Source organism: Oncorhynchus nerka, linkage group LG28 (assembly GCF_034236695.1).
Source record: "Oncorhynchus nerka isolate Pitt River linkage group LG28, Oner_Uvic_2.0, whole genome shotgun sequence".
NCBI classification, from domain to species: Eukaryota; Metazoa; Chordata; class Actinopteri; order Salmoniformes; family Salmonidae; genus Oncorhynchus; species Oncorhynchus nerka.
In genome coordinates, this window is record NC_088423.1 from 73,801,646 (window position 1) to 73,926,021 (window position 124,376).

The following is a 124,376-nucleotide window of genomic DNA, read 5'->3' on the forward strand; positions in this document are numbered from 1 at the left end:
GATTAGCTTTAACGTCGGTAGCCTTGCCCCCTGGTAAACAGTGTATGATCGCTGGATGATTCGTTTTAAGTCTAATACTGCGGGTAATGGAGTCGCCAATGACTGGGGTTTTCAATTTGTCAGTGCTAATGGTGGGAGGCTTCGGCGTCTCAGACCCCGTAACGGGAGGAGTAGAGACCAAAGAAGGCTCGACCTCTGACTCGCTGTTTAATGGGGAGAACCGGTTGAAAGTTTGTGGGCTGAATGAGCAACACCGGTTGAGCATTCCTACAGCATTTCCATCCAGAAGCCATGAGAAAGTTGTCTGGCTGCGGTGACCATGCGAGGGGATTTATACTACCATCTGTACAGACGCGGTTTCATCCTTTCCTACACTGAAATGACCTTTGCCTAACAGATCGCGTCGGAAGCTGGGCTTGCAGCACAGCTATCCTCGCAGTAAGGCGATCGTTCTCCTGTATATTATGAGTACAGTGACTGCAATTAGAAGGCATCATGTTAATGTTACTATTTAGTTTCGGCTGTTGGAGGGCCTAACGAACCATGTCCAGATAAAGCGTCCGGAGTGAAAAAGTTGAATGAAAAAAAGTTGAGTGGGGGAAGAACTAAAAATATAAAACTGTAATTAAAAAGTAAAAACCGTAAAGTTAATAAGGTAAGCAACAAAACGCACAGCAGCACGTAAACAAGTCTGCAAGTTGTGACCGGAAATGAGACGTTCAAGTTGGTTTGATAGGTTTAACACTAAAATGGGATATTTCATTTAACATTCTAGAACACAACTGATCAGGGGCCGCGCTGAACGTAATCACTGCCAGTAGTCCAACCAGCCGCAAGATGGAGGTATTATTCCTAAAGGTTTTAGCTAAACTTTTATTTGAGTCGACCACTGACCAATGTTCTGACCAACATTTTTCAAAATTCATTTTCAATCTATTTTACTAACAGGGTTGCAATTTTATTTATCCTTGGATCAGACAAGCCAATGAAAGTGACCAGATTGAAAAGAATAATAATGTCGTTGATTGGCTGAGTAGGCTGGCGTAATTAAGCTACAGTTTGCACCAATGGTGCGATCTGCATGTCACGCGGTAGGCTATTCAACAGCGTGTGCATGATTACACGCTCCATCCTTTTGCAGCCATTAAATGGCAGTGAGCAGCTGTATACTTCAACAGAGCCAGGTGGGTTTTTGTCTGGGCAAAGGCAATTTAAAAGACTGGGGTGGAAGGGTTTGCTTCGTTTGAGTTATTCTTGAAAGGCTCTTCAGCTCGTTTTGAAAACGGAATTTGTAGTAGTTGTTTTAGGGTTGTGTGTGAGGGCCCTATTATTTAAATTCTAAACCATAATGTTATGCATATAGGCTATATTATAATGCATATATGATGCTCATCAAAATGAAAACATCTGGTCTTTGCACTAACCCCCCCCCCCTAAAAAACAATTATTAACACAGTGCAGACAATATTTGTTATAGATTATTCCAGCAGATGGCGCTATACTACTGTGTATATTACTCTTGAGCAGTAGGTGTGTCCAAATCCTGTGCATTTTCTCCTTGCCCTCGTTCGCCATGACGTATTTCCTGAGGGGCTATGTGATGTGGACCCCTCAGCTGTTTTGAGAGGGTTCATATAATCATGTTTATTTTATTTTGTAACCATTAACAATGTAGTATGATAGTTGTAAGACTATATTCGATTAATTAGTATATCGAAGAAGACAGGGGGTCATGCGTAATGTAAACGGGAATTGGTAAGCCTACAGAATAAACCCTCCTAAGGCATTGGAAAGTTTCCTGATAATTGAGGCGCTCATGGGGTGTTTTGTACTGGTGTACCTTCGTTCCTGGAAGAGGCCAGACTAGTTGCTTTAGTGCGAGGAGTGTGCTTTGCCTGTCATCGGCATTGCCTTGTCCCTATCAACGGAGACACTCGGGCTGTAACTGTCTGTGTCCGCCAAAAGGGCATTACGAGCCTGGCTGTAACGATAGCTGAAACATGACGCCGTCGACGTTGATCCCGGTTGTTGTTGTTCTGTGAGAGTGGGTTTGTGTGAAATTATATTCCGATCACCGTCCAAATCGGAAAGATCAGAGAAACAGAAGGCTGGGATTAAACAAGGGAAAAATTGTGTGAAAGAGCGCGTGCTCTGAGCGCCGCAGAATCGCAGTAGGCTACATTGTATCATGTAGTTGTAGCTGATAACGCGATACAGTGTTGCTTTACTGAAATACCAGCGGGAGACGATTCAGGAACGTCTTGTATTCGAAGTTTATCGCCCAGCTGTATGCAGTTGTCAAGGACATTTGTGGTAAGTTGTCTTTTTTTTATAGCAATAATAAGCCATTTCTGCTATGAACCACAATTGTTGTCATAAAATATAATGAAATTTGAATGGTTTAATGACACGTGGGATAACTTTTTGAGACACGAGCAGAAGTTTTATTTTATAGCCTAACTGGGCATGTTGACTCACTGGTATAACTGCCAAAAGAGGAGATATTCACTGTTTTGCGACCAACATTAAGAAAGACGTCTTGAAATACTTTTTGATTTGAATTGTAGCTTGGCTCCTTATGATTTGAAGAAGGATCTATTCGGCGGAGTAAACGCTATTACTGTAGCTTTGCTACTGTATATGATGAATCTTTTTTCATGGTAATTTAATACTTGTGGCAGGGAATATTCATTATCTGCAAGCAACATACAATGGAGTGTTAGAGGAGCTCAAGACAAGAAGACCGTATATTGTAGTATGCTGTAAATGTTAAAACCTTTAGGACCTGGATATTTTTTTGTGGATTGTGATACAAATGTATTGTATTCATCACGTATTCAAGTGATTATCACCTTTTAAGTGCCCCTGGCATGTCTCCGTGTTAGTGTGTCAAAGCACAGCAGTTCTCTCCCGGGGTTCCAATTAGCCTATGGGGGAAATGCAAATTCTGCAAATAACCACTGGGCTCTGTGAAAGTTTGTTCCTGTTTGAGATTTCTTGACTTTCTAGCCATTCTTCAACTCCTGAGCCAGTGGCCATGTTTTGATTGCTAGTAGGGAGACCTGACACCTCTGGCAGGGGAAAATGCTGAAGTATTCTAACCTTGTGCACTGCTCTGTGGTTTGCCAATGTTATCTCCTGTCAAGGGCAATAGCAGCATCACCACCCCCATCTGCAGTTTGACTTACACTTTGTAGAATGTAATGTGTTTTCCATTTGGCCTTTGGTGACCCTTTTTAGATAATTTCAAGCAGTTATGAAATGTATGACTACTTGCTGATTTTGATTCACATTTATCTGTTAACACTTGTGCAGCTTTATAATATTTGCTGCCAAACCTTGACGTATGGTATCATTTACTCTGCTAACACTTATGAGCACTGGCAGCAAAATGGCTGGTTTCCCACTTTCTCCTGCGAGCAGTAAAGTAGTTGAGCTTTTGTTATTCCACGGTGTATAGTTTTTATACTGACGTTAAACTCCGGCTGAACGGTTGAGTGCCCAGATGAGGTCACTAGGGGCGGGTGTACTTTGAGCCATGCATGTCTGTGAACGTTAAAGGGAGGCTTGGGGAAGGTGCACACCTCTGTCTGTGTGTGCTGCCACCGCATCAGATCGGACTGCATCAGAATCACAACAACAGTCTGAAGCTCAAAGGTGAGCTGCATATTTTACAGCTTTTTCCCCCTTGAAAGTGTTAGTAATGTCATTTTGGAATGTCAGGTTCTTGTTTCTTGAGCTGTCAATCAGTGCATATTCCTGCTATTGTAACAGTGCGGTTCTTTCTGCCATTTATAGTTAAAGTTAAAATTGCCTTGTATTTGGTGGTTTTGGCCAAGTGTTCTGTCAGAATAATGCATCCGTTCTGAAAGCTGAAGTTGTTCCACCAGAGTTTTCATACGGGTACTATTTCATCAACCCCTCTAAAATATAATGATGTTGCCGGCCAGTACGACAGCAAAACAAGGCATTGCATAAAGTGGAAATGTTGCTGCTTGTTAGGTGGGTATGTTTTGTGGGGTCTATTGTAACAGCTGTAACAGAACACACTGCCTGGAGCACTGGACAGGGATTTGACAGCCACTCTGCCAATGGATTTCACACACCCTAGTATTTCAACTAGGTCTTTGAAAAGTTCTCATTGAATGAAAACATTTGATGCATTCCAGGTTAATTCAGATAATTATTTTGTCTTGTTTGTAGCCTCTTTAAACTGTAATGTTTTGGTTGCTTTTGAGCTCAATTAACAAGTTGTTTTGCCAGAAACTAATCACTCTGACCATGTGGTTGAGCAGGTTTTAAGACAATGCTTAATCTGGACCTCTGCATTAGAGGTCGACCGATTTATGATTTTTTCTACGCTGATACCAATTATTGGAGGACCAAAGAAAAGCCAATACCGATTAATCGGCTGATTTTAACAATTAAAAAACGTGGTTTTTAAAATGTATATATTTTATATGTATTTGTAATAATGACAATTACAACAATACTGAATGAACACTTGTTTTAACTTAATATAATACATAAATAAAATCAATTTAGTCTCAAATAAATAATGAAACATGTTCAATTTGGTTTAAATAATGCAAAAATAAAGTGTTGGAGAAGAAAGTAAAAGTGCAATATGTGCCATGTAAGAAAGCTAACATTTAAGTGCCTTGCTCAGAACATGAGAATATATGAAAGCTGGTGGTTCCTTTTAACATGAGTCTTCAATATTCACAGGTAAGAAGTTTTAGGTTGTAGTTATTAGAGCAATTATAGGACTATTTCTCTCTCTATCGTTTGTATTTCATATACATTTGACTGTTAGATATTCTTATAGGCACTATAGTATTGCCAGCCCAATCTCGGGAGTTGATAGGCTTGAAGTCATAAACAGTGCTGTGCTTCATGCATCGGGAAGAGCTGCTGGCAAATGCAGGAAAGTGCTGTTTGAATGAATGCTTACGAGCCTGCTGCTGTCTACCACCGCTCAGTCAGAATGCTCTATCAAATATCAGATCATAGACTTAATTATAATATAATAAACACACAGAAATACAAGCCTTGGTTTCCGGATTTGACCATATTAATGACTTATCATTTCGAAAACAAAACATTTATTCTTTCAGTGAAATACATAACCGTTCCGTATTTTGTCGAATGGGTGGCAACCCTAAGTCTAAATATTCCTGTTACATTGCACAACCTTCAATGTTATGTCACAATTATGTATAATTCTGGAAAATGAATTACGGTCTTTGTTAGGAAGAAATGGTCTTCACACAGTTCGCAACGAGCCAAGGGTCCCAAACTACTGCATACACCCTTGATTATATGCAACACAGGACAACCATGTGTAGTTAACTAGTGATTATGTTAATATTGATTGTTTTTTATAAGATAAGTTTAATGCTAGCTAGCAACTTACTTTGGCTCCTTGCTGCACTCGCGTAACAGGTGGTCAGCCTGCCACGCAGTCTCCTCGTGGATTGCAATGTAATCGGCGTAATACCGATTTGTTATGAACTTGAAATCGGCCCTAATTAATCGTCCATGCCAATTTAATCGTTCGACCTCTCCTCTGCATTGTGTCTTTAGCATTGCATATAATTCTGTAAGTGGATCATAAATCTTTGGGCACAAAGAAGTTTTGGTGTGCCCGAATAAATGTTTATTTTATGTAATGTTATTTGTGATGGAATTAGGATACTATAGTACAAATTTAAACATTTAGTTATGAGTCAGGAGGGATTTTTTGTCATCCCTATACATTTTCTGAAAGGCGCAGTCAGAAGTAGTTTTATAGCTAGATCATTATTGAAGCGATTTTTAACTGTGCCATGCTACTTTGTACCTCTGCCTGCTATTTTTATCTTTAATGGGTTGAATACTCCAGGATTTTTCACCCAGCTTCTCATTTAGCATATTCATGCCATGCAACACTATCTCTCTGCTTTGTTTCTGCATTTCAAGACAGTCATTTTCCCAGCCGATCTGTAATTTGCATTTATTGGGTTTCAAGTGCCAAAAGTGCTTCAAAGGGGAGCCGAGCCTTGCATGTTTTTTCATATTTTCTTCTTTCAAATTTCCTGTGTGGAACCTGAGCCTCCAATGTTCCTCAGCCAGAGTCCTGTCCCAGCTGAGGTCTCATAACTGACTGACTGCCAATGGCTAACACTCATCCTCATAGGGGAGATTTCAGCTGGTCGTCCCATCACTCTCTCTCTTGGACTCGCTCTGTGACTCATCATCATCCAATTTCCTTTTGAAAGATCGAGCTGGAAATGAAATGTTATGTTCGATGAAAAGTCTTCTTGGAAGGTTGAGGAACAGGTAGGGCCAGTGTTCTTTGTAGCTTTTTGGGGAGGTAATGGAAGGACGGACCACATTCTCTGAAGTCAGCAGGCTACATTTCTTAATTGGTTTCACTCTGAACTCCTCTCATACTAGTGGTTAGGGATCTCTATGGGGTTGGACAGTTGTTTTTTTTCTTCCCATGATTCCTGTTCAGTGTTCTTTACTTGGAAAAGTTTGTCTGACATCTCATTAGTGAAAACCTAGACTAGTCTAACCTAGACTAGTCATTGCTGGGCGAAAGTCTCTATCTTGGCTTACAGAAAAGAGGGGAAGTAGAGTTGTACATGTGTGATCATAAGCTTTGCATTATACATGGTAAGAGACATCCACTTCTCCACCACCTCCAGTGCTGAGAAAAGCCAAGAAGCAAAGTTAGGAGAGAAATCATTCTGGATTTGTTACTAGTTTGTCAGGTGAACAGGCTGAAAAGTCTGCCACACACAAACCGTCTGCATTTGCAATCAACATTTTCATGCTATAGAAATTGGTATGGACTCTGTTTCCTTCAACTAATGATTCTTGTTTTCTTTCAAAGTGCCTTTTGTAATTCCAAATACAATACGTATTTAATTGTCATAGCTTCACTGAAAGGGAGAAGTAAGGACCTTGGACTCCTTTACCTCAAAAGTAATTAGTCTGTTGTTAATCTGGTATTGTTCCCCTGTAAATGTTGATATCTTCACATCACTCCGCTCTCCTTTTGTAATGCTGTTGCAATGTAACAAGTGAGCAAACCTTGGCAGGATTGACGTCTCTCTGACAATACATACTGCTTCAGCTCACTATTACAGCACTCTGAATAGGAGTTGTTGTTCTCATTGTGCTGAGCTCTGCTGCATGTTTCTAACCCTCTCTCTCTCTCTTCTTCTTCGGTGATCCCGGTGCAGTGACTGTCCTGTGCGGTCTCTCTCCACCCCTGTTTGTCCCCCCGGCCTATCATAAAGACGCTGAGCTCAGGGACTGCGCTGCTGTTGGACCCCATGGCTCTGGGCCTTCCATCCTCCTCCATGGGCCCCTGGTCCCGGCTTGCTGAGCGGCTGCTGTTGGGGCTCCTGCTGGTGTCTGGGCTGGGCATGGCCCTTGGTCAGAGGGTTTACACCAACACATGGGCCGTCCACATCGCTGGAGGACCACACGAGGCTGACCTCATTGCCAGTAAACACGGCTTCGTCAACCATGGCAATGTGAGTTGTTGGGGATTCTTCACCCTCTTTTGTTTGTCTCTGTGTGTTTTGTCTAAGTGAATAATTAGGGAACATCTACTGCAGAAAGTGCTGCTCTAGACTGCTTTTCCCACATTGCATTTTAGTGCCAAAATACCTGACCTTAAATTGGCTTAAATATTTATTAGACTTGGAAGATGCCAGCCTCAGACACTTGGAACCAATTTAATTACATCACTTTGCTATAGCAGAAAAAATACTTATCTTTAAAAAAAATATTATATATCGGAGTAATATTGATGGTGTTTGATATTTATTTCCCATATAACTTGTAAATAGCAGTGCTTCTTCTGGAGATTTAGGATAAATATTAGTTTACCATAGGCAGTGGTCCTTATAGAAACCCCTTGATGACTGTTGAGTTTCAGTTCATCCATTCCAGAGAAATGACTCACCCAAACAGACTAAACACAGTTACCTGAACGACTGCAGCATTGCCTTTCTGGGTAAGATGCCTCTTCTGTTACTCTCTTACTGAGAGTGGCTGACCACAACCTCCATATGAATCAAATCACATTCTATTGTTCACATACACGTGTTTAGCAGATGTTATTGTGGGTGTAGTGAAATGCTTGAATGATACACCTGTGTGTGTCTGTGGAAATTTCTGCATTGTCCTGAAAGCATCACTCTGCTTTTCACACAGCTTTGATCTCATTGCTTAAGGGGAGGAGGCCTTCAAAGCCCCCCCCCCCCCATATGCTCAGCCTGCTGTTTTGTTTGTGGTAAATGAGTTTATCAGAAAAATGCCCCCCCCCATCTCTCTGACATGTTAGCATCCTCAACACTAACAGTCTTTCATGCTTTTCAGTTTCTGTTCAATTAAACATCCCACAAACTTTTTTCTGTGGTGGTCTTCCTTTGTTGCAGATGAGGCAAGTCATGGTACATTTCATGTGGCATTAACAGAACTTACTCCCTGTCTTCTCCTCAATGCGTTGTGTTGTGGCATTGTTTGCATAGTTGAGCTGTGTGTTTGACAGGAACAGATTATCCAATAGGAGCTTCCTGACTGGAACGCCCAATCAGAGCGTGGGTGAGATGGGACTTTGAACTATGAATTGCACAGTGCGGCTGAGGGAAGACTAACAGGCAGTGACAGGAATGGGACTCCGATCCAATGAGCAACACCACCAGGGTTTAGGTTTTCACTTTTCCTCTCCCTCCTTCCGTTTTGAGGACAATCTATGAATAATTAAGCTCTCCTTGGGATAGCCTTGGGATAGTTTGTTGTTGGTGCCCCAGTGGGGGGGGTGCAAGAAATGAAACATTTCCTGTTTGTAAGTGGGCCATTATATTCTCTGGTTGTAAGTGGGGCCATTATATTCTCTGGTTGTAAGTGGGGCCAATTATATTCTCTGGTTGTAAGTGGGGCCAATTATATTCTCTGGTTGTAAGTGGGGCCAATTATATTCTCTGGTTGTAAGTGGGGCCAATTATATTCTCTGGTTGTAATTATATTCTCTGTGGGGGCCAATTATATTCTCTGGTTGTAAGTGGGGCCAATTATATTCTCTGGTTGTAAGTGGGGCCAATTATATTCTCTGGTTGTAAGTGGGGCCAATTATATTCTCTGGTTGTAAGTGGGGCCAATTATATTCTCTGGTTGTAAGTGGGGCCAATTATATTCTCTGGTTGTAAGTGGGGCCAATTATATTCTCTGGTTGTAAAGTGGGGCCAATTATATTCTCTGGTTGTAAGTGGGGCCAATTATATTCTCTGGTTGTAAGTGGGGCCAATTATATTCTCTGGTTGTAAGTGGGGCCAATTATATTCTCTGGTTGTCTGGGGCCAATTATATTCTCTGTTGTAAGTGGGGCCAATTATATTCTCTGGTTGTAAGTGGGGCCAATTATATTCTCTGGTTGTAAGTGGGGCCAATTATATTCTCTGGTTGTAAGTGGGGCCAATTATATTCTCTGGTTGCTCCATCAGAAGACTTCAATGTGGGCATGATGAATATAATTACTTTGTTTTTTTGCCTCTGTCTTTCTGCATCCATTTCACATGTAACTTTTCTAGCTTCCTTCCTGGTTAGCCTGTATCCTGCTAGGCAACTAAATCTCACGTCATCCAGTTAGAGATCATTCGATGATTCATCTGGTCATGGAAAATATCAGAGCGTAAGATAATAATTATTCTGGTGACATAAGGTGATACCGTTAGGTTTTTTATCATTCTGACATGTCTATGTAATAGTTTCCATACAGATTTTTTGTATGCTGCCTACTTTGGAAATGTAGTGGCTGTCAGTCAATTTCCTTTAAAATGCCCTTTTGCCTAAAGGTCTGTTTCATACTAATGCCATGGGCAATAATGTTGATTTATCAAATAAGGATCTGAACCACATAGTAAACATCAGCTTAGCCCTTTTTAGAGCTCAGACCAACTGAATAAAGGTTTCAAATGGGGGAGGACATCTATCAATGGTTTCTGAAAACTCACCAGAGAGAGATGAAATAAGATTGCTTAATATGTTGGGAAAATAACTGGGGAGGGTTGTGAAATCACTAGCTAGTGAGCAAACACAAAATGGTTGCAAGAAAATATTATATATTTTTAGTGTTCTTTATAATATGTTTACATTGCATCCATGAACAGATTATATTTTGGGCTATGGGAAGGTCAGACGATAAACCTTCCCTCACACTGACTCCTAGTTTGTATTTAGTGGGTGTATAATGTCAGTAATTGGTAGTGGTGTGGGCTTGTTGGCTGACGTGTGGGTTACTGATTGGTTCTAATGGAAAGGGGGACCCAGTAATTCTTCCTTCTGAGGGAATTGAAGGAGAGTTTAATTAGCCTGCCCTGCCAGTGTGACTGGTGACCGGACCTAACGTGGTAGTTTGAGTTTATTTTATTTTTACAGGGACAGTGCACATTAATCTACGTTTCAGTAAAAGTGCCAGTTTTAGCCAGCCGGCTAATTTTCAACCGCAGTCCCTGAGCTTAGCTTAGTTTACCTCTGTAGCAGTCGGTCAACCAGGGACAGTAGTGGATATTTGGGGGGCGAGGTAAGGGATTGTTACTCCTTCTTCCACATCAGCTGACCCCTCTTTCCCTTGTGTGATATGACAGTAATTGAAGAGCTTGGTCGTTTACGAAGCCAGGCTTCCTGCCCTGGGGCAGGCTTGGACTGTGGGTCTCTCTGTTGACAGATGTTAGGCTTCTATACCCCACCACTCTTCACAGGGCATCCATTTTTGATTAGGGCACCCAGATCAGCCACCTCACTGTATTCCGACAGCATTTCTTACCGATCAACAGGAATGTTGCAAACTAATCAGTAATCTCACTGTGAAATGTCCAATGGCCTTGTTTTTACTGTGATTACTGGGAAGCCATTAACTATGTGTTGGCCATAAGGGAGTAAGGAATCCAGACATGACCATTAGAGACACTTACTCAGACTGTGTCCAGGAAACTGCGAGCTGTGTGTGGGCGTCTCTGTCTGTATGACTGCTGAGTAGATTTGTCCCATCACCATAAAGGGATCTGAACATGTTGGAGACTTAAAAAGCTGTTTTGAGCCAAAATGGTGAAAAGTTTTGGGCCTCCGTTCGGCTGACCAAAGCCAAGTTTAGCCAAGCCTCATTGGTCAGATCAGTAACTCTACTCAGCTAATGTGCTTTACTCTGACCTTTTGCTCTACAAAACAACACTATTTTCTCTACATGGTTATACCTGGCCCAGCCCCAGACCTACAGCGGGGAGGGACATGCTGTAATCGCAACACTTCATCTTTTATAAGCTCTTGTCCTCCACTTTAGAGTTGTCTGGAAATGGAGTCTGAAATGTAGTTACATTTTTCTCTCCGCACCAGTGTGGTATTGGAGTCTTCTCAGACTCCAATACCACACAGATTGCTCTTCCATTGCCCTCGGGACTCTTCTTGAGTAATAAGGCAGCCAACTTCCTCAATACAAGCGTGGTACTTCTGTGGTGTTTGCACCCCGTCTAATGGTATATATTTGGCCTTCATGTTTACTCAATTGCAGTGGGCTCCAGTTAGAGGACAAAGTTGACCCTGTCATGCTGTTAGCTTTCACACTGCTAGTGAGTACTCAGTCACTGTGTGTGTGATATTATAACGCTACCACCTCCAACGTGGCTACAGGAAAACCACAGTGTTTTGACATCTGCATAGGCTGTTGTAAACACATTATCTTGACACCCAGATCAGCCACCTCACTAGTAGTTTCTACATGCCTCATCCTCTGTCTCTTATCAGCTTGGTGACGCACTGCGTGACCTTAACTCCCTCAGACCCAAATCATATACCTGCCGGGAGGAAAAGGCCTTTCACAGGGTGACGTGGCATGAAACCTGCAAACGTAGAAATTTCCAGCCAATGTGTCCCTGGAAGATTGAACATCGCACCTAGAGCAGCACTGACTACAGCGGTGTTTGTTTTGTGGACAAGGCCACAAACGGCATCAGGCGAGGTTGATCACTTGATGGGCTGTTGATGCAATGTGTGCAGCCCCCCCCCCGCTCATTAAAATAGACCATTAGGCAAAGGAGAGGGGGCCAACTGGGCACTAAGAGTGAGAGGGAGCGAGGAGCTCTGTACAGCCTGCTTGGCTGAATGAAGTGTGAGATGATTGGAGTATGGTAATGAAGGGAGCAGCGTTTTACATTTACGAGGGGGTGCTGGGGTGTAGAGCAGCGAGTCGGACGGCGGGTTCTGAACTCGCCATAGGTGGTGTGTGTGTGTGTGTGTGTGTGTGGGGGGTAAGGTCATGCTGGGGGTGTTCCGTCCGTCTGTATTTTGAAGGCCTTCCGGACTCTTCTCATTACCATGTGGATCAGTGTGAGTATGTGTTCATCTGCTTTATCTAGCTGTATAGAAGGCCATGGCAGAAATGCAATAATACCATCATGCAGAGATTATCTTTTGAAATTGTTGTACTTAATGATCTTCCTGATGCAGTGAGGCATCCGTCGCCAGTCATTGTGCAAAAGCAATTGTAGTAGATCTCTAATCAAAGCAGTGATTCTGCCTTCCCTGGACTGATGGTGAAGGAAAAGAGGGTTGCGTGAGCAGGACCTGGTGAGGAATGGCATGCCCCAGCTGTGGTGTGGGGCTGGTGTGTGCAGGTGTTGTATTGAAGTGGGAGGAGGGCAGGGGGATCACAGGCTGCAGCTGAGGGGGTTTTATGACCCCCTCTGATTGTCCCTGTAGAGTTCCCCTCCACCTCTGGGACTCAGCAGCTCTGGCCCCTGGCTGTTTTTTTTTACAGCAATGAGCCACTGATGTCTCTGTTAAAAACGCAAGCACCTTTTTCTAATTTCACTGTTAAAAGTGGATTTGATAGGTGGCCAAATGGCCCAAGAATATATAATTTTTCTCGTTGCGTGCTAGAGCTCTCTGACAATGCAGGTGTACTGCGGTAGTTGGCGTTTCTCAATTTTGGGTGTTGTGCCTAAGCTCTGTGTCTGGCCTGCCTGAGACGTCTCTACTCCATCATGCCTGAGACGTCTCTACTCCATCATGCCTGAGACGTCTCTACTCCATCATGCCTGAGACGTCTCTACTCCATCATGCCTGAGACGTCTCTACTCCATCATGCCTGAGACGTCTCTACTCCATCATGCCTGTGATGTTGTTGATGAGGCTTGAGTCCTGGTGTTAAACCTGTCCCTCTGCTGGAATAGTCTGCTATTTCTGGGGCTCACCTCGTCTCGTGTGGTTTACTGCCCCTGCCTGGCTTAATGGTCTCATCTCTCTGGTCCTCTTTCTACCTAATCCTGATTAAACACATCTATCCACAGTCAATTACTGTCATTATAGAGTGATTTCACCCTGGCTTTTATAACATGGGTGACCTTCTGGCACTGTCATTGGGTTGGGGTAAGTCGACTAGCAGAAGTTACACACACTTGTATATGAAGTTGAGAGGTGTTTGAAAAGCAGTGTTTGCATGATGGATGTCTTTCTTTTCTCCACCTACTTTCATAGTTCCCAGGAATTTAGAACAGGTTTGTGCTGTTTCCCTTTTCGAGAAGAGATGCAAATGCCTTGCTACTGGTGTACAGATCTTTAACAAAATCTGCATTTTCTATCCTATTTTCTTTAATAACAACTTCTTTTGATTATTTATAGACAGATGTGGGAAGGAAGCTGATTAATAAATAAATGCCTCATTGCTTCCTGCACACGCACATCAAAGTAGAATCCAGCGTTTCTCAGAACCCTGCCGTTTCCTTTTTTCTCAAAGAGCGCTGTGGTTTCTGTCACTAATGGCTGTTGTGAACGCTTCCTGTGTTCAGGGTGTAAGCTAGGATGAGGAAGTGCAAGGTGGGGTACTCTTATTAGAGAAGGTCAAATCTATTCATCTTTATGATAATAAGAACAGGAGCCTCCAGTTCATTTCACTGGTTGAACCTCCAACTCTGTGCCTGTGTTGTGTTAAGAGTACTCTATCCCTTCTGTACTACGTGGAACCACAACGCACAAGGCCTAGCATTAAACCCATACATGATCTAATGGGGAAGTCCATCTCTGCCATCGTGAGATGGGCTGATTCTAATCAGTGCTGGTACCGACCAGCACCATGACTGGGCGTGATTACTGTTAAAGGGGGCAATTCCATCTAAAATGCCCCATGAGCATCAACATGTGAAGTTCATAGGCTCATGTCAAATGAAGGTGAAGAGTTTTTGAGAAATTAAAGCATATACATTTTTCAACCATTTTCCATCCTACAAATTAGGAATAAGCAAAAGCTTATCAGTAACGCAATTACTGCAATAACGGAATTACTGCAATTGAATTGGCTACAATGGGAGATGATGGTAGTCACAAACCACAGTTGGGTCACCTGCTTACTGTCCTTCCTTCCACTGGCATGCTGTTATGTTCAGCTCATAACTTTGATATTTTCTATATTTTTTCCCTTTTGTCTGGTGGTCAAAGCAAGACTGTGAGAATCTGGACAATCCCTCCCTCCCTCTCACTCTTACTCTCTTTCTCTCTGCTGCTCTCCCTCTTCTCTCTCCAGTTAATGGGCACGTTCCTCTGCCTCCACATTGCTGATGCCTGCCAGATCTTACAACGCCTAGATGGGTATTTTATCAGCTAGCCACATATGTTACAACAATCTGTCAGTTGGTGACAGTAAATGACGTGCCATGCAATCGGCGTCTGAGCTGCATGCACCTACTTACCTACCCTCTTTATTTGCTGTGACAAGCATCTTCACCGACAGACACTGGATGTCCATGGATGTTGAAAAGTAGTTCATTGAAATTTGGTCAATCCACCCTGGCCGGACAAAATCTGAACCAATCATAGACGTCTGTTTCACAAGTTTGCACGGCACAGCAGTGCACACCGGAGTGGAGTACAGTATAATGTACTATACTGAACATATCTACTGTACTCTACTCTGTGATGTTCAAGCTTGTGAAAAACAGATGTATATGATTGGTTCAGATTTGGTCTGGTCCGGGCCAACCAAATGTGGTCTTGTTTGGGGACTGAGCTCATTATAACAATAGCCAGTGTGTAGATTAATACCCAAATTGAAATATTTCTACCTTTGTGTACCAATTCAGGCTACATCACCATGAAGATAATGATATCCATAATTATGAATATCTATATAGTATAGCTCAGGGACCAATGTTATAATTCTGTTACCAGATGTAAATACACTTCGACTATAGTTCAGTAACCAAAATACATTTTGGTTACAAGGTGTCATGTCATAGCTGACAACCCATTCTTTCTGCAGACTTAATATTAATTCGTAGCAGATATATTTTACTTTTTGGAGAGGGAAAAAAAATCTGTAATCCTGTTACCAAACTTTGCATCTGCACAGTTCTTCCAGTAATTGTGTTTTTGTGAAATTTTCTGTGTAAATTGTTCGGTGGTCCTTGTGTTTTAGAGTTATGGTTTGTTAAACATTGAAATTTGTTTTTTCTTTGGATTACATTTTAAAGTGAAAAATGGGATTCAAAGTGTAATTATGTTATTGTTTAATTGCCCTGGGAAAGATTGATGTCGATATCCTAAAGGCATGGCAAGCTAAGGCCTATACACTACATGTAGCAAGACTGGAGGCCTATCTGTGCACCACAGGCATCCGGAGTGTTTATCTGTTAGATTCCCCATCTGTATAGTTCTTGTTTTCGCTCTAGACTTCTCTGTTCTGTTGTCAGAAGTGTCTCTGCTCTGTCTCCTTCCCAGTGCATTTACATTTGTTTTGATCTTGTGATTGTGCGAAACGACAAGATCATTTTCATGCAAGGTAATGCACAACACATCCGCATGCTCATCTCTTTAGCAGATGATCTCTGGCATAGAGCTGGACAATGAGGACTAGACGATTGTAAGTGCGCATTGCAGCGGTGCCAAATTACTTTTGGTTCCAAATGTCCATGGGCATATTGTAGTGCAGTACCAGAACTCCCTGCACCTACTGTAAATCACCAGGCCTGGTGCCACTGAGGACAGATGAAAGCTTGCCGCTGCAGAAAAACACTATGTAGCAGATACACACACACACACACACTTTGCTATTTTGAACGAAGTTGGCTTTGATAAATAGCTTTACCATGTCTCAAATCGGACAGAGGGCAATCTGGAACGATATAAATATAATCCAGTGTTCATGGGAACTGTGTGTGTTTCCAACTCTCCAAGTCTCTCTACTAGCTGCTGGACCTGAGCCACTCCACCAGCCATAAATCATCTGTGACCCTTTTTGTTTTACTATTGATGCTTTCTCTAGCCCTCTAAAATGTAGCTATGGCTAATGTGGAACAGAACCTCAGGCTCAAATACAAGAGGCTGGACTCACACAGCCCATAATTGGTCCCTGGGGAGTCCAGGCTATTGACTGGGAGGCAAAAGGGGTTTGAAGTGATTGGCTGGAGAGCAAGGAATGAGGAGGTTATTGGGAGAGGGCGACACAGAGAAAATGGCGCGCTGATGGGCTTTGAGGCCCCACTAGGCAGAATTCAGCTCGACTCCACAAAGGTGCTTTCTCCTGTGCACAGCACCAGTTCAGGTCCTAAACATAACTGAACTCACCCATATCATGCTCCCTCACCCCTCTTCATACAACCTCTCTCAAACACAAACTCCTCTTCAACCCCTACTCCCCCTTTCCTCTCACAGCCTGAACACAAGGACTCTCTCATGATATGGTCTTTTAGGAGAAACTGTTAGCGCCCATTGTGGTGTGGTAAGGTGACTTTGTTGGCTTACGAGTTACCACTCCCTTGGTTGGAGAGACTGTATTGGAAACACTTTGGCTATAGATCTGCTGTGGTAAGTATTGCATTATGGCTTTGCAGTGTTTTGTGACATGGCACACTTGTGCAATCGCTGTGTCAATCTTTAACAGGCCTGTGACTGTGCTGTGAACTCTGCTGTGGCCTACTTTAGCCAATGAGAGCTGACGGGTCTAAGGGAGCGTGCAGCTTCTATACAGTCAGAGCAGGATGCCTCTTAGACTGCAGATTTGAATTGCCGTAATATCACAGCGACTGTGGCCCTTAGACCTAACCATGGGAGTTGGCCCTTAGACCTAACCATGGGAGTTGGCCCTTAGACCTAACCATGGGAGTTGGCCCTTAGACCTAACCATGGGAGTTGGCCCTTAGACCTAACCATGGGAGTTGGCCCTTAGACCTAACCATGGGAGTTGGCCCTTAGACCTAACCATGGGAGTTGGCCCTTAGACCTAACCATGGGAGTTGGCCCTTAGACCTAACCATGGGAGTTGGCCCTTAGACCTAACCATGGGAGTTGGCCCTTAGACCTAACCATGGGAGTTGGCCCTTAGACCTAACCATGGGAGTTGGCCCTTAGACCTAACCATGGGAGTTGGCCCTTAGACCTAACCATGGGAGTTGGCCCTTAGACCTAACCATGGGAGTTGGCCCTTAGACCTAACCATGGGAGTTGGCCCTTAGACCTAACCATGGGAGTTGGCCGGTCTCGTAGTGCAGAGAAACTTTCTCCTCCCACCTGTTTTGGTGGTTAACAGTTTACCTCTGCATTGTCTTTGGCCTTTGTTGCTCCCTATAGACGTGTGCCCATCCCCCTCTCTGCTGCACCCCCTGACATTCATTACGCTGTAAAGATATTCTTCAAAGTGTCTCTGGCATCTTGCGAATGGTGGAATCAACTTTGTTTTGCTCCAGAGTTGGAGTTGAGGCATGGGACATTTTGATGTTTTTGTAACACGTGTAACTTTTTGTAACCTTTTTGGTGATGAGCCTGAAGGCAGAGCATTATTTAAAAGGTAAATGACCTTTCAACATCTGCGAAACCATCCTCAACTTGGCCCGTGAGAACAGTCAGTAGTTGAGGGAAATGCATTGCATTGCAAAAGCTGCTCTTGTTTGGTGCTGCGCAGTTAAGAGACATGACCTGAGTATGACGTAAACCTCTGGACAGAGCTGGGCTGGGATGGCCGCACCCCGACTCCCAAACAAGAAAAGCCAGCTGGTCAGCAGGCGGCCATCTGGAGCCGACATCAGAGGAGTGGACACCCAGATCGCCAGGGACCAGAGGGGCCAGGGACCAGAGACGAGCCAGGGGAACTTCAGTGTCTGTTATTCCCCTGTTCCCTCTCAGGACAGGGATGGGTCAGGGCTGAAGGACTGAGGTGAACCACTCACAGGTCACAAGTGCTATAACTAGAGCCAGATGTGCTGAGGGGACACAAATGACCGCACACACTCAAACACACGAAACACGCTGGGTCACCTCTCCTCACATCTGACAGGGATGTGTGTAGAAGGCTGTGACAGTAATTGAATAACCGTGTAACTAAAGGTTATGGATAAAGACCTTGATGACCATAAAATAACCCTCAAAATGGTTTAAATAGACTTACATCCATTTTAGGATTTATTTTTATTAACTTTATTTTCATGTAGATAAAGTTGTCCTAATAGCAGGAGTGTGCTAATGATTTAAGCAATTGTTTTGCTAACTCAGTCTGTCTATTCAACTTTCTACATCTCCTCTCCTATGGCACTTGAGTAAAAATATTTGATGTGGACATTCTTTTATACTTTGTTATTATTCAACAGCAGTCGACAAGGTTGTTCTGGCTCTGAGGCCTATAATGAACTAATGTGTCGTGGACAATGTGCCAATTCTCTCCAACCTGGCATGGTATAATTTGATACTGAATAGTTTCTTAATTTGTATACTAATCCATGCTGGCCAGGCCCAGCTCTGGCTGATATGCCGCCCTAGGCGAGAAAGAAAAATTGCCGCCCTCCTATCCCTGCCAAGTAGAATAGTAGCCTAGGCTATACAGTGTCTGCCTGCAATGCATTTTTACCAATGCCCATGTGGTAGCCTCGCGTTTGAAAAACAGGCAATTTAATGTTAATCCCTGTCATTTGGTTATATTCATTTCTGTGAATGCATGTATTATTTACCGTTCTCACGCCTGCTACGTGCAAAATGTAGGAAAGTGCCCACTTGGCAATGTCTGATTTCTTTCATGACTCACCACCTCCACCACTAATAAGCTGAGCTTCCCAGTCATTTTTTCTTCACCTCACACAATGTTAACGAAGTCTGTTTTTCTCACATCTATTGCAAAAGATAGTTCCTTTAGTATATGAAAAATCTTTCCAACACTCCCGGGCTTCTAATCACCAAGCCTCAGTGTGAAAGAGCAAAATATCATGAATTTTTCTTCATTTTATGATTAACCTATCTAGGACTGGGGTTCCGCAACAGCCAGTGAAAGTGCAGGGCGCCAAATTCAAATTCCTCAAGCATACAAGTATTTTACACCATTTTAATGATAAAATTCTCGTTAATCCAGCCACAGTGTCTGATTTGAAAAAGGATTTACAGCGAAAGCACCACAAACGATTATGTTAGGTCACCACCAAGCCACAGAAAAACACAGCCATTTTGTCTAGCCAAAGAGAGGAGTCACAAAAAGCAGAAATAGAGAGAAAATGAATCACTAACCTTTGATGATCGTCATCAGATGACACTCATAGGACTCCATCTTACACAATACATGTATGTTTTGTTTGATAAAATTCATATTTATATACAAAAATCAGAGTTTATATTGGCGCGTTACGTTCAGTAGTTCTAAAACATGCAGTGATATTGCAGAGAGCCACATCAATTTACAGAAATACTCATAATAAACATTGATAAAGATTTGACTATTATACATGGAACTTTAGATAAACTTCTCCTTAATGAAACCGCTGTGTCAGATTTAAAAAAAACTTTACGGAGAAAGCAAACCATGCAATAATCAGAGTACAGCCTTTAGACAACAAAGCAGCCAAAAAGATACCTGCCATATTGGGTAGTCAACATTACTCAGAAATAGCATTTTAAATATTCCCTTACCTTTGATCTTCATCAGAATGCACTCCCAGGAATCCCAGTTCCACCATAAATGTTTTGATTTGTTCGATAATGTCCATCAGTTATGTCCAAATATCTTCTTTTGTTAGGGCATTTGGTAAACAAATCCAAAAGCGCGTTCAGGTCACGCTGAACATCGGACAAAAAGTTCAAAAAGTTCCGTTACAGCCGGTAGAAACATGCCAACTTAAAACGTATGAAAAAACTTACCTACCTTAGGGTTTCCGGATAGGCTACAAGATAATGAATTGACAAGGAAAGTATGAAGGCGACAACTATGCTGTAGTATGACGTTGGCGACAATTAAAATAGAAACAAATACACGCAACATGTCCATAGTCTATATATCAGTGATGCTGATTATTGAGGTGGAGTGTTGGAAATATTTGTTAAATACGGTAAGGAAATATAATAATCTGGATGTGGACTTACTGTGTGAGGTGAAGACTAAATGACTGAGAAGGCCAGCTTATTAGTGGTGGCCAGTTTAGACAATCAGACATCCCCCAAATGGGCACTTTCCTACATTTGCCATTTGCGAGAAGCAGGCCAGGTTCTTCTATGAATGCTCAGGCGCGTACGCATTGCCGACATTAACGAGACGGAGAAACCAGACACATGCTCATTGCTCACATAGAGTGTGTAAATAATGGTTTGAAATAAACCAAAACGTGTTTCTCACAATTGTAGCAAACAACGTCTCCTCTACGAGAATGATAATGGTAAATGACTAATTCATGCATTAACAGTAATTAATGTAACCAAATGAAGAGGGTTTAAAGGTACATTTACTAGGCCTACGGTGTCATATGTAATGCGGAATTGATTAAAAAACAAAACCATCAAAGGGCAAACAATTCACACAATGAATAACGCAAGAATTGTCGGGAGACAGCTGAGCGCATGCATTCTGGAGAGGGACGCAATTCTTTGCCACCCCCCCCATTCTTCATGTTGCAACAGCTTAAATTATACTGAAGACACTTATCTTCACATTTTAGATGCTTTTTACTGACAGCCGCAACTCAATTAGCTAGACATATTGCAACACGCGCTGTGCAAATTGCAGGCTTCCGAAGTGGGTATAGACCTTACCCACCTGTGACTTCAAACAATCCACAGCTGTTTTAAAAAAATAAGCCAATGATGCTCTGTGGCTAAGTTATGCTCTCTGGTGACGTTTTTATTTTGACTGGAGTAATTATATAATTTGGGCAAAACATCAATTTCCTTTTAGGGGAAGCCAGCACCCTAACAATGCGCTGTGCACCCTCTAACTTTCATTTCCATATTCGCAAGAGGCTGAAACCAGAGATCTATATATAATAATGAGATGCTCATTTCTCCGCTCTAACAATGGGAGTCGTTGTCCCAAAGGCGGGAAGGCACCTATGATCCCTTATTAATGTCATTTGTGTTCAAAGAGTGAATGGGCAAGATTTGAATGGGTGTCCGAAAGATGGCACCATACAAAGGGCAATATTTCCATTCACTGCCCTGGGGCATTGGGAATTTTTTTTTTTTTTAGGCCAGAGGAAAGACTGCCCCCTTACTGGCCCTCCAACACCACTTTCAGCAGCATCTGCTCTTTCGACCAGGACCCACCCTGCTTAGCTTCACCCTGCTTATGCTGCTGAATAGTTTCCTGTGTGTATCAAGATGGTCCACCACCCAAGGACATCCAACCAACTTTACATAACTGTGGGAAGCATTGGAGTCAACATGGGCCAGCATCCCTGTGGAATGCTTTTGACACCTTGAGTCCATGCCCCAATGAATTGAGGCTGTTACGAGGGTGGGGTTGGGGTGCAACTCAATATTAGGAAGGTGTTCCTAATGTTTGGTATACTCTATGCCCATTCAGAAAGTTTCCTGAAATAGCCTGTTTGGACTCTTCTTTAATAAGAATGCCCCTGTCATGATTTCATCTTGTAAAAAGCTTATTTTCAGTAGTTTAGGCTACATTATTTCTGTCATTTCGGCGTCCTCTCTTTGAAGAACATATGCCACTGTAATCAAATGACCGCAGCAGCAGGGTTTGTGATGCAAATATTTTGGGAAAAGAGGAAGAAAACCCATCGGACCTCAGCCCTATGAGTGTGTACTACACACACCGGTCTACTACTACCTTCTAAAGATATTAGATGGAGTCAAGGTTACAAAGAGGCTGAGATGAATCACCCAAACCTCTTAGTAGATACTTGTGTATGTGGACACCTGCTCGTCTAACATCTCATAAAAGGCATTAATATGGAGTTGGTCCCCCCTTTGCTGCTATAACAGCTTCTGCTCTTCTGGGAAGGCTTTCCACTAGATGTTGGAACATTGTTGCGGGTCTTGCTTCCATTCAGCCACAAGACCATTAGTGAGGTCGGCACTGATGTTGGGCGTTTAGGCCAAAAGTTCTGCGATCTCAACAAATAATTTCTGTATGGACCTCACTTTGCGCACGGGGACATTGTCATGCGGAAACAGGAAGGGGCTTCCCCAATCTGTAGCCACAAAGTTGGAAGCACATAATTGTCTAGAATGTATGATGTAGCGTTAAGATCTCCCTTCACTGGAACGAGGGGGCCTAGCCTGAACCAAGAGAAACAGCCCCAGACCATTATTCCTCCCCCACCAAACTTTAAGGTTGGCACTGCATTCGGTTAGGTAGAGTTCTCCTGGCATTCACCAAATCCAGATTTGTCCATTGGACTGTCAGAGAAGGTGTTTACACTACTCTAGGGTCCAATGGCGGCTAGCTTTACTCTACTCCAGCCGAAGTTTGGCATTGCGCATGGCAATCTAATGCTTGTGTGCGGCTGCACGGCCATGGAAACTAATTTCATGACGCTCCCGACGAACAGTTATCGTGCGGACGTTGTTTTAGAGGCAGTTTGGAACTCTGTAGTCAGTGTTGCAACCAAGGACAAATGATTTTTACGCGCTGTGCACTTCAGCATTCGGCGGTCCCCTTCTGTGAGCTTGTGTGGCCTACCACTTCACGGCTGAGACATCATTGCTCCTAAACATTTCCCCTTCACAATAACAGCATGGGTAGTTCTAGCAGGGAAGAACTTTGAAAGTCTCTGAGCTATTCAGTATGGCCATTTTACCTCCAATACTTGACTATTGAGATTGCGTGGCTGTGTGCTCGATTTTTATACACCTGTCAGCAACGGGTTGTGGCTGAAATTGCCGAATCCACTAATTTGAAGGGGTGTCCAGACTTTCAGAAAGTTCCCATGCTAGAGGGCCAAGGAGACTTGAGACTTCTGCTGAAGCTTGTTTTTAATACTGAGCTGTTGAAATGAAAAACTATCAATCACGCTGATACACTTTTAAAAGGATATTCCTCAAATATTTGGTTGTAAAGGATACAGCGTGTGGGAAGGGAAAGTTAGTGTCTTTTGTTTCTGGCAGCTGGAGCTGGGTTCATTGTTCACTGTTGTGCAAGCGCTCAGGGAAATGGTGTTGGCTGGCGTTCAGCAGATTGAATAACTCCTGTAGGTCGCTGGTGCATGTGGCTGGATCTAATATCACGGACCGTCCACCCTGGACAGGAACCACTGCCCTCAACTAGGTCCGCTTGAAACCCTGCCTGCCAGCCATCCCCTGGATGACCTAGTCTCTCACAGCCAAGCACACACGTGCACTCTCTGACTGTTGGAGATGGAGTGACCGCTTGGTGTGTTTTCAAAAGGCTAACGCTTAGATCAAATAAGACTTTTACAATGAAAACAATGAAGTCTGCCTTAAAAGCCTTTTAACCAGTGTAATGGTTGTGGTGGTGGTAGGATGAATGCAGGGTTTGGGTGGAGTTTTTATGGTGTCTCTTTGTAATAGGAGTCGTGGTGGTGCGTGTGTGTGTCAGATCTTAGTGTAGATTTGAGCTGTCTGCTCAGCACCTCTCTGTAACGTTGTAGCAGAGTAGCTGGGCTCACATTTCAGCTCTCCTGTCATCATTACCACAGAGAAATGTAACCTGGGTATCATTTTCTGCTGGGCTTATTGTGTTATGGACGTGCTGCTGCTTTATTGTAACATCATGAATGAATCAACAGGTCATACATTGCATTACATGCTCTTACACCACACATGCACACACAGGCCTGTGTTGTAAGGAGGCTGCATTAGTCATGCCATGCTGTGGGTCTCTGGTCTCATCCTGCCCACTGCCAACACCCCAGAGAAGGCTGCTGTAGCCACACTGATACTGGCATCCTCCCTACTTGTTACACTGTCTCCCTATCTCTCCACCTCTCTCCTCTTACCTCTCTCTCCCCTCTCCACCTCTCTCTCCCGCTCTCCACCTCTCTCTCCCGCTCTCCACCTCTCTCTCCCGCTCTCCACCTCTCTCTCCCGCTCTCCACCTCTCTCTCTCTCGCCCGCTCTCCACCTCTCTCGCCCGCTCTCCACCTCTCTCTCCCGCTCTCCACCTCTCTCTCCGCCTCCCACCTCTCTCACCTCTCTCCCCGCTCTCCACCTCTCTCTCTCTCCCCGCTCTCCACCTCTCTCTCTCTCTCCCCGCTCTCCACCTCTCTCTCTCTCGCCCGCTCTCCACCTCTCTCTCTCTCGCCCGCTCTCCACCTCTCTCTCTCTCGCCCGCTCTCCACCTCTCTCTCTCTCTCTCCCGCTCTCCACCTCTCTCTCTCTCGCCCGCTCTCCACCTCTCTCTCTCGCCCGCTCTCCACCTCTCTCTCTCTCGCCCGCTCTCCACCTCTCTCTCTCTCGCCCGCTCTCCACCTCTCTCTCTCTCGCCCGCTCTCCACCTCTCTCTCTCTCGCCCGCTCTCCACCTCTCTCTCTCTCGCCCGCTCTCCACCTCTCTCTCTCTCGCCCGCTCTCCACCTCTCTCTCTCTCGCCCGCTCTCCACCTCTCTCTCTCTCGCCCGCTCTCCACCTCTCTCTCTCGCCCGCTCTCCACCTCTCTCTCTCTCACCTCTCCACCTCTCTCTCTCTCTCGCCCGCTCTCCACCTCTCTCTCTCTCTCGCCCGCTCTCCACCTCTCTCTCTCTCGCCCGCTCTCCACCTCTCTCTCTCTCTCCACCTCTCGCCCGCTCTCCATTTAACATTTACATTTAAGTCATTTAGCAGACGCTCTTATCCACCTCTCTTACAAATCTCTCATTCACCTTATGACCTCCAGTGGAACAGTCTGCATCTAAATCTTTTCAGGGGGCTCTCCACCTCTTACTTTTCTCTATCTAGGTATTCCTTAAACCTGGGGTTTCAGTCTCTCGGAAGGTGGTGATTGACTCCGCTGTCCTGGCGTCTCTTTGTTCCACCTTGGGGGCCAGAGCCTTTTGACTGGGCTGAGCGGGAACTGTAGTTCCTCAGTGGTAGGGAGGCGAGCAGGCCAGAGGTGGATGAACGCCCTTGTTTGGGTGTAGGGCCTCCTGGACCGCTCTTCACCTTTCTCTCAGGAGGTGGATTGACTCCCAGCCCGGGGGGCCAGAGCAGCGGACAGTTTTGACTGGGCTGAGGCGGGAACTGTACTTCCTCAGTGGTAGGGAGGCTCAGGGCTCTCTCTCTGGTCTCTGCGCCCGCTTCCTGGACCAGTGGAGGGAGCGGAGGAGCTGACTCTCTTGAACACCAGCCGGCTGCTCCTGGATGAGTTGTCTTTAATGGCACAGGCAGGGAGCCCAGCCAACAGCGAGTTGCAGTAATCCAGACGGGAGATGACAAGTGCCTGGATTAGGACCTCGCTTCCTGTGTGAGGCAGGGTCGCTCTCCACCTGTTGTAGAGCATGAACCTCGGAACGGGCCACCGCCTTGATGTTAGTTGAGAACGACAGGGTGTTGTCCAGGATCACGCCAAGGTTCTTAGCGCTCTGGGAGGAGGACACAATGGAGTTGTCACCGTGATGGCGAGATCATGGAACTCAGTCCTTCCCCGGGAGGAAGAGCAGCTCCGTCTTGCCTTCAGCTCTGAGGTGGTGATCCGTCATCCACCGGATATGTCTCCCAGACATGCAGAGATCCACCTGGTCATCAGAAGGGGAAAGGAGAAGATTAATTGTGTGTCGTCTGCATAGCAATGATAGGAGAGACCATGTGAGGTTATGACAGAGCCAAGTGACTTGGTGTCTCGAGAATAGGAGAGGGCCTAGAACAGAGCCCTGGGGACACCAGTGGTGAGAGCACGTGGTGTGGAGACGGATTCTCGCCCGCCTGTCAGGTCCACCTCTGGGCGCGCCGGATGCCCAACTCGGAGAGGGTGGAGAGGAGGATCTTCTATCGAAGGCAGCCGATAGGTCTAGAAGGATGAGAGCCACCTCCGTGATACAGAAAGAGCAGTCTCAGTTGAATGACTCTTGAAACCTGACTGATTTGCCATTCTGAGAGAGATAGCTGGCCAAGAGAGTTCAAGAGTTTTGGACCTCTGGTCTGTAGTTGTTGACTCTCTCGCAACTCTCGCTCGCTCTCCACCTCTCGCCCGCTCTCCACCTCTCTCTCTCTCTCGCCCGCTCTCCACCTCTCTCTCTCTCGCCCGCTCTCCACCTCTCTCTCTCTCTCGCCCGCTCTCCACCTCTCTCTCTCTCTCAGCCACGCTCTCCACCTCTCTCTCTCTCTCTCCCGCTCTCCACCTCTCTCTCTCTCTCTCCCCAGCTCTCCACCTCTCTCTCTCTCTCCCGGAGGGATCTCCCGCTCTCCTCTCTCTCTCTCTCTCGCCCGCTCTCCACCTCTCTCTCTCTCTCGCCCGCTCTCCACCTCTCTCTCTCTCTCGCCCGCTCTCCACCTCTCTCTCTCTCTCCCGCTCTCCACCTCTCTCTCTCTCTCGCCCGCTCTCCACCTCTCTCTCTCTCTCGCCCGCTCTCCACCTCTCTCTCTCTCTCGCCCGCTCTCCACCTCTCTCTCTCTCTCTCGCTCTCCACCTCTCTCTCTCTCTCTCTCTCCACCTCTCTCTCTCTCTCCCGCTCTCCACCTCTCTCTCTCTCTCCCGCTCTCCACCTCTCTCTCTCTCTCGCCCGCTCTCCACCTCTCTCTCTCTCGCCCGCTCTCCACCTCTCTCTCTCTCTCCACCTCCTCGCTCTCGCTCTCCACCTCTCTCTCTCTCTCGCCCGCTCTCCACCTCTCTCTCTCTCTCTCGCCCGCTCTCCACCTCTCTCTCTCTCTCTCGCCCGCTCTCCACCTCTCTCTCGCCCGCTCTCCACCTCTCTCTCCCGCTCTCCACCTCTCTCTCTCTCGCCCGCTCTCCACCTCTCTCTCTCTCTCGCCCGCTCTCCACCTCTCTCTCCGCTCTCCACCTCTCTCTCTCTCCCCGCTCTCCACCTCTCTCTCTCTCGCCCGCTCTCCACCTCTCTCTCTCTCTCTCGCCGCTCTCCACCTCTCTCTCTCTCTCGCCCGCTCTCCACCTCTCTCTCTCTCTCCCGCTCTCCACCTCTCTCTCTCTCTCGCCCGCTCTCCACCTCTCTCTCTCTCTCGCCCGCTCTCCACCTCTCTCTCTCTCTCGCCCGCTCTCCACCTCCACCTCTCTCTCTCTCTCGCCCGCTCTCCACCTCTCTCTCTCCACTCTCTCTCTCTCGCTCTCCACCTCTCTCTCTCTCTCGCCCGCTCTCCACCTCTCTCTCTCTCTCGCCCGCTCTCCACCTCTCTCTCTCGCCCGCTCTCCACCTCTCTCTCTCTCTCTCCCGCTCTCCACCTCTCTCTCTCTCGCCCGCTCTCCACCTCTCTCTCTCTCTCGCCCGCTCTCCACCTCTCTCTCTCTCTCTCGCCCGCTCTCCACCTCTCTCTCTCTCTCTCGCTCCACTCTCCACCTCTCTCTCTCTCTCTCTCCCGCTCTCCACCTCTCTCTCTCTCTCGCCCGCTCTCCACCTCTCTCTCTCTCTCTCGCCCGCTCTCCACCTCTCTCTCTCTCTCTCTCGCCCGCTCTCCACCTCTCTCTCTCTCTCTCCACCTCTCTCCACCTCTCTCTCTCTCTCTCGCCCGCTCTCCACCTCTCTCTCTCTCTCGCTCCGCTCTCCACCTCTCTCTCTCTCTGCCCGCTCTCCACCTCTCTCGCCCGCTCTCCACCTCTCTCTCCCCCGCTCTCCACCTCTCTCTCTCTCGCCCGCGCTCTCACCTCTCTCTCTCTCTCTCTCGCCCGCTCTCCACCTCTCTCTCTCTCTCTCTCCACCTCTCTCTCTCTCGCTCTCCACCTCTCTCTCTCTCTCTCGCCCGCTCTCCACCTCTCTCTCTCTCTCTCTCTCCACCTCTCTCTCTCTCTCGCCCGCTCTCCACCTCTCTCTCTCTCTCTCTCGCCCGCTCTCCACCTCTCTCTCTCTCTCTCTCGCCCGCTCTCCACCTCTCTCTCTCTCTCTCTCTCGCCCGCTCTCCACCTCTCTCTCTCTCTCTCTCGCCCGCTCTCCACCTCTCTCTCTCTCTCTCTCTCTCCGCCCGCTCTCCACCTCTCTCTCTCTCTCTCTCTCGCCCGCTCTCCACCTCTCTCTCTCTCTCTCTCTCCACCTCTCTCCCGCTCTCCACCTCTCTCTCTCTCTCTCTCGCCCGCTCTCCACCTCTCTCTCTCTCTCTCTCTCCCCTCTCTCCACCTCTCTCTCTCTCTCTCTCGCCCGCTCTCCACCTCTCTCTCTCTCTCTCTCTCGCCGCTCTCCACCTCTCTCTCTCTCTCGCCCGCTCTCCACCTCTCTCTCTCTCTCTCGCCCGCTCTCCACCTCTCTCTCTCTCTCTCGCCCGCTCTCTCCACCTCGCCCGCTCTCTCTCTCTCTCTCTCGCCCGCTCTCCACCTCTCTCTCTCTCTCGCCCGCTCTCCACCTCTCTCTCTCTCTCTCGCCCGCTCTCCCACCTCTCTCTCTCGCTCTCTCGCCCGCTCTCCACCTCTCTCTCTCTCTCTCTCTCCACTCTCCACCTCTCTCTCTCTCCACCTCTCTCTCTCTCTCTCTCCCTCGCTCTCCACCTCTCTCTCTCTCTCTCTTCGCTCTCACTCTCCACTCTCGCCCGCTCTCCACCTCGCCCGCTCTCCACCTCTCCCGCTCTCCCACCTCGCCCGCTCTCCACCTCTCCCGCTCTCCACCTCTCCCGCTCTCCACCTCTCCCCGCTCTCCACCTCTCCCGCTCTCCACCTCGCCCGCTCTCCACCTCTCTCTCTCTCGCCCGCTCTCCACCTGTCTCTCTCTCGCCCGCTCTCCACCTGTCTCTCTCGCCCGCTCTCCCACCTGTCTCTCTCGCCCGCTCTCCACCTCTCTCTCTCTCCCGCTCTCCACCTCTCTCTCTCTCGCCCGCTCTCCACCTCTCTCTCTCTCGCCCGCTCTCCACCTCTCTCTCTCTCGCCCGCTCTCGCCCTCTCTCCACCTCGCTCTCTCTCTCTCTCTCGCCTGCTCTCGCCTGCTCTCGCCCTCTCTCTCTCTCTCTCTCCACCTCTCTCTCTCTCTCCACCTCTCTCCACCTCTCTCTCGCTCTCCACCTCTCTCTCTCTCTCTCTCGCTCTCCACCTCTCTCTCTCTCTCTCCACTCTCTCGCTCTCCACCTCTCTCTCTCTCTCTCGCTCTCCACCTCTCTCTCCTCTCTCTCGCTCCACCTCCACCTCTCTCTCTCTCTCTCTCCACCTCTCTCTCTCGCTCTCCACCTCTCTCTCTCTCTCTCCACCTCTCCACCTCTCTCCACCTCGCCGCTCTCCACCTCTCTCTCTCTCGCCGCTCTCCACCTCTGTCTCTCTCGCCCGCTCTCCCACCTGTCTCTCTCGCCCGCTCTCCACCTGTCTCTCTCGCCCGCTCTCCACCTCTCTCTCTCGCCCGCTCCCACCTCTCTCTCTCTCGCCCGCCTCCACCTCTCTCTCTCTCCCCGCTTCCGCTCTCCACCTCTCTCTCTCTCGCTCCACTCTCGCCCTCTCTCCGCCTGCTCTCTCCTCTCTCTCTCGCTCTCGCTCTCTCTCTCTCTGCTCTCGCGCGCTCTCGCCCGCTCTCGCCCTCTCTCTCGCCCGCTCTCGCCCTCTCTCCACCTCTTGTCCCCTATCACCTTCCCTCTCTGTTGATCATTTCACCTCCCTCCGACTCCTAGTCACATCACACACATCACGCCATTACCTCCACACGCCACCGTACACTGACTTTGATTTGTTTTCCTATGGTTCCAGTAATGTCTTGGTATCGTGCCAACTCCATGGAAATCATTATTTTGGAGGACATGTGCCTTAGTACACCATCTGTACAGTAGTTTATTTGATTGTTTCTCTTGTGTTTGACGTCTTAGTGCCTTGTTGTGCAGTCATCAGACTGCCGTATTAAAGCTGGCAACTTAGTCAGGATGCGACTGATTATTTTCCTCTGAATTCTCATTACATTTCACTAGAAAGCTTTGAAATGGTTTTGATCTTGACAGCACAGTTACTCACAAGAAAGACTGGAACCCAGTCACTAAACATACCAGTAAAAACAGCTTGTATGATCTAGGAGGCTGTATGTCTGTTCCTGTTGCTGTGGGGTAGCGTACGTGGGAGGGTTGGTGTTTTGTGTCTGTCTTGGTCTTTTTACAGTATCTGTTGCAGTGATGCATTTGACTGCTTGTGAATATTTTATTATCAGAGATGCAGGTTTTCCATGAAGGGACCACAGCCAAGCAACCCCACCCCCTTTGTTTTATCAGTTGTTAATGAATGTTGACTCTCCACTCCACATGAGCAAATTGCTTTGAAGACTGTTCTCATATTCCCTGTTTTGATTTAATTTGTGAAATACACAACTTGGCTATGACAGCAATATATTTAGATTACTTTGTGGTTGTCTGGGCTTGCTAGCAGTAGCCAATAGCCAGCCAGCAGCCCTGGGTGGCGAATTGCACCCTGGGAGTTAAAATGCACTCTGGGAATCGTAGTATGCTGTGTAAAATCCATTGAATTTCTATGGCTATTGCAATAAAGAAGCTTCAGAGTTTTTGTTTCGGAACTAAACTATTAATTTAATACAATAAATGATTTTGCTGTAATGAATAATGAATCTTAGGTCTTATGAATGTCATTTGACCAAATATTATGGCCATGAGAAAATTAACCCTGATATGTATAAAATTAAAAAATATAATTTAATACGGATGTAATTGTATGAGTCTCAGATATGATTTTTCATTAGGAAAATGTAACATTCCTCTGTTTTTAATATGGTGTTTTATTTTTTAAGAAGTTATAATGGAAGATATATTTTAGTTTTTCTACCTGTTATCAACATATTGTTGTTCAATGTAAAAAAAAATAAAGCCCTATGGTTATTCTGTGACTTTAGCTAATATGCCTTGTTTTGCCGTGGTATGTCTTCGGTATCGTTTCGGTGTCAAGTATTGGAATACAAACCTGGTATCAGTATTGAAGTCAAAATTATTGTATCGTGAAGTCACATTTTTTAGTGGTTATGACAGTTATATTATTTTCATTGACTGTCTTCATCCATAACCACTGGTTACACAGTTATACGGTAATTGTGCCAGCCCTATCTGGGTCTGAAGCTGGTTTGGCTGAGTGGGAAACACCACAGACTAGGACAGAAAGCTAGAGAGGTTATAATTAGTAGGCCTCAGTTCTCTCTCTGTCTCTGGCTCTCGCTGTGTCTCTCTCTGTGTCTCTCTCTCTGAGACTCAGACTGCAGCCTTTCTCTGAAAGTCCAGCTCCCTTCCATTCCTCGACTTGCTTGTACACGAAGTAGACCACAAGGCCTGCAATTATGGTGCATGTGAAATAGCTGAGAAATGCGGCCGCCTGCGAGGGAGCTTTCCCAACCGGTGGGTTCAGTCCTCACTCTGCAGGCCCTTAATTTAGGAAGCTGCGAATTTTCGCAGCTTTTTGTTAAAAATCGCGCTACATTTCAGTGCCCTGCTACTCATGCCAGGAATATAGTATATGCATTTGCTTAGTCTGTGTGGATAGAAAACACTCAGACGTTTAAAAAACTGGTTAAATCACTGCTGTGGCTTTACCAGAACGGCATTTACATCGAAAAGCACAGGAAAAACTGATCACTGAAAATGGGGAAAATATATCCATGCGCTACTTGAACCCATTGATAAACGTGAACCACAATTAATTGCCTGAGGTTGCAGTACCTACAGCTTCCACAGGGTGTCTAGAGTCTTGTCATTTCCCTTCGAGTTTTTTCTTGGTCAAACACATACAGGACACCGTATCTAATCCGGTCTGGGACCGGATATTTTCGTTGAGTTTCTAGCCGGACATTTTTCCAGACGGACAGCTAATGATCTTTACATCGCCTCCTGATGAATTTTATCGCTTATTAACGTTTACTAATACCTAAAGTTGCATTACAAACGTATTTCAAAGTGTTTTGTGAAAGTTTATCGTCGACTTTTTGAATTTAAAAAAATGACGTTACGTTTTGAAACAATGTTTTTTTTCGTTTATCACACAGTCTACATATAACGATATCTAGGCTTTATATGGACCGATTTAATCGAAATAAAGACCCAAATAGTGTTTATGGGACATCTAGGAGTGCCAACAAAGAAGATGGTGAAAGGTAATGAATGTTTTCTATTTTATTGTGCGGTTTGTGTAACGCCGAAATGCTAATTATTTTGTTTACGTCCCCTGTGGGTCTTTTTGGGTGTTACATGCTATCAGATAATAGCTTCTCATGCTTTCGCCGAAAAGCATTTTAAAAATCTGACTTGTTGCCTGGATTCACAACGAGTGTAGCTTTAATTCGATACCCTGCATGTGTATTTTAATGAACTTTTGAGTTTTAACTAATACTATTAGCATTTAGCGTAGCGCATTTGCATTTCCAGAGCTCTAGTTGGGACGCAAGCGTCCCGAGTAGAAGCAACAGGTTAAAGGTGACCCAGATTAAATGAGGCCGAGGTTGCAATACCTACAGCTTCCACACGATGTCAACAGTCTTGTCATTTGCCTAGGATTTGTTTCTTGGGTCAAAAAGACGACCGGATATTTTGGTTGAGATTTACCCGGACATTATTTCCAGACGACCGCTATAGAATATACTTCGCCTCGTAATCAATTTGATCGCTTATTAACGTTTACTAATACCTAAAGTTGCATTACAAAAGTATTTCGAAGTGTTTTGTGAAAGTTTATCGTCAACTTTTTTAATTTAAAAAAATGACGTTAACCTGTTGCTTCTACTCGGGACGCTTTTTTTTTCGTTGTTCACACAGTCTTCATAGATCGATATCTAGGCTATATATGGACAGATTTAATCGAAAAAAGACCCAAAATCATGTTTATGGGACATCTAGGAGTGCCAAGAAAGAAGCTCGTCAAAGGTAATGAATGTTTTATATTTTATTTGTGCGTTTTGGGTAGCCCCGGCTATCGCAAAATCTGTCGTTAGGTGACGTTGCAGTATTTTGGGGGTACATGCTGTCAGATAATAGCTTCTCATGCTTTCGCCGAAAAGCATTTTACAAATCTGACTCGGTAGCTAGATTCACAACGAGTGTAGCTTTAATTCAGTACCTTGAATGTGTATTTTAATGAAAGTTTGAGTTTGATCAAAAACTATACGTAGCGCACTTGAAATTTCCGCTGATTTGATCCCCACAACGGGAACGCTTCTCTAACAAGTTAACATTGTCCCCCTCGGACGCAAAACCTGCCCTCGACAAACCCACCGAGACTGTGAGCGGCTCAGCTGAGGCCAGAGAAACCTCTCATTATCTCTATCAGTTTGGCTTGTTTGTTGTTTTATAACCACTGCTTCTTTGGAAGTCAAACGTGGTCTGTAGGTTGAGCAGTAAGTTCGCTTACAGTAAACAGAGGCTGATAAGTCTGCTGCTTCCGTCCCTCTCCTTGCCCCAACCTGGGCCTAACCAGAAACCCTCTGAACATACTGACAAGTCACCCACCTATCACTCCACAAATGCCGCTGCCCTTGCAGAGCAAAGGAAACAACTTTTTAAAGGTTTGTGACGACACCGATTTGAAACGCTACTAGTGTGCACTGCTAACTAGCTAGCCATCACACATGCATATTAATGCACACTTGTACATGTGTGAAATAGGACAAATATAAGCACCCACCAAATGATTATTATTGTTCACACCAGTTACATAAGCAGCATTTTTCTGTTTGCATGTTCAAGCTCAGCCTCGGCAAGGGTTGGTGAGGTGTATTTCATGAAGGTTTGATGTTGGAGGATGAGTGAGAACTCCTCTGAGAAAATGGTGTAAATGTGCAATCAATGCTGTCTTTTTAATGGAGGTGCTGGGCCTTCACATTCAAATGCGCCAACACCATCACTTAATTACAATAGTCTCTGAGGGGTGTTAAACCCTTGAAAGTTTTGGTTGGCCCTCCTGACATCTCTCACTGCTGAGCAGGAGGGTGGCTGGGGGCCAACAGTGACCTGTAACCCTGAAGCAGTTGTCATGGTGACCGGCTGGCTGGCCGCAGGGCTCAGAGTAGGGGTGGACCCTTGGGGACAGAATGGAATGTCGTCCCCCCCTGTGGGGTGACTGACCTGGCGTGCCTGTACAGCACACTCCAGGTCTGAACACCACAACCTCACAAAACACACACTACAATCACTGCCAAGAACAATGGTCTAGTACCCTGGACAAGAACATTTTGAAGGTTTTAAATCAGTAAATAAATAAACCTTTATTTAACCAGGAAATCCACATCGATATTGACATCTTGGTCTGCTGCTTTGACTGTGTCTTGTTTTCTGTTCTTGGACGTTGTCTGCTGACGAGGGTTGTCTGCTGACGAGGGTTGTCTGCTGACGAGGGTTGTCTGCTGACGAGGGTTGTCTGCTGACGAGGCTCAGGGTTTGGCTGCTGTCTGGAGGAGAAGAGGAGAGGCTGCCAGGTGGCTCTGTGTGCTGAAGAGGGCATTGAACACATCCTGTCACCGCTAGGGAAGGCCCTGCCACCCTGCCCCTGGCTCTACCCCGCTGCCATGGTGTTTGGCAGAACGGCAGGCTTTAAATTTAGACTACTGCTGGGAAGACACCTGATTCCAGTACTACTGAGAGACAGTAGAGCGTTTGGCTTGACTGAGTTAACAGTATGCACACACAGCCCTATCCAATCCCCACACCTCTGTGATCTTACAGGGACAAAAGCAACATGAGCTCAACTCCTGTATTGTTTTAGTGATTCAGTGCCTGCTCGCTTTAGCTGGGCTTGTGCATCTCATTTATGTGTGCTCATGTCCTGGTTCGCGCCTGTCTGCCTTGCATCCTGGAAAGAGTGTGTCTGATTGGTTTATTTGACGTTGGGCCCAATTCCGAAGTCTGTGACATCGATCTGAAATACACCCATGTTATTAGTGTTCAGTGGGCTCCTCATAGACACTCAGTGTAGATGATGAGACTGTGGTTGTCCTCTGCTGTGCCACCGCTCTCTGAATGAATAATTTTGTGTCCCTCTCCTCTCCTCCCCACATCTCCCGTTGCCTGAATTATTTGGTTGGATGAATTTATTTATTCATTCCGGCTGCTGAGAGAGAAACTCTGTGTGGAAATCAAAACAAAATTGACCCAAATATGCTGGAAATGCAAATGTTTTTTTCACACTGAGATGAGAAATGTGTTGATTCTCTCGGAAATAGCAATAGCGAGGTCAAGTCCTGTACCATTATCTCCCATCACTCTACCGGTTGGATGAAGCCGCTTTCATTTTAGTTTGATGAACAGTCATTGCACTCCTCCTACCTGGCTTGTGAACCAGAAAGCAACCTATTAGAGGCGCTTCCTAACCATCGCACGGCACTAACATCCCTGATGTTTACCCACTACAGAACTGTTTGACTAATGATCAACCGATATGGACACTGTGCTATGCATCTTGGTTGCCCAGTGCACAAGAGGAGCAGAGCAGTTTGTCAGTTTTGTCTAGTTTCCCCTGCAGCTCAGTCTATATGCCTACACTCCCAACCAACACCTCCCATCACCTGACCCTCCTGCCCTCTCTGGTCTCTGTCAAGGGTTAAGAGCCTAATTGTATTAACCAATCAGACCTTTTTGACAGTTGGCCTCCAAATGTTTCATGAACTTCAGACAACCAGAGCATATGTTTTACCTGCAGTGTGTGTGTGTGCATTTTGTGCGTGCGTGTGTGTATGCGTGCGCCCAGCTCTCTCAATCAGTGATCTTAAATTGTGGGATTGTGTTAATCCTACTGTGAATGTCAGGCAGGTGTTCCACAAAGAGCTTCCCCATGCTGTGTCCTTCAGATCCAGCCCTCATTGTGCCCTGGCTAAGAGCTGGAGTTCCCACCACACCCTCTGGTACCGAGGGAAATGATCCTGTACCTAAAATATGTGCTTTTATTTCCTCCTACAGATAAATCTCCAGAAAGTGCTTCTTGAAAATGACCCTCTTATCTATAGAAACACTATTTCCTGGAGCTTTGTTTTGCCAACAACGTGTGATTTAATGCCCTATTTGATATCTATTACAGTTTTGACTTTGGGGAGGGACTGGCGAATGCTGAGCCAACAATGCCATCCGGTGTGAGAGAACAGCCTAAATATAATACCCTGTCACTTACACCTCCAGTCGATCATCATCTTCTGCTTCGGTCTCTGCTAGGGGGGTCATCAAATTACCCTAAGGCCCATCCACTCTCACTGTAATGTTGTCTGTCCCCGGCTCTCTGTAGATGGAGGGGTAATACACTGAATCCCCCAAATAGAGAAATGGGTCTCTGTCAGCGTCTCGTTTGTTGGAGTGTGTTTTTGCTCACTCAGAGATTACGTATGAGTGGTTTTAATGCTGAGTAGGATTGTGAGTTGGATTAGTTTTGACAACTTGTTTTGAAGACCAGACACAAACACGAGATCACATACAGTGTGGCAGATGAATAAGCGACTACATGTTTTGTACATGTAGAGAAGCCTTCTACAATCCATCTGGTGACTGGAACTTGTAGGACCAACAGATCTGATGTGAGTAATGTTAAGCCTTTTCAATTTCCTCTCTGTCTGTGGCAGGGAAGTTCAGGTTTTGAAATGTTTTACTTTAGATTTTGACACCCCAAACATCCAATATTGTTGTACATACACAATCATAATAATGTTTTAAGTCTAGCAGCTATTCTACCCCCGCCCTGCTTAACAAAGACCACACCGTTCAATATTTGATCATAAAATCAGTTTATCGTTGCAACTTTGTCTCCATGGGAACGGGAGTAACTAACTGTCTTGGAAAGGGGGTGGGGGGGGGGTCGCTCCATTTCATGTTGACTTTGTTCACCTCCAGTCAGAGGGCCACCTGGGATTGAGATGTTGGAAATTCTAATGAGGATGGGTCATGTGAGGAGATGGAGAAAAGGAAGGGTGCTGATGAGAGAGACTGAGGAAAGGACAGACTTTTAAGACACTGCATACCTGTATATGCAATTGTTGTTGGATCGGCGGGTGAGGGCCATTCCCCCAGAGATGTCCGGGAACTTGCAGGTGCCTTGGTGGAAGAATGGGGTAACATCTCACAGCAAGAACTCATGGACTGCACCAGATTTGCCAGGAGGAGATGCACTGCAGTACTTAATGCAGCTGGTGGCCACACCAGATACTGACTGTTGCTTTTGATTTGGACCCCCCCTTTGTTCAGGGACACATTGTTCCATTTCTGTTAGTCACATGTCTGTGGAACTTGTTCAGTTTGTCTCAGTTGTTGAATCTTGTTTTGTTCATACAAATATTTACACATGTTAAGTTTGCTGAAAATAAACGCAGTGACAGTGAGAGTACGTTTCCTTTTTTTGCTGAGTTTAGTTCAGTCACATTTAGTCTGGGTCTGCATTGACATCCATCACTTAGTTTGAGCTCATTAGCGACTCTCTGGAGGAGAGCGGTGGAGAGCCTGTGAGACTAGGCCCAGTCTAACTGTTTCTCACTCAGGACAGAGCTGCTTTTAAACTGCTTTTAATTCCCAGGGTGACTGTGACACTTCTGGAGAGCCCTCTGGAAAGTCTATTATAGCTGGTCCAGGACAGGGGGACCAGTTTTAGCTCCCCAGAGTAGGAGCAGTAAAAGAGGTAACCTACCCCTCTGAGGGGATGGGGACAGGACTACTACTTTAGAGAACTGTTAGAGGCTGTTAAGTCTTTTCCCTTCTCAGAGGGCCCATTGCTGCTTCCATGGTTCTGTTCTAATCCTGTTCTGTATATCCTCCTGCTCTACTCTTACAAAGTGCCTAGGAGTGGAGAGGTGAGAGAAGGGAGAGCGGAGAGCTATAAATAGATCCAGGAGTTGATCTCATTAGCCTCTGGTCTCCCCGGCCTATCATGATGACTGAACCCACCTGAGAGTTGGCCCGCTCGGCTCTGTGTCGTGTGATAGGAGGGGAAATGAAGTGCAACCCTGGAGAAGGAATGGGAGCCATGAATAATGAACGAGTTCATCAGGATGGCTTTAATGGCTTCTGGTCTAAGAGGTACGGTACAGTTGCCATGGATATAGTGACCAGAACCCTTCTACCCCTTCTATCCACGCACACACAGTGCAGAACTCACTGTAGTGCCCTTACTTGCTGGTACCTCTGTCAGCATTGTTGCCCTCTTGTGTGCAGTAATGTTAACCTTTTAAAATGTTTTTGGAATGTTGAATACTACAGGCCACAATGACAAGTGATCAAACTGTGACACTGTTAGTGTATTTTAAAACTCTGGTTCCACTGGCATTGCTGTGACTCACTCCTGCATTCATGTTATCCCTCATGTTTATTCATCAACACGTATTCATTCTGTTGAACCCAGAAGCATGTATAGCGTTACGCTGTGGTGTGTGTGTGTGTGTGTGTGCGCAGTCCCGAGTGGTACTCTCTCCATGCATGTCTACACACACAATGCCATTTGTGCCAGCGCTATAATTTCCCTGTTGCTGTGGGACATGGCGGGCTGCTCCATGGTAATGCAGAGAGGAGCCTCGGCCTCGTCTCAGATTAGATTAGATTTAGCGCTCCCTCACAGAGACCTGTGCAATCATCCAGCCTGCCCTGCCACTGATAGGGCCAGCTCCCTGGTGTCAGAGCCTGATGTCCTCTCTCTCTCTGAGCAGGGTAACGTGTCACTGGCTCAGGTTTAATGAAATAGAATTCCAGACCTGTCAAAGTTTGAGCTTGCCCACCAGGCTGCATGAAAACATACACATTTGAATATATTATTTCTGCACAGGGTGGATATGATTGCAGTGAGGGTGGCCTTTTCATGTCCACAATAATAAACAAGTGATGCAGAGCAGCTAGACTGACTTGCAAAAGAAAGATTTGTAAGGCAGTCTGGGAATTGCCTTATGATATGATCACAATACTTACTGTAGGTGTCTATGTATTGGGATTTTCCTTATTAAAATGTGCAGTGCATTCAGAATGTATTCAGACCCCTTGACCTTTTTCACTTATTCTAAAATGGATTAAATTGTATTTTTTCCTCATCAACCCTAACACGTAAACCAATAATGCCAAAGCAAAAACAAGGTTTCAGAAATGTTTGCAAATGTATTAAAAATTAAACACTGAAATATCATATTTACATAAGTATTCAGACCGTTTAATCAGTACTTTGTTGAAGCACCTTTGGCAGTGATTACTCCCTCAAGTCTTCTTGGGTATGACGCTACAAGCTTGGCACACCTGTATTTGGGGAGTTTCTCTCATTATTTTCTGCAGACCATCTCAAGCTTTGTCAGGTAGGATGGGGAGCGTTGCTGCACAGCTATTTTCAGCTCTCTCCAGAGATGTTAGATCGGGTTCAAGTCCGGGCTCTGGCTGGGCCACTCAAGGACATTCAGAGACTTGTCCCGAAGCCATTCCTGCGTTGTCTTGGATGTGTGCTTAGGGGTGTTGTCCTGTTGGAAGTGGAACCTTTTCCCCAGTCTGAGGTCCTGAGTGCTCTGGAGCAGGTTTTCATCAAGGATCTTGCTGTCCTTTGCTTTGTGGAAAAGTAAAATATTACTTGAGTAAAAGTATTTGGTTTTAAATGTCATTAAGTATCAAAAGTAAAAGTATAAATCATTTGAAATTCCTTATATTAAGCAAACCAGACGGCACAATTTTATTTTTATTTATTTACAAATTGCCAGGGGCACACTGCAACACTCCGACATCATTTACTGATGAAGCATTTGTGTTTAGTGAGTGTGCCAGATCAGAGGCAGTAGGGATGACCAGGAATGTTCTGTTAATAAGTGTGTAGACCATTTTTATGTCCTCCTAAGCATTCAAAATGTAACAAGTGCTTTGGGTGTCATTGAAATTTGTAAAAAAAAAAAATTTTAGGAATGTAGTGAAGTAAAAGTTGTCAAATATAAATAGTAAAGTAAAAGTTTTTTGGGGTGTACTTTTCAAGTGTTTTTACTTAAGTCATTTCCACCACTGTCTGGAGGTCTGTCAGTGACCATTGGGTCTTTGTAACCTCCGTGACCAAGGCCCTTCTCCCCAGATTGTTCAGTTTGGCCGGGCGGCCAGCTCTAGGAAGAGTCTTGGTGGCTCCAAACTTCTTCAATTTAAGAATGATGGAGGCCACTGTGTTCTTGGGAAATTCAATGCTGCAGAAATGTTTTGGTACCCTTCCCCAGATCTGTGCCTCGACACAATCCTGTCTCGGAGCTCTACGGACAATTCCTTCGACCTCATGGTTTGGTTTTTGCCCAGACATGTACAGTAAACTGTGGGACCTTTTTATATAGGCAGGTGTGTGCCTTTCCAAATCATGTCCAGTCAATTGAATTTACCGCAGGTGGACTCAAAATTGTAGAAACATTTTAAAGGATGATCAATGGAAACAGGATGCACCTGAGCTCAATTTGGAGTCTCATAGCAAAGGGTCTGAATAATTATGTAAATATGGTATTTCTGTTTTTAAGACATTTGGCACAAATGTCAAACCTGTTTGTCCATTATGGAGCTTGACGAGGAGAAATATTAATTTAACCCATTTTATCAATTAAACGTTTATTTGACCTTTTATCTAACTATGCAAGTCAGTTAACCTCTACGGTACGCTAGTGTCCCACCTCGTCAACAGCCAGTGAAACTGTAGGGCGCCAAATTCAAAACAACAGATTCCTCAAACATACAAGTATTTTACACCATTTTAAAGATCCACTTGTTGTAAATCCAGCCACAGTGTCTGATTTCAAAAAGGCTTTACAATGAAAGCCAAACGATTGTTAGGTCAGAAAAACACAGCCATTTTTCCAGCCAAAGAGAGGAGTCACAAAAAGCACAAATGGAGGTAAAACTGAATCACTAACCTTTGATCTTCATCAGATGAGACTCATAGGACTTCATGTTACACAATACATGTATGTTTTGTTCGATAAAGTTCATATTTATATCCAAAAATCTCAGTTTACATTGGCGCGTTATGTTCAGTAGTTCCAAAACATCCGGTTATTTTGCAGAGCGCCACATCAATTTACAGAAATACTCATAATAAAGATTGCTAAAAGATACAACTGTTATGCATGGCATTTTAGATCCACTTCTCGTTAATGCAACCGCGGTGTCAGATTTTTTAAAAACGTTACGGAAAAAGCAAACCATGCAATAATCTGAGGACAGCGCTCAAAGAACAAAACAGCCAAACAGATATCTGCCATGTTGTGTAGTCAACAGAAGTCAGAAATGGCATTATAAATATTCACTTACCTTATCTTCATCAGAATGCACTCCCAGGAATCCATGTTCCTCAAATGTTTTTTTCTCTTTTCGATAATGTCCATAATTTATGTCCAAATACCTCCCTTTTGTTCGCGCGTTTAGCCCAGTAATTCAAATTCATGACGCGCGATCACTAGGTGCAGACAAAGTCAAAAAGTTCAGTTACAGTCCGTAGAAACATGTCAAACGATGTATAGAATCAATCTTTAGGATGTTTTTAACATAAATCTTCAATAATGGTCCAACCGGAGAATTCGTTTGTCTTCAGAAATGCAATGGAACGCAAGCTAACTCTCACGTGAACATGCGTGGCTCTCTGGCAGACCCCTGACTCATTCCCCTCTCATTCGCCCCCACCTCACAGTGGAAACATCAAACAAGGTTCTAAAGACATTTTATTTTATTTTTTTATTTCACCTTTATTTAACCAGGTAAGCAAGTTGAGAACAAGTTCTCATTTACAATTGCGACCTGGCCAAGATAAAGCAAAGCAGTTCGACACATACAACGACACAGAGTTACACATGGAGTAAAACAAACATACAGTCAATAATACAGTAAAAAAAACAAGTCTATATACAATCTGAGCAAATTAGGTGAGAAGGGAGGTAAAGGCAAAAAAGGCCATGGTGGCAAAGTAAATACAATATAGCAAGTAAAACACTGGAATGGTAGTTTTGCAATGGAAGAATGTGCAAAGTAGAAATAAAAATAATGGGGTGCAAAGGAGCAAAATAAATAAATTAATTAAATACAGTTGGGGAAGAGGTAGTTGTTTGGGCTAAATTATAGGTGGGCTATGTACAGGTGCAGTAATCTGTAAGATGCTCTGACAGTTGGTGCTTAAAGCTAGTGAGGGAGATAAGTGTTTCCAGTTTCAGAGATTTTTGTAGTTCGTTCCAGTCATTGGCAGCAGAGAACTGGAAGGAGAGGCGGCCAAAGAAAGAATTGGTTTTGGGGGTGACTAGAGAGATATACCTGCTGGAGCGTGTGCTACAGGTGGGAGATGCTATGGTGACCAGCGAGCTGAGATAAGGGGGACTTTACCTAGCAGGGTCTTGTAGATGACATGGAGCCAGTGGGTTTGGCGACGAGTATGAAGCGAGGGCCAGCCAACGAGAGCGTACAGGTCGCAATGGTGGGTAGTATATGGGGCTTTGGTGACAAAGCGGATTGCACTGTGATAGACTGCATCCAATTTGTTGAGTAGGGTATTGGAGGCTATTTTGTAAATGACATCGCCAAAGTCGAGGATTGGTAGGATGGTCAATTTTACAAGGGTATGTTTGGCAGCATGAGTGAAGGATGCTTTGTTGCGAAATAGGAAGCCAATTCTAGATTTAACTTTGGATTGGAGATGTTTGATATGGGTCTGGAAGGAGAGTTTACAGTCTAACCAGACACCTAAGTATTTGTAGTTGTCCACGTATTCTAAGTCAGAGCCGTCCAGAGTAGTGATGTTGGACAGGCGGGTAGGTGCAGGTAGCGATCGGTTAAAGAGCATGCATTTAGTTTTACTTGTATTTAAGAGCAATTGGAGGCCACGGAAGGAGAGTTGTATGGCATTGAAGCTTGCCTGGAGGGTTGTTAACACAGTGTCCAAAGAAGGGCCGGAAGTATACAGAATGGTGTCGTCTGCGTAGAGGTGGATCAGAGACTCACCACATCTAGTGGAAGCCTTTGGAAATGCAATATGACCCCATAGACACTGTGTGTTCGATAGGCATAGAGTACCTTCTGACGCAGGTACAGCTGACCAGCGCTAGCTAATGCTACCTACCTACAGAGTTAAAGTATCAATATAATATTGCAAAATGTAACTATGGATTTTTCCCCCTATTACTATTGGTAGGTGACTTGACTTGATATGGTTGCGACTGCGAGCGAGGGAGGTTTTTTTTTGCGTTAGATGTGTGGCTGTGATTTATATAAAGGACTCTTTGGACCTACTCCTTTGGATTTCATTCACCATGCTTGTTATATCAAAGGTTCTTTGAGTCACTACTTCAGGCATTCCTTTCCTCATTTTTGATTTGAATGAAAAACATGTGCAAATCTCAGACAGAATTGCACAGCAAGAGAAGAAAAAGCATGTTCCTATTCTGATACTGCTGTTTTGAAGCTCCAGTCTCTCGTAAAGTAGGCCAATGGTGTGGTGGGGAGTGTTTGTAGTGGGGGAGTGGTAGGGTAAGATTATGGTATATTTGTACTTTAGGCCAGGGGGGTTAGCTAGTCTGTGTAGGATTTTAGATTCTATTTAGATAATTTTGTAAACTGTAGTCACTCAGGCAAAGTAGAGCTGTTTAGCAGACCCATTCTGAGCCTGTGAGGCTACATGAAATTACCCCCCCCCCCCCCGAATCTCAGAAGGGGTTGTCTAGTCCACATGAACATTCCAGACAGGCTCTTATTATATTACCTGCCCATTTAATAGCAGTCACCACCACTGGGCTGGGTAGAGTTGATCCCCATTGCAGGGGCTGTGTGCTGGGATCTGTATGTCAGGTGTTCTGGTGTCATCTCTCTCGTGGACAGATTCTCGTGTACAGAGGGTTTTCATCATTGATTATTTGGATGACTCAGGATTGGGTGAAGGCGGTGCTTAAACTGATGCATTGATTTTCAAGCCTGTGCTCAGATGATAAGCGGTTTCCACTAGATTCCATAGCCACAAGGCCAAAAAGCACATTTTTGTTGATGAATCAACATGAAATTAGTGGAAGAGAGGGGTTTGGACGAGAGTTTATGTTTGCGAGGGAAGAGACTTCGCTACCTAATCACAATTGTTAATGTCCCCCCCCCCAGAAGTAAAACAAATGACAAACTTTCGCAATATAATTTTACTTCTGGGTAACCAAGCTTGCTTGTGGTGTGGCGAGGTGGTTGTGTGTATAGTGGTCTGGCACTTCTCAATGGAACTGGTTTAGTTGGTGTCATGTCTCCTTTGGACCTGTGTGTAGGTGTTTGCGTGGCTGGTCATGTTTGTTGGCATTTCAGTTGGGTGGTAGTGTTTTTGTGTGTGTGTGTGTGTGTGTCCCCCCCTTTACTGCAGCTTGTTAACTCACTGATGCACAGGCCCAGTTAATGGGGCATCTCGGCAGAAGTGGCCCTGTATCTTTTCCTACTGCCTAGAGTAAATATTAGCTTTCCTCTGGCCACATGCTCTATCCTCATGTCTCTTCTCCTGTCTGAAGCCCTTCATCCTCACTGGGTTCACAAGCCGAGAGAAAAAAGTCTAACATCTGTCCTGTTTGATTGTTATTATAATGCACCACACACATACACTCCCATATTGAGAAATGTATTTATGTCCCCTATTTGGAGAAGGTATTTTTAGTGTGTGTTCTTCTTAGAGTTTCTCACTACTGCATGGACATGGACAAAGTTCAACCTAGATAACAGAACCTCCAATGCAGGCTCCAGTTGCAAGAGGAGTATCATTTGTTTTCATGCTTGAAAAGCCAGGGCACTGAATGCTTATTTTTCAGATATTGGTAAGATGGTTCGCTGTCAAGCTGTGACATGAAAGTCATGATTTGATTTTTGGAGCTCTAGAAATAGTGATGTCATTTTATCAACAAGCAGATTGAAAACAAAGGAAGGGAAACCAAGCCATGTTTCTTGGTTATTTACTTGGAGGAAAAATTGAATTCATATATATGGCTTCATGCTGCTATTGTCTGTCTTTTCTGTCCGTCTGGCTCTTACGCTGAAAAGTGGGGTGGAACGGATACCATTTCACTCTCAACCCCTTCACACATGCTCACACACATGCGTACATTTGCAGTCTATTATTTAAACATTGCACCTCAGGTCTCAATGGCTGAAATGGCGTGTTAATTTTGAACAGCAATAACTTTCCAATCTCATATCTACGCTGCCTCTGTTCCCAAGGCGAACGACGGTCCAGCATTTCTATAACGTTTGTCTTGCTTAAATGGGTCCTGGGGAGTGTGACTTAATTAAAAGCTTAAATGATATTCCCTCCTAGTGAGCACTGGGATTAGTTTTTCCTGTGGCTACTGAGCTACACTCCACCAGCTCTCCTCTCTCCTCTGTTCATATAAAGTCTGTTTTCTCTTTGGTGATTTTTTTGAAGTGTTGAACAGAGACTTCAACACGTTTTGTGCAAGCTCCATTGAATTGTGACCTCCGTCTAACCATTTCAACTGTCAAAAAGACAGAGTACGTGCTCCTTTTTAAAATACTTTTTAGATTTAATTACGTTTTTGAGGCCATTGATGTGTGGCTTTATAAAACTGTCTTACATCCTGTCTGATTCACCTTATAAAATCAAAATTTCACTCCATGAGGATATTTAATCCAGTGAATGTAGCGTGAACCTCCATGGACAGTTCTTCATTGTGTCAAAACATCTCAATAGACCAGCTATTATTCTCAATACTGTTCAATTTCAGACTTGTACGGAATGTTAACGCTCGATACAGCAGTCAACTGGTCAAATCTGGTCGAAACGCACACCTGTGCATCCCCCAAAAGTTAACTCACTATACTGGCCTAACATTAAACTGAAATATTTAGTGCGTCTTCTACCAATTCTCAATTAGGGTATGCAGGCGGTATATCAATATATTGATGTACTACATCAACAAATTGAAAGCAATCATGTTTTGTTACAGCCCTGTTCACCATGAGGCCTGCTGAAAGGTTGTGTTGATAGTTGGAGTACTCAGCTCTGAAATAGACTGGCCCATCTCTCCTAAAGTACAGATGGCCACATTCATCTGTGATGCGTTGCTTGGTCATGGAATATTCTAAACATGGTTTTGTATAAACTTTAATTTACAATCCAAAATGGGTAAATAAGGTTGGAGTTGTTCATTAAAAAACTATTTAACGCTCTGGGCCTTTTGTGAATTTCCCTTACATTACAACTGTCACCTCTGTACAATTTAGAGTAATCTCACACAGGTCTTAATGGACTGTTTGTTCAGTGTTTCTGCGAGGCCAGCTGTTTGTGCCCTCAAAGGACCAGTCAACTTTAACCTTTGACCTTTACTCACCCCCTAACTGTAATGCCCCTGAAAGCACTATGCACATCAACATTTGGGGCCGATGTTGTATTGGGTCTGTGTGAGTTATTTAAAATGTGTGTTGAGTCAAGTTGCCTTTATGCATAGTTTCCCCTTGCCACTTGACTGGCCACAGTGTTCCAAAGCACAACACTGGTGATGTAGAAGAGTCCCATCTGCTGAGTTGTCAGGTGCTCAGCCGTATTGATCTGGCTGTAATTGATTATGATAGAGTCTGAAGATAAAGGCTTCTGTTAAACCGTGGCTGGGCATTTGCAGGGCCCTGTAATTGCATATGCACGCTGTCCCTGTGCTTATCTCCCTGCTTTCTCCCAGCACCATACAGCTCTGTCAGCTTAAAGACCTCGGCAGCACGGCGAGTTATGCCTCCAAGGACACTCCTCGTCAACACCAGAGACTGACAGCATCTGCAGCAGTTGTGCTACAGTTTTACACACCAATCCACTCCATAAACTACACTGGTGCTCCTGCTGCTGGGGGTAAAGGGATGTCCGGTCCTCCGCTTGAACTTAAATAAACCCAGTGAGTTTGGCCACACGACATGCTAACAGATTGTGTGTGTGCCTTTCCTGTGTTGTGGTATAGCTGACAGTGGGCGCTTACCCCCAAACCATTGACCACCACGAACTGGAACACTTCTGTTTTACCCGCAGCTATACGCACAACAGTTTCTAAATACTTTGGCCAGAGTTTAGTTGTTATTTGGTTTCTGCAGTTATTGTCATTAAAATGCCAACATTTTATCACCCAATTCTTATCTAAGTCAGTTGTTCTTGTCAGCGCTATTAAATCCATTACTGTAAGCTGTTTTCAGAACAACACAGGCAGGCAGTTTACTGTTCTGAGAGTGATACGCCCTGTCAGACAGTGCAGAGAGAGGAATTCGGTATCTTATCCGGAATGGGCTGGTATGTGGATAAATGAGTGTGCTGTAGAGGGCCATATAAGGTTTCATAAACACACCGTTTGTCTGGCAGGCGGACGGATGCGGTGGTATGGTGCTGCCGGAGTGAAGGAAGTTCTGTCAAAGTTGTAAGAAAATCAAGTCAAGTTTAATCTGTCACATGCTCCGAAAACAACTGGTATTTGTATTCCACCTTACAGTGAAACGCTTACTTACAAGCCCTTAACCAACAATTCTTTAAGCAGTTAAGGAAAATAATAAGTGTTAAGTAAAAAAAAAAAAAATGAAAATAGAAGTAACAAATAATTCTACAGCAGCAGCGGCTATATACAGGGGGTATTGGTACCGAGTCGATGTGTGGGGGCACGGGTTAGTCCTGGTAATATGTACATGTAGGTAGAGTTGGTGACTATGCATAGATTATAACCAGAGAGTAGCGGCAGTGTAAAAGAGGGGTCTGGGTACCTTTTTGATTAGCTGTGCTCTAATCTGGAACTAAAGACAGACTCACATTAACAACCCACTTGAGCAGACTGGAAGGAGAGCGTAAGAAGGAAAGACGAGAGGATGGTGGATGAGAGAGAGAAATGACTCCGGAAGGATATTATGGAAAATTGGTACCAACAAGGATGAGGAAAAGGCGTATTATTCTGGCAGACTGAATGGCAGAACAGACCCATCTGCCGTGTGGGGGCATATGGGCCCGGCTTGGCCCAGCACGCCTTACCATTATTAAGGGAAACTGCCTGTTGGCTCCAACTGCAGCCCAGTGCAGCGTTGCCTGGCGCGCTCTCTGCCACCTCCCTCAGCCCCGGCCCTAAGAGCAGCAGCTGAGACGGGGTGTGGCTCCCAACACATTCTCTAAACCTGGAGGTGGTGTTTATGTTCCAGCGCAGAATGTAAATAAGGTGGGAAATCATTTCTGGGAGATGTTGTGTTTTTAACTTGTTCCTCTACTGGCAAGTATGTATTTCAAAGTTTGTTGATTTTATAATAAACTTAATCTTAAGAGGTTAAATCTTGGTTGTTTCTAGAAATATTGGCCTTTGGCTGACCTCTGTACTAATCAAGTGACTCTTGTGCTTCACTTGGGCAATTAATGTAAAGAATGGAGGCTGTGAATCATTTTAGACGTGTTGAGTCAAACGCATTGTTCCAGATCCATACCTGTCTTTACTCTTTCCACATGTGCAGCTCTATAGCAATTGGAGCCGCTCTAATCACCAGAGGTATTCCCTTCCTGAGCTCATAACTCCTTCTGGAATAGAGAAACTTTAACTTCACTTTGTTCCCATTATGCCTGCCCCTCCAATTTGTCTCCAGACATTGGGCTTTTTGTAACACCTAATTGTGTCTACAGTCTGAAGACGCCACACCTTATGATAAGTGCATTCCCACAAGGTAAACTTGGCAGGGCTCGAGTAGAACCAACAAACAACCCAACAAACATGCAGTTATTCCGGAGCCTGTTGCTCTGCATCCCAATGAGGCTGATGGATTAGCGCTCCGCCCCAGTAATGGGCTGAGAGGAGGAGTGCCAGAAGTCCCATTCTGCTTTTATCAGTGGCTCGCTGCTTCTCACATTTGTAATGGTGGCTGAGCCGGCTGTTTTCCACATTTTCCTCTCTTATCTAAACTTCTTTGGTGTGTAATTGCAGTAAATGGCCTGTTTCCCCCACAACCGACTAGTTAAAGTTTACTACCCGAACGTGGATGCCAGATTAGATGGATGACAATAAGGCTTTTATGTTTGGTTCACAAATGCAGACACAGGGCTAAAATAACCAAGGGGCTTTTAGTCGTGGTGGACTGGGTTTATGTTTGTGAGTCCATCCGTTCGTAAGTTTACGCGTCTTTCCAAGAGTGCGGCGTATTCTTGATGTCTGTGTGTGTGCGCTCTGCTTGGTCCCGCTCTGACTTCTACTGAAGGGTCAGGGGTCGTCTTTGAACTAATTGGGTTCGCCTCGCTCTGGTCATGACATTCTGGGGTCACACTGCTTTCAAATGTCAGCCTCCAGCTGTGTTCCATGCCAGCCAGTCCTGAGAACAACAGAGCATCAATGCCACAGCCTCTCTGCCGTAAACCTTGCCAAGGACCATCCACCCAAACATCTTTTGAGAACCATTCATGAATTCACCTTTTGTATACAATGACTGTACATTTCTCACATCCCAACTAAAGTCAGCGGTGACTGTTATAGAGGTAGGACATTGTTATTGCAGTTTTTAACCTCTGCAGTTAAGAAGTTGTATTGTAAAGGTCCTTCAGTGAACTCACTTCTGATGTAGCCAAGGAGAGGGCTGGGGTCTTTCTGAATGGTGGATGATCTGGAAAGGGCAGTAACATTCTGTGATGTAGTACTCTAGGACAGTGTGGCGTGATCGAGTGTTTGAAGGTAATCACAGACCGGCCATAGCGTACGGCAGCAGTCAGAGACTACGCATGGCAGAAGCCTAAAACCCCTAATTGATTCCATGGTCGTGTTTTGAGTTTACTTTATGACGTGCTGCTGTGCGCTTGTCTTCCAAAACATTCCACACTCTTTCAACTGTCGCCTAGCAGCAGTGAAGTTTGGCACGAACCGTCATGACTTCAACCACAACCCATTATCTGATTTTTATCAGTGTCAATCTCTCAGGCTTAAACCATTTCTCAGACCTCTATTGAATTCTAAGGCCGCAGCGTTGGCTAATTCTTAACCGTGATTTCCAGGCTAATGAAGCACTGTAAAGCGGATGGGCGACCTTAAGTAGCGATCACTTTAGCTGAATCAATCCTGGCTGCTTTGTTTCACGCGTCCCTTTTACTTGGTGTTGATGTGATTTAAGAGCTGCCTTAATGGATGCACCGTGCTTTTACACCTGCATTGTTTGCTGTTTGGGGTTTTAGGCTGGGTTTCTGTACAGCACTTTGAGATATCAGCTGATGTACGAAGGGCTATATAAATACATTTGATTTGATTTGAATGGACCCCGCGGCTCTCTGTTGAAGCCATATCTACATATCTCCCTCCACCTCCCTCAAGTCTTTGATCGAAGCCCACCCTCTCAGGCTGTTATCTAGGCTCACACACACAATGGGGCCCTCAGCGCTCCAGGTCTTCTTCCCTTCTTTCTTTAGCATCCTATCTCTTCCATCTCTGGACGGGACAATGGGCTCTGTGGAGCTGCTCATGCTTATGTGATGTCAGCATTTTATTCCATTTTCATCCCGCTCTCTCATGGGTTAACATTCTGTTCTTACACACACACACACACACACACACACACACACACACAAACTCCCCATATCTTTGTTGGTGTTTGGTGGTGGGTCGGGCTCTGGGAGGCATTTCATTGTGAATCATGTCATACTCTCTTTCTGGGTTATTGCTTCTCTATTTTCCGCTGGCTGTGTTCTGAGAGGGGGGATCTTTGTATTGACCTGCTTGGAGCCGGCCTGTTTTCTGGGATTTAAATGGGAGCAAGAGAGGCTGAATCCCCCCAGAGTGGAGGAATGGTGTTCTATTTCCCCTCCACTGCAGCATCTAAACGGTACTGTACTGCCAGCCAAGACAAAACGGCACAGTTACTATGTGGCCTGAAATACCCCAGCCTAAATGGTCAACTTGGTTATATAAGGGCCATACTGTAGCTGGGTCATGCTAGGCCTATTTATTCAGAATAGTCCTTCCTAGCCATTTCCCAGCCCTAGGCTTTGTCACAGCCAGGATGGACATATTGTACTATTTATTATTACATAGTCTGCCACAATTCAGTCTGAAGTCATTCTCTGGTTTTCTAAAGCAGTGCCCTCATTTGGTGTAGACATGTTATGATCCACCTACACTACTGTGTGAATGTTGTAGACCTGTATTGATCCACCTACACTACTGTGTGAATGTTGTAGACCTGTTTTGATCCACCTACACTACTGTGTGAATGTTGTAGACCTGTATTGATCCACCTACACTACTGTGTGAATGTTGTAGACCTGTTTTGATCCACCTACACTACTGTGTGAATGTTGTAGACCTGTATTGATCCACCTACACTACTGTGTGAATGTTGTAGACCTGTATTGATCCACCTACACTACTGTGTGAATGTTGTAGACCTGTATTGATCCACCTACAGTACTCTGTTAATGCTGTAGACCTGTTTTGATCCACCTACACTACTTTGTTAATGCTGTAGACCTGTTTTGATCCACCTACACTACTGTGTGAATGTTGTAGACCTGTATTGATCCACCTACACTACTGTGTGAATGTTGTAGACCTGTTTTGATCCACCTACACTACTGTGTGAATGTTGTAGACCTGTTTTGATCCACCTACACTACTGTGTGAATGTTGTAGACCTGTTTTGATCCACCTACACTACTGTGTGAATGTTGTAGACCTGTATTGATCCACCTACACTACTGTGTGAATGTTGTAGACCTGTTTTGATCCACCTACACTACTGTGTGAATGTTGTAGACCTGTTTTGATCCACCTACACTACTGTGTGAATGTTGTAGACCTGTATTGATCCACCTACACTACTGTGTGAATGTTGTAGACCTGTTTTGATCCACCTACAGTACTCTGTTAATGCTGTAGACATGTTATGATCCACCTACACTACTGTGTGAATGTTGTAGACATGTTATGATCCACCTACAGTACTCTGTTAATGCTGTAGACATGACACTTCTAACTGGCAGGCTTTAGTTAGCTACAGTGATTTATACACTTCCATTCGTTCTAATGAAATCATTAATTGGCCATTCAGAACCCATCAGGCTGACATTAGGTTGAGCTCTGCTCCTTCACAAGGTCTGGGTGGGCGGTTCAGCACTCACTCTCTCTTTCTCTGAACATTAAGCCTTTTTCATTTTTGATTGCTGAGGGCCTCATTTGGTCTTTCTGGTCTGACAGTGCTCCAACTTCACACTTCCTGTCTCTGGCTCTGTCATTCTTAGCGGGGGAGGGATTGATGCCCAGCCCAGCCACACCATCAGACTACCGTCTACCATCACGTGCTGCTCTGTCATTAGGAAAGGTGCAGAGGGCATATGGAAGGTTGACTCATCAGCACTGTATGTGTGTGTTTTCACATATTTAGCCCAGGACTAGAGGTGTTACTGTGTGGTTATAATCATCTCTGCACCTGCTATGACTGGACTGAGAGCAGAGGATTATTGGACAGACATGGCCTGTGCCCTGTTTAACCAGGTCTCTGTGTCAGACAATTTATCTTAAATATATGTGCACTGTACACACAGTGTGTCCCAAACCATCTTACTCAGTGAGGTCACGGCCAGGGCAGCAGCTGTGATCCTGCCGTTGACCTTGTTTTAACCAGGGCCCGTAGCGCTCCACTACCCTCCTTCAGGTCGTTAGTGCAGCTCGTTCTCAATTAGTGTCTCTGTAGTGCTGAGCTGTAGTGCTGAGCTGTGGTGCTGAGCTGTAGTGCTGAGCTGTAGTGCTGAGCTGTGGTGCTGAGCTGTGGTGCTGAGCTGTTAGGCCCTGCTGGAGTACACCAGGTTAGACTATTCCACATCTGCCTTCCCCCCCTCACTTGGTAGAGTACTGTACAGGATCAGCCTGCTATCATTTCTCTATGCCATTTTCCAACTGTGTGCTTTCCTTGACTTCTGTTCTGAACTAGTCCATGCACTTGTGGCAAGAAACTTCTCTACATTGCGGCACTTCGTGTTTTCAACTTTGTCTGAGCTTTCTAGAGAAGGTGTCAAAGCAGGGCAGGTAGTTTCCTCCTGAGCTCTGAGAGCAGCTGAAGTGTGTGTGTGTGGGTGTTTTTGTGGTACAGTAACCCAGACAGGGTATGTTTACTGCAGCGCTGTCACCCCCTCAGACTCTCCAGGAACTCAGCTGTAACTCATGAAAATAGCTGTATTAACAATGCTAGAGGGATTACATATACTGTTTGATGATGAATACTGGTGATCAAATTCCTTGACTTAATGGAATCACAATGAGATGAATGGATTCCTATGTATATTTTCATGAATCCATAAGTCAGAATGAATTTGCTGTTTCATCCTCAACTTTAACACGCGTGTCAAACTCATTCCACGGAGTGCCGAGTGTCTGTGGGTTTTCGCTCCTCCCTTGTACTTGATTGATGAATTAAGGTCACTAATTAGTAAAGAACTCCCCTGGTTGTCTAGGTCTTAATTGAAAGGAAAAACCTGAAGACACTAGGACCTCTGTGGAATGAATTGACTTTAACAGGACATTGTCTGGCTTCTGTCTTCACACCCCCTCATGTATAATACGGGTGGATTTATATTTGTAAAGTATCTAGTGATTTATCTTCATCAGATTTGCAACTTTTCTGTTTACACTAGCCTGGGATGTGGTGTGGCCAAAAACCACATTCCTGCATCTTGTGAGTGCAGCTATTAGCATACCGTTAATATCATAGTATATAAACAAACCAAACAAAATGCAATTCAAACTATACAGGAGCTTCTCAACTAAATTGTGTTGATTTAATGCAATGATTCACAAATGTGTGGATACTTTTAAAGGCAGAAAATGCTGTCTACTGGTATAAAGGTAATTCTTGCAGGTTCATGTGGTGTGGGAGAGCCGTTGTCTTTGCACTGTACCACTCAGAGGGGGCTATGTTTCCAACACTACCGTTGGAGCAGGATTTCCCTCAGGGTTCCCATTTGAATATACCGGACATTTGAGGAATTCTCCGGACCCATATGCATTGGGTGTGTAACCTGATTAGGGCGTCCACCCACGGTGCGCAGAATGACAGAAAACACATTTAGAATATGGTAATTCATTAACGGAACATGTAAGTTGAGGATTCAACGATGTGCTGTCCTTACCGAATTCTGATGTTCACTTTGAACATGTCAGTATAACTGTCCACATTTACTCTTCCTCAGCCAACAAGACGAGTAACGAACAGCAAAATCACTGGCATTTGTCAATCTACTATAGTAAAGAAGTTTAGGCTGCCTATTCTATTGGTCAGCTTGTTGAGAAAGAAATAGCCTATTTCAAACGGACTCTGGGACAGTTATGGGACGATAGATCCCAAATTCATACGACCAGTATGCCTAGGCTCAGTGGCGATTTTTAGAATGTAGATCTTGGTGGGGCAAAATAACATGAGGGATGCCAGCAAAGCCACTACACAACGCTAAACAATACATTCATTTCACTATAACGGTGACCACAAACTGTTAGGGCCTACATAAAACTGTCCCAACAGCAGATGGACGTAGTCAATATAACTATTTGTTCAACACTTGTGAAATGTACAGCGCCAGTATTCATGTACACCGAGGAACTTAAAACTTTCCACCTTCTCCACTGCTTTCCCGTCGATGTGAATCGGGGGTGCTCCCTTTGCTGTTTCCTGAAGTCCACGATCATCTCGTTTTGTTGACATTGAGTGAGGTTATTTTCCGGACACCACATTCCGAGGGCCCTCACCACCTCTCCGTAGGCTCTTCACGAACACTGGCTAACAAGTTGAATCAGCAATACGAAATTTGGTTTATTTATTTACTAAATACCTAAATAATCACACATAATTACATCTACACAGAAATGGATCACACATTGATTACAAATTATGTCAAAGGAAAACGTCCCTAGCGGACGGAATCGATATGACGGCTGGTTACACAAAGAAAGGGGGTTGGGTTTTGAATGAAAGAGCAGGAAGTGTGAGGAACAAAAATATTTTCTCTATCGGGCCATAGGCAGCAATGCTATCGTAAATATAGTATCTTATGCATTCTAAATAACCGCCCATTTGAAAAGGAAAATGCAATAAATATTTACTCTGAGCTGCGCTTCGGTAGATTGGTCATAGATAGAAGGCCGGATTGTCCAGCATGGATCTCTTGTCCGCTGAAGAATGTCTAGTAGTGAATTGGAGCATGGTAGAATGGATACTCTGTCCGTCCTCTCCTAGTCCACATTTACAGCTGCTGTTGCTAACGCAACGGCTAGGAGGTATCACCGCTTTAGTGAATAAGAGTTCAAAGTTCATACCAAGTTGCCATACTTTAAGCTCATGCTATATTCTGGCTGGTATAGTTGAAATTCATCCTTTTTGGCATGTTGGTCGTCATCTTCACGTTGAAATTCAATGCTAATTTTGTTAGGTTCTTGTCGTTCAACCAGAGCTCACGCTGAGGTTGGCTTAGTTTTGTTGGTGATCTTGTCCTTTTAACGCAGGGACCGCAAGTCCTCACATCCTTGGAACAGGAAGTAGAATTTTCATCAACGGGTTTATATAGTGGTGAAAGAAGGGTGTGTTTCATAGTTTACAACCAATGTCTGTTCACTTGGGCGGGGCCTCTTGAGTGAGCAGAGTTTCTCTGACAAACCGTTCTCTCATTTAAAAAGCTACATTTAATCTTTTCAAATAGTTTCATATTTAACTTCTTGCGTCGAGCAATCCTGTATCCGGGAGCGTAATGATAGCCTCAAGCTCATTACCATAACGCAACGTTAACTATTCATGAAAATCGCAAATTAAATGAAAGAAATATATTGTCTCACAAGCTTAGCCTTTTAACAACACTCATCTCAGATTTTCAAAATATGCTTTTCAACCATAGCTACACAAGCATTTGTGTAAGAGTATTGATAGCTATCGTAGCATTAAGCCTAGCATTCAGCAGGCAACATTTTCACAAAAACAAGAAAAGCATTCAAATAAAATCATTTACCTTTGAAGAACTTCGGATGTTTTCAATGAGTAGACTCTGTTAGATCGCAAATGTTCATTTTTTTCCAAAAAGATTATTTGTGTAGGAGAAATCGCTCCGTTTTGTTCATCACGTTTGGCTAAGAAAAAAACCCGAAAATTCAGTCATTACAACGCCAAACTTTTTTCCAAATTAACTCCATAATATCGACAGAAACATGGCAAACATTGTTTAGAATCAATCCTCAAGGTGTTTTTCACATATCTATTCGATGATAAATCATTTGTGGCAGTTGGGTTTCTCCTCGGAAGCAAATGGAAAAATACACGCAGCTGGAGATTACGCAATAATTGCGACGGAGGACACCAAGCGAGCACCTGGTAGATGTAGTGTAAAATGGTCAATCTTCCAATGATATGCCTACAAATACGTCACAATGCTGCAGACACCTTGGGGAAACGACAGAAAGTGTAAGCTCATTCCTGGCCCATTCACAGCCTTATAAGGAGACATTGGAACACAGCGCCTTCACAATCTGGGGCACTTCCTGTTTGAAATTTCATCTTGGTTTTGCCTGTAGCATCAGTTCTGTGGCACTCACAGACAACATCTTTGCAGTTTTGGAAACGTCAGTGTTTTCTTTCCAAAGCTGTCAATTATATGCATAGTCGAGCATCTTTTCGTGACAAAATACCTTGTTTAAAACGGGAATGTTTTTTTATCCAAAAATTAAAAGACCGCCCCCTATATCCAATAAGTTAAACATTTAAATTGCACAACAATTCCATGTGAATCTGATAACTAGAATGTGTTGACTTTCCAAGATAGTTTGTCATCCTGTCATTAGTAATACTGTCTCAGACAACAACTGATCTGAGATCATATTCATTAAGTACCAAAGCATATTTTCAACTGGTTGGCTTACCGAAATATGGTTCCGTTTCCCACCTTTTGATGTTACCAGACTCTCTGTTTCGAAGGCTTTACAAGAGTCAACTCTATAAAGTAGAGAGAGAAAAGGGGAAAGGTATTTATGGGGGTCATAAACCTCCCAACAGGCCAACGTCATGACACTATCTTCACCACCTGGGGGTGGTCCGTCAGGAAGTCCAGGACCCAGTCGCACAGGGTGGGGTCGAGACCCAGGGTTTGGAGGGTACTATGGTGTTGAATGCTGAACTGTGGTCAATGAACATCATTCTTACATAGGTTTTCCTCTTGTCCAGATGGGATTGTGCAGTGTGATGGCGATTGCATTGTCTGTGGACCTATTGGGGATGTAAGCAAATTGGAGTAGGTCTAGGATAACTGGTAGGGTGGAGGTGACTAGTCTCTCAAAGCACTTCATGATGACAGATAGTCGTCAGTTACCTCAGCTTTCTTGGGAACAGGAACAATGGCGGCCATCTTGAAGCATGTGAGGACAGCAGACTGAGATAGGGATTGATTATGTCCGTAAACACCAGCCAGCCAGCTGGTCTGTGCATGCTCTGAGGATGCAGCTAGGGATGCCGTCTGGGCCGGCAGCCTTGAGGGTTAACATGTTTTAAATGTTTTACTCACGTCGGGCACTGAGAAGGAGAGCCCACAGTCTTTGGTAGCTGGCCGTGTCGTTGGCACTGTATTGTCCTCAAAGCACGCAAAGAAGTTTTAATTTTTCTGGGAGCAATACATTGATGTTCGCGACGGGGCTGGTTTTCTTTTTGTAGTCCGTGATTGTCTGTAGACCCTGCCACATGCGTCTCGTGTTTTGAGCCGTTGAATTGCATGCTTTCAGTGTTACATGCTTTCAGTTTTGTGTGAATGCTGCCATCAATCCACAGTTTCTGTTTAGGCAAGGTTTTAATAGTCACAGTGGGTAGAACATCTCTTATAGACTTCCTTAAAAACTCGCTCACCGAGTCAGCGTCTACATCAATGTTATTGTCTGAGGCTATCCGGAACATATCCCAGTCCACGTGATCGAAGCAATCTTGAAGCGTGGAATCCGATTGGTCAGACCAGCATTGGATAGACCTAAGCACGGGCGGTTCCTGTATTAGTTTCTGCCTATAGGAGGGGAGCAACAAGATGGAGTCGTGGTCAGATTTGCCAAAATGAGGGTGGGGGAGGGCCTTGTATGCATCGTGGATGTTAGTAGCAGTGGTCGAGTGTGTTACTCACTTGTGTACTGCAATCGATAAGCTGATAGAATTTAGGTAGCCTTGTTCTCGGATTAGTTGTGTTAAAATCCCCAGCTACAATAAATGCGGCCTCAGGATATATGGTTTCCAGTTTGCATAAAGTCGAGGTGAAGTTCCTTGATGGTCGTCTTGGTATCCACTTGCGGGGGATATACACTACTGTGACGATAACTGAGGAAAGTTGTCTTAGGAGATAATACGGTCGCCATTTGATTTTGAGGAATTCTAGGTCAGGTGAGCAAAAGGACTTGAGTTCTTGTATGTTACAATTACACCATGAGTTGTTAATCATGAAACATACACCCCCGCCCATCTTTTCACCGGGAGATGTTTGTTCCTGTTGGCGCGATGCACTGAAATTCCCGTTGGCTGTACGGACTCCAACAGCATGTCCCCAGCTAGCCATTTTTCCTCTGAAACAGAGTGTTATAATCCCGGATATCTCTTTGGAAAGCAACTCTTGCCCTAATTTCGTCAACTTTGTTAACTAGGGACTGGACATTAGCGAGTAATGTACTCTGAGGTGGTGGTGGGTGGTGTGCGCGCATCCGCAGCCTCACCAGAAAACCACTCCGGCACTAATTGTAACCTTCTGCATCACTTTAAAAGAGGTACTTTTATTTTGAAGGCAAAATGGCAAATTCCACTATTGTTCCTTGTCATAACACATAACCCGGTCCGGTCGAGCCTCACTAGCCAGATGAAGCTAGCTGGCCGCTTATAACGTTAGCTTTGGGCAACAGGGTTAAGTAGCTGGCTAGTTATTTATTTTCATGAACTGAAGTTCAATTTCGATAGGCGGACAACAAGTCCCTACCTAGCGAATACTTACTCACACGGATTCCTAAATCATTGCTAAGAATAATGAAAATTACTACAGTTTCTACTGTTCATTGTTTTCAGGCAGGTTGTATTGGTGCTTGCTAGGTACCAAGCTAAAGCTAGCTAGCTACCCCAGAAGTTGCGGTCGAACAAATAATGCTTTATTACCAACCCACTATTGTAAACACATTTTTTGTGTCTGTTGTTTGCTTGGTTGCAGACTTTTTTTTTGTACAGCTTTGCCAGTGCTACTGATAGTAGTGATGGCTCTTGTCTTGCACGTGCAAATTCAGAACACACAGCATTCTTTAATAGAACTGTGTTATTTGATGTGTCAAATGAAAAGCTTGTTTAATGCGTCATAGTATTATTTGAAGTTTATCTTTTTTGACACGCAAAGACCCAAACGGCGTTCCATAGTATGTAGCGAAGCTAATAGCAGTGACGCTATTATTGTGTAACTCTGGTAGGGCAATATCTGAAAAATAGCTCACTTGGTAGTGTGTACCGGTGCTCGACAGGTCGCGAAAGCCAACCAGTCACGAAAGCCAACATCACCCACGACAGAGAACGGTTGATTGTCAAGGGCAATACATTTCATTATCTTGGCGTTACTGGATTTTGCCTTCGTCTCGCTGAATTAGTTTTTTACTCTTTCAAATGATTGTTCAACATGTTGACTGCTCGATCCACACAGCAGACATATGCAGTAGACTATCCAATAATGTTTGTTCCATAATGCAGTTAGTGGGAAAACACCATTGTCAAAAGGGCACTGAACATGCAAGCAGTTTCATGTGAAAATATCCATTAGAAATGTTCAAAGTGAGGTGACCTAATAGAGGCTACTTTGAAGCAAGGTAAGACGTGCCTCATATGAATTAAAACATTTCAGGTTTCAAAAGATTAAGTATATGTTTTTCGAAATGCATACTGCCTCCAGCTTATTGTAAAGTGGTGTGTGGCACGTCAATGAAGCCTGCCTTCAGTTGCAGTTTGATGTAGAGGTCAACCGATTATGATTTTTCAACACCAACAATACTGAATGAACACTTATTTTAACTTAATATAATACATCAATAAAATCAATTTAGCCTCAAATACATAATGAAACATGTTCAATTTGGTTTAAATAATGCAAAAACAGTGTTGGAGAAGAAAGTAAAAGTGCAATATGTGCCATGTAAGAAAGCTAACATTTAAGTGCCTTGCTCAGAACATGAGAACATATGAAAGCTGGTGGTTCCTTTTAACGTGAATCTTCAATATTCCCAGGTAAGAAGTTTTAGTCCTATAATTCCTACAACCTATTTCTCTCTATACCATTTGTATTTCATTAACCTTTGACTATTGGATGTCCCTATAGGCTCTTTAGTATTGCCAGTGTAACAGTATATCTTCCGTCCCTCTCCTCGCCCCTACCTGGGCTCGAACCAGGAACACACCGACAACAGCCACCCTCGAAGCATCGTTACCCATGCAGAGCAAGGGAAACAACCACTCCAAGTCTCAGAGCGAGTGATGTTTGAAATGCTATTAGCGCGCACCCCGCTAACTAGCTAGCCATTTCACATCGGTTACACCAGCCTAATCTCGGGAGTTGATAGGCTTGAAGTCATAAAAAGCTGCTGGCAAAACACACGAAAGGGCTGTTTGAATGAATGCTTACGAGCCTGCTGCCGCCTACCATCGCTCAGTCAGACTGCTCTATCAAATCATAGACTTAGTTATAACATGATAACACACAGAAATATGGGCCTTTTGGTCATTAATATGGCCGGATCCGGAAACTATCATCTCGAAAACAAGACGTTTTATTCTTTCAGTGAAATACGGAACCGTTCCGTATTTTATCTAACGGGTGGCATCCATAAGTCTAAATACTCCTGTTACATTGCACAACCTTCAATGTTATGTCATAATGATGTAAAATTCTGTCCCAAAATGTTGCATATACACTGACTGCGTGCAATGAACGCAAGAGAAGTGACACAATTTGACCTGGTTAATATTGTCTGCTAACCTGGATTTCTTTTAGCTAAATATGCAGGTTTAAAAATATATACTTCTGTGTATTGATTTTAAGAAAGGCATTGCTGTTTATGATTAGGTACACATTGGAGCAATGATACGCACCGCATCGATTATATGCAACGCAGGACATGCTAGATAAACTAGTAAAATCATCAACCGTGTGTTGTTAACTAGTGATTATGATTGATTCTTTTTTATAAAATAAATTTCATGCTAGCTAGCAACTTACCTTGGCTTCCTGCATTCAGGCAGTCTCCTCGTGGAGTGCAATGTAATCAGGTGGTTAGAGCGTTGGACTAGTTAACTATAAGGTTGCAAGATTGAATCCCCCGAGCTGACAAGGTAAAAATCTGTCGTTCTGCCCCTGAACAAGGCAGTGAACCCACCGTTCCTAGGCTGTCATTGAAAATAAGAATGTGTTCTTTTTTTAAATATATTTTTTAAACCTTTATTTTACTAGGCAAGTCAGTTAACCTGTTGCTTCTACTCGGGACGCTTGCGTCCCAACTAGAGCTCTGGAAATGCAAATGCGCTACGCTAAATGCTAATAGTATTAGTTAAAACTCAAAAGTTCATTAAAATACACATGCAGGGTATCGAATTAAAGCTACACTCGTTGTGAATCCAGGCAACAAGTCAGATTTTTAAAATGCTTTTCGGCGAAAGCATGAGAAGCTATTATCTGATAGCATGCAACACCCCAAAAGACCCACAGGGGACGTAAACAAAATAATTAGCATTTCGGCGTTACACAAACCGCACAATAAAATAGAAAACATTCATTACCTTTCACCATCTTCTTTGTTGGCACTCCTAGATGTCCCATAAACACTATTTGGGTCTTTATTTCGATTAAATCGGTCCATATAAAGCCTAGATATCGTTATATGTAGACTGTGTGATAAACGAAAAAAACATCGTTTCAAAACGTAACGTAATTTTTTAAAATTCAAAAAGTCGACGATAAACTTTCACAAAACACTTCAAATACGTTTGTAATGCAACTTTAGGTATTAGTAAACGTTAATAAGCGATAAAATTCATCAGGAGGCGATGTAAAGATCATTAGCTGTCCGTCTGGAAAAATGTCCGGCTAGAAACTCAACGAAAATATCCGGTCCCAGACCGGATTAGATACGGTGTCCTGTATGTGTTTGACCAAGAAAAAACTCGAAGGGAAATGACAAGACTCTAGACACCCTGTGGAAGCTGTAGGTACTGCAACCTCAGGCAATTAATTGTGGTTCACGTTTATCAATGGGTTCAAGTAGCGCATGGATATATTTTCCCCATTTTCAGTGATCAGTTTTTCCTGTGCTTTTCGATGTAAATGCCGTTCTGGTAAAGCCACAGCAGTGATTTAACCAGTTTTTTAAACGTCTGAGTGTTTTCTATCCACACAGACTAAGCAAATGCATATACTATATTCCTGGCATGAGTAGCAGGGCGCTGAAATGTTGCGCGATTTTTAACAGAATGTTCAAAAAAGTAGAGGGTCGACTGAAGAGGTTAACAATTGGTTGAAGTCGCACATGGATATATTTTTCCATTTTCAGTGATCAGATTTTCCTGCACTTTTCGAATGAAACGCACGTTCTGTTATAGTCACAGCCGTGATTTAACCAGTTTTAGAAACGTCTGAGTGTTTTCTATCCACACATACTAATCATATGCATATACTATATTCCTGGCATGAGTAGCAGGGCGCTGAAATGTTGCGCGATTTTTAACAGAATGTTCAAAAAAGTAGAGGGTCGACTGAAGAGGTTAAGAACAAATTCTTACTTTCAATGACGGCCTAGGAACAGTGGGTTAACTGCCTGTTCAGGGGCAGAACGACAGATTTGTACCTTGTCAGCTCGGGGGTTTGAACTTGCAACCTTCCGGTTCCTAGTCCAACGCTCTAACCACTAGGCTACCCTGCCGCCTGACTTGCCTAGTTAAATAAAGGTGTAAAAAAAAAATGTTAACGTCCAAATCGTTGTCCCAAAATACCGTTTTCCGATTGTCATAACTCGAAGTCGTCCCTAATTAATCGGCCATTCCAATTAATCGGTCGACCTCTAGTTTGATGCCGTGCTCAAGACAACTTTGGAAAAAAACAAGCTCCGACTGGGGATTTTTTTTCTTCTTAACGGTCATCCAACTCTGAATTCGAAGATCCCTGAAATCATGATTTGACCTCCTTCCCAGTTGTCTTGAAAGCACAACAAGACCTCCGCAGCAGTGCTTGCTCTGTATGACAGATTTTCCACTCCGGTATCTGTGTGCTATACGGGTGTGATAAATAAGAAACATAACGAATAAAATGTACACGCACCAATTTAATTCCACTCAATTATGCAAAGTAACTTACAAAAATTGGTGTAAGCATGACCAGTCTAATGTATTTACATGGACTGGTATTTCCTTCAATGAATAGGCTGAAAAGCATTATTTTACACAGGGATTTTCTTCTACCTGCGCCAATCTTATTTATTGGCTTTTCTTTGATAGGACGAAAGCCAGCTATTACCGGGTAATGGACAACTTGTCCCGGAGGTAGTGTGAGAGACATCTCTTAAAGAGATTCAATTTTTAACGACACAAGTATCTCTCCTGGACCTAGTTTGTGTCGTAGAAGTAGTGTAAAGAGGCCCCTTGTAAATGGAATGCTTTATCTCCCTAACATGTTGGGATTAATGACTGTGTTTGTGTGTGTCTGCAAGTATTGGGTGATAATATCAACAATAATGTGTATGTGTCTGTCTGCAGGTATTTGGTGACATCTATCACTTCCGGCACCGTTCTGTGGAGAAGAGGTCTCTGTCGGATCACCGAGGGACGCACGTCCGTCTACAAAAAGAGCCTCAGGTAAGATGCCTTGGGAGGAGGTGTGAGTGTGTGTAGATGATGTTGGGTGGGTGAGTGTATCAAAGTGGATGAGGAGGTTGAGAGTGAGTGTGCAGCAAGAGAGGGTGGAGGGATGTGAGTGTAGGGGAGGATGGGTTATATCAATAACATGACTTCACCAGCCGCAACAGAGGGTGGGGGTTGGATTGGGCTTGTTGAAAGATGATTCATTAATCTAGAGTCATACTGTAATGCACCTCCCAATTAACAACACAGCCAGTGTGAGAGAGGTGAGAGGTGATGGAGGGCAGTATGTGAAAGAGGTTGAGAGTCACTGTACTGTAGCTAGGTTGGATTTGTTAATTTATATTCCATAACATGACTGGCGGAGCCGTTGGTACTACATCACCACCTGTGGAGCGGCCATTAGGCAGGCAGTGGGGGCGGGGTCGACGCAGAGGGGACCACGGTGAGCTAACAACCACAGGGCAGAGTGCCAGAGACCTGAGCTCTCATTTATCACCCGCTTTTAATGGATGTCTCGGACACCCTACAGCATCTGCCTGGTCCGGTTCCTTTCCCTGCTTTATGTTAGGGCTGGGAGGTGAGCGCATGCTAAACATGCTACTCACATACACACACGTATACAGTGCTTGGCTATACTGTGGTGTCTAATGATCTCATTCTCAAACCACTTCTGAATAGATTAGGTTTCCAGTTAGATTTCTAATGCTTGTCATGTCTGATTTCTCTTCCACTCCTATTGTGTGTATGTAGTCTGTACTGTGGGTGTTTGAGTGATGGGGTCCCTGTTTAAAAGGTCTGTGATTAAGTGTCGCTGGGGCTGTGTGTAGTTCACTCTGTGGTCTCCTGGTCTTGCGTTTCCCTCTGTAGCTCTCTGGGCTCTGGCTGTGTTTCCATTGCTGTGAAAGTCGAGCGTTTGAACTGCGGCACAATGAATGTCCTGCCATCTGCAGCAGCCGCTCAGAACCGCTCCGCTGTTTGTCACTCAGCGCAGCTCAGGTCCAGATGGGAAGATCAGAGAGAGAGGGCTAGTAACTAGTAACGTGAACTCGGATTCATGTCCAGGAAAAGCTAACATGCACGTGCAAATATGCACACACAGTCACACTCAGCACTAGTTCCTCCCCTGACTAACTAATGTTGGTGCTGTTGTGGGCTGGTTCTGCTAATGGAGGTGGCTGGCAGTTCACATGCTGTACCAAACACAGCTTTAAAGGTATGCAGGACCTGCTGATTCAGAGGTACTCTTCCCCTCCCATATCCAAAGAACAGACATGTGTGATTGAGTGTGTATTCTTATGGGGGTGACTAGGTGTGAATGAGCAAGACCTGTGGTACTGACTGACATCCCCTGGGAACCCACAATTGAAAATCCCCTGTCACTATGCAGTGTCATGGGAAGTCCATTGTCTTCCCATGACACTCCCATGAAGGTCTAAGTGCTACTGCAGTCTGCCAGTGGTCATCTCTCCTACCCAGTCCTGTTCCTGTCGACTGTAGAGAACCCACGTTTTGGTTTCCCTGCGTTATGGGAGGTCATTCAGCCAGCGAACTGTGTGGCCAAGTCTCGCTGCTGTTTTGTCTTGAGCAGGCGCACGGTGGGAAAAGCGTTGTGTGGCCTATCCTCTTGCCCATAGCAGCACAGCACCAAAACAACACTGCTCCCGCCCCGCCCCAACCCCACTCCTCCCCTCACCACTCAACTGATGGGATTTCCTCTCACACCACTGCTCCATTTCCTGTTGTTGAATTCCTTTTCTCCCTGAGCACCTCAAAGAAAGGGGAACCTCCTTGCAGCTCCCTCCCTGCACTGCTCAGGTCAGTCCTGTGGCCCACAGCAGTCACACTGGGGGAGATGGATCTTAAACAAAAGCAGCAATAAACCCTGCTCAAAGACCCACATTACTGTGGACCAAATGGCCAGGGACTCTGCCAAAACTCAGTCTGGCTGACAGACCCCGCTGATCGGGGAGCTAATGCCTGGGCTTGGCCCGGCTGCTCATTCACATCTAATGGTGATGCATTGCTCTAATATTGTGTTGCTGTTGTAAGACCATTGCTGTAGTGAAATTGTGTTAGGCCTAAATGATATACCCATAGAAATGCCATCAATCCAGTATTACCACAAGTTATTCCTGGTCAGGCCATGTTGTCAGGGAAAACCCCTGGACCTAGTCATTTTTACAATCCATACAGCTACCGTTACTACAGCAATGTAATACTAAAGCCATGCTCTGCCATGGTAATAGTACTCTAGCTTTAGTGTGGGCCTAAGGTTGTGTTCATGTTTGGTTGTGTTCATGTTTGGTTGTGTTCATGTTTGGTTGTGTTCATGTTTGGTTGTGTTCATGTTTGGTTGTGTTCATGTTTGGTTGTGTTCATGTTTGGTTGTGTTCATGTTTGGTTGTGTTCATGTTTGGTTGTGTTCATGTTTGGTTGTGTTCATGTTTGGTTGTGTTCATGTTTGGTTGTGTTCATGTTTGGTTGTGTTCATGTTTGGTTGTGTTCATGTTTGGTTGTGTTCATGTTTGGTTGTGTTCATGTTTGGTTGTGTTCATGTTTGGTTGTGTTCATGTTTGGTTGTGTTCATGTTTGGTTGTGTTCATGTTTGGTTGTGTTCATGTTTGGTTGTGTTCATGTTTGGTTGTGTTCATGTTTGGTTGTGTTCATGTTTGTATATGGAGGAGAAGAGAGCAGGAAGGAAGGCACAGAGACCTGTCTGCTCAGTATCTGCTGGACAGCAGCGTTTAACCAAGCAGCCGGGGTCTTGTATGTGAATGGTCTGGAGCAAAGAGAAAAGCCGTCTCAGATAGCTGGCATCCGGACCCATTTATAATGGAGATCTTATCTGTTAACTGCTAGCTGGTTCCCTCTGTTCTGTCCCACCTCACTCGGTCTGTTTAAGAATTCCCGGAGACTCCCTCTCTGGCTCGCTCCGATGTTTCCCTTTTCAAACATTTGCTTAATTATCTCTCTTTGCGATAGGGAAACTTTGGCAAAGGCCTTTAAGTGTAATTAACATGGGAAGCGTCTGTCTTTCTTGACAGAGGATCGGATGGTAATTTGTGGTAAACGTAACTCGGAGACAAAGTTAACTTTTCTTGTCTTAATGTGTTGATTTTAAATCCATCCATTCAAAATGTTTATTCACTCCCTGTCTCATATGAAAAACACAAGCCTCTCATTAACCTCTCTGGGATATGTGGGACGGTAGCGTCCCACCTCGCCAACAGCCAGTGAAAGTGCAAATCGCCAAATTCAAAACAATAAAAATCTCATAATTAAAATTCCTTAAGCATACAAGAATTTTACACCATTTTAAAGAATACATTCTCGTTAATCCAGCCACGGTGTCTGATTTAAAAAATGCTTTACAGCGAAAGCACCACAAACGATTGTTAGGTCACCACCAACTCACAGAAAAACACAGCCATTTTTCCAGCCAAAGAGGAGTCACAAAAAGCACAAATAGTGATTCCTTTTTATCTCTAACTATTGATCTTTATCAGCTTACACTCATAGGACTTCATGTTACACAATACATGTATGTTTTGTTCGATAAAGTGCATATTTATATCAAAAAATCGCGTTACGTTCAGTAGTTCTAAAACATGCGGTGATTGTGCAGAGAGCCACATCTATTTACAGAAATACTCATTATAAATGTTGATGAAAATACAAGTGTTATACATGGAATTAGAGATATACTTCTCCTTAATGCAACTGCTGTGTCAGATCAAAAAAATAAAAACTTTACGGAAAAAGCAAACCATGCAATAATCTGAGTACAGCATTCAGACAACAAAGCAGCCAAAAAGATATCCGCCATATTGGGTGGCCAACATTAGTCAGAAATAGCATTATAAATAGCTTATTTTGTTAGGGCGTTTGGTAAACAAATCCAAAAGTGCGTTCAGATCTAGCCGAACTTCGGACGAAAAGTTCCGTTACAGCCCGTAGAAACTTCTCAAAAGATGAATAGAATCAATCTTTAGGATGTTTTTATCATAAATCTTCAATGTTCCAACCAGAGAATTCCTATGTCTGTAGAAAAGCAATGGAACGAGAGCTAACTCTCTCGTGACTGTGCCTCAGAGCCTGTGGCACTCTGCCAGACACCTGGCTCATTCTTCTCTCATTCGGTCCCACCTCACAGTAGAAGCCTCAAACAAAGTTCTAAAGACTGACATCTAGTGGAAGCCTTAGGAAGTACAACATAACCAATATCCCACTGTATCTACAATAGGGGCTGAGTTAAACTACAAGCCTCAGATTTCCCACTTCCTGGTTGGATTTTTCTCAGGTTTTCGCCTGCCATATGAGTTCTGTTATACTCACAGACATCATTCAAACAGTTTTAGAAACGTCAGTGTTTTCTATCCAAATCTACTAATTATATGCATATATTAGCACCTGGGACAGAGTAGCAAGCAGTTCACTCTGGGCACCTTATTCATCGAAGCTACTCAATACTGATATCCCCTGCTGTACTGGTCACCAAAAAGTTAATGCTGTTTTCTGGGGGTGATCCGTTAGGCTAATTTGAAAAGATCAGTCCTATGGAAAGGATTGGTTGCGCCATGTGAGTTTCTTTTTTTTTTTTTGCCTTCCCATCCTCAAATCAAATGTTATTGGTCACATACACATGGTTAACAGATGTTAATGCGAGTGTAGCGAAATGCTTGTTCATCCTCTATGCAGTCAGGCGCTACTTGATAACCCTGTGCATATTAAGAGAGGTATTTAGCTACTCTGGGATGCTATCTTTCATGACTGACCTGTTTTTAATCAATAACCTCAGAGATACTGACCCCCTCCCCCAGACTGATGCTGTCTGGGCTTAGCAGACTGTTCATTAACAGTCCAGAACCTCCATTTTCCATCTGAACCTCCGGTTTTCCATCTGGAACATCAAGGTAACAAACTATCAACAGTGTTCTTTTTGGTTGTATTGTGGTTGGCAGAGTTCATGAAAGCAATGACAGGCTCCATTGGTCAAATGCAGACTGTAAACAGTGTTGTCCTGAGTTACCATAGAGACTGTTGTTTTCATGGAAAGTGAGTTTCTCCCTAATGTGTGTTCTCAGTACACACACCACATAGTGAGCCCAGTACCAGCAGCTAATCTGCATGCTTGACTGAGTGTGCTTGAGCTGTGATTAAGGGGTCTTGTAGCAGGCCTTGTTAATGCCTTGTTTGCAGGAGGACGAGCCCAGACTGTGGCATGGCACAATTACAGGGGTCCTCTCCCTCCCTCTTTTGGCCCTCTCACTCTCCGCATGGCTGACCTAGCCTCATTCTGTGGCCGCCAGTAAATCGCAGAGTAAGAGACTTAACAGTCAGGGAAAAACCATGTTGCTTCTGGCCATGCAATATCACTGTTTCCTTTTTTAAACTTTGTTTTTGATGTCCCCTGTCGCCTCAGTCGTCATTATTCTGTGTGGAGCTGGTGAGTGTAAAGCTGATGACTGGTCTGTGGGGAGCTGGTGACTGGTCTGTGGGGAGTTGGTGAGTGTAAAGCTGATGACTGGTCTGTGGGGAGCTGGTGAGTGTAAAGCTGATGACTGGTCTGTGGGGAGCTGGTGAGTGTAAAGCTGATGACTGGTCTGTGGGGAGCTGGTGAGTGTAAAGCTGATGACTGGTTTGTGGGGAGCTGGTGAGTGTAAAGCTGATGACTGGTCAGTGGGGAGCTGGTGAGTGTAAAGCTGATGACTGGTCTGTGGGGAGCTGGTGAGTGTAAAGCTGATGACTGGTCTGTGGGGAGCTGGTGAGTGTAAAGCTGATGACTGGTCTGTGGGGAGCTGGTGAGTGTAAAGCTGATGACTGGTCTGTGGGGAGCTGGTGAGTGTAAAGCTGATGACTGGTCTGTGGGGAGCTGGTGAGTGGGGAGCTGGTGAGTGTAAAGCTGATGACTGGTCTGTGGGGAGCTGGTGAGTGTAAAGCTGATGACTGGTCTGTGGGGAGCTGGTGAGTGTAAAGCTGATGACTGGTCTGTGGGGAGCTGGTGAGTGTAAAGCTGATGACTGGTCTGTGGGGAGCTGGTGAGTGTAAAGCTGATGACTGGTCTGTGGGGAGCTGGTGAGTGTAAAGCTGATGACTGGTCTGTGGGGAGCTGGTGAGTGTAAAGCTGATGACTGGTCTGTGGGGAGCTGGTGAGTGTGAAGCTGATGACTGGGTAAAGAGAGGAAAGCAACACTATCTACTCTGTTCCATGACTGCAGCCTGGATTAGAGATCAATGGAAACTGTTGCTTCCTGACAGGAAGTCACGTGGACTCATGGGTAATGGAGTGAAGTCGGATGGTACATCCCAATAGTCTAACGTAGCCATGCCCCACTATTTCATCTGATATCCCCTGCTGTAGGACACAGACGAATCCCCCATGTTGTCTCTGTTTTCATATTGCTGCTGTCAGTACAGTAGCGCCCCACCCCCAGTCTCCCATTCTTCTTAATGTGTTGACCTTGTGAAGGGGCCACCCACTGTGGAAGCATCTGCTCCAGTGTGATTCTGTACAACTGCCAACCAGCAAGGGCCTTTCAACACTGATTAATGTAAACACGTCCGTTTAAAAAAAAAAAAAAACTTCTGTACACCAATTATTGGTTGGAGGGCAGCGCATAAAGGTGTGTGTTGTGTCGGTAGTAACCTTGGTGTTATTGACGCTCTTGTGGTTTGAGCTGTTAGCAGAGAGGGGGCTGCTGTGGTTCCTGGTTGTCCTTCATGCCTGCCTCTCTGTCCTTGCAGCAGTCTCTTGCCTCCCTGCTGCAGCTTCTCGTCCACACCCTCTCTCCACTTCCCCCTCTGCCTGCGTCCCTTTCAGCCACTCCACTGTACGGAGAGACAGCAGCCCGTAGAGGGGGTGTGACGCAGGGTTGTCGTTGTGTGCAATCTGCCTCTGTCCACACTTTCTGCCGCACGCCGGCTGGAACTCCCAGAGAAGAATATATCAAATCACATTTTATTGGTCGCTTACACAGTTTCTAGCTCCAACAGCGCAGTAATACCTGGCAAAAATAATAAATAAAACACAATGCACACATAATCCAGAAAAATCCCTCCCTGCTTACTGTTATTACCAGGGCTTTGTGTGGGGAGGCAGAGCACAGCGAGGAGGGAGACTGAGGATAAAGACTGGGTGTGTGTATATATCCTCCTTTCTATGTTGTTTTTGTTTGTGTGTCTGTCTCGGTCTGCGTTAATGTGATTTTGTGTGTGTGTGTGTCTGTGTGGCCCCCTATCTGACCTCCTCTAGCAGTTGTAATTAGTCTCAGCGCAGGCCGTCGTTAGGCTCGGTCTCTAATGAGGAGCTCCTGAAACGTATGTTAGAACTGCTGTTCCCTTTATCTCTCTCTGCTGTCATCCCGCTCTGCTTGCTGAAACTAGATTTCTCTTTCATTCGGGGGAAACGATGACCCTCATGTTCCCTCCTGCTCACCGTTATTCCTTATACCCTGTACTAATGGTCTTCCTCTGGTATATTGAGTGCCACATTAGCACGGCGACTTCAGTAATGGCCCTCCTCTGGTTGAAATCCCTGTTACTAGAGGAGTAGTGGCGTTCCCATCAGGATATTAAGATGGTGAACGCGTCTACTTGAAGATGGAATCCGCAGCAGGGGAAACGGCGCCACTGTTTGCCCCACGGCTTTTGTTTATTGTTTTTGTTTTGTTGACGAAGTGGATGTGAGGAGTGTCGCCCAATGTGGTCAAAAATTGCAGTACATATTGCTGCTTCTCACTAGTACAATGTCTAATGAAGAAGAACAAATAGCAGTTTGCAGTAACTTGTTTGTTGTAGTTTCGGGAAAGGATGTGGTAGTTTCAGCTTTAATGTGGAGTGCCCAAGCTGAGTGTAATCACGTCTCTCTGTTTAATGCCATGACTGATGCCTCTGTCTGTGTGTGTGTTCCTCAGGTGACGTGGGCAGAACAGCAGGTGGTGAAGAGTAGGAAGAAGAGGGACATCTACACGGAGCCCTCAGACCCCAAGTTTACCCAGCAGTGGTACCTGGTGAGTAGACCAAGTCTGGCTGACGTTTAACAATCTTTATCACTTTATTATCTCTCAATAGGAAAAATATGAGGAAGAATGTGTCTCATGCGAGGGAGAGAAATCAATACCCACTCTCAGCGCTTCATTGCTGTCATAAATAAGCCACAATGGCTTCCTCAGTGTATGGACTGAAATTTCAGAAACAACCTCTCAGACAACTTCAGACTACTGCCCATCACTGAAGCCACTGTGTTGTCAGGCGACAGACAGTTCAAACATCTTCTCAGTTGATCAGTAATTCCTCCCTGTCCTCGGCTGTGTGCAATGTTATGTCTGGATGCACAGGGCTCTATAGAGCCTGTATCTTTATTAAAAGGGAAATGACATAATAGCCCATACAGTGGCACAGCAGAGCCCAGCGCTCTGTTTGATCTGCCCGTTCTCAATAACTCAGTGGATATTTCCCTGTTGGCTGAGTAAAAAAATCTACTTTACTCTATTCAATATACTGTATTAATACATGGCGGCCCTTTGTCTGAAGGAGTGGGTGTGATTTAAGCGTCTTGGTCGATGCAGAATGGACTGCTTAATGACCATGGTCTTTTAGGAGTCCATTATCAGAACGGCATATACATTTGGGTTTCCAGTCTTAAATTGAATTCATCTATTTATTCTATTCCCCAGACAATGGCACAGTCCCCGAACGAGGCTGTGAATACAAATAAAGGACTGAAATTAAACCAGTCTCAGTTATTGACTGTATGTATCATCTTAAATGCAAAGTGAAGCACTTTGACAAGGTTACACAGTCTGATCCAGTGGTCCATGAAAGAAACGGTGAGATAAACAAGTTGTGATTTCTCTTCACTTTGCTCCACCTTTAATTAGTCTCAAAGAAGGTTCAAGGCAATATAAAAGAGTTGATTGTAATTCTCAACAAACAAACATTCCTCGCTTATTCTCCAACATGCTCATGCTGGAGCTGAAGCAAATCCAATTTCGCCCCATGTCCCCGAGCTGTTGTTGGGGGGCGGGGCTGCTGACTTCACCAGTGTGACTAGCTACATTTAATTCCCCTCCGGAGTCCACAGCTCTGTCCACACCACACAGCTCTGTCCACACCACACAGCTCTGTCCACACCACACAGCTCCACACCACACAGCTCCACACCACACAGCTCGCTAGCTAACTCTCCAGGCACACTGATTTGACTTAAGCAGTTTACTATCATGCCACAGAGGGAGGCAGGGAACCTGGGGCCCTGCGATGGAGAAGTATGGAGAGGTACAGCTGGTGCTGCTTGCGGTTAGTGGGTTCAGTAAGGCTACTGTGCAGTGAGGTACGAGGAGTAGAGAGTATGCAATGAGATGGTTATGAGGGTGTAAGGAGTGTAAAAAGGGTATTTAGTTTTAGTGGGAGCATGTAGCTGTAGCAAAGGTATAATGTTGTAGTGTGGTGTGTATAAGGGTGTAGGTGTAGTGTGCATGTAACAAGGGTGCACTCAGGCTAAGCAGTGTTCTAGATGGGGTGCTGCTGTATGAGCATCTGAGAGCCTGAGCCCAGGTGATTCTTGGTGGCAGAAAGTATCTGTTGTCAGTTTACACTGTGTCTCTATGATAAGGACATGGATAGACTCTGCTGCTACTTCCTCTGCTTATTCTTATGTATGACCGCAGCTCATATCACTGGTCTGTCCCTCATGGATAAAATTTTTTAAAAAATTAAAAAGCTCAAGGCACAATGTGAGATTTCGAAGGCAGGACAGTTTGTTCATGTGCCAATATTTAATGCAGTAAGTGGTCAATTTAGGTATAGGAGAAATACCAATGTCCAAGACCATTACAAGAGCCTGGAGAATTTTCAGGGTAATTTCCAGATTTAATCAGGATTGAGATGGATCCACACAACCATGGCCAAAGCTTTGATCTATCTGACACCGAAGGGGTGTGGTATCTGACACCGAAGGGGTGTGGTATCTGACACCGAAGGGGTGTGGTATCTGACACCGAAGGGGTGTGGTATCTGACACTGAAGGCCTTGGATGAGAGGAAAATAGTAGGACGCTTTTCAGACAAATTACAGCAGCAGCATTTTAAATTGCAGCAGCATTTTAGAGAAATGGCTGTGAACTGCAAGGCCTCAGTCATGGTATTTGACCAATGGTCAAGTGTGATGTGGAGAGAATACCAAAAGGCCTGTGTAGAAGTCTCTGTACCATTACCCTGGTGGCTGGTTGCCCACTAACAGAGACCCTCTGGGTGGCTCTGATGAGAGATGTATGCTGGTTCTGGTCTGGGACTGATGCTACATGCTGAGTGACGAGCCTGTCTGTCTTTGTCTGCCTAGCACCACAGGATGTTGTAAAGCCTGTCTGGTGCCACAGGATGCCATCTGCCACCCGTGGGGATTTAGTCATTTTCTGTTATGATTGATGTCTAATGAAGTCTGACACACCACCCAAACACTCATCTATATATTTCTGGTTGGAGACGATCGCGTTATATTTTTTTCATTTCATAAAAACAATTATAAACTGGGTGGTTCGAGCCCTGAATGCTGATTGGCTAACAGCTGTGATATATCAGACCGTGTATCAAAACATGTATTTTTACTGCTCTAATTACGTTGGTAATAAGTTTATAATAGCAATAAGGTACCTCAGGGGTTTGTGGTATATTGCTTAATTTGATGATGCAAAGATATGTTTGATAATTTTCGTCATTTAACGTGTGTCTTGTAATGGATCTTTAGACTCCATTGACTGTTCTTGGTGTTTTCTCCTCCACAGTACAATGCTAATCATCGTGACCTGAATGCTAAAGGTGCATGGGAGCTGGGCTACACTGGGAAGGGAGTGGTGGTGTCCATCCTGGACGATGGTATAGAGAAGAACCACCCAGACCTTATATCAAACTATGTGAGTATCACCGTCATCTTACCCCTTGCTTCAAGGCTGGGGCTGCTGCATCTCAATAGTTTAAGGTGGCTTCCTTTCCATGATCCATGTTGATGAGGAGAGGAGGCCATTTTGGACTATTGGTATTCACCCCTAGACTTTTACTCTTACTCCTCTTATCATAGATGAGTGATTCTGATTGTCTCTGTCTGCCTGTAGGACCCAGACGCCAGCTATGATGTGAACGACGGAGATCCAGACCCTCAGCCACGATACACACAACTCAACGATAACCGGTAAGACCCTGATTTTAAAAAAGACACTGTTTCAGTGACAGCAGAATTTGTTCTCCCCGTGCCTAACTTGATTCTTTATACAAATCTACCATTGACGTCAATGCATGATTAACATGGAAATACGAGTCACGTCGTGTGCCCATGCCACATTATGATTCAGTTCTGAGAGAAGAGACGTGTAGGATGGTTCTTATATTAGGCAATACTTAACGCATACCACGGGAATCGTCACGCCTCTACATGAATAGGCTGTTTCATTGTGATGTCCTCGTAAAAAAATACTGTAATTTCTCATGCAGTCAGCTGGGTGTGTGGTTCTATTGAAGAGAGACAGAGGAAGGGATCTGGAATAGCTGGGGGGGGTAATGGAGTGAGTTATGGGCACCGTCACTCTGGCTTGGTTCCAGGTCTGTCAGCTGTTAGAGCAGAGCTTCTCTGAGTGAAAAGAGAAAGGGACATGCACTCAATGAATGTGACAGTTGAGTTATTTTAATAAGCCGGGAGACAGATTGAAGTAGTAGACTCTTAGAGGGTTGGAGAACATGTCAATGGGTTTTGGGTCTCCCCCCCCCAATCGAGAGCAAAAACATGTGCTTTAGAGTCTTAAATCACCCAGCTGCTAACAGGGCATTTCTGTGGCCTAGTTAAATGGAGTAAATCTCCTGGGATGAAGTGAATTTGTGAAGAAAGCAGCTTTACTGCAGTGGCCTGAGCAGATGGCATTAAGACTTGTTTACTACTGCCCCGATGTCTTCTCTGCTGCCCTGAATTGATCGAATTAATTTCATCAGCGTTAACGAATACAACAAATCTCCTGGCTCTGGAAAGGCCTGCTCCTCTCGCTCCCCTGCATGCTTCCCCTTTCTGACTTAAATGTGTGATTTTCCGTAATCTGCTGTTTTCGGGCTGCTAGCCAAATACCCTTTTTTTAATCTTGAGGCTGACCATGCTTGGTGATGACAGGCAAAGAGGGTTATAGTTAGACGCTGGTGGAAATCAAAGGTCTCCAACTGAGACTGCATGGGTCTGGAGCAGGCACTGTCCACATGGAGGTCAGACTGGTGTAAGGAGAGATGGAGATGGCCTCAAGTAAAACGACAGTGCATACATTACTTCCTACGCTAGTGTGTATAGCCATAGGTCTTGAGCCTCCTGCGGTCAAGGCGAGAAAGTGAAACGGCGGAGTAAGAGCCAACGCCAATGGAGCTCTGCCACTTACTACACACACGCATACACACACAGAGCCATCCATTATGATTCCCCCAGCATACACACAGAGCCATCCATTATTATTCCCCCAGCATACACACAGAGCCATACATTATGATTCCCCCAGCATACACACAGAGCCATACATTATTATTCCCCCAGCATACACACAGAGCCATACATTATTATTCCCCCAGCATATACACAGAGCCATACATTATGATTCCCCCAGCATACACACAGAGCCATCCATTATGATTCCCCCAGCATACACACAGAGCCATACATTATGATTCCCCCAGCATATACACAGAGCCATACATTATTATTCCCCCAGCATACACACAGAGCCATACATTATGATTCCCCCAGCATACACACAGAGCCATACATTATGATTCCCCCAGCATACACACAGAGCCATACATTATGATTCCCCCAGCATACACACAGAGCCATACATTATTATTCCCCCAGCATACACACAGCCAACAGACAGTTGATTCCCCTATCCCCCACACACAGTGCAGTAAATGCCTTTGGACTGAGAATCCTCCTGGCTTGTCCTCTCCTCCCTGCCTAGCTCACCCCAGCCCTTATCTCCGGCCGCCCAGCTCTGCCTCGCTTCCCCGTGGCAGGACTGAGGTGTGTGTAACTGCGTGGGGTTGGTGTAGGTGTGTGTGTAAACACCCTGTGGGCAGGCTGGAGCTCTGTAAGGCTGTGTAAGGGTCTGTTCCCTGCAGAAAGCCCAGCTCTGTTCACCTCCATAAAGCTCCCTTTCTTCCACTGTGTGAGGAACGCTCCTCTGCAGTAATGTGGCCATTCAGCCCTGTGATTCTCAAGTCAACATGTGATCTGGCCCTGCGGCTCTGCAGCCATACTGTCTTAGAACAGGAGGATCAGTCTCTCTAGGGGCCTCTGCTGTGAGCTAAAATTGGAATTGGGGGGAGGGGGTTCTTTTTATGCATCAAATGTTTCCCAAATAGCCCGTCCTCAGCTGGGAGTGGCGGGCTTTACAGCTAGGTCTAGTGCAGGATAATCTCCATAAGATTTGAACTGAGGTTCTCTTGTAATTGATTTAGCCAACGGAGGCTTTTCTGTTATTTGAGGTATTTTGGTAAAGCAGACTTGAGATGTATTTTTTTTATGTCCTGGAGGAAGTTGATTTTATCACACGTTGCTGTAACTGCTGTACTATGGCTGATATCATGTTATTCATATTTTAATTAAAAAGAGCCAGGGAGTTTGAATCGTGCTTTACATTAAGTTGGCTTGCTGCAAGATACCATCAAGGACAAGAAACTTAGATTAACTGTACTGTAGTTGTACACACACACACAGCAATGTAGCTGTATATTGGGTGAACATTGGGGATATTGCTGGTAGCAGTAAGTGTTGGTGATCATCTGACCACCTTTTCTCAGGCCTCCAGGGTGCCAGCGCTCTGTGTCTGTTAGTGCAAGACAGAAAGAGCTCTTGCTTTGTAACAGGAGGCATGTGTGTTTGTGTGTAGTATTTGCTTTCAGTTTCCGCTGTATCACTGTCACATGTCAGGTTGTGTAGACACAGCATGAAATGTCTAGTACACACACGTTTGTGTCTGTAACAAGGCTGCAGGGGCCAAGGAAAATAGTTCAATTGATGGTATAAGTTTGCATTCTGACTTATGAAATATTGCTATCAGTTAGAGGAGGAGAACGCTTGTTCTTCATTACAGCCCATCATTTCTTTGGAACATTAAATCCCTCTTCCTAATGTTCCTGGTCGTCAGTGTTGGGAGGAAGGCTCTTTATCAGGAGCACTCCACAGAACAACGCAGGTTGATTCATTTTACAGCGTCTCAGATTAGTTACACAAGATGTTTGCTTTGTATTCCCCCTCTGCCTCTGTTCCATAAACACTGAGAGACCTTTTGTCCTGTAGGTCAACTCATTAGTCAGCTGATTAAGTAGGAGCGGGGCCAGAGCAGTTGTCCAGATTTACCTCTGGACGGGCAGGCTAATGATCAGCTGGGGCCACTGGCCCAGCCTCAGAGCACAAATGATTTTCTTCTCAGTAATTAATTCAGGTTAGGGAAAAACAGCGAGTGGAAGGAGCGCCCTGTCAAGCTATCAATAGCCCAATATGGCATCTGAGCGAGAAGAGCTCTCACACAGACAGGTTACTCAAATGGAACCCTATTCCCTATGTAAGTGCACTGCTTTTTGGCATCATTTAAAAAGTAGTGCGCTATGGGTAGTAGGGTGTCATTTTGGATTTTGAAGCAGGACTTCAGTGGACTGGACGGTAATTTTACAGCTTGGACCTGCCGTAGGAAGTCATCACGTTACGCAACGATAATAGGTGTAACTTTATGTAATGGCTGTTAGCACTGTGTTTCTGCTCTGTAGGAAACCTCTCTAAAGTTCCACCTGTAGTTTTTCCCACATAAAAATATTTGTCTTGTTAATCTCTGTTCTTTTAACAGTTGGCTCCTTTTGAAATATTGTGTCTTTATGGAAGTTCCACCTGTGGTTTCCCCTTGTGTTAACATTTATTATGCTAATGTTAAGACATTTAAGGAGGCAGCTGGTTGCCATGGGGATGTGAGCACCAAATTGGCTGCATTATCCCGAAAGTTCATCAAACTGTAGCCTTATGGTTTCAGCACTCCAGTTCCACACCAGTATGGGAGCCATGTTCTATCGAAACTGATAACTATGAAATATGAGTTCCAGCTAAGGAGAAAGCCAAATCAGCATTTTCACAGCACAATGATAATGTTGTTTTAGCTTACCATGGAAATCAGCTTTCTTGTTTTATTTTAATATGCCCTTCGGTTAAGTTAGTCCAAACTTCTGGGAGGTTTGTCTCGTTCCTCTCATAGTTTATCATTCCAACACCGTCTACAGTATCCTGTCCTCAGTTTACCTTTATGTATTACTTTCTGGCCAGCTCAGTTGAAAACTGGCTTTGTCAGTGGTGTTAAGACTGGAGATGGCCTAGTCTCTGCTCCAGTAGTTCTGGTCAGGCTGACTTGCAGCTCCTCGGGGACCAGCCTCATTTCCTGCTCAACTGCAGCCCAGATGAAGGAAGGAAGGAAGGAAGGAAGGAAGGAAGGAAGGAAGGAAGGAAGGAAGGAAGGAAGGAAGGAGTTGCCCCTTCACACTGAGCTTAAGTTTTTTTTTCTGTTTTTTTTCTTTTTCCCTCTGCGGGTGATGTTTTGGGCACGGTAAGCTCATCCTAGATCCATACCTAATGGTAAATTCTGCCAGGAGGAACGGCCAGCTAGCGGTCTGATGGAAATGGATTGTTTGACCTACTGCAGTTGTCAATTAAAGCAAGGACGAAGACAACTGACCCAACGTCATTACATAAAAGTAAAATTAGCACTTGGTCTAATTCAATGTCAGTTTTGAGTTCTAGCCTAGGATTGGGGGAGCTGATCCAAGATTTGTGCCCATCTTCCAGATGTCAACGTGACTTTGGTGAGGTATTACCCTATGGGTGTATCGGAGTGCCTGGACACTGCCTGTCTGCTTTTAGTTGAGTCATTGTTTAAGAATCTTTGAGTAGAAGGCGTTTCCTCCACACAGTGATGTGATGCAAGTAGGGCTGTCTGTTCTTTTGAATGAATGCTAATCTAATGGTTAGCTTTGGGCTGGCAGCCAGCTGTAGCTGTGTGTAAGTCTCAGTCTTCTCTCCAGACATGTGTGTCTGTAATCAGATAATGCCTGTTGTGTTCAACTCATTGACATGGCTTTTTGTTGCTCTTATCCCTCTAGATAAATATCACTGTTGTGTGGAGACTACAGAGGATTGTTACACAATTAGGGCAGCAGCTACGAAGGCAGCAGAGTGGGCAGTGGCTACCTTATAAAAAAAATCCAGCACATAAGCATAGATCTTTAGCCACAGAAAATCTGGAACCGTAGCCACTATTTTTAACCTCAAATATGAGACCATCGTGTGTGTGTGTGTGTGTGTGTGACAGACAGACAGACAATAAAAATGGTTATTCAACCTGCCTGTAACAGATGGTCCAGGGATTGGATCAGAGTGGATCTCATTACAAACAGTAAGCGTTGAATAAAACTGAAGGGATAACTATAATCTGTTACTGATGATGCACCTCCTCTCTACATACTGTAGTGTATCATACCAGCACGGTGCGATTCAGAGTCTGTGTCTTTGTATTCTTTCATGAAATATAAGATGGAGGCCGACCCACTCGCATGAGTCATTGTCTGATCCCAGGCAAGTACATTTAGTTCATCTATATTATATAGCATTGATGGTTGTTTTATGGAAGGCTTTTTAACTGCACACTTTACAGCTGTAATATAAAGTAGAGTTTCTGTCCTCTGGTCTGTGACTGATGGTAAGTGAGGCTGCCAGTGTGTCAGATCAGTCCAGACTGTGTGTCAGGGGGATATTAAGGCTCTGTGATGTTAATTTATTTCACTGTGACTTGATGAAAGATGCCCTCCTCCTCCCCTGTGAGAGTGAGAGACGTCACTTTGTTCTGCCAGAGTGGAGCAAAGTGTGTTTTGATTGGCCAATTCATCTGAGCCCCCTCGTATAGCCTACACCAGAGCTCTGCTCAGTTACAACCTCTGTATCCACACCACAAGGTTGGGTTCAATCCCATGTCAATGCCAGGCTGAGGCAATGCAGGAAATCGAATCAATTGAAATTCAATTTGGTGGCAGGTAGCCTAGTGGTTATGAGCATTGGCCTAGTAACCAAAAGGTCACTGGTTTGAATCCCGAGCTGGCTAGGTGAAACATCTGTCAATGTGTCCTTGAGCAAGGCCCTTAACCCTACTTGCTCCTGTAAATCGCTCTGAATAAGAGCATCTGCTAAATGACTGTAAACCAATCATTATCATAGAAAATCTTGGGAATGTTCTTTTTGTTTGTGTGCTTCCATTGCATCAGGAAATTAGTTGGAAGTGACCGTGACTCTGGCCAGCTGGTTGAACCCCCAGTGGTTATTTGGCTGGAAGCCTGGAACATAATATTAACCCAAGACAATCATCCAAAACACACAATCAAATTTGAAGTTTTGTATTGGCCTAGTCAAAGTGCAGATCTAATCCCAATATGACAGAACTTGAAACAAGCAGGTCATGCTTGAAAACCCATAGATGTCGCTGAGTTAAAGTAGTTCTGCATGCAAGAGTGTGCCTAAATTTCTCTATATGAGAGACTGATCAACAACTACAGGAAGCATTTGCGTTCAGTGGTGGCACAACCAGTTAGAGTGTAAGGGGGCAATTACATCGAAAGCTTTCCACAGCAATGCTGGCCCATGCTGTCACTGCTTCCCACAATTGTGTTAAGTTGGCTGGATGTCCTTTGGGTGGTGGACCATTCTTGAAACACACAGGAAACTGTTTGGTTTTTATTTGTATTCTCTCCTACCATATCTATTGTGTTAGTCTCCTACATTATTTTAACATTTCTACAAACTTCAGTTTTCTTTCACATGGTACCAATTATATGCAAATCCTGGCTTCAGGGCCTGAGTAACAGGCAGTTTACTTTGGGCACATCAGTCAGGCGGAAATGGAGAAAAATAGACCTTAGCCTGAATGAACCTGTCTCCACTTCATCTACACTGGTTGAAGTGGATTTAACACATTTCATTAATAAAGCATCATAGCTTTCAGCTGAATTCACCTGGCCAGTCTGTCAGTGTACATTCCTCATTAAAGAAGACTTCACAAACTATTTCTTCAGCAGTTCCAGCACCTCCAAAAGCCCACTTTCACCCTAGACCAAACTGGATGACCGTGGCATGTTTGCTTTTCCCCTCTTCATTGGAGCAGCAACCCACAGTCTGTAAAGGCCCACTCACTCGGAGGATGTGATTGACTGGGCTGCTGACCCAACCAGTTATGTCCTCCACATTCTCTGAATGAGGAGGTCAGATAAGCACATTGTGTGGCTCTGAGATGGACTGCTGCTGTGCTGCGTTACTGGCCAGTCGACTTCCCACCATTGTGGGATTCCTGACCCTGGGATGTCTTGCACCACGAGAGACACCAAATGGTCTCTCCTGGATCATTTTCAACCTTTTTAGATATGTTCAAATGCCTTTAGTGGTGCAAATGGATCAAAATGCCCTTGTCTCGTGGAAAGAACATTTTGCATCAAAAGGATCGCACGTCTTGGATTCTGGAAGATGTTCAGATTGGGATATTTTCTGCATCCTTTGATTTTCCCTAGCAACATCACATGCCAGAAGAACGTGTCAGATCTACGTGGATATGTATTTTTCAGAGGCAGATATGACTCTGACAAATGTGTCATTCTTCAGATGTGTTCTTTGAATTTTCTGTGAATTACTTCTACACCTTCTACCCTTCACCATTCAAGCATGTCGTTAAAAGGCCCTCTGGTCCTGCAGTTAATCCAGGTTCCATGACACTTGTTAGTGGGACATTGAGCACTCAGGTAACTCTGACATTAATCTTTGACTCACAGCTCATGCCTCATGCCTAACGCATCTAAAGAGATCTCAGATGGATTGGTTGATCCACAGTGCAGCGCTCTCTGGTCCTCTTGTTTAACGGGTCCTGGTCTCCGTCCTGTGGGTTTAATGGAGTACATTAGCCTAGCCTAACGCCCATCAGTCAGGCCTGGATAAGTGAGGTTAAAGTGTTGCAGAGGTTGTTTGAGTACAGCTGACCCCCCAGAATTAAGTGGCAGTTAGATGTCCCACTATAAGAGAGGTACTGGAGGCATTAAGTCCCTTTCATATTCTTTAATTGCTCATCGAGGACCATGGCTAACAGTTTGCATATGCTGCTGCTTTCATAGAGCTCTGGTGGCTCAGTCACAGTGCTCCATAGAGCCACATGCTAAGACCACATGCAAGTTATCAATGGAGGGTGTCAGTCTCTCTCAGCCCACTGGGGTATTTCCTGTGGGCTATGATAGAACACCATAGTACTGGTTTATTTACTCACCCTGAATGGGAGCCTGCTGGCTGGGCTGCTTTCCTTGGCAGTGGAGCTGCTCTCTGCTGATCTGGTGTATCCTACCCCTGGCATTATCCGCTCCCACTGATTGTCCTGGGGAGCTGGTGGTTTGGAGGACGTTTAGTGTCCGTGTCCATCCGGTGGTGCAAAGCGAGCGGAGGAATGAACCTGACTGGAATGTGGTGGTCCACATTCTCCCACCGATCCCCTACAGCGCTGAGAGGGAGAGATCAAACCGGAGCGGCACAGACTCTATGAAAAGCCCTTTTGTGGAAATGGCTAATCTAATTTGTTTCCCCCACCGTAAGATGGTAGCATGTCAGCTCATTTTGCCTTTCCTTGCTGCCGGCAGGCCCCGCGGCCCCAGACTCATGGTCAGGCCTGCTGGAAGGGAACAGTCTAGTGTTTCATGACCCTCGCTCACTGACTGACTGTTTTTCTCTGGGCTACAGCTGAGTCGGAACAGCTGAGAGGCAGCCAGAACCAAGGACTTGTCTACATGAGTTTTTTGTCGATGGCCACAGTATCGCAGGGAATGCATTCCTACACAACCTCCTGTATCTGTTAATTTACTCTCTCCAAGAGCTCCATTCATAGATAATGCACACTGCCTGGAGACAATTATGTAGTTTGTAGCTAATGTAAACTGTGTTTATATGGGTAAATCACATCAAGATGAGGACATATATTCTCTCCCCCCCCCCCCCCCCGTTCTCTCTCTCGTTCATTTGCTCACTCTTGCTCGTTTTCTCTCTCTCTCTCGTTCTGTCTTTCTCTCTCTTTCCCTCCCTCCCTCTCTCCACCTCTTTCTCCCTCCAGGCATGGGACTCGTTGTGCAGGCGAGGTGGCAGCAATGGCCAACAATGGGATCTGTGGAGTCGGAGTGGCTTACAATGCCAAGATTGGAGGTACAGTACCGTAGAACAGAGGGCGATTCATGTCCATCTCTTTCTGTTATCTCCATTTTATCTTTCAATTCTTCACGTTTTCTGACTGCTAAGACGTGTGCTGCATCTGTACTATTCTGAGCTCAGTTTGAGCAGGAGTTGCTCAAGGGTAACTCTTCCTCCTCCACTTCTCGCCCGAGATGACAGTGAGGCTCTATGAACATTAGGTGTGTGTGATAATCTGCGTGCAGCGTGGCTCCTCTGAGCCCATGCCTCAGTGTAAGCGTGTGTAATCCCTTTAATTAGTGTCATCTCTTTTATCCAGTCAGTTCGTGCTCTCATCTCATTACCCCTCTGCATGTTTTATCTCTCCATGCCGCTGCATGTTTCCAGCTGTCACAGCCCGGCTAAATCCAACGCATAGTTTTAGTCCTTATTGGTCACATCCAATAGCTGCCTGCCGCCACTTCTCTACTGTCTGGAGTAGTACTGTCTCGTTTAAACGATGAACATACAAGTCTTATTCAGTTAGTCGAAAAATAAATTCTGTAGAAGTTTCACATTGTATGCCTCCTGCATTCAGCCTCTTCAGCACGACTACTTCCTTTATAAAGGTAGACTCCACACTGGGCAGTGATTAAACAGTCTGCCTTGGAACCTGCGTGTTAATGAGATGGTTAATGAGCAGCAGCTTCTGCTCACCTTCCCCACTCAGAGGACAGAAACTTTCTGACCAACCACAGTCCTTCCAAGACTGCAGCAAGGGTGCCCTGTCAGGCGTAAAGGAGAGTGAGGCAGAGGAACAGCAGTTGTGTGTGTGTGTGTGTGACCTACCCGCAGGCTTGGCCCAGTCCGGCAGCTGCCTGTTAATAAGTGAGTAGAAATACCCACTTCTAGAAATAAATATTTTTTATTTCACCAGGTAGGCTAGTTGAGAACAAGTTCTCATTTACAACTGCGACCTGGCCAAGATAAAGCAAAGCAGTGCAACACAAACAACAACAGAGTTACACATGGAATAAACAAACATATAGTACAGTAGAGAAAGTCTATATACAGTGTGTGCAAATGAGGTAGGATAACGGAGGTAAGGCAATAAATAGGCCTTAGTGGTGAAATAATTACAATATAGCAATTAAACACTGGAGTGATAGATGTGCACAAGATGAGTGTACAAGTAGAGATACTGGGGTGCAAAGGAGCATAAAAATAAATAATATGGGGTGAGGTAGTTAGGCTATGTACAGGTGCAGTGATCTGTGAGCTGCTCTGAATGCTGGTGCTTAAAGCTAGTGAGTGATTTTTTTGCAGTTCGTTCCAGTCATTGGCAGCAGAGAACTGGAAGGAAAGGCGGCTGAAGGAGGAATTGGCTTTGGGGGTGATCAATGAAATATACTTGCTGGTGCTGCTATGGTGACCAGTGAGCTGAGATAAGGCGGGGCTTTACCTAGCAAAGACATATAGATGACCTGGAGCCAGTGGGTTTGGCGACGAATATGAAGCGAGGGCCAGCCAATGAGAGCATACACGTCGCAGTGGTGGGTAGTATATGGGGCTTTGGTGACAAAACGGATGGCACTGTGATAGACTGCATCCAATTTGCTGAGTAGAGAGTTGGAGGCTATTTTGTAAATGACATCACCGAAGTCAAGGATCAATAGGATAGTCAGTTTTACGAGGGTATGTTGGGCAGCATGAGTGAAGGATGCTTTGTTGCGAAATAGGACGCTGATTCTAGATTTAATTTTAGATTGGAGATGATTAATGTGAGTCTGGAAGTAGAGTTTACAGTATAGCCAGACACCTAGGTATTTGTAGTTGTCCACATATTCTAAGTCAGAACCGTCCAGAGTAGTGATGCTGGCCTTGCGGGCAGATGTGGGCAGCGATTGGTTGAAGAGCATGCATTTAGTTTTACTTGCATTTAAGAGCAGTTGGGGGCCACTGAAGGGGAGTTGTATGGCATTGAAGCTCGTCTGGAGATGAGTTAATACAGTATTCAAAGAAGGGCCAGAAGTATACAGAATGGTGTCGTCTGCGTAGAGGTGGATCAGAGAATCACCAGCAGCAAGAGCGACATCATTGATGTATACCGAGAAAACAGTCGGCGTGAGGATTGAACCCTGTGGCACCCTCATAGAGACTGGCAGAGGTCCGGACAATAGGCCCTCCGTTTTGACACACTGAACTCTGTTTGTTGGAGAAGTAGTTGGTGAACCAGGCGAGGCAGTAATTTGAGAAACCAAGGCTGTTGAGTCTGCCGATAAGAATGTGGTGATTGACCGAGTCGAAAGCCTTGGCCAGGTCGATGAATACGGCTGCACAGGATTGTCTCTTATTGATGGCGGTTATGATATCATTTAGGACCTTGAGCGTGACTAAGGTGCACCCATGCCCAGCCCGGAAACCAGATTGCATAGCGGAGAAGGTACGGTGGGATTTGAAATGGTCGGTAATCTATTTGTTAACTTGGCTTTCGAAGACCTTGGAAAGGCAGGGTAGGATAGATATAGGTCTGTAGCAGTTTGGGTCTAGAGTGTCTCCCCCTTTGAAGAGGGGGATGACCGTGGCAGCTTTCCAATCTTTGGGGATCTCAGACGATATGAAAGAGGTTGAAAAGGCTAGTGATAGGGGTTTCAAAAATTTTGGCGGATAATTTTAGAAAGAGAGGGTCCAGATTGTCTAGCCCGGCTGATTTGTTGGGGTCCAGATTTTGCAGCTCTTTCAGAATATCAGCTATCTGGATTTGGGTGAAGGAGATTTCTAGAAAGACCATACTGTGGAGGGCCTATTGCACTGCCCCTCCACCAGCTCTCATACCATACACACCTAAACAAACACAACAATGTCTTACTATACATGTGAGGACTTTTTGCGGACCAACAATTGATTCCCATTCAAAATCCTATTTTACACCTTACCCTAACCCTAATTCTAAACCTAATTTCCTCACTTCTCTGAATTGTATTGGTTTATTATTCTTGTGTGTCATTCTGGTACTCACAAGTATTGTAAAACGTACACACACACACAGAGAGAGAGATCAATCTAATATCCTATCACTCTATGGCAGTGACTACCAATGAAAGGCAGGTCTTTGTCATCCCACCAGAAATCCTACCACTATTCCAGAGCACAAACTGTAAGCTCAAGCTTTGACCTTAAGATTTAGAAAGCTGTATTGGCTTCAACCCACCTACAGAAGAATCCCTGTGTGTTGGTGGAGGTAAGGGGTAGCAGAGATGGGCGCAGCGCTCCCCAGATAATGGGCTATCTCCTCCTATAAAACGATTTGCTCGTTTCGTTCTGAGCTCTACGGGGACCCTGAGTCAGTGCCCTCGCCGCTGGATGCCTTTGGAGAATTTCAAAGGGCTGAACTTTATTTGTTTACTTTAACCGGTATGAGGGCAGTATGGATAGCTTGACCCTCCGTGCATCAAAGCAGCCAACGCGTTTGTTTTGAAGATGTCTGCCTTCGATTTCTCAGCTTCCTATCTGCTGGGCTGGGATGGGGGTGCGGAGAAAAAGAGGACGAGGAGGCTCCGAAAACTGCCCTAGAGGCTGGCGCTAGAAAACGTTCTAAATTCAATTCAGAATCGATGGCTTTAATATACAAAAAGCCCTGGCATATCCCAATTCAAGTGTCCCTCTTCTGCAGAGGGGATTTGTGCAAAGCAAAGTCCACCCGGATTCAAACTTTTCATCTGTTTTCTTTGGAGGGAAACAATGTTCTCATTTATGACCTGTAAACGAACCTTCAGTATCAGCGCTTCTTCAGATCTAAGACTTATTTATCACCAACTCTGCTGCTGACTGTTTGTTTTTCTGTGGAACACTTCCTACCAGTGGCTTTGGTATTTGAGTTTAACCTTGCCTGCATTTCTCTTCAAAGAAAAGGAATAGATGGTTATTAGATTGTGTGTGTGTGTAGGAGTGCGTATGCTGGACGGCGAGGTGACCGACGTGGTGGAGGCCCAGTCTCTCAGTCTGAACCCACAGCACATCCACATCTACAGTGCCAGCTGGGGCCCCGAGGATGATGGGAAGACGGTGGATGGGCCCGCCAAGCTCGCCAAGGAGGCCTTCCTGCGTGGAGTGACCGAGGTGTGTGTGTAAATATCTGTGTGTTCTGGGCCTCAGTTGTGTGCCGCGTTCCCAATGCCTGCCTCACCATCAATAGTTTGTATGACTTCCTCTACACACAGCCAGTAATTATGTAGTAAACTATTCAACCATTTTGAAGGACAAAGGCAGCTTGAACAACGCAAGCGCACTTCATGACCCAGACGATTATGAATGGGGAAATTTGATTTGGTCACAGTGGAAGTACCAGGCTTTCTAAACTCCACTAAGGATAAAATAATAAATGGCCTGAACAAATACTGTAGGAAAAAGAATCCTCAATACAAAGCACTGAAAATATTGTACATTCATAACCACCTGAAGTGCACTTTACACAATCAACTCTCTTCACATCACTACCGTACCACAATTGTAGAAGTGATTTCAGAATCTGAGTGGGAGGATATTTGTGTTATGAGATTATCTCAATAAAACGCCATTGAGCTCAGGTCACGTGCACATTTTATTTTGCATGTGAAATGCTAACAGATGTAAATAGTTCATGGGGCTTTAACGTTAGTGTGGCAGGATTCAGAGACCGAAGTCTTTAGCTTCAGCTCCTCCGTCTCACATGGGCATCCGGGCAGAGCATTGGCATACTGCCAACCCTGAGACGTTATCTGTGTGTGTGTGTGAGAGAGAGACTATTGCTTTTAGGCATTTTGATAACTACTTAAAGAGCAGGATGGTTACTGGTCCTGGTCTTTAGTGTCAATAGGAAACAGTAGCTGGTTTGCTGAAGGCTCTGTGTCTTTAATGGGCTTCTTACTGTATACAGCCTCCACCAAAAGAAATGTGATTACAAACGCTTATACTATAGTTAAGCAATAAGGCACAAGGGGGTGTGTTTAGTCTTTGGATGTGTGAGCGGAGGGAACAGTAAGCATCCCGACTGCAGACGTATAACTGCAGACGTATAGGGGCCATATGCCAGGCTCTCTTTAGTGTACGCATGGGAGCCTGCATCCATCTGATCCCAGTTCTAAGTGTAAGAGGGTGTGAGAGAGCCAGTCATAAAGCATAGAGCCGAGCCAGGGCCAACGGGCCATTCAGACAAAGAACCATCAGACCTTATGGGGCAAACCCCATCTGAGGGCCATTACTGGTGCCCTGTCGGCCTCCATTTATTACAGGCCTGTCAAATAAAAAGCATATGGCATGTAAACACACTATTCTATAGGGAGCCATGGCATCATCAGTAGCTCCAGTCTGTTGTTTACATTGTTCATGATTGTTGCGTGTGATGGTCAATGTGTGGAGGCTGCACCACCCAGCACAATGGAGCATTCTGTGGGACTTTGATATGTATTCACTGTGAATGCTGAATAGCACAGATGATTTATTGCTCAGGGTTTGTTGACAGACGGTCCGGTCCCTGTTGTCGTGTATTGCGGCCGTGGTACATTAAAGCTCTTTGGATTCAAAGCGTCTGAGTGATCACACGGTCCTGTGATGTATGGATGAGCTGTGGCAGGCCTTTCAGAGATGGACCCTGGAAATAGTTGTGCTGTAGTATCAATGGGAATCTAATTTAGATTGAATGACACTGTGTTCCCCTCTTTCATTAGCTGCGCCACACCAAGATACACATGCATGTGGTCATGTACGTCAGAAAGGCCTGTCTAGTGGTTGTCTAGGTTTGTTATTGACTCTGTTCTGTCTCTCCCTCCTCTAGGGTCGTGGGGGCCTGGGCTCCATCTTTGTGTGGGCATCAGGAAACGGCGGGCGTGAGAAGGACAGCTGTAACTGTGACGGCTACACCAACAGCATCTACACCCTGTCCATCAGCAGCTCCACCCAGAACGGCAACGTGCCCTGGTACAGCGAGGCCTGCTCCTCCACCCTTGCCACAACCTACAGCTCTGGCAACCTCAACGAGAAACAGATAGTGAGTTCAGTAGACGCGTGTTCACGCACACACATAAACACACATACACACGCACACACATAAACACACATACACACGCACACATATACACTTCCAGTGGCAAATGGAGCTGGTTTGGATGAATTAACATTCATTAACAACACACACTCTCATTCACTCCCAGTGTGAGCGTCATGAGGAGTGCGGGAAACATTTGTCTGTACAGTCTGAAAATGGGCATGTCAGAAAACATTCAACTGAGTGGTGGTGTGTGTGCAGGGTGGAGGAGTGTGTGAGTCGGGGCTCCTGTCCTGTGAGAGTCTTGTGCTCTGTGGTTCCAGGGCCTCAGTGGTATGGTATGTTATGTTGCTAACTGCAATGGGAGGTCACACAGCTTCCCCTGAGCTTTGAAGAGGAGGAAGTCTATTTTACAGCATATTAGTCAGGGGAATGATGTGTATGTTTGTGCTTCAGTGAGATGTAAGAATGGATGGAAACTTTTGATGTATAGCCAGGGTGTTGATGTATAGAACCAGGTTGACTTGGCTCCTGGGATCCTTAGAGTATCTCAGATGGTTGAATCCGGAGCCAAAGCACTAGTACTCTCTAGCTGTACTCTAGAGGTTTGAACGTTTCTGGATGTCCTAGTTATCCTGTCTCACTACTTTCTTATTTTTGTTGCACTTCTTCGTCGGTGTTCCTATTGGTTTTAGTGCTCCTGCTTCCAGTCAGATAGAATCTAAGCCAAATGCTTATTGGACTGTTTGGTTCTTCAAGGCAGGTTGTGTGTGTGTGTGTGTGTTCAGTCTGGAGGAATGACTGAGTCAGTTCTCACTGGCCTGCCTCAGACAGCCATGGCCTACAGTGACACTCTCTTTCCCGCTCTTTTCCTTTTCTCTCTCTTCATAAACTCTTGCTCTTTGCACTCTTTCCCACCCGCCCTCTGAGGCCCATTTGAATGAAGAACTGTAAAACGTTAAAATCCCATCTCCATGTCTCACACACACACACACACGACGTGGAGGATGGAGAGCCTCTCACTAGGAGAGATTACAGTACAATACTGTATAATGGATGTTCATCCCAACCTCTTGCCATGAGGCATGCTGTACACACATGATTAATGAATTGGTGTGTTTCCACATTCATGATTAATCATGTTAACCATGTGTTGATACATAAACGTTTATCAAAGTAGATGGGGCTGAGTAGAATATGATTTTTATAGTGTATAACTTACACTCCTACTGATTGTTTCAATAGAAAGTTCTTTATTTGCCCATATATTAGGTGTTAACATTTCGGCCCTGTATGTGCAGCACCATATCTAACTACAAACTCTCTTCCTGTCAGGTGACAACGGACCTCAGACAGAAGTGTACTGACACCCACACGGGCACCTCCGCCTCGGCTCCTCTGGCTGCTGGGATCATCGCCCTTGCACTGGAAGCCAAGTGAGCGACTCTTATCACCTGTCTGTCTCTCGATCTGTGTCTCTGACTGTTTGTCTCAATGTCCCCTTGCTTGTTCCTATTTTCCTCTCTCTGTCTGCTTCTCTCCCTCCTTTGTGTTTTTTATTGTCTGTTCACAAATATTTGCCGTCTGAGCGCGCACACACACACACACACACACACACACAGATGTCTCAGAAGTACGACAAACTCTTGGGGGAAGACAACTGTCTTGTAATAATGTATTGTGGATCAGAATAGATGAGTCAGTCATCTCCTATCATTCTGCTATGAACGTGTCATCAGCTCAGTACTGTAGTCTGGTTGGGGAACGGGGCACGTGTGACCAGTAAAAACCTCCTGTAGGTCCCTGTCCATTAAAAGTGTCCGACTGTACTGCAGGGCTTTGCCTTTCCCTTCAGTCAAAGCTGACCTTTCAGTAAAAGAGAACTGATGAGGTTTAAACTCAATGTTTCGCTGGGGTACTATACACTATTTGACTCTGTTTTACTGTAGGCTTTTACTGTTGCTCTGCTGGGTGGAACTGCAGTAAGACAGGGTTTTATACGGAGAACAGAGGAGAGTGTGGGAGAGCAGAGATGTGACTAACAGAGGGATCTCTGGTCTCTATCTTTTCAATGCAGTAACAAAGCCTGATGTTCAACTCTTCTAGTGCACTTGGGCACCTAATGCCATTTCCTTTGCAATTTGTTGCTATGCATTGTGGTAGGATATGTTGTTGCATGTTTTACTGTCTTCATAATCATGTGAAGTGTATTTCAGATCTGGAGTCTATATTGATGAAAGGTATGGTTGTTGTGTGTGTGCAGTAAAAACCTGACATGGCGGGACATGCAGCACTTGGTCGTGAGGACCTCTCATCCCGCCCACCTCCTCACCAACGACTGGAATACCAATGGGGTCGGCCGAAAAGGTACAGCGAGTTCCATTAGCTGAGCTCGGTTGACCATCACTCCCGTGCCCTGCCAGTTACACAATGGAGACTGATCTATATTGTATTTACATCAATTGATTTTAAAGTTGCCTACATTAAGAAATTACAGAAGGCCATGGCTCAAGTTCAGGGAGAGGTTTTACTGGGCACACAGCAGGGTACATGCAATAATCTAATAGTGAAGAGGCCCTTATTGAGTTGGAACTGGAATCGTGATGAAGTAGCCTTTCAGCAGTCTATCGATCTCTCTTTTTCCTTCTCTCTCTCTGTCGATCTCTCTCAGTGAGCCATTCATATGGGTATGGTCTGCTTGATGCCAGTGCGATCGTGGCTCTGGCTGAGAACTGGACCAACGCTGGGCCCCAGAAAAAATGTGTGCTATCCATGGTGGCAGAGCCCAGGTGAGCTACACACACACACACACACACACAGCTCTACCAACTCGACCTGTAATACCACTGTTTGGCTGGCAGGAGCATCAGTACTAGCTTCTCACGGGATTACATTGGTTTTGGGTATAGTACAGTTAACCTACCAGGTGATTAACATATAATAAACCTATGTGATCCTTATTAGAATAGGATGCTTCAGATTGTGTGTGTGAGAGTGTCTCACATCTTGGGGTGGGTCGGCTGTGGAGGTGATGAGCGCTGCTGTGTGTGGGCTGGTTTGTGATGGCCCGTAGGTGTGAGAGGTGCACATGTGGGACCAAACTATCATACCTCAGTGTGACTGCACGTCATGTTTAGATTCTGAGCATGGCACCGGGAGCCCATTGATAGGCTCTGCTGGGTTCTTGTATGTGTGCTAGGGTGATGATATTTTGAACCTGGGGGAGCATGTTTAATCAAATAAATAATCACTTACAGATGAGTGTCTCTCTCTGCTTCCATGTTCTCCACGCTGTCCTGGCTGTCTCTCTAACCTCGATATTTGACTCTTTCACTCTTTCACTCTCTCACTCCTTTGCTCTTGCTCTCTGTTCCTCTCTCATTCTCTTTCCCTCTGTCTTGTGCTCCTTCTATCTCTTCCTCTCTCTCTCTCTTTCTCTCTCCCACTTTAACCCTGCCTCTGCTACATACTGTAGCTGACAGGTTCCCAGCCCTGTTGTATTGTCTCTGTACTGGTCCCCAGATCACAGCCTACCACTGGAGCCTGTTAAAGGTGTTAGTGGCATGGTGTTTGTGCATTGTACAGTGCAAGAGGTGTTGCTTCTCCTTCACTCTCTCTGACTGCTGCGGATTAGATCCTAACATTTTAAGGGATTTAATTAGGAGGAAGCGGTGTGTTTTTACACTCCGTTCACCGATTACGGCCCGTATTTTCTATTAGCTGGACGCCACGGCTTTTGTAAAGCCTCATGCCCTCCTCTCTCTCCTCCTCTGGGTTCAGTTGTAGTGGATGTGTGTAAGCTGCTAAGCGGATTGGGGGGAGTCGGGGGAGCCTGGTACTTTTCTCCTGTAGAGGACAGGGCTGCTGCAGGACCTGAGCTGCTAATCCTGTTTCAAGGCCGCAAACCCTGTGCCCTCAGCAGGCTCTCACTCACACACATACTTCTCTCACACACTAGTCCAGAGCGACAGTCACACACTCATGCAGCATCACTCACACACTCAGAGAACAATTATAGTCACGCACACAGATGCTGTCACATGCTTATTCCCAGCTGTGACATCTTCCTCACAGACACCAAAAGCCAGCAACATGAGAACACAAGCCTCTTCAATCACTATGCTATCTTTGTGTAAATGTATGTATTTGGTCATATATGCTGATGTGCTGTTTATCTGTGTGTCAGGAACATTGGGAGCCACCTGCTGATCACCAAGACAGTGGACGGCTGTGTTGGGACAGCCAACCACGTGAGCTCCCTAGAACATGCCCAGGCCCAGCTCACACTCTCCTACAACCGCAGGGGCAACCTGGGCATCTACCTGACCAGCCCACAGGGCACCCGCTCCACACTGCTCGCTCCCAGGTACACACACACACACACACACACACACACACACACAGTGTATTACATACTTCCTGTCTCTCCTCTGCAGGCCTCATGACTACTCATCAGAGGGCTTTAATGACTGGGCTTTCATGACCACACACTCCTGGGACGAGGACCCCCGGGGGGAGTGGACCCTGGAGATGGTAAACGTGGCAGGGGCCAGTGACTACGGTAAGACACCTCTCATTTCTGTTAGTGCAGCCATGTCTGACTAGCAGTGTCACTGAAAGAATGTGTGTGTGTGACGGGATGTATGCTTGTATATGCATTTATCTGTGCAATATGTGTTTGATTCATTGATGTACTGCGTGTGAGAGAGTGCGCGTGCATGTGCAGTAAGTGCTTGATTTATGTGTTAATGAATGTGTTTATTTCATAGTGTGCGTCAGTGCATGTGTGCATCTACGTCATTCATGTGTTGATGATTGTGTGTGTGTGAGATGCTTCCAGACCGCTAACAGGGAGTGTTTTATGCACGGGGCAGCAGTGTCTGTGCCTGGAGAGCTTTCCTTTTGATCTCCTTTATACAAACTGTCAGGCAGTCTCTCTCTAGCTCCACACACCCACCTCTAAATCAGCTTCATTAAACCAGGGAGAGTAAATCAAGCAGGGGAGTGGAGGGCCCTGCTGTCTGGCCCAGGCTAACCCAGGCTGATCTAGAATAACTATGACCTAAGGCCCATCCAGGCCCTCTCAGACAATCTTTTTGGGGTTTATTTGTAGTCCTCTCTTGCTCTTTCATTTTTGTTTTCTTTCTCTCACTCTTCTCTCGCTTTCCCTCCCTCTGGCTGTAGACCCTCTCAAAGGGCTTGTCATATAAATGGCTCTCCCGGGAAGTGGTGTTCTGAACTAACGGGTCTATAGAGAAACACCAGAATGTATACTTATACATTTAATGCTTTACTTTTAGGAATCTTTTTCTGTCATTCCATCCAGGAAATCCAATAATATAAAAGGAGCAGGATAGAAGCTGCAATTACACCCACCCTGAAGAGTGCCAGAGCCTTGCTGGCGTAGACGGTGGCTTGGAGATCTGTGCTGTTGTTGCTTATGTGTAACACTCTCTCTCCCTCCCTCGGTCTAGGCACTCTGACTCAGTTCACCCTGGTGCTGTATGGTACAGGCTCAGACTCTCCCAGCTCCACAGCCAAGGACCTCTCTCAGCCCAGTAACGGCAGCTGTAAGACTTTTGACCTACAGCAGATCTGCATTGGTAAGAATGTTACCATTGGTTACTGTAAGAGAATGTACATTCTGTACATTCTGTACAACTAGGGTCTCGAAGAGCTGTGGTGTGCCCAGGCTTTTGTTCCTGCACAGCACAAATGCACCAAATTTCTAATGGATCAAAAGTCTGCCCCACTGTGGCTCTGCAGGCTTCAGTTGCCTACCCCTACCCTAAGCCTAAATTTAATGAACAGGTACATTTACACTGCACACTGTACAGGTAAGACCGGAGAGATTAAACACTGGCTCTCATATCAAAAGTGTATGGCTTGTATAGGTTAAACCCTAGAGCAGGAGTCTCCAACAGGTAGATCGTGAGCTACCAGAAGCTCGCAGCCCACCTATGATAAGCTTGCCAATGAATTCTGAAAGTACATGCATTTTTTCATGTGTTCCATCACAAACTGTTGTAAACGTAAGGCTCCCTCCCGGCTACTATCTAATCAAAGGCACATTGACATTATCCCACCCCTGGTTAGCCACTGTTGACTTAAAAATCCAACTGTAACACAATCTGCCAATTAAATTCCGGCAATGTTGTTTGGTGCGCGCATTTGTCTAATGATAGCCGGCATCTTGTGGGTAGACAGGACTTTCCCCATAAACCTTCTCAATTAAATGTGAACAAACATTTAACCTCACAGAACTAGGCTATATTATGATTATTTGTATCAATTGGGTGGCCATTGCTTTGCAAACTCTGCCATGTTCTATAGACATCAACACTTGTCTTCTGATGTGGTTTAAGCATTGACATGGACACCATTTTTGTTGTTTTCTATATGAATAATTGTTATATTGAGAGTAAAAAATACAATTAAACTGCGAGAAGTGAATTCAGAAAATACCAAACACAATTTTATGGGGCCTGTCATGACAAATACTGTTCATTAACCATTATATTACCTGGGTATATTGACAGAAAGCACACATCTGGTTCACTAAGGATCCGGGGAAGAGTTGCATGGTAAAGGAGAATAAAATAATGTGCCTACTTGAAAGCTATAAAAAAAGAGTAGGTTGTGACATGCTTACATCTTTAAAAGTAGCATTCATGCTAGAGTTTGGAGACCACTGCTCTAGAATAAGACTGGGAGAGACGGGAACAGTCTGACCCCTGCAGGATCCCCTGGGTATCACAATTTAACACTTGTTGGTATACTGTTTCAGATAGTGAGTGGCGTAATGGCATAGATGTAGGTTGTGAAGCAATAACTCTGGATGGTTGAGTTTGTTGATCAGCTCGTCCTCAGAGACATCTACTGCGATAAAGTAAACACGGGGGCAGATTAGCGAGGACTGCATTTTCCGAGCTAAACTAAGACGCACCTCCAACACACAATTCTGCCCCAAAACAATCCTAAAATCAGGACAGGTGAAACAATAATAATGACATTATGGGATGGACAACCAGTGGGTTACATTGGTTTCAAGTTTGTATCTGTACATATTTGACGAGCTGATCATAGTGAAAAATAAAATACTTCTGCATTTGCCGTTGTGTTAACACATTGACTCTCATTGCAAATAGTTCCAGGATAACTCCTGATAAAGTTGGGTAACTTAGTCATGGGAATCAGGACTAATAAAGCAAATGCAACTGCCTGTTTTAGGAACAGTAGGCCCACCAAATGGATGGGCATTCATCAAATTCCATTTCAGGCCGACACTGTAGGCTACACCCCACCGACTGATGCAGACATCAATTGGGTGTCTTTTTTTGGTCCTGTCCAGACCAGTCTCTTTTTTTGTTGATTTCCATGCCCACGGATGTAGATTTTTGGTCCGGACCAAATCTGAACCAATTATAGACGTCTATATTTGGTTCGGTTTGGGCCTCCCGAGTGGTGCAGTGGTCTATGGCACGGCATCGCAGTGCTAGTTGTGCCACTAAAGATTCGGGGTTTGAATCCAGGCTCTGTCGCAGCCGGCCGTGACTGGGAGACCCATAATTGCCCCAGCGTCGTCCGGGTTAGGGAGGGTTTGGCCGGCATGAATGTCCTTGTCCCAACGCGCACTAGCGACTCCTGTGGCGGGCCGGGCGCAGTGCACGTTGACATGGTGCACGGTGTTTCCTCTGACACATTGGTGCGTCTGGCTTCCGGGTTAAATGGGCATTGTGTCAAGAAGCAGTGCGGCTTGGTTGGGTTGTGTTTCGCAGGGCGCACGGCTCTCGGAATTCGCCTCTCCCGAGTCCATACGGGATTTGCAGCGATGAGACAAGACTAACTACCAATTGGATACCACGAAATTGGGGAGAAAAATGGGGGGTCCTAACAAATGTAAACATTTGGTTTGGTCCAAACATAGACGGCTGGCTATAAGTTACGTATTTTTTAAATATCATTAAGAACTGAAATTTTACCTTATTTCAACATCTGGAAAATACGTATTTTAAACATCTGGAAAATATGTATTTTCACCTTTCATTCAGAACCTAAAATGAACCTCACTTCAACGTCTGGAAAATACTTAATTAATTGGACTATTCTAGTTTTGTGGGGGTATAGGAGGAGGGTGGGAAAGCAGAACGGCCAGGACTGGGCCTGGCTGTGATCAACACATTCAGCCAGTTAGTAGATGACAACTCTTATTAGTGCAGCCAGACCAGCCCTGTAGACATACTGTATCATTTGTTGGAATTTAGTCCCTACTGCTCCTTCCTCCCTCTTGCCTCTGTCATCAACCCCTTCTCCTTCAACACTCTCACTACTTCCACCCTCTTCCTCCCTCTTGCCTCTGTCATCAACCCCTTCTCCCTCAACACTCTGTCACTACTCCCACCCTCTTCCTCTCTCTTCCTCTCTTGCATCTGTCATCAACCCCTTCTCCCTCAACACTCTGTCACTACTCCCACCCTCTTCCTCCCTCTTGCCTCTGTCATCAACCTCTTCTCCCTCAACACTCTCACTACTCCCACCCTCTTCCTCCTTCTCTTGCCTCTGTCATCAACCCCTTCTCCCTCAACACTCCCACCCTCTTCCTCTCTTGCCTCTGTCATCAACCCCTTCTCCCTCAACACTCTGTCACTACTCCCACCCTCTTCCTCTCTCTTCCTCTCTTGCCTCTGTCATCAACCCCTTCTCCCTCAACACTCTCACTACTCCCACCCTCTTCCTCTATCTTCCTCCCTCTTGCCTCTGTCATCAACCTCTTCTCCCTCAACACTCTCACTACTCCCACCCACCCTCTTCCTCCCTCTTGCCTCTGTCATCAACCCCTTCTCCCTCAACACTCTCACTACTCCCACCCTCTTCCTCCCTCTCCTTCCTCTGTCATCAACCCCTTCTCCCTCAACACTCTGTCACTACTCCCACCCTCTTCCTCTCTCTTCCTCTCTTGCCTCTGTCATCAACCCCTTCTCCCTCAACACTTTGTCACTACTCCCACCCTCTTCCTCCCTCTCCTTCCTCTGTCATCAACCCCTTCTCCCTCAACACTCTGTCACTACTCCCACCCTCTTCCTCTCTCTTCCTCTCTTGCCTCTGTCATCAACCCCTTCTCCCTCAACACTCTGTCACTACTCCCACCCTCTTCCTCCTTCTCTTGCCTCTGTCATCAACCCCTTCTCCCTCAACACTCTCACTACTCCCTCTCTCTTCCTCCCTCTCCCTCCTCTGTCATCAACCCCTTCTCCCTCAACACTCTCACTACTCCCACCCTCTTCCTCTCTTGCCTCTGTCATCAACCCCTTCTCCCTCAACACTCTGTCACTACTCCCACCCTCTTCCTCTCTCTTCCTCTCTTGCCTCTGTCATCAACCCCTTCTCCCTCAACACTCTGTCACTACTCCCACCCTCTTCCTCCCTCTTGCCTCTGTCATCAACCCCTTCTCCCTCAACACTCTCACTACTCCCACCCTCTTCCTCTATCTTCCTCCCTCTCCTTCCTCTGTCATCAACCCCTTCTCCCTCACACTCTCACTACTCCCACCCTCTTCCTCTCTTGCCTCTGTCATCAACCCCTTCTCCCTCAACACTCTGTCACTACTCCCACCCTCTTCCTCTCTCTTCCTCCCTCTTGCCTCTGTCATCAACCCCTTCTCCCTCAACACTCTCACTACTCCCACCCTCTTCCTCCCTCTCCTTCCTCTGTCATCAACCCCTTCTCCCTCAACACTCTGTCACTACTCCCACCCTCTTCCTCTCTCTTCCTCTCTTGCCTCTGTCATCAACCCCTTCTCCCTCAACACTTTGTCACTACTCCCACCCTCTTCCTCTCTCTTCCTCTCTTGCCTCTGTCATCAACCCCTTCTCCCTCAACACTCTGTCACTACTCCCACCCTCTTCCTCCCTCTCCTTCCTCTGTCATCAACCCCTTCTCCCTCAACACTCTGTCACTACTCCCACCCTCTTCCTCCCTCTCCCTCCTCTGTCATCAACCCCTTCTCCCTCAACACTCTGTCACTACTCCCACCCTCTTCCTCCCTCTCCTTCCTCTGTCATCAACCCCTTCTCCCTCAACACTCTCACTACTCCCACCCTCTTCCTCTCTCTTCCTCCCTCTCCTTCCTCTGTCATCAACCCCTTCTCCCTCAACACTCTCACTACTCCCACCCTCTTCCTCTCCTTCTCCCTCTCCTCTGTCATCAACCCCTTCTCCCTCAACACTCTCACTACTCCCACCCTCTTCCTCTATCTTCCTCCCTCTTGCCTCTGTCATCAACCTCTTCTCCCTCAACACTCTCACTACTCCCACCCTCTTCCTCCCTCTTGCCTCTGTCATCAACCCCTTCTCCCTCAACACTCTGTCACTACTCCCACCCTCTTCCTCTATCTTCCTCCCTCTTGCCTGTCATCAACCTCTTCTCCCTCAACACTCTCACTACTCCCACCCTCTTCCTCCCTCTTGCCTCTGTCATCAACCCCTTCTCCCTCAACACTTTGTCACTACTCCCACCCTCTTCCTCCCTTCTCCCTCTTCCTCTGTCATCAACCCTTCTCCTCAACACTCTGTCACTACTCCCACCCTCTTCCTCTCTTGCCTCTGTCATCAACCTCTTCTCCCTCAACACTCTCACTACTCCCACCCTCTTCCTCTCTCCTCTGTCCTCCCCTCCTCTCTGTCATCAACCCCTTCTCCCCACCCTCTTCCTCTCCCTCTCTCTTCCTCCCTCTTCCTCTGTCATCAACCTCTTCTCCCTCAACACTCTCACTACTCCCACCCTCTTCTTCCTCTCTTGCCTCTGTCATCAACCCTTCTCCCTCAACACTCTCACTACTCCCACCCTCTTCCTCCCTCTTGCCTCTGTCATCAACCCCTTCTCCCTCAACACTTTGTCACTACTCCCACCCTCTTCCTCCTCTTCCTCCCTCTTGCCTCTGTCATCAACCCCTTCTCCCTCAACACTCTGTCACTACTCCCACCCTCTTCCTCCCTCTCTTGCCTCTGTCATCAACCCCTTCTCCCTCAACACTCTGTCACTACTCCCACCCTCTTCCTCTCTTCCTCTGTCATCAACCCCTTCTCCCTCAACACTTTGTCACTACTCCCACCCTCTTCCTCTCTCTTCTTCCCTCTGTCATCAACCCCTTCTCCCTCAACACTCTCACTACTCCCACCCTCTTCCTCCCTCTCCCTTCCTCTGTCATCAACCCCTTCTCCCTCAACACTCTGTCACTACTCCCACCCTCTTCCTCTCTCTTCCTCTCTTCTCTGTCATCAACCCCTTCTCCCTCAACACTCTGTCACTACTCCCACCCTCTTCCTCCTTCTCTTGCCTCTGTCATCAACCCCTTCTCCCTCAACACTCTGTCACTACTCCCACCCTCTTCCTCTCTCCTTCCTCTGTCATCCCCCTTCTCCCTCAACACTGTCATCAACCCCTTCTCCCTCAACCTTCCTCTGTCATCACCCCTTCCTCAACACTCTGTCACTACTCCCACCCTCTCCTTCCTCTGTCATCAACCCCTTCTCCCTCAACACTCTGTCACTACTCCCACCCTCTTCCTCCCTCTCCTTCCTCTGTCATCAACCCCTTCTCCCTCAACACTCTGTCACTACTCCCACCCTCTTCCTCTCTTCCTCCCTCTCCTTCCTCTGTCATCAACCCCTTCTCCCTCAACACTCTCACTACTCCCACCCTCTTCCTCCTTCTCCCTTCCCTCTGTCATCAACCCCTTCTCCCTCAACACTCTCTACTCCCACCCTCTTCCTCTCTTGCCTCTGTCATCAACCCCTTCTCCCTCAACACTCTGTCACTACTCCCACCCTCTTCCTCTCTCTTCCTCTCTTGCCTCTGTCATCAACCCCTTCTCCCTCAACACTCTGTCACTACTCCCACCCTCTTCCTCCCTCTCCTTCCTCTGTCATCAACCCCTTCTCCCTCAACACTCTGTCACTACTCCCACCCTCTCCTCTCCTCTCTTGCCTCTGTCATCAACCCCTTCTCCCTCAACACTCTGTCACTACTCCCACCCTCTTCCTCCTTCTCTTGCCTCTGTCATCAACCCCTTCTCCCTCAACACTCTCACTACTCCCACCCTCTTCCTCCTCTCTCCCTCCTCTCTGTCATCAACCCCTTCTCCCTCAACACTCTGTCACTACTCCCACCCTCTTCCTCCCTCCTCCTTCCTCCTCTGTCATCAACCCCTTCTCCCTCAACACTCTGTCACTACTCCCACCCTCTTCCTCCCTCTCCTTCCTCTGTCATCAACCCCTTCTCCCTCAACACTCTGTCACTACTCCCACCCTCTTCCTCCCTCTCCTTCCTCTGTCATCAACCCCTTCTCCCTCAACACTCTGTCACTCTTCCTCCCTCTTCCTCCCTCTCCTTCCTCTGTCATCAACCCCTTCTCCCTCAACACTCTCACTACTCCCACCCTCTTCCTCTCTCTTCCTCCCTCTCCTCCTCTGTCATCAACCCCTTCTCCCTCAACACTCTCACTACTCCCACCCTCTTCCTCTCTCTTCCTCCCTCTCCCTCCTCTGTCATCAACCCCTTCTCCCTCAACACTCTCACTACTCCCACCCTCTTCCTCTCTTGCCTCTGTCATCAACCCCTTCTCCCTCAACACTCTGTCACTACTCCCACCCTCTTCCTCTCTCTTCCTCTCTTGCCTCTGTCATCAACCCCTTCTCCCTCAACACTCTGTCACTACTCCCACCCTCTTCCTCTCTTGCCTCTGTCATCAACCCCTTCTCCCTCAACACTCTGTCACTACTCCCACCCTCTTCCTCTCTCTTCCTCCCTCTTGCCTCTGTCATCAACCCCTTCTCCCTCAACACTCTCACTACTCCCACCCTCTTCCTCCCTCTCCTTCCTCTGTCATCAACCCCTTCTCCCTCAACACTCTGTCACTACTCCCACCCTCTTCCTCTCTTGCCTCTGTCATCAACCCCTTCTCCCTCAACACTGTCACTACTCCCACCCTCTTCCTCTCTCTTCCTCCCTCTTGCCTCTGTCATCAACCCCTTCTCCCTCAACACTCTCACTACTCCCACCCTCTTCTTCCTCCTCTGTCATCAACCCCTTCTCCCTCAACACTCTGTCACTACTCCCACCCTCTTCCTCTCTTCCTCCCTCTTGCCTCTGTCATCAACCCCTTCTCCCTCAACACTCTGTCACTACTCCCACCCTCTCCTCCCTCCTCTCTGTCATCAACCCCTTCTCCCTCAACACTCTGTCACTACTCCCACCCTCTTCCTCCCTCTCCTTCCTCTGTCATCAACCCCTTCTCCCTCAACACTCTGTCACTACTCCCACCCTCTTCCTCCCTCTCTTGCCTCTGTCATCAACCCCTTCTCCCTCAACACTCTCACTACTCCCACCCTCTTCCTCCCTCTCCTTCCTCTGTCATCAACCCCTTCTCCCTCAACACTCTGTCACTACTCCCACCCTCTTCCTCTCTCTTCCTCTCTTGCCTCTGTCATCAACCCCTTCTCCCTCAACACTCTCACTACTCCCACCCTCTTCCTCCCTCTCCTTCCTCTGTCATCAACCCCTTCTCCCTCAACACTCTGTCACTACTCCCACCCTCTTCCTCTCTCTTCCTCTCTTGCCTCTGTCATCAACCCCTTCTCCCTCAACACTCTGTCACTACTCCCACCCTCTTCCTCCTTCTCTTGCCTCTGTCATCAACCCCTTCTCCCTCAACACTCTCACTACTCCCACCCTCTTCCTCCCTCTCCCTCCTCTGTCATCAACCCCTTCTCCCTCAACACTCTGTCACTACTCCCTCCCTCCCTCTCCTTCCTCTGTCATCAACCCCTTCTCCCTCAACACTCTGTCACTACTCCCACCCTCTTCCTCCCTCTCCTTCCTCTGTCATCAACCCCTTCTCCCTCAACACTCTGTCACTACTCCCACCCTCTCCTTCCTCTGTCATCAACCCCTTCTCCCTCAACACTCTGTCACTACTCCCACCCTCTTCCTCCCTCTCCTTCCTCTGTCATCAACCCCTTCTCCCTCAACACTCTCACTACTCCCACCCTCTTCCTCTCTCTTCCTCCCTCTCCTTCCTCTGTCATCAACCCCTTCTCCCTCAACACTCTGTCACTACTCCCACCCTCTTCCCCTCTTCCTTCCTCTGTCCTCCTCTTTTCCTGCTGTCCCCTTTCATTTGATCCTTCCTTTCTCTCCCACCCACTTCAAGTCTTTCAACAGGGCGAGAATGACAACTGATTATGAACCTAGTAATTAGATTGGGGTAATGGCCTGTCTGACCGTGTAGGCTGGAGGGAATGCGCCTTGGGTGGATGCGGAGGGGAGGTGTGGAGCCTCAGTAGCTGTGTGTGTGAGATTAGCTTTCCAAATCATTGGGGGAGATAAGGAGTTACAGGGTGCTGCAGTGATAACACACTAATGCCACTGCCAAACTGTTCACATGGATGTGCAGACTTAGTACAGATAAATGCTTCAGAGCTTATTAGAAAGTCCATATATCTGCGATATTATTTCCAACTGGGTTGGCAAAGCACGGCTCAGGGCATAGATATGCTACAGTGCATTTCTCCTCAGATTGATGAGGGATTTACACACGTTGCATTTGTCTCGGCACACAATCTGCACAGCTCATCAACACATTCACACTCCAAACAGTTTGCGGCAGGAAACTGTTCATTCTAGCAGAAGCTACATCAACATTATGCAGCTTAAGTTGAGGGCACATTCACAGGCTCATGATTTTAATGCCCCAGAATGAGGCGATGTGTAATGTGCTGCATGATTGTCGTGGCAGACTATTCAAATACAGTTCACATATTTGAAGCTTTGTGTAAACTATATCTATTTATTACCGGTGGTTGTGCACTAACTGCGTTAAATGAAGAATTTGAACACCAGCAGTACTAAAATGTCTGTTTCTCCTCTTGTCTCATTGTATGTAGAGTGCAATGGTGGCTACTACCTCTTCCAGCAGGGCTGTGTGAGGGGCTGTCCAGCCGGCTACACCGCAGGCTCCCAGCTCCTCAGTTACACAATGGGGAACTCTGTGGATCCAGCCTCGGTCCCCTCCTGCCTGCCCTGCCAACCCCCTTGCCTGACCTGCAGCGGCCTCAGCCCCAGCGCCTGCCTCTCCTGCCCCCCTCACAGCCACCTGGACCCTGTGTCCAGCACCTGCCTGCACCTCAACCAGATCCAGAGGGAGTCCCCCGGGAACTTCATGGTGGGCCAGGGCAACACCGGTCCCCGCCCAGAGCTCAGCTCCCGCCTGCCCGTCACCATCGCCGTGCTCAGCTGCATGATCATCATGGCCACCTTCGCTGGGGTGTTCGTTCTGCTGCAGCTGAGATCTGGAGTCCTGGCCAAACTGCCCTCACTGGAGGAGGCCGGCTCAGGCCTGAGGGGGGGCTTCGGCCTGGGGGGCAGCAGCAGAATGGTGTCGTACCGCGGTATCCCTACAGTGTGGGGCGACGAGGGGGTGAACACTGACTCCGACAATGATGAGTTTGACGTCCACAATGAGAAGACTGCCTTTATCAAAACACAAAGTGCTCTTTAACCCCCTCCTGTCTTCAAATTCCTTCTTTCGACAGCCTCTCCCCCAATCACTCTGAGTCGTCTAATTCCGGGCTCCCTGTCCTCATGTTCCCCTCTGGTTTCTCTTTCCCTGTTTCACTCCCTCGTTCTTCCTCTCATGGGGTTTCATTCCCCAGGTTTAGTGTTCCACTCTGTAGTGGGTGACGTGATGCGAGACTGGAGTCACGCAGAACAGGGATGGCCTGGGCGCGCTCGCTTCACACTCGGGTGCTTTTCTATTAAACTGTCTCTCCGTGCCCTTTCGCCCTCAATCACCATCAGACAGAGTGTTTTCTGAACACAGCCCATTTCCCGGACGGCTCCAGGGTTTCCCTGTCACAATAAACAAACCATTATTGTTTGCGCTCTCCCTTTTTTTCCTCCTTCAGTTCCAGTGCAGTAGCCAGATGAGATTGTAAATTGGGGGTACACTGTGTGTGTGTGTTGAGTGGACAGTAAGATCGGGGTAGGGTCAGGTTCTGAGAAGCCACAGTGGAGTCGTCAAAGTCCCACGGTTTTGGTGAATCAGCCCCAGGCCCTCCCAGAGCTGCGGAGTGTCCATGCTGCAGTATGACTGTCTCTCTCTCAGCTCTGGCTGGATACAAGGCTATGAGTCCATGAGACTAGCAACGCTCACTCTACCCCCAGTGAGGGGGGTTCGGGCCGAGTGCTCGCTCGCTGCCAGATCTCCAAAGATAGGTCAGCAGTTCACCCAGCTAGGCCGCCACACTTTACTGGGCCTCAGAATTTTGACCAAAATAATATTGCCTCTGATTAAAACCCCATTCCCAAGGAAAAAAGTACCTAGGACTAATTCAATTGGCTTTCCACTTAAGTCTTTTAATTGCTCAGCTTCTGAGGGTGAGCGTGTTAGTGAGATGTATTGTGGATGGGGCTCAGTACAGTAGAAGTGACTTTTAACACAAGAGTTTCTCTGAGCAGCTATACAGGTAGTGAGGGGAGTGTGTGATAGAGAGAAGGGTTTTACGCACTGCAGAGGAGAGAATAACACAGTCTGGCCATGATTACCAGACGGGGCACTCTACTCTCTCTACTCTGCTGCTCTTTTAATGCTGTTCATCACACACACTTTGCACTATGTTGGTCTTCTGTGTTTTTGTGTGTCTTGAGTGTGTGCCGGCCAAGTGTGTGAGCAGTTGAGCAAAAGGAAGGAATGACCACATTAGGAATACTAAGGATGTGCTTGTGTTTGTCAGCTGAGTTATGATACTGGTTGGCCTATGTAGTTTCCCTGTCTGCTGTTCTTTAAAGAACTGAGGTTGGCTATAATAAGCAAACTTCTTTTAACATCTTTTATCTGTCTATGAGACTGATCACTGCTTCTCTCCAGTCGTCATCAGGGGTGTCGATGCCAACTACAGATAATCTGTTTCATATACTTGCCAATGAATTATATCCTGAATGACACTACAGCTCAGAAGTGTTCCAAGGGAGTTTTTTTTCTATTCAAACTGTGTCTTTATTGAAAAACTTCAGTGAATATTTGGCTGCATATCTTCCTTCTACAATCTTCTGTACCTCATTAATTCATCCATTGGACAAATATTGGATCCATCCATCTTTTTTTTCTTTTATGTTGAAGTTATTTTTCATTTCCAGCAGATAATAGGGGGCTTCGCTGAGAGGCATAAATGCATAAAAGATTGATGCAGCTGCTCATCCCGTCCTCACTCAGATCACACAGCAACGGCAGCAGAGTATGTGTTACATAGCGATGATGAAGGATTATATAGGTCAAATGTGAACGCTTTTCAGAGAAGGATATTTCTATTGAACCGAACCGGAGTTTTCCTTTCACTGATTTACACTTCTACAGTAATAATAAGACTGAAATGTCTTTATCTACAGTGCCAGGGCTGTAGGGCTGCATTCTCGCTCTGTTATTTCTCTCTCTCTCTCCTCCCCTACTCTGTCTTGGCACAACTTAAATGTAAATGAATATATCCTGATTTATGCCCTCTGAATATATTGTTTTCAGGATTGTTTTTTAAGGTGGTGGGGGGGGGGTGATCCCTGTGCTTTAAATCTTATGTAATTGCTGAGGAAGACTTAATCTTCAATACACATGTTGGGGAGTTGCTATCCTCTGAATGCAAAGTAATGACGGCCAACTTTGAGCAAAATATGTAATTATTACAAAGATGGAATAGTGTGCCATTTAGCCCTGGCTGATGTAAGGTGCAGTAATGCTGTCATTGATGATACTTTTTTCCCTTAAAATGAAGTAACCGATAAATCCTAAGAGATTTTTCTTCCTACCAGAATTCTAGTTGAGCCGCGGCTGAGGCAATCATTTGAATGTCCCAACGTACTTCCCCCACTTACATCCGTTTCATCTAAGTTGGTCACTCCTGAATGTGGAAATCTCTATTGCATTATAACAGTATGTCTAAGGAAACGGACAGCTGCTGGGGAGGAGGTTGCGCCCTTTGCAGTGCAGCCTCAATACTACATCTGACTGCAGCAGAGTTTCTGGCATTACCAAAGACAGGGCAATTTAGAGTTGTGTACAGTTCTGCTTCAAATTGCTGAGCCTGAGTTAGGGAGATGACGCAATCTGAGGTTTTCTATATGCATTGATTCATAAATCAGATGACTGTCTTTTTAAAATTTTTTTTTTTTTTTTTTTTTTTTAGCCCTTTCTGTTATTCCTGCTTTTTAATGCAGAGACCTTTCCCTCTCCACCCCCTGCTTGGTGACGGTGGTGGAGCAGAGACATTCTGTATGCTGAGATGCAGGGTTGGATGTGGAGGGAGCAGATTGAGAATGTATCCCATCCCCAAACACTAAAGGGCTGAATGAGGCTGTGTGTGTGTTATAACTACAGAAGAAACACACTCATGGGGGTTAAACAGAGCTCTGGACATACGGACCATCCAGCTCTGTCCACCTCTCCACACCTCTCCTTATCAAGTCTTTGGCCTGGGGCTACATATTATTCCTTACAGAAACAGTGACCTATGAATAATGTAAAAGAATGACTACCTTAGATGGGACAGAACTCTAAAATAAGGCCTATTTTTGTACTATATATGGTGCAGTGTAATTTTCTTGTAATTTAAAGATTTTTTTTTTGCTCTTGTTAAATTTGTCCTTTTTATTTAATTGATAGATTCTATAAAAAATAAAGATCTATGCAAACTTGAGGATTTGTCATGTGCTTTTCTATGTGATTAATGGTTGGCTGTATTTCAAGAATCAATATCTTCTGTCCAGCTAGATTGAATTGAGTAGAGTACTTTATTTCACCTGAGTGCTGTGCTCCAGGACAATGACAGTTCATATACAGTGCCTTGCGAAAGTATTCGGTCCCCTTGAACTTTGCGACCTTTTGCCACATTTCAGGCTTCAAACATAAAGATATACAACTGTATTTTTTTGTGAAGAATCAACAACAAGTGGGACACAATCATGAAGTGGAACGACATTTATTGGATATTTCAAACTTTTTTAACAAATCAAAAACTGAAAAATTGGGCGTGCAAAATTATTCAGCCCCCTTAAGTTAATACTTTGTAGCGCCACCTTTTGCTGCGATTACAGCTGTAAGTCGCTTGGGGTATGTCTCTATCAGTTTTGCACATCGAGAGACTGACATTTTTTCCCATTCCTCCTTGCAAAACAGCTCGAGCTCAGTGAGGTTGGATGGAGAGCATTTGTGAACAGCAGTTTTCAGTTCTTTCCACAGATTCTCGATTGGATTCAGGTCTGGACTTTGACTTGGCCATTCTAACACCTGGATATGTTTATTTTTGAACCATTCCATTGTAGATTTTGCTTTATGTTTTGGATCATTGTCTTGTTGGAAGACAAATCTCCGTCCCAGTCTCAGGTCTTTTGCAGACTCCATCAGGTTTTCTTCCAGAATGGTCCTGTATTTGGCTCCATCCATCTTCCCATCAATTTTAACCATCTTCCCTGTCCCTGCTAAAGAAAAGCAGGCCCAAACCATGATGCTGCCACCACCATGTTTGACAGTGGGGAGGTTGTGTTCAGGGTGATGAGCTGTGTTGCTTTTACGCCAAACATAACGTTTTGCATTGTTTCCAAAAAGTTACATTTTGGTTTCATCTGACCAGAGCACCTTCTTCCACATGTTTGGTGTGTCTCCCAGGTGGCTTGTGGCAAACTTTAAACAACACTTTTTATGGATATCTTTAAGAAATGGCTTTCTTCTTGCCACTCTTCCATAAAGGCCAGATTTGTGCAATATACGACTGATTGTTGTCCTATGGACAGAGTCTCCCACCTCAGCTGTAGATCTCTGCAGTTCATCCAGAGTGATCATGGGCCTCTTGGCTGCATCTCTGATCAGTCTTCTCCGTGTATGAGCTGAAAGTTTAGAGGGATGGCCAGGTCTTGGTAGATTTGCAGTGGTCTGATACTCCTTCCATTTCAATATTATCGCTTGCACAGTGCTCCTTGGGATGTTTAAAGCTTGGGAAATCTTTTTGTATCCAAATCCGGCTTTAAACTTCTTCACAACAGTATCTCGGACCTGCCTGGTGTGTTCCTTGTTCTTCGTGATGCTCTCTGCGCTTTTAACGGACCTCTGAGACTATCACAGTGCAGGTGCATTTATACGGAGACTTGATTACACACAGGTGGATTGTATTTATCATCATTAGTCATTTAGGTCAACATTGGATCATTCAGAGATCCTCACTGAACTTCTGTAGAGAGTTTGCTGCACTGAAAGTAAAGGGGCTGAATAATTTTGCACGCCCAATTTTTCAGTTTTTGATTTGTTAAAAAAGTTTGAAATATCCAATAAAAGTCGTTCCACTTCATGATTGTGTCCCACTTGTTGTTGATTCTTCACAAAAAAATACAGTTTTATATCTTTAGGTTTGAAGCCTGAAATGTGGCAAAAGGTCGCAAAGTTCAAGGGGGCCGAATACTTTCGCAAGGTACTGTATAGAGTCAAAGGATAGCTCTACAGAAGTTGGACAATTGTAAATGAAAGTAAAAGTATAACTGTTTCTTACATCCGCAGTACTGTGTATCACACCAGAAGAGCTACAGCATGTGGCCTCCACCCAGGGTTGGGTAGGTTACTTTCTTAACATAATCCGTTAATTACTAAACTCAGCAAAAATAGAAACGTCCCTTCAGGACCCTGTCTATAAAAGATAATTAGTAAAAATCCAAATAACTTCATAGATCTTCATTGTAAAGGGTTTAAACACTGTTTCCCATGCTTGTTCAATGAACCATAAACAATTCATGAACATGCACCTGTGGAACGGTTGTTAAGACCCTAACAGCTTACAGACGGTAGGCCATTAAGGTCACAGTTATGAAAACTTAGGACACTGAAGAGGCCTTTCTACGGACTCTGGGGGAAAAACACCAAAAGAAAGATGCCCAGGGTCCCTACTCATCTGCGTGAACGTGCATTAGGCATGCTGCAAGGAGGCATGAGGACTGCAGATGTGGCTAGGGCAATAAATTGCAATGTCGGTACTAAGACGGCGCTACAGGGAGACAGGACGGACAGCTGATCGTCCTCGCAGTGGCAGACCACGTGTAACAACACCTGCACAGGATCGGTATATCTGAACATCACACCTGTGGGATGGGTACAGGATGACAACTGCCCGAGTTACACCAGGAACGCACAATTCTTCCCATCAGTGCTCAGACTGTCAGATTTCCGGTCATTCCAATTAATTTAATACCCCTTGATCTTCAAGAATAGGATTTGGATATATAGATTAGCCAAATTGTTTTACCTCAGCATAACCCCAAAACTAAGGACTAATTAGCCTACTCTGTTTATGATTTATTTAGATGTTATGGAGGATTGATTAGGCTCATTGCTTTGAGTTGAAAAAGTAAATGCTGCTCTCGGGAATGGCATGCTTTGAACACTCCCGAAAAGCGCTTTTTTGCATGTGAAAACTGGAACCGAGGTAAAGAGTTTCAAGTTGGATATTCAACGCTTTCAAACCTCAATTGCTTTCAAACCACTTGAGCTTTCAAACCACAACTTTGCACAGGTCCTATTTTCACGATTTGGACATTAATTCGCATTCCAAAGCTAATAAACATGTGGAAATGTGAGCAGCATTTTGTATTCCTAGTTGAATTAGTTAGGGAGCATAAACAAAGTACAAACTATTTATACATTTGAAATTCAATAGCTCCCTGGTTGTGACCTACTTGACTCAAACAAGGTTCAGAATGTCCACTGTCTACCCTTCTATATTGCACACCCTTTGGTTTGTTCATTTTCATCTCACATGTTTTTACATACATTTTTCAAACTTTAAAATATCAATAGTGCCTTGGTCATGTGACCTACTGACTTCAAACCAGGTTCAGAATGTATACTCAGTGGGCCTACACACTGCACACCCTTTGGTTTGTTCATTTTCATCTCACTTGATTTTACATGAATTTTTCAAACTTTAACATTTCAATAGCTCCTTGGTCATGTGACCTGACTTTAAACAAGGTTCAGAATGTATGCTGACTACCCTTATATATTGCACACCCTTAAGTTTGTCCAGTTTCATCTCACTCAATTTTACATGAATTCTAAAATGTCAATAGCTCCTTGGTCATGTGACCTACTGACCTCAAACAAGGTTAAGAATGTCTACTGACTCTACCTTCATATCACACGTATCTGACTGATAGAGTAGTTAACAGTGATTACTATTATATGTCTGACCCCCTTGTATCCTCAAACCCTCCCAGGATATTACAATCTCACAACGCAGGATATTCGATGGTCCCTACATTCCTTTCTAACAGTCCTCAAGCTTCAATAGGACAGTCAATGACTGTGTAACTGTTGAAATTCAGAGTCAATGTTATCATTTTAGCATAAAATGTCTCCAGTTTCTTGCTTTCTCAGGTCCTGCTGTGGACGGTATTGATGCCTTTTCAGTCTAGCTCTAGTTAGGTGTCATTATGTTATAAGCACCACTCCTGTTTCATAACACCCTCAAACCTTCTACCATTTGTCTACACTTCAAGAACCATGAGAGCCCTCTAGCTGTAGACGCCCCCAGAACCATGACAACTGAGATTCCCATATCCATAGCCTTCTTAGCTTGTAGGTCTAAAAGTGTTTTTGTCCATACTATGTTTAAATATCAAAGACTAAGCTTTTTGTGTGACTCAAAGTCATTTCAAGTTTTGTTTTCCCTGGTACATAAACGTATACTACTAACTAGTTCTGTTTATTTAGACTTTGCAACATAAAAATCTTGTTGGGACCTGTAAAAGTACTTTCACAGATGTATGAAGGAATACTACAGCTCAGTGCAATGGTAAATGTTAAGTCAGCTGTGGGATATGGACAGAGGAGGATGCTGTTGTAGTGGCAGTAGAGTCATCACTATTTTCAGGACTTTTTTTTAATGAGGGTCACAGCACTGGAGAATAACCTGGTTCTGATCCAGATGTACCGGACTCATTTGCCTGAGGATGGCCTTTAAAATAGTGAATACAGTTATGTTTGCTTGTACACTGGTCAACCTTAGGCACTGCATGCAATATTTGCTGCTGTTTGTAATAGTTATTGTCATGTTTTTGTCCACTTTTGTTTGGAAATACGTGTAACTGTCCTTTGTCGTTGGCGCATACAGCTGCATGGTACTGTGATATTAGTTGTCATGTTGTCACTAAGCTGGTTGTTGTTAGTCTAAAGCATACTTTAAAGTTTGTTTAATATTTTCATTTGTCACCCAGCTCTTTGCCTCGAGTCCAGTCTGCCTTTCACAGCCCTTATTGAAAAGATGACATTGTAATTCATTTGGTGTTCGAACAGAGGTGCGTAAAGGAAGGCGCACAGGTAGGCCTCATGAAAAACAATGTTTCATATGCTCTTTTTAATCACAGTAATAGGCAGTGATTTGTCAGTCACATTGAGCTTGATAATGTGAAATAATCATTTTCATAGCATCACTTTCATACACAGTACATTAAGACAAATCCTTCTACTGTGAGTATTAGCACTCAGTTTACATAACCTGACAATGACTTGATATTTGAGTGCATTCACAACAAGCCACCTGCAGACAACTTACAAAATGCAATAGTACATTTGAGGGTTCCTTTCTCTGATAAAATAGTTATTTGATGCATGGCCTACTATTTCTAGCTGGAAAAATAAATTGTCACATCTTTTGTGTAACACCAACATGTATAACATTCACAACACAATTACACGTTGTAACTAGTTGTTTTCCTGTGCAATGATCAACTTATATTTTGATACCTTTACGTCACTCAGAAATACAAAAAGCTATCGACATAATTCATCACTAAGTTTTAATGTCTTTACGGAAAACATACCACAAAAAGAAAATGGAGTTAACACATTAGAAACTCTAAAAAACTGGCAAATAAAGATGACAATGGAAAGGGAAATATTGATGATGGCAGAAATTCAGTCAACAGCAACTAGATCATTACTCCAGAGACAGAAGGTGAAGCAGAGGCTCTGGAGGACAGGAAAGATGACATACAAGCACAACGTGACGAAGAGTACTCCAGAGACAGGGACAGAATAAGTGAGTGATGCTAAAAGAATGACCAAGACCAGGGGGCAAAGTAATTTGACATTTCTATGAAGATGGACAGGTGGAAGAAAATAGAGCCTTTACCAGGCTTCCTCAAATGTACAACATCCATGGACAGATGTGCTTTATTCTGAATTTAATAAGGTCAATCCATGCTGCATCTTGGCATTCAAATACCAGCAAATCAAAGCTAGTCACATCCGGAAAAAAAGCCTCACCTTACTTCTGTACCTCGGCCTCCTGCACCTTTCAGTCGTGTAAAGCATAATACATGTTTAAACGACAAAAAAGGCCTAGAAAATATAGCAAATATGTCAAATCATGGTATTCAGATTTGGTGAGGTGACACACTAACGAAGTGAGAGAAGATGTAGGCCTGTAAGATATATCAGAAGTGCAGTAGCAAAGGCAGCACAAAAAGGTGACCGCAGCTAGCACTACAGACAGTTAAAAAACACACGTACAGAGGAGATTTTGGCAGGCAACATTACAAGAAGCCCTTCAAAAGATATTCTCAAAGTGATTGGGGCTGAAATCAGAAAGAGCACAAAAGGTTTTGAAGGAGCGTGCCACAACTTCAGCTACTACATCTGGATACATGCAGCACCTCCAAGTCGAGCCATTTGGCATTCACTTGTTCACAGAAGAGGGTTTGAAGATCCTAGTTGAACATCTGAGAAAGCGCAGTCCAGTGTCTCTTCATCTTGATGCCACTGGTGAGATTGTGTCTAAGATTAGCAATCAAAGTAAAAGAGTTCTGTACTATGCTCTGGTTCAGCCCGGAATGGGCAAGGATAAACCCCCCCTCCCCGTATCTGAGATGATTAGTGTTCAGCACTCCATCCCAACAATAACCTTTTGGTTAATGGAAACAGTATGCAAGGGCTCACAAATGACAAGCTGCAAGATGAGACAGGTGGAGGCTGATTTCAGCTGGGCGCTGATTGGAAGTGTATTGCTCTCATTTAACAAAGAGAGCATCACTTCTTATCTAAACAGAGCCCACAGCAGAGTTTCCTTGGAGGAAAAAGAAGATTGCAAAGACTTCACAGTGCTCCATCTGCGCTCTGCCCAGATCCTTAAGGCTGTTGCCCGGGGATTTGGGAAGAAAACAAATGACAATGGGCTCAAAGAGTTTGAAACTTTTTGGTTTGCCTTGTTGCTCAACAGCACCTCTTTCTTCAAGGCACTCAATGCCTTTAGACAAGTGTGTGCTTTTCAAACCACAACATAAAAGTAATCTTGTGGATGAATCACAAAAGCATTTAGATGAGAGTATTGAAGTCCGAGAAGGTGAAAGTGGAGGACGTGATGAGAGATTGCACTTTTTCATTAACTGTCATGTCAGCAAAAAATAAAACAATATGTGGACAATCTCCCTTCACACGTGAATTTATGTCAGTTCTTAAACATTCGCAGTCTTCTGCAGGAGACACAGACAGGGCCTGAAAATAGTTTTCTGCCCTGGGATAATCAATGTTCTAATGGAAACTTACATGGCCGTTTTCCCCCATATGGAGTGGGATACTGCTGGGTGACCTTACAAGATATTGTAATGTGACCAACACAACATTGCAATCAGTGAAGTCACGGGACAACAACTGCTATGTGGAACAGTGGTTTTGGATCCTGAAGCATTCCATTTTGCAAAATAAGAAATTCCTCCGTCCAGCTGAATTAATTTTGAAAATGCATGCCTCCCTCTAAGGAAGGTATAGGGAGCACATAATAAAACATGACCTGCCAGAATCACTGTTCACTAAATCCCTCTACCGCAACAAGTTGTTGGACCAGTAAGAGGAGCAGTGGGCCAAGAGATAAAGAAAATACTCACCTCACAAGTCCAGGTCAAAGTATTTCCAGCCTCCCAGACAATTACCTGAGCCAAAGAAGAAGGGTAAAAAGAAACCAGCAGGGAAGGCACACCACAAGAATGTATGAAAGCAGGGTTGAGGCAACATCACTCCAAGACAACGAGGCTGCAGGCCAGGTATGTTTTTTCCCCCAAATGTTAAAGAATTGTGATAGTTTGTTTTCAGTTCTTGTTTAAGCGGACAATAACTCTTCTAAATGTGTTTAATTTGCATATTGCAGATCACAGCTCTGTGGCGAAGAAACAATTGCGAGGTGGTGGTTGCTGTTGTGAGGTCTACAAAGTCCTCTTTCCTTCTTCATCATTCTCAGTTTAAAACTCTGCAGCCCCATAAATTGATTGTGGGTGAGGTAATAAATACTAGTCATAACATGACAATGAGCATTTTTTTCAATCACAATTCTCAACATCTCTTGGGGAAAAAATTCATACAGTATGAAGGATGAACATAGAAGTACATTAGATTAGGGGCGGCAGGTAGCCTAGTGGTTAGGTTGCAAGATCGAATCCCCAAGCTGACAAGATAAAAATCAGTCGTTCTGCCCCTGAACAAGGCAGGAAACTGGAATTGGAGTTGAATGTTTCTGATGACGTACACTTGAATATTTATGGCCCTTATTCTGCCACTTTAAAGTAAATAGTGAAGATGTGTCCACGTAAATACAGTATTGTCAGCAATAACACACTTTTTTGACCCATTAAATTGCATGTAGCCAGAACATATTAGACAAATAAAAACAAAGGCAAATGAATGTTTTAAATCTTGATTAACAATCCTTCTAACCAACCAATATTCTCTGAAATGTCTATATATTTTAGTTTATGCTTAATTATTTGTGGAATTTTAAAGGATTAACTATTGATACATTTTTGGGGGGCTTAGTGGCAAGCATGTGAAATTATTTATTTCAGGTGAACTTCAGTAACTACAATGCTGTCATGAGTTTCTTGAATGTGAACCAGAACTACTGGAAGTTCATTGTGAGTCAAATCCTTTTTCCAAAATTGATTTAGGTACATTTTTGTGAAGAGGTATGAGGGTTGTGATATGGGTGATTTAATAGTCAAATCATTTAAGGGATCAACACATTTCTATATTGCTTCCCCAGTATCTGCATGAACCATCAGGCCAAGTGTTTTTGGTTGACCCTGCAGGACAGAAAGAGAAGGAGGAATCGGAACATGCTGCATTCAAATTCAGGTCTTAGTTATTCCATTGTACTGGATCTAATACATATTAGCATTTTACATACATTCATAAGTGTAATACTTTGTTATGACATACTGTGAAAAACTCTCTTGGCTGCTGGCTGTCACTTTCAGACATGCGCAGAGCAGACTTGAACCACAGGGGTTCTCTGTAAAGAGAGAGTAATCCAAAAGGCACAGACACACCCCTTGACTTTCAATTGGCACCGTTGACCTGTATGTATTCTCTCCTGATTGGCTCTGTGGGGTTTAGTCAATGGGAACTCCTTTGCCGGCCCCATCATGAAGTTTTTACACAGTCTGGCAGTCTGACTAAAGTGTATTTATGGGAACAAATATTTCCTAACAGTTTGGATTCTATTCTTGGACGCAATGCGTCAATGCAACAAAATACAAATACTAATTACTGTCCATGAGTAACCTCAACCTTGTGGGAGTTTGGGCCAATGAAGTGCCAACTTAATTCTACCACTGACTAGTCTCTCATGCCCCTATGAACAGGGACACAGGGCAATAGTTTTTAATCTAAACCAGCCCTTTTTTTACTGGAGTACACACACCCCTAATTGGGGCTCTTTTCTTGACACAAAGTAGCAGTTTACCAGATAAGAAGATCAAGAAGTAGATTGTTGTAAGGGTGTATTACATCCTGTGCTGCCCCATATCCATTCTGGATTCTGAGTGGTAAAATCAGAGCTGAAAAATGCCTTATGTATGTGTATACTGTATGTGGGAATGTCTTATGTTTGTCCTACATGTAGTGTTGGTACATGGAATATTCCTCAACTGCATATATCATAAATTGCTATTGCAAATATACTTATTATGTTCAACATCTGACATTTTCAGATATTATTTTGACAAACACACTGTTGAAACTAGGGGGCACTATTTTCATTTTTGGAAAAATAACGTTCCCAAAGTAAACGGGCTATTTTGTCAGGACAAGATGCTAGAATATGCATATAATTGACAGCTTAGGATAGAAAACACTCTAAAGTTTCCAAAACTGTAAAAATATTATCTGTGAGTATAACAGAACTGATATTGCAGGCGAAAGCCTGAGAAAAATCCAATCAGGAAGAGACTCTTATTTAGAAAGCTCTGCGTTCCTTATTGAGCAGTGAATGAGATATCAACCAGATTTTAATTTTTCTATGGCTTCCCTAATGTGTCTGTCACAATACATAGTTTCAGGCTTTTATTTTGAAAAATGAGCCTGAAAGACAACATTGCGTCAGTGGTCAGCTGGAGGCTCTCAAGAGTGTTTCCTACTAAGAAGCCACCTGTCCCGGTTGATATATTATCGAATAGATATTTGAAAAACACCTTGAGGTTTGAGTATAAAAAACGTTTGCAATGTTTCTGTCGATATTATGGATCTAATTTGGAATATTTTCCGGCGTTGTCGTGACCGCAGTTTCCGGTGGATTTCTCAACCAAACGTGAAGTACAAACGGAGGTGTTTCGGCTATAAAAATAATCTTTATGGGACAAAATGAACATTTGCTGTCTAACTGGGAGTCTCGTGAGTGAAAACATCCAAAGCTCAAAGGTAAACGATTTAATTTGATTGCTTTTCTGATTTTTGTGACCAAGCTGCCTGCTGCTAGCTAGGCATAATGCTATGCTATCGATAAACTTACACAAATGCTTGTCTTGCTTTGGCTGTAAAGCATAATTTCAAAATCTGAGATGACAGGGTGATTAACAAAAGGCTAAGCTGTGTTTCAATATATTTCACTTGTGATTTCATGAATATGAATATTTTCTAGTGATATTTTTTGTCCGTTGCGTTATGCTAATTAGTGTCAGTTGATGACAATTCTCCCGGATCCGGGAGAGGGAGTTCCAAGACACTTTGGTGCTTACAATTCATTCTCTATTGTCATGGACTTGGTGGGCACTGTCATCTGTGATCTTTGTGATATGACTTTCTTTAAGCACATACTGATGAAACTGTCACTTAATTTTAAAAAATCTTAAAGTCTACAAATGCTCTACATTTATTCACTCTGTGATAGGGTTGGATCCTATATGCTACTTTTATTATTCTCCTGTAAATGGTTCAGTGCCTGTAATTTAGGCTGTAATACAATTTATGATATAACACAATGGATGGCTAATTCGTCATACTGCTTTGATATTTGATATTATTTATAACGTGTTCCTCTTTGTTTTGTTTTAGATTGAATGTTTTGCATGTCAACGGTGGTTCCATGTTCTGTGCCGAGGAATGAAGACAAGAGTTCAACAGAGTAAAGAACACATTCTGGAAGTGCAGTCTGTTGTTGAAAATGTATGCTGTACCCCATCCACACTGAAGAGGCTCTGACATGTACATCAACCAGGGATAAAGAGAAAGTTAACACTGAAATGTTTTGTACTTAAGTAAAGTTTCTGTTGGCATGTTGGAAAATATTAAAGGTCTACAATTTGTTATTACATTTTTATTCATTGATTTACTGGCCACCATTACTGTGGTTAAATGATCAGTATATGTATTGACCAGCAAACCCACTGCAGCCTACCTCACTAGCTCACTCTCCATCCCTGCTTTGGACATTTAATAGCATGACTCTCGTAGATATTATTTGTCTCTTTTTGTGTACCGCTGTTAAATACTGTGTGTGTGGGGGGGGAACTACCAATTATTATAGATAAATATTAAAGAAAAGGGACTGAACCTCCTAATTGTCAAACTAATATTAATGTAATATTAGAGGTTATGCAATATGGGTGTATATCCATTGCACGCTTCTTAGGTGTGTAATTGACGTGACCATGGAGCTACTGAAATTTAAAACTATGAAAAATGTACGTTACTCCATGTGATTTTACAGTACACAAACAACAGTGTGCAATATATACAGTTGAAGTCGGAAGTTTACATACACTTAGGTTGGAGTCATTAAAACTCCGTCTGTAAACAATTGTTGGGAAAATTACTTTTGTCATGCACAAAGTCGATGTCCTAACCGACTTACCAAAACTATAGTTTGTTAACAAGAAATTTGTGGAGTGGCTGAAAAACAAGTTAATGACTCCAACCTAAGTGTATGTAAACTTCCGACTTCAACTGTAAGTCAGTGATTGCGTCCATAACTGTTTGTATGAATTTACATACAATACATGTTAACAGCATGGAGAGAGAGACTGTTGCTGTACTCCCACATAAGGCCCCTGCTTTTGGTACCATTGAAGGTCAGTTTTCAGCCAGGCAGCTTGAAGATGTCACCATCCAGGTCCATGTCACAGCATGCAGTGACCTGATAGGGAGATGACAATAAATGGATGATGTACCTTTCATCACCAAAGCCATGTTAGCATTTACTGCACATGTTGCTGAACAATTTAACCCTTTTGTTAGTGTCACCGATACAGTGCCTTGCGAAAGTATTCGGCCCCCTTGAACTTTGCGACCTTTTGCCACATTTCAGGCTTCAAACATAAAGATATAAAACTGTATTTTTTTGTGAAGAATCAACAACAAGTGGGACACAATCATGAAGTGGAACGACATTTATTGGATATTTCAAACTTTTTTAACAAATCAAAAACTGAAAAATTGGGCGTGCAAAATTATTCAGCCCCTTTACTTTCAGTGCAGCAAACTCTCTACAGAAGTTCAGTGAGGATCTCTGAATGATCCAATGTTGACCTAAATGACTAATGATGATAAATACAATCCACCTGTGTGTAATCAAGTCTCCGTATAAATGCACCTGCACTGTGATAGTCTCAGAGGTCCGTTAAAAGCGCAGAGAGCATCACGAAGAACAAGGAACACACCAGGCAGGTCCGAGATACTGTTGTGAAGAAGTTTAAAGCCGGATTTGAATACAAAAATATTTCCCAAGCTTTAAACATCCCAAGGAGCACTGTGCAAGCGATAATATTGAAATGGAAGGAGTATCAGACCACTGCAAATCTACCAAGACCTGGCCGTCCCTCTAAACTTTCAGCTCATACAAGGAGAAGACTGATCAGAGATGCAGCCAAGAGGCACATGATCACTCTGGATGAACTGCAGAGATCTACAACTGAGGTGGGAGACTCTGTCCATAGGACAACAATCAGTCGTATATTGCACAAATCTGGCCTTTATGGAAGAGTGGCAAGAAGAAAGCCATTTCTTAAAGATATCCATAAAAAGTGTCGTTTAAAGTTTGCCACAAGCCACCTGGGAGACACACCAAACATGTGGAAGAAGGTGCTCTGGTCAGATGAAACCAAAATTGAACTTTTTTGGCAACAATGCAAAACGTTATGTTTGGTGTAAAAGCAACACAGCTCATCACCCTGAACACAACCTCCCCACTGTCAAACATGGTGGTGGCAGCATCATGGTTTGGGCCTGCTTTTCTTCAGCAAGGACAGGGAAGATGGTTGAAATTGATGGGAAGATGGATGGAGCCAAATACAGGACCATTCTGGAAGAAAACCTGATGGAGTCTGCAAAAGACCTGAGACTGGGACGGAGATTTGTGACAATGATCCAAAACATAAAGCAAAATCTACAATGGAATGGTTCAAAAATAAACATATCCAGGTGTTAGAATGGCCAAGTCAAAGTCCAGACCTGAATCCAATCGAGAATCTGTGGAAAGAACTGAAAACTGCTGTTCACAAATGCTCTCCATCCAACCTCACTGAGCTCGAGCTGTTTTGCAAGGAGGAATGGGAAAAAATTCAGTCTCTCTATGTGCAAAACTGATAGAGACATACCCCAAGCGACTTACAGCTGTAATCGCAGCAAAAGGTGGCACGACAAAGTATTAACTTAAGGGGGCTGAATCATTTTGCACGCCCAATTTTTCAGTTTTTGATTTGTTAAAAAAGTTTGAAATATCCAATAAATGTCGTTCCACTTCATGATTGTGTCCCACTTGTTGTTGATTCTTCACAAAAAAATACAGTTTTATATCTTTATGTTTGAAGCCTGAAATGTGGCAAAAGGTCGCAAAGTTCAAGGGGGCCGAATACTTTCGCAAGGCACTGTATATGGAAATTGACATACAATATTCAGTTCATAGGCATTGATTAATACCTCTAGGGCAGGCACTTCATGTTTTCAATTTAACCAACCTGGAAGACCAGGTGTATTGAATTTAGGCAATCACTGAAGTGATCAATTAGCCCAGTTGATCAGGGCTGTGTTCAGCACATAAAAACCTAATAGAACGTTAAATGGAACTGAGCTCTACGGAACGACCAGTTGAAAAACAGGGAGGGGTTGGGTTGTGGGTTCAAAACGCACCGCTGACATTTAAGTATGTCACTCATTGCTTCAAGCCACACCCACTGAACGGCACAAACGTATCTCAGTCTGTTCAAAAATGTTTTGGGAAAACGTGTTCAGTACAAACTGTTGCAAACGTTCAAGTGAACTGAACGCAACTCTGGTGTACGGCACTCCAGGAAGAGGGTTGCCTTTTTTCCCCTTTAAAAACAACCCTAAGGGACCTTAAGGGACATGCATATTCTAACAGCTTTTTTGTTAGTAGAGCATTTAACAGTCTTAAAATACAGTTCAATTTTTTTTTGTAGGGTACGAACATATGGTTTTCTGTTTGTAAATTTACATTTGTGTATATTCAATTTGGCCAAAAGAATAATTGAATTAATTACATAAAAATGTTTCAGCTTATTTCTATTGTATGTAAAGAATCCAAACAGTACATCTCTCCACAACAGTGTAAAATCTTCATAAATGTGTTCAATTATAAACCTACTGATGTCTTGCCACAGTTTTCTTACATGCATACAATGCCAAAAAAGATGAAACACTGTTTCTGGGTGGTCATTACAAAAGGAGCAATTTGAGTTGATGTTTTCCTTAAACTTCTTCATATAGTGGTTGGCAGGATAATATTTATGAATAATTTTAAAGGAAACTTCCTTAATTTTGTTAACAAGTAGGTATGTTTGTGGCAACATCCAAACTTTTTTCCAACAGATATTATCAATAAATCCATTCCAATAAGGCATGACATAAGGTATAGACACAACATCCTGCTGAAACAAGGATCGTATCGCTCTGTTGTTGAATGGACCAAAAGAGAAACAAATCTTTCCTACTGATGAGTCAACAGGGTCAATAGAAGGTAGGCTCTGAGTGTCAGGTCTTGACACGTTCCTGAATAACATTGCAACATCTGAGGGAATGGCATCTAAAACAATTGCAAAATCTTTAAGTGTTACAGGGACCTTGTAAAGTGATGAGAGTTCTTTATAACTGAGTAAAAGACCCTCTGCATTTACCAGTTGTCTCACCAATAGGATATTATTTCGGAACCAATATTCTAAAAACAAAGAGGTATTTTTATACAATATATCCCAATTATTCCATATATAATATCTGTGTGGAGAAAAATTGTGTTTATAAATTAAGGACCATGACAAGAAAACCTGCCGATGAAAAGCAGCAAGTTTCACTGGAACTTTGTCAATATTATAATTGCAAAACAACATGAAGTTAAGGCCACCAAAAGTAGAGAAGACATGATGAAGAATAAAATTCAAGATAGAAGTGGGTCTTCTTAGGAATTGTTTTATCCAATTGATCTTAAAAGTATTATTTAAAGTAGTAAAACCCAGAAAATTCAGTCCACCATTCTCATAAGTGTTCATTACAACAGTTTTCCTAATATAATGGGTACGGTTTCTCCAAGGAAAGTTGAAAAGCATCTTGTCTATCTCATTGCTTATTTTACTGTCAAGATATAAAGATAGGAGCACCATATGTTAGTCTAGAGATACCTTCAGCCTTGGTTATTAGGACTCTACCTTTTAAAGATAAGTCCCTCTGTAGCCATTGATTTAGTTTCTTCTGAGTTTTTTTAATAAGAGGGTAAAAATTTAGTAAGCCTCTAG

At 44.7% G+C, this 124,376-nt stretch overlaps 1 protein-coding gene across 5 annotated transcripts; it reads left to right on the forward strand.

Annotated features, from left to right (window-relative positions):
* The first annotated feature begins 1,091 nt into the window (after positions 1-1,091).
* Positions 1,092-119,888, forward strand: LOC135559543 (furin-like). 5 transcript variants are annotated; one of them, XM_065013116.1, is made up of 16 exons: positions 1,092-1,184; positions 7,233-7,529; positions 63,927-64,025; positions 71,945-72,040; positions 74,812-74,940; positions 75,139-75,215; positions 84,211-84,299; positions 88,210-88,382; positions 90,076-90,288; positions 91,621-91,721; positions 92,549-92,652; positions 92,957-93,074; positions 94,472-94,651; positions 94,722-94,846; positions 95,760-95,888; positions 105,230-109,027. In XM_065013116.1, the coding sequence occupies exons 2-16, from the start codon at positions 7,326-7,328 to the stop codon at positions 105,841-105,843; spliced, it is 2,451 nt and encodes an 816-aa protein (XP_064869188.1). In that variant the 5' UTR covers positions 1,092-1,184; positions 7,233-7,325; the 3' UTR covers positions 105,844-109,027. The 5 variants fall into 5 exon arrangements, with proteins under 5 accessions (XP_064869188.1, XP_064869190.1, XP_064869186.1 ...); XM_065013118.1 differs by lacking the exons at positions 1,092-1,184; positions 105,230-109,027 and adding exons at positions 1,581-2,313; positions 119,689-119,888; XM_065013114.1 differs by lacking the exon at positions 1,092-1,184 and adding an exon at positions 1,582-2,313.
* The last annotated feature ends 4,488 nt before the right edge of the window (positions 119,889-124,376 follow it).

Bases quoted from the DNA above. Each gene is read 5' to 3' on its own strand.
- LOC135559543 (XM_065013116.1), top strand. From the start codon at position 7,326: ATGGCTCTGGGCCTTCCATCCTCCTCCATGGGCCCCTGGTCCCGGCTT. The intron at 92,653-92,956 runs GTACAGCGAGTT...GATCTCTCTCAG, and splicing joins CAATGGGGTCGGCCGAAAAG to TGAGCCATTCATATGGGTAT. The intron at 94,652-94,721 runs GTACACACACAC...TCTCCTCTGCAG, and splicing joins TCCACACTGCTCGCTCCCAG to GCCTCATGACTACTCATCAG.